General features: G+C 41.9%; 1 protein-coding gene across 2 annotated transcripts; it reads left to right on the plus strand.

The window, feature by feature from the left end:
- Positions 1 to 1,013: 1,013 nt before the first annotated feature.
- Positions 1,014 to 103,159, plus strand: ZNF516 (zinc finger protein 516). Of its 2 annotated transcripts, none has more exons than XM_077183614.1 (6): positions 1,014 to 1,147; positions 43,341 to 45,357; positions 86,257 to 87,726; positions 92,604 to 92,708; positions 93,616 to 93,683; positions 100,186 to 103,159. In XM_077183614.1, the coding sequence occupies exons 2-6, from the start codon at positions 43,461 to 43,463 to the stop codon at positions 100,243 to 100,245; spliced, it is 3,600 nt and encodes a 1,199-aa protein (XP_077039729.1). In that variant the 5' UTR covers positions 1,014 to 1,147; positions 43,341 to 43,460; the 3' UTR covers positions 100,246 to 103,159. The 2 variants fall into 2 exon arrangements, with proteins under 2 accessions (XP_077039729.1, XP_077039732.1); XM_077183617.1 differs by lacking the exon at positions 1,014 to 1,147 and adding an exon at positions 1,186 to 1,291.
- The last annotated feature ends 41,020 nt before the right edge of the window (positions 103,160 to 144,179 follow it).

The raw sequence follows: 144,179 nt of genomic DNA on the forward strand, positions 1-144,179 counted from the left end.
TTCTCGTTGCCGGAGCAGTTCTCGTCCCAAGTGCAAGACGGACGGAGGGAGGGCGGCGCGGGGCCGGTGCGCCCAGGAAGGGCCGGGCCGGGGGCGGGGGGCGACTCCGGAGGGGAGCTCAGAGCCGGGGTGCCCGGGGGCCATGGGGTGCTGCCGGTCCGGGACGTCAAGATAACACCGTCCCTCCGTCAAAAGCGCTCCGTGTCAACTGTACGTCATCGCACATTATGAGACAAAGAAAGAAAAAAAAAAAAAAAAAAAAAAAAGGCTCCATCCACACCCTTGATGTCTAGTACCGAGCGTTAAATTAGGCTTCCCAGCCATAGACTAAACACACTCCCCTCGCCTGTGGCACACACAGATTTGGCGTGATTAAACAGGGCTTCGCAAACAGGCAGGAAAACAAGAATTTAACTTTTCAGCCATAGGAAGGGGGGGGACCAGGGGGGCTTGTTGGTTGCTTATATTTTTTTTTTTCTTTCTAAAGCCATATGGCAGATTGATTTGTTCGGAGGTCTTTCAACTTCCCCAGCGTGGCTGTTGAACAGTATTCCTCTTTGATCTTGATTGAGGACTTTAATGTTGTTGTTTCTGCGCATTTCAATAGATCCATAAATATTTTACCAGTGGAATTCGCCCAAAAAAAAAAAAAAAAAAAAAGTTTCTCATAGAAATGCATCTGGGGCAACTCCAGCCCGCACCTTTCGCAGCGGAGGAGGTACGTGGGAACCGGGGCGGCGGTGGGCAGAAGCGCCACTCCGCGCCCGCACAACGCGGTGCCCACCTTCCTCCCCCGCTCTCCCGCAGCGCCCGGGGCGGCGGCACCCGCGCCCCAACTTTGCCCCGCGCAGACAATGGTCCCCGGCGTGTGCGTGCGGGCTCGGCACCGACCACACCAGCGCGGCCGCCGGGGGACGCGCGGCGGCGGCGGCGGCGGCGGCGGGGCGGGCGGGGCGCGGGCGCGGCGGGGGCGGTGCGCGGGCGCGGGGGGCGGCGGGGGCCGGCGGGGCCGCCCCCGCCCGCGCCAGTGGAGCCGCTCGGCGGATCATGTGCAGCGCGGCGCCGCTCGCATGCGGCGCGTGGTTTCACCTTCAGAGCGGCTCGGCGCGCCCTTCCCCGAACGCTGCCGCCGCCGGCCGCGCAGGAGGTGAGGGGCGGCGGGGCGGGGGAATGGCCCGGGGGGCGGGGGGTCCTCGGGCTGTGCCCCTGGGGGGGAAAAAAACCCTCAACTTCGCGCCTCGCCCCGGGTACGGGGACTGTCCCCCCCGGTCATCGGAGCAGCTCCAAAATGGTAACTTTGCGCTGTTCCGCGAGGAGGTCGGGTTTGCTGCAGTGGTGGTGCCGGGGGGTGGGGGAGCCCTGCGGGCTCCGGCAGCCTTTTGGCTTTGTACGCTCCGTCAGGGGCGGTGAGGGGAGGCGGATTGCGATATTAATCCATTAAGAGACAAAGAACAAATTGCCGCACTTTAAAGTAAAAAGCTTCGGCTGAAGAAGGTGGGTGATGGGTCGTCGAGCCCCGAGTAGCCACTTCAATTATTAACAGTGGGTTGTTCCCCCCTCTTTCTCCCCCCCAGCCCCGCTAATATTGATCCAGCGTGTGCGTGAAATGCCCGATGTGGGGCTGTGCCCGTGTGTGTCCCCCCCTTGTTTGCGAGTCGCTCTCGCTTCCGTGGCGAGTCGGTCGCTGCATGATCCCCGTTAGAGAAGTACACAGTTTATCAAAGGAAGTTGGGGGTGGGCGGGCGGAGAAAACAATTATTCCCATATAGACAGCGAGGAGGACTCGGAGGACAATGTCTCCGTAGCGATTATTTCCAGAAGAGGAAAAATAGCCCGTTTGATGCGGCTGGGGTGGGGGAGGGAGGCAGGGAGTTTAATGTACATGTTAAAAAAAAAAGGGGGGGGGTCGAGAGGAGGGAAGGAAGGGGAGAGAGATAGGGAGGGAGAGAAAAGAAGAATAGAAATAATGCAGTTCCAGACATTTTGTGCTATAAAAGCTTTCCTCCTCCTCGTCCCTCCCTCCCTCCCCCCATTACTATCTTCGGTGATCATTAGCATAGCGCCGAGTCGCGATCCTAATGCGAATTAAGCACTTGGGCAAGTTGAGGAAAGTTTGGATGGGTAAACTTTGCTATGAGGGAAGAAGGTGGGGTGCTAAAACTGGCAGTACGTGTGGGGAGGCGTGTGGAGCATGACAGCCGGCCGTTGTTTTTCCCCTCAAACCAGCTAACCTCTGCAATTAACTGCTGGAGACAAACCCTGTGTTTTAAGCCGAAAAGTGTCGGTTTGGAGTCAGCACCATTTATTAGGAGCGTTAATAAGCTCCCATCAGCAGACAGGGATCTTCTGGGGAATGCGCATTGTGTGTGCCCACAGCTTATCCTTTACATTACCCCTATAGATACGGAGGCGCTCGGGCACTGGACGTGCAAATATAATTTTGCTCGGACTATTTTTGAAACATTAATTCTGTTCTTTATTTAATCCAGATGCAGGGTTCCCCTCCCCCCAAGCCCCCCCGCATTTGCTGCCTTATTGTTGGGTGTACATTTTCTGAAAAGGCGACTGGTGTAACCTGTGGAATTTGAAATGCAAATAAAAGCCTGTGGGAGTTGAGGCAGAACAAATCAGCATTTATAAAGTGAAAAAGATTTAATGTCTTTGAAACCACTGCGAGATTTTTTTTTTTTAATAAGAACTGAATCGTGACGTCAAGTCGTTTGGGCAAGATTTTTAAATTTTTTTTTTTTTTTTTAATGTCTGAAACGCGGGTATGCGAAGTGCTTACAGGAAAAACAGATTACAAGATTAACATCTGTTAACATGATCGTTTATCTCCAGCCAAAAATAGGTCAGTCCTTTCTTAAGGAAACACGATTGCTGGGCGCATGATTAAATAATGAAATTAGGCTGATGAGTTCATAAATTAGACGATGTGTCGACGTGGGTTAGGATCCGACCTGTGACAAAAATATGTAATTCGCGGTCCGCCGGAGAGCGGTGCGGGGTCAAAGTCCCTTTTTGGGGAGAGGCGCAACTCTCTCGCCGCCTCCTCCTCTTCCTCCTCCCCTCGCTCCCCATCGCCGGGCGCTCCCCGCTCGCACCCAGCGTCTCCCCCGGCTGAGGAGCCGAACTCTCCCAGCGAGCAGAGAAGTTTCCTCGGCGGGGAGGGACGCGGGGGGTGCCGCGGTAAGGGGGGGTTGGGGAACGGGGCCGGACGGACGCCGAGCCGAGCCCCCGCCCGCCGGCGGCCCCGCCTCGCCGGGGCGGCCCTATCGCTCGGGCCCGCCCCCCGCCACCGCCCGGCCCGACCCAGCCCCGCTCCGCTCTGCCCCGGGGTGTCGGGGCGCGGCGAGGTGGGACAGGGAGCCGACGTCTTCCCGTGGCCTTCCCGCTGCCCTGCCCTGCCCTGCCCTGCCCTGCCCTGCCCTCAGCGCACCCCCGGCCCGGCCTCGTTCCTGCTGTCCCCTCGCCGTTCCCCCCGCAGCGCTGGGATCCGGCTTTTTTTTGGAAGTGGGTGCAAAAGTGCCCTTATGAAAAAGCTCGTCGGGCCCAATCGATATTTGGATTTTTTTTGTGGGGTTCATTTTAATATTTGTATTATTTTGAGGCGGATTCACCGGTTTCTGGAGAGTGTCTCCCCAAAAGTGGCGGCTGGGCGCCGGACTCAGGGCCGGCTCCTCGGCGGCCGGGGAGAGGTCCCAGAAGCCCGCCCGGCAAAGGGCCGCTGTGCTTTGGCCCCATGCCACGGACTTTATTTCATGCTTGCTGCACTAAATGAGTTAACAGCCAAAGGGTTTTTCATTAACTCGACTTGGCAACCGTGTATTTCGTCGGCTTCTCGCCCCACCAACATCCCCCCCCCCCCCCCCAAAAAAAAAAAAACAAAAAAACCCGTAATTTTAAGCAAAAACTGAGTGACATAACATGGGTTGATTTTGATTTGGGAGGGGGAGTCTTTTTCAAAATCTTATTTCAGATTTCCCTTGTGCCCCCATCCCTGGGCATGGTGTATGGGTGGGATGATAGCTGAGAGTTTATTTTGTGAGATGTGCTGTGTGTCTTGATTTTTGACCATTGCTTTCCAATGGTATTTTAAGGCCCTGTGTGTCCCGGACCAAGCAGGAGGATGCTGACCCTGTGGCAGGGCAGCTGTCCTCCCTGAGCCCTGCGAGAGATGTGTAGATGGGGCTGGGGGGGAGTGTGTAGGTGTGCATGCTGGGCTGTACAGGTGTGTTAGGTGTGCATGCTGGGCTGTACAGGTGTGTAGGTGTGCATGCTGGGCTGTACAGGTGTGTTAGGTGTGCATGCTGGGCTGTACAGGTGTGTAGGTGTGCATGCTGGGGAGCTGGGTGCTGCGTGCCAGGCAGGTGCGGGCAGGGCAGGAGGGGTGTTGCAGCAGGTGGATAGGAGTGTGTGTGCACAGATGGAGGGCAGGGATGGGGTATGGTGCATTGCTGCATGGGAGCCAGATGTGTGTGCCTGTAGGTGCTGCTGGGGATGTGTATGCCCGGGAAAAGGAGGCAGATGTGGCTGTGGGGTGGGGGAATGCTTCACTGACGCAGGTGCCCGTGTGTGCTCATGTCCCCGTGTTTGTGGCAGTGTCCCGTGGGCAGGTGTGGGGAGTAGTGCAGGCTGGCTTCTCTAGGGAGGCCCCCATGTGCTTACCCCCCGGGCTGGCTGCTGCCAGTGGGCCGAAAATAACAGCGTTGTAAGAGGTGTTGGCTGTTTTAGGAGGGAGCAGTGCCAGGGAGGGGCGTTGCTAATGAGAGCAAAAGTTTCATCTCGGTGGGGGAGTATGTTGGTAGTTTTGCTCCAGTAGTTTTGTCCGTGGCAGCTGGCCGGAGAAGTTGTCCGTCAGTGAATGTTGTTGCTTCTCTGCCAAAGTGTCTTTCACTTCTGTCACAGCAAACCCACCATCATCAGCTTGGTCGTCTGCTACTCTGTGCACCCAGCCTTGTCCCACCAGGGTGGGCACAGTGGTTTTTGGAGCTTTGCTCTGTTGAAACGGGAAGCTGAAGTTGCATAGGAGCACCCGTGGTGTAATTAGTATCAAGGTGCAGATATTCCAGGAGGCGTCTTCAGTTTCACAAGAGCAGCTGCCATAGCCATCTTGAGTGAACTCTGTATAATAAAGTCATTTGCGTGGGGCTCTGTGTTACTGGCACAAGCACACCTTTACTGGCTCCTGGTGTAAAGTGGTTTTTAGTTATCTCTGGAAATTCTTGCCTGGGGTTTGTTTTCAAGCCTTTAGTTCCTATGAAGCTGAGTGGTGTTGAAGTGACATCTAGTTAGTGATAAGTACTGTGCAGTCTGTGTGAACAATAGGGCATTATAGCCGTCCCTCTAAACTGTTAGATTAATATGCAAAGATAACGCTTACGGAAAAGAGAGAAAAAATAAAGCATCAGTGAAAATAACATTGTCGTAAGGAATGATCTAAAATATGTTTAAAGAGAGGAGTGGTCTTAGCACAGCACCTGTCTAAGCTGAGCAGGACCTTCTAAACTCCTGTACCAGACAAACTATGTATTAGTCCCTCAATGAATGTGAGCGACAATTTCTCTGTGCCTCATAGAAGAGAGTTTACATCACTAGGGTGAAATCTACCTATTGTTACTTGCAAGTGTCCTCAATAACTCTATCTGCCTAGAATGGAGCAAGATTTTGTAGATTAGAGTTTTCCTGTGGCAGTGACTAATGTATTTACTTTAAAAAATAGGTTCATTGTATGATTTTATAACTGGTCATAGTATCATGCTGTCACCAAGATTTAATAATAGCAATTATCAGTACAGAAGCGTTCATTGAAGGGGTTGGAAACGATTGTGCCATTGTTCTGGATCTCTGCCTGTTGAATTGATCATCATTTTAGCAAAGGAGGATGTTTATGTCTTAACATCTTACAGATCACCTTCAGACGGTGGGCTGTTGACTTCAGTTGACTGAAAAATGCATAACTTTTAAAATGCACCCTGCTGTGGGTAATTACACCAGAGGGGGCAGCCTGGAAGAGTATCCTCATAGAAATGGTGTACTCACCAACTTTTGAGATCTTTGGGCAGTCTCTTCATTTGGATTTTTTTGCTAGGGTCTTCGTGTGCAAGTGACTTCAACAGTTACCTCTAACTATTGTCTTATATATATAGTTATAATTACCGATAAATATTATCTGTCTATAGTTATCTATATTTGTAGTTATCTATGGTTACCTATCTGTAGTTCTCTGTGACTGAGATCTGATGAGTTTTATTCTGAGGTCCCATCTAATGAAAGATACCTGTATTTAGTAAGATCCAAAACCTGTCAGTTTTGAAAGGCCTGACTTCTGTGAAGACTTCAATTTGTGCCAAGAACTTCCAGGACTTTTTTGGGATTACATGCAGTATGATCCAGTGCAAAAGCTGTATATGTGTGCTTAAACTGGAAACCTGGGTTTGACTATACTGTTTCATAAAGTCATCAGAATAGAAAGCTGAAATGCAAAGTGATTGCATTTTGCAGGAAGCAACTTGTCCAAGCTTGCAAATTTCACAAGAAAAGTGCCTGTTTAAGTTTTTGAGACACAAGTATGAATTTGTAGATACATACCTTTCAAGACTGAATGGGCATTGGATTTCTGCACGGAAAGGAGAAATGGACGTACTGCTGTTTTTCACAACCACGTGATGTTCTTTAGTTGGATAAGAGCATGTACAACCATCCTAAAAATTGACTTGTTGCTTGTGAATCCACTGCTGACCCATAATAAGCACCCTTTCCACTCCTATTGACTACTGGGATTGGCATGAGGGTGATTCTGGGTTGAATTACAGTTTCTATATGCATATCTGAAATCCTTAATTATATTGGCAGTTAATCAACTAAAACTTGTTATGGTCATTTTTTTTCCTCTAGCCATAAGCTTAATCCAGATACCTAATCAAAGCCTGGCCAAAAAAAAAAAAACCCAGGAAAAAAAAAAGTCACATTTATTTGATTAGATATCTGCAATATAAATATTTGAAACTTGGTGCAATGTTGCTTTTTCAAAGCAGACATCTTACATGCTGCAAATATTTATACACTTCAGTGCTAGGATAAAGCTGTTCTGACTCAGGCACTGAAGGCAAAATTCTGTTTTTCAGTTACCCACTGTAACTGCACAGAAACTGTAGAGTACTTGGGAGTTAGAATGACTTAACAGATAGCAATATTTCCTGGTCGTCCCTTCTGTCACTAATGTTAAAATTAAGTGGAACTTCCTCGCCTTTTCCAGCAGGAACAATTCTAGTAAATGTTATGTTAGTGAGCCTACGTTAAAACTTGCGAGTGGATTATGGTCCAGGTAGTTAACGCTGCCACTTAGGCTTTCATTAGGATGATGACTTCATTACAAATGTTTACTTTCATTACCTAACTGTTAGTCAGCAAATGTTCAGTCTCTTGATCTGCTGAACCTGCTTTGCCATTTGAAGCCAGCGAGCTCTCTTTTTTTGGTGTGATGATTACTCAACGCTGGTTGTTCCTTTTTTGATGTTGTTTACATCTTGATTATCTGCAGAGGCCCATCTCTGTTGTTGCACACTTGGTGTTAGCAGTTTCTCCTTGCATTCCTGAAACCGCAGCAGCGCTTGTGCAAAGGAACGTGGGGCATTAAGCGTGTGTTCCGAGATTAAATTCGTGTGCGGATGGACAGAACTTGAATCTCTCAAGTTGCTACCAAACTGTTTATTGCCTTATAAGTTCTAGCAGGTCTCGTAGCAGTGGCACATATCTGCTGTAAGATAAGTTGTTTATTTACCACCGCCAAGTTGTGAGCTAACACCGCACATGGTGTCCATGGCAGGGATGCTGGGATAGGCGCTGCTGAAGACTGGTCTCTAAACTGTTTCAAGTCATGTAAGAACAGAGGCTCTTTTCTGTGGATTCAAGACTGCTTACCTTCTGAGGACTATTTAAAATTCATTTTTGCTAATCTTTCATTTAAGTGATTGCTTATGGAAAAGAATTAAATTTTTATCAGCAGGATATTGTGTTGTTTAACGCTTGTTCAACAAAATCCACATTTCGTTATGGGCTGTTGCAGAAGCTGTAGGCCTGGCATTACTGTTGTAGTAAACCCAAGGTAACTTTAGTAGGGTGGCTCTGAATTTACAGCACTGGATGTGGGGATGAATATAGCACACAGCACTTAGCACCTAATTAAAGCTTACAGTATTACATCCTAATCAGGGCACTCTTAGAATCTCTAAGAAATTACTTTTTCCTTTGTCTGTTCTTCTCCCTTTTCTTTCTTGCCATCTCACTGTGTGGTGTTGGGAGCTTGCTTCTCCATGTTGGGCTGTCGTATTTATGTCCCAAAGGAAATGCTTTCCAGCAGTGTACTTCAAATTGCAAACTAGAAGAATTTTGTGGCTCTCTAAATCTATAAGGCCGGTTTCTAAAATGATCTAGCTTTTAATCTTCTTTTCAAAGTAAAATAAAAACTACAAAGCAGCTATGTAATTACAATTTGTAGCTATTTTTAGACTCCTGGCATGTTTCATTTATAGTGTAATGATAAAAACAAATAGCACAGCAGCTAGACAGACAATTTTCAAACCAACAGCATCCACTTCAGCTACCCTGTGTGTATTTCATACGTGTTTCCTTTGGTTCTTTTTTTTTTTTTTTTTTTTTTTTTTTTTTTTTTTTTTTGTGTTGTTGTTCTTTTTTGGCTGGGAGTGTACTGAAACTGTATGTGTCAGTACATGCTGGGGGGTGCAGAGAAAACGAGAGCTCTGTCTGTCGGGCAGGTCCTGTTGTGAGTGCTTGCAGAAAACCGGATCGTGTGTCAGTGAGTTTTAATGTACTGCACGCACACACAGACACACACGCACGCATGCTTTGCTTTTCCGGCAGGTATAATAAAGGAAGAACGGTGAGTTGGCTCATCACTATTTTTACACTGCATAGAAATGCTTGTGTTGGCTTATTATGGGGATAAAGCTGACTGAATAGTGATTTTTCCTTGTCTTTTTTAAGAAGATGGTGAGCAGGGAAGTGGTGTTAGTTTTCACTAAAGAAAGAGGGAGAGAAGCTGGTAGAAATTGAGGTGTTCTAGTCACAATTGTAGCCTAATTTTAAAAAGGTCACGTTTACTTATTTAAAAATAGATTTGGGAATGAAATTAGCCATGTTCTTTGTTTTTAAAAGGGTAACGTGTGCGCACTCACCATATGGTAGCATTTAACCCATATTGTATTAGCTGACAACAAGTCACATTTATTCTCTGATTTATTTCAGTGTTTCAGAATGTTCTTTTTCTGAAATCTAGTACAATAAAAAATGGATTTAGTGTTGTACAATGTAATTGTTTGTAGCTGTTTTGTCTCATTGCTGAAATGATACCAGGTTCATGAGTAAGCAATATTTTCCCCTTCTGAAATAATTTTCTTAAGAAATAGTCATTCTCTGAATGTTGAAATGGTTTGCGGGAAGAGTTATGAACAATAGCCAGTGACACGGTGTGTTGTAAAGGATTGCGGGGCGAGGTGTTACAGTCTCTGCTGGCTGAAACTAGAGCTCCTCTTTTGATGGTTGAGTATGTGCTTGCAAAGTCTCTCTCTCTCCCCCTCTTTGTCCACCAGTCTTTACACAGGGGCTGCTTAGTTGTCTCTTTTAATGGATGCATTCTGGCTTCCTTTGTGGTAGACTGTGAGGCACCTGCATTGGTGAGCTGGTAGCAGTATTGGCAACCACAGGTATGATAAAACTATGAATCAGGCAACTTAAGGACTGGTTTAAACTATGCAGTTAGGGAAATAAGATATCTTATTTTCCCTTTGAATTTGGATTTCCCTGGGAGTTGTATTTTTAGGCTTTCTTTCCCCTGTGCCATCCTGTCTATGCACATCTTGGGAGTTTCAGGAGCTGAGGCTCTCCTGCAAAGTCTTTGAGTGTGCAGTAAATAGGAGTTAGCCCCATACGGTGTGTTGCGTGAGAACTTTCAAAAGTCGGTGTCACTCCTCACTGAGGTACCAGTTGCTCACCATCTGTCTCTTAAAGTAATTTCTTTTAACCTTGGGACTCAAAAATATTTCAACAAGGTTATTCATGTGTTTGTGTGAAGAGTCTGTAAGTGTACCGAAAAACTGCTAAGCTTCTAATTTCAACGTGGTGTTTGAATATTAATGTATACCAATTAGGAATGGCTGACGTTGTAATTTATAGAAGTTGAAAGGAGCATTAAACACCACCCTTCCAACACTAAATACAGCTTTTCCTCCTGTGTGTAGCTGCTTATGTGAAACCAAGGGTCTGTCTTCCAGATTGTTGTGCTAGCATGTTGGTACATCCTTGGATAAAATACCAAGTTTGTGTATTTTCACATTAGTCCCTTTGCAATGTCGTGTGTATAACTGTACCTTTTGCTGATTAACACAATGCTTTCTTGGTACTGTTTTTGATGGCTCTTAAAATCCTTATTTTAAGACCTTTTTTAAAGGAGTATTTTCATCACTAAAGAGAAAAGCTGTATGAAATCTATAAATACTTACTTTAATTAGATTTGCTCTGTTTGTCTCTTTTTTTTCCTTTCCCTCAAGATAAATTTTACCTCAGTAATGAATGCTGTGATCTTCAATGCATAATTTATATTGACATTAATAATGATAGTTGGGGAATATTTTAATGCCAGTTTGAGAAAACATGACAATTTATGTTGGTAACCTTGGTCCCATTAAATTATAACAGATTTTAGTAGAGAGCTGTGACTATCAGTGGTGTGATGAAATAACCCACTTCTTTTCGTTGTGGCAAGCATATTGGAGAGTTCATCTTATCGTGAGCGGTACATACCAGGTGTCAAGTGACATGCCAGACACACAGCTTTGCTTCTGAATGACTCTTTCCAATTAGAAAGTAATGGCTTTAACGGGATCAACCAAGTAATCGGAGTCTGTCAGTTTTCCCGTGCCAGGAGATGTATATTTGCAAATGTTATTTATTTATTTATCTGCTTTTTAATGAGTTGCAAAATTGTTGGTAACCTCGAGTAAATTTGGGGGGTGGTGGAAATACTATGTGGAAATTGTGGGATTAATGGTTTAGCAGTTGGGATTAAAAATAGTCTCAGCAAATTACCCTGTTGATACTGAAGCCAGAATCTGTTAATGGGGTTACAAGCAGATTGGTTTATCGGTCATTTATTTTCTAGGTTGATTAGGGATTATAGGTTGCCATCTCAAAAGTAAGCAGTGCAAAAGCCGAGGATTGCTAATATTTTGCTTCAAAGTTTCATGCACTTAGAAAGAGGGTGTTGTATGGTTTTGGTTGTTAAAAGTTTGCAAAATGGTACAAAACAGTAATCTGCAGGCCACTAAGAAAATTTTAAATGCCTGCTGCTGAATTGCCTACTGTTGTGTTCCCTGTTTCAGTGCAGAACCCAGGGCTTTTCTTACTCACAACAATGTTCATGATGTGCAGTCTGTGCAACAGACTGATGGCTTTTGTGTGTCCTGTTCTAACCTGCAGACAAACTGTGTGTACCTCTGCATAACAAAATCCTTTAACTGCCACCTGTTTATTGCAGATCACACATACACCTCTCAGCTAGGGATGGAGTTGCAAACCAGGGCATACCCTCTGAGGGATAAAAAGATGGCACCCATGATGGAACCATTTACACATTACTTTTATCGTCTTCTGTCTAGTTCAGGAGATGCTGTGACTTTAGTGCTCTTTGCTGCCTTGTCCTGATGTACAGCTTGACATAACATAGTGACATTTATTTGGCTTTTCAATACTTGCTAAGTCAAATGCAATGAAATAGCAGGTAAACATTTCTGCAAATTTTAGCTAGATGTGGAGCACTGCACAAGATTGGTGGAGAGACCCGTAATTGTTTTTGTGTCCTTGGCTCTGACAGAAGATAAGGGAGAGAACAAGAAGTTCAAGAAGAGAGATGCTGACTTGGTTAGAGGAGTCGAAGATACAAGCTTAAAAAGAATCCTCTGGGGACTGGCTGATCTGGCAGCCGGCAAAAGGGAAGGAAATGGGGACCTTGAGATGTAAGAGATCAAGTAATTCCTTACCCTTCTAAAAACTAGATTTTCTTCTGTCCTTGCAGAAAGCTTGTCCAAGCTTCCTGCAGGTTCTAAGACTGATATCCAAGGATCAAGACTTCTATCACCAGACTGGAGAGAAAGACAGATAGTTACCTGTTTAATGTGGCTCTCCTCTGACTTTTGTGCTCCTGGAGGATGGGAGAGAGAGCATAATAGACTTGATGAAGGATCAGCAGTCCAGAGCAGTGACAAGGTTAAGAAATTCGTCTGAAGTTTGGCTTAAGTATTTTCTCCTGCAGTTCAGTTTGCACATCGGCGCAGGTTACTCTGGAGTGTGTAGGGAGCCTAAAGCTGTCCTGCTGGCTCAGTGGGATTGGGAATGCTGCCCTCTGAGTTGGTCCTTCCTCTGAACAGGAAAAAAACCTTATCACTTGTTACAGTCTGTCATCTGTGATCCCTGTGGAAGAAGAACACTATCTCTTAAACTAAACTCTCTTCAACATGTAAGAAAAAGGACAAGATGATGAGAGTTGAGAGTCTGTCAGCTAAGAAGATGCTAGACATGAGACAGATTTTTGTTTTCTTACACACACAGTTTATTCTGCTTTATTCATTGTATTTTACACTTTGAAGAAGATAACAGTCTTTGAAGGGCGAAAGTTTCAGTTTCTCATTCTAATATGCAAAATGAAGTTTGGAATTTGAATCTTAATTTAAAAATAAAATATATAGGTAGGTATAGCAGTATGTGAATGTAGGAAAATAATTTTGCAGATGAATAATAAAAATGCTCATCACACGTTCCTCCCTGTTTTCCTCCCATGCTGTTAGGGTCTAATGGATTTTGCCTATCATAACTCAATTCTTGTGGAATCTTACAGCAGCTCTGTGAAGTTTATTGAAGACCAGGTAACCAGAATTACTCCTTGTGTAATTCCACCCACAAGTGAGGTAATTACACCTTGTGTTGGGCATCAGCGGAGCTATGCCAATGTGAGCAGGTTCACTTGTAAAGATCTCTCAGCCGTTTCACGTCTGGCATCAGTGTTGGTCTCTTTGCTCAGAAGTTATGAAGGGCTGGGTGCAAGCAGCAGGCACAGCAAAACCTGGAGGAGAAGAAAATAGGGTGTGTTGAGCTGAACACAGCCTTAAAGGTAAAAAGACTGTAATAGGATCATACAGAAAAAAGGAGGAGGAAATGGGTGTTTGGGGGAGCTGTGGGTGTCCAGGAAGACTGTTGAAGGTGGAGAACTACTTTCCCCTGTACCTAGGAATGCTGAGTTTCTGTAGGTGGGTGTCTGTCTTTCATCAGAAATCACCACAGCAGGAATCTATAGTTATCTGCGTTAAGGTAGTTAAATAATCATTGCCCTTTGGTGATACTTTTCTTCATCAGTGGTGAGGCTGAGGCGGTGGCTGGAGCTCCCCTGGTCATCATGTCCCTGTACAGTGTTGCTGGATGTTGCTGTCTGGGATGTGTTAATGGGGTCTGACTGAGATTTGTTTTATTTCCTGTGGCACTGGTCTGCTGGGTGGTCTCTGCCATCCTGCAGCAGCACCAGAATGAGATGGAGTGTGTGCAGAGCTGTGTAGGAGCAGGATATGGGAGATGCCTGGTGTTCTGTCTGGTGCCTAGCTTGTGCAGTCCTGTTTCATCACAAGGAGCCCTGGGAGAAATTAGAGTGGTGATGGTTATGTAGAGAGATGTTAAACAGAAGAAGAGGAGGTTGGCTGGGCACATGCGTTTGCATGTGTGTGAGGTAACTGAATTTTTCTTCTGTGTGGTTTCTTGAAGGAACTTAAGACTCGGTTCTACTGCACAAATCACCGATTTTTGTAGGCTCCTTTCCTGTCTCTTGTCCCCCAGGCGTACTTTGCTCTGCAGTCCCTTTTTCCTGGCTGTTGCGCGCTTCTGAACTTGAGCTGGTGTCAGCACTCAAAACTTGAAGGTGGCAGAGACTTGGGATGAGTGGGTGGATGTGGCATGCTGAGCATGAGAGTTTTTGGAGGAGGAATATGAAGTGGAGCAGGTTTGTGTTCAGGATGAAAACAGGAGTGATCCAGGTGTTGCAAGGGGCCCGTGAGAAGGATTGAGCTATGCTGAGAAACCAGGCTGTTGGCACAGAACGGTTGGGAGGGTGTCTGGCACAATGCAAACAGCCACCTAAGACTGATTAATTTTTAGCACTGGTAGCAAACTTCCTGAAAAAAGAAATTGCTATCAATGAATAGCATTTGTTCGGACTAGCTGGGCTTGTGAAAGATGCATGTCAGCAAAAATAGCCATGAAAAAAAAAGCACTTGGGAAGTCTGTTGTTCATCCTCTGTCTTTTCTGTGAATACTCTCATGAATCTGTCCTGAAAGCACATTTTCTAGACGTGACTTTTACTGCTACAGCTTTAACTCTGATGACTTTTGCAAAGAATGTGCTGGGTGTAATGTTTCTGCTCTCTTAAAAAGAAGTAGTAGCTTTATGTTTTTAGCATTATAAAGGAGATAAAATGAGGACTTGCAGCAGTTCCCTTTTCCAGGCTTCTGTAGCTCTGATCAGTACCTTATGGTAACAATCATCCTCTACATCAAACCACAACATGATGGTCAGGTAAAGGTGCGTGGGAACACAGCAGGAATCTGTTTTTATCTGACACAGAGTCAGCGGTTTAGGCTTACAGAAGATTATGATTTATCAAGAGAGTATAATTATAAGCTGTTGTCATATGGTGGCACCCAGTAGCAATGATGATCTGTTGCCGCTGTTCTGGGATGTGTACAAACACACAGTAAGAATAAGTTCCAGGACTTGATTGTATCTCCTCTGTGTACATGTGGTTGTATGGATCCATTAAGGGGTCATTAAAGTTCTCCAAAGCATATCTGCTGTCAAATTAAATGCTAATAAATGTCTGTTAATTATCACAGTCCTCTTCACAATAATAAGTTATTAGAATTGAATTTACTGTGCATTTTACTAGAGTGGGGGGAAGCCAACTTTGGTGCTTGATCCTCATCTGGCATTTGAATGTGTATGCATAATGCAAGGCAAAAATTTGGCCACAGTCTTTCTGGTACTGAAGGCTGCCTGTGTGGTGATGGGGTAGAAATGTCCTCTGCTCTCCTCCAGACTCACCTGGTTTCTGTGCAGAAACTGGTCCTGCCCCAGGCTTGCAGGAGAGCTGCCCCATGGGGCTTTAGTTCTGTATCCCACCATAGGTGCCTAGAAATGTGGTCAATGCCAGGGTCCCTGGGTCATTCCAGAAAGTAACCTGTCAGCTACCTGAAAAATATTAAGATGGTTCATTAGCCCTCTTTCTTTGTGTCCATTACAGAGGAGTAGTAGGAAAAGGTCACATAAGAGATCAGTGACCAAGGAGGAAAAGGTTTAGCATGCCATGTAGCATGGGTATACTCATGTAAGTACAGCTCTCTTCCCTCAGGAGAAGAGTATTGAGTGTAGAATTCTCTTTCATTGCAAAGATACTTTCCTTTTGCAAGCAGCAGCAGCAACTTTCTGGTTTTGGTAATTCAGCCTGTTGGTAAGAGCTGTGTGGCATAGTAAATATGCACAGATAGGAAACTTACTTTCATGTATTTCCTGATCAGAGCAACTGGAAGTGGTGCCACATCCCCTGCTCGTGTAAATGTCATTGTAATTTCTTCTAGACAGTGGTCAGAAAATTACACATATTCCATCACTTTAGGACGTTCCATCAACTTGACTCCAGAGGCTAAACCTTGTTCAGTTACTGTGCATTTTGGTAATGTTTGTCCAGTTACTTTGGTCACACTAGTTTAAATTTGCATCAGCATATGTTAGACAAGAGCTTAGTATTAGGTGTGCTGAATATGTGTTGTGGCATAGAAAGAGCAGGGTGACAGGGAACTGGGCTGGCAGAAGGAGATGTGCTTATGGCATCTGTTTTGTGCCTCTTGAATACTTTATTTCAGCCCTGTATTCCCTGAGTCATGTTAATCCTGGTATCGGTAGGTACTGCCTACGCCCAGTTTATTTCTACCTTGAGGTCATGGCATAGGGTCATTATCTCACTTTCTGACTGTAAGCCATACTGCCTTGTAGGTTGATGATGAATTCATGGCTTTTAGGGAGTCATGTCTGCTCCTGTGCATGTGCACACACACACCTCCCCCACTACAAAATAGCAACTTCAAAGCCCTCACTGGATAATCTTCACTGACATCAGTGAGCACTTCTTACTCATCTGAGGAGCCTCGCTGACTCGAGAGGCACTTTCTTGTGAGTAGGAGTTTGCCAGTGGTGGCCCAGCCTGGCCCCAGAGGGTGGTGGTACGACTCAGTTACCCTAAGTTTGGCATTGCCTAGGCTTGGGCATATACACACACATGCACAAAGAAAAACCCCAAAAAAGGGGGAAAAAAGGGTGTTGGTGTTACTTGGCCAGGATTTGAACAAAAAAAGGGAATTTTGTTGGTTTCACGTGTGTTGTTGATAGTGTTTAAATCAAGCAAGCAGAATTACCTGCAGCCCTGTAGGTACAAGTGCCTCCTTGGCTGCCCATAGTGATGTGGAATATTTTGTGTCTGTGGCAGTGCAACGTGATGTGGTTCTGTCCTCCTGCCTCCGTTATGACACTGTGGGCTGGATTCTCCTCAACTCTTTGCCATCTCCACCCACTGATGTGGAGAGTTCAGGGGTGTAGGCCAGGCTGATTTGGTTCTCTGTTTATATTGGACACAGACCTGCATGCTCTGAATGTATTTGTTTAAACAACAGGTCAGCTGTTAACAGAAAATGGTACATTGGGAAAATAAAGGCAATATTGTCATCATGATGGCTGTAGAAATTGAGATTGTTTCCTGTAGTTTCTTAAGTATGACAGAAGACACCTAGCTAAGTGTTAAAAAAGGTGCTTGCTCAAATAATAGTAAGTGTATGATGAACTTAATGGCAAAGATCACAGTGGAGTTCAATAGTGTGACTTCAGAATCCTGTTGTCATTCAGTATTTCTGCTTCTTTTGTCTTGGTAAAGAGTAGTTTTGGTTTTTTTTTTCCTACTTCCAGTTTTGCAGAAGGAGGTTATCTGTAGTTTGATATAATTTTGAGTTTATATATTAGCAAGCATCACATTATTAACCCTTGCAAGTCAGTGTTGATTTTTTGTAGTATAAGCATAGTATATGCCTGTACATGTGGAAACAAAAGTCAGAGATTTATTTTAAAATTTTATAGGTGGATATGTGGTGTTGGCAAGAAGCAGATGTACCCTAAGGCATCCTTACATTGCCAGTTGGGATTAAAGCTTTTATACTAGTAAATTTTATTGTCTAGGTTAAAAGCCAAATTCATTCAATTAAATTAATCTCTGGTTCTTTTCCAGTGTGGCAGAGTTTAACCAGGGACGAGTGTAGCTGTTTGGTTAAACATTAAAAGATGCTGATGATTTGATATTTTTTTAAACTAATATTAGAGTGAGCTCAGAATGAAAAGAGGTTTTGAAGTTTTTGCATGGGGCTGCCATGCTGCCATTAATAAAATGGATCTTTATTTATTTACTTATTTAATCAACATGCTTGCCATGAGTACAAAGCTTGTAATTTAACACTCCTCCTTGGTCTGGCAAGCTGATCCCTGTAGGCGGATGCTGGTGGCCACTTGGAAGTCTATTGAACTGACTGCAAAGATTTGATCATGTGGGTCAGTCTGTACAATGTGGGGTTTAGTTTCAGAGACAATGATTCACTATTGCCTAATTTTGGAGCTCAAATAATTGCTTTGCTATCAGTGCTTCTTTTTGAAGTGTTCCTAATTAGGGTGTAAAAGCAGGTAGTTTATGTTAAATGGCAGGAGAAACAGTTTGCTGCATGAAACCACTGTGTTTATGTATCAGTGTAATGCGTGTAATCCATCCACAAGTTTATGCATTCAGTGTCCTCCTGGAAGTGTCAGAAATCCACACTGCCCCTGAGCACTATATTTAGCATTTGATGCTCAGATGTAAAGTGTAACGTGTCTTCATCCTTTACAGCTCCCCACTGGCTGTGTTTTTCAAGACATTGAAGGAGCTTGGTACTCTTCCCAAGTCAGCTGTGATTTATGCTCAGTCACAGAGGACTGAGGCAGCCCATTGAAGTTACCCTAAGGGAAGCTGTCATCATCAGGATGATTAAAAAGCCTCGTTGGGCATATGGTGCAATATCAGTGTGCAGGATAGCCCTGCTGCAAGTCGAGGGCTCTGGCCCCAGCTGATGCTCCTGCCCAGGTACCTGAAGGATGGCAGAGCCACAGGTGCAAACTCAGAAACAGAAGAGCAGGCAGGAACGGTTGTTCTGTGGCTTTTTCTCTAAGCAGTGAGAAGAATATGAAAGAAGGTTTAGGAAGGCTAAAATACCAACTTGCATAAATGGAAAACAGCTTAATAAATGCAGTGCTGACATAGCATAGGTGAGATCTTGTTGCCCGGTTGCTCCACATGCCCTGTTGTGACAGCTGGGGCGGTTGAACAGGGGAGCACGTATCTGCTCCCCTCTGCAAGTTTTCATGTTGCAGCTCCTATATGGATGTCTTCTGGCCAAAAACTTCTCTCAGCCATCACTTTAGGAAGCATGTTTTGACACTGCCTGCTTGCATATGTGCTTAGAGGGAGTCACTGCAGGTGTCAGTGCAAAGACAACTCTTCTCTCATGTGTGGTTGAAAGGTTGCAAGGCAGAGAAGTCAGTGAGGATTACTTAATCTTCTTTGAAAAAAACCAAACTCTAACTCTTCCTCATTAAAATTGCATGAATTTAAGAAAAATGTATATCAACATTTGATATATTTGGGGGAGTTCATTAGTTTTGATATGAAACATTGGGTTTAGAACAATCCAGATCAAGGACATGGTGCTGCAAGTATAAATGGTTTTGGGTAAAAACCTTTTTTGGTTTTTAAAGTTTTTAATTTTTTTTTTTTAATTATTTTAAGCACATCAGTATATGCACCTGGGGACAGAGATTACCCTTCATTGTTACTGCTTGTGGAGAGGTGACCTTAACAAGAAATGCTGGCCTGAGTGGGTTCCTCAGCCTTACTCCTTCCTTCAGAGGAAAGGTTTGGTATGGAGCGGCTGATTTAATATTGAGAGGTGTGGTTCTTTGGGTTTCTTTTTGGATTTCATCCATGTGCCTTTTTTTTTTTTGTTTGGTTTTTTTTTTGGTGGTTTTGACACTGACATAGGTGAAAACCAGGTCTGCTGAGAAACCTAGATTAACACACTAGATGTCCTGTGTAACTTTGCCAGGGTGAGGAGGAAGGGATTTGGTTGGGATGTAGCAATTGGCAAGTGTGCTGAAGTGTGGTAAGACCAAGTGGATGCAGTCACCAGGGTGCAGTCAGATTTGATTGTCCTGTGCTTAGTTACTCTTCCTGTAGTTACTGACAGGTAACATCCTGCAGTGTAGCAGGCATCTGCATGTTTGAGCTAGGTCATACAATACCTGATCTTACAGATCTAATAATCTGGGGTGGTTGCACAGCATAACAAAAAGAGCTTGCATCCTACTTCAGATTAATGAGATCTGTCTCTTAAAGCAGGGGGTTTAAGATGAAATTACTCTGTATTTATACAACAATTACTTGTTGTGTTGTAAGTGAGGTAGCTTATATAAACTTTTCTTTAGCATTATTTTTGTTTCTGTGAATGAAAAGTTGGTTTATTTTTCTTTTAAATAAAATTTGAAAGTAAGATCAAGCTATTTTTTCCCCCTGCACGTAAGATGTAACCACTACAGTGGTGCAAATTGCAGCAAAGGTGTTGTTGCTTTATGTAGATTCAACAATGTGGAAATTCTTGCCTTGTGCTGTGTGGGTCTCTTCTTCTTTCAAGGCCAATGCACCAGACTTCTTGAGCAGCTGAATGCCATAAGAAAGAGCTCCTGTCTCTTGTGTCGTGGTGTCTATCTTTGTGATAGTGGCTGTGCAGTGGAGGGCAGCCAGCCCTGGTGGAGGGGTAGGGGTGGAAGAGGTGGAGACAGAAGGGCAGGGATACAGCCTGGAGGTGTTGGCTTACCTCCATGGCATCGTTGAGACATTTTTGTTTGGGTTGAGGAGTGCTTTGAAGTCCTCTGGTGGAAAGTCTGCCTCCTCGCCCCTGTCTTCTCTTTCAGGTGGGTAGGTTTTCTACCTACATTTTACCAGAAGTGTAGGTTTAGCTGCCTGTACTTTACAAGAACAAAATGTTTCCTGTGGCAAACAGAAATTGCATGCAGAAACCCAGGTTTGATTTCTCAATTCTGAGTCTCTCTGTTCTTACAAAAGAATGGTTTTGCTACATTTTTTTGTTTGACGTGTTAAGTTTTAAAGGAAAAGATTCAAATTGTGCTTTTCAAGACAATTTAAAATATTTAAGTCATTGTCTTGGCCGGCAGAGGAGACCCTGGGGAGCTGGGAGGTAGAAAGGCAGAGAAAAAAAAAGTACCTGTTTAATTAGAAGTGCCAGTGCAGATTAAGGAACGTGTAGCATTTTTCTGCCAAAACTCAAACAGCAGTTTCAGTTCAACTGTTGACTGACACAGTCATTGCCCCTGTTGCAGAATCTGAGTAACTGTGAGGAAATACCTCAGTATCTCCTTGTTGCTGGTGGTGTCTTGGTGACCTCATGCACTGATGTGTGTTTTCTCCCACTGGTGCCTGAACACACGTTGCTGCCAAGGCTTTCTTCCATCCACAGTGGACAGAAGCGAGCACTAGGCTTTGTCTCTGTGCCTATTCTTGATTGAAACAGTTGTTGCCTCCTCTTGGTGCATGGGAACACATTCCTGAATGTTGAACGCTGGTATCTTACTCTTCACTTAGGAGTGAAGGCAGCCCTGTTGACCTTGGGCTTGAGAAAGTCACTGTCCTAGTGGGTTTTATGGAGGTTTCCTTCTTCTGCTTCTGTTTGTTTTTCAGTAATTAAAACTTGCTGCTATTTGAATTCTGAGAGTGAAGTTCTAATTGCTAAATAAAACTTTAGTTATTTGTATAAATAATGAGGGACTCAGTTAACAGCTTTGTGTTTCTTACTGTTCTCGTTATGCCTACTAGGAAACTTTAAGGAAATATATGAAGCTGTCAAGGCTGCAAAAGCAAGAGAGTCTCGTTCTTGAAGAGAAGAGACTTGGATAGCTCATAAAATCGCAGCCTTTGGGTGCTGTGGAGAAGTAAATTAAAGTCATTATGACATTATGGCAGAGAGCGTCTGATCTGCCAAACTGTCAGCGTTTGATGGACGTGGTATCTACTGACACGATGTTGCACGAGTGCCAGCCAGTTTCTCTTTCTGTCAGCGCAGTGTTGATACTGCCAAGTGCCTGTTACTCCCTTGAACTGCTGCACGTGTAGGAAAAGCTGCTGATCAATACTGTAAAGGGGCACTTTATGTTTGGTGATTATCAAATGCCTATTGGTCCGTCTTTCGGTTATGGGTGTGTAATGTTAGGAAATCAGTGATTGAGACGGTTGAAGTATTGGTAACAGATAATTTCTCTAAATTACAACATAAACATTTGCAACACCTAATAACTTGCCAGATAAATATAATTTCCTGACAGCTTTCCAGCATCAGTTTCATTTGGGAGCTGAGTCACTAACACCCTAAAGTTTAGAACGAGAAAAACCAATGAAAGTCTCAGGAAGTGACTTTTTTTTTTAGTATGTTTGGTGTGCTTTTGTTTGTTTGTTTGTTTAACATAGCATGAAGTGAGCATCCCAAAGAAATTATCTCACCAACCCTGCTATGACTAAGTGCCTCCAAAATGAGTCTGGAAGCAGGTTCTGAAAGTGGAGATGCAGCAGAAACAAAGGTGAAAGAGCAAATGCTGATGTTATGCAAGATAGCAGATGAGAAATGATTCAATAATGGTTACAAGCATTCATACAAGGGAAGGAAAACCCACCCAGATTCCCACTTAACAATATTGATTCCACACTTGAAAAATGAACTGCAGTTTATTGCATCTAAGTTGCAGAGAATGCTCTCTGTGGATCCAGGGAGAGGTACGACAGGAGGGGTTTTTCCTATGTGCTTAGACAACAAAGTAATACGGGAAGGATTAAAGAACCTCTCAGGTGAAGTCATCCTCTATTTAATGCTTATGGAGAAAGCACTGGCTTCTTGTAGTCTTGGCTGAATATATTTTGGAGGATTAAGGATATTTCTGCCATTGTATAAGTGACTGTTGAAAATAAGATCAAGGCTCCAGTCTTTTATTGGCATTCTCTCATAGCAAGGGCGTGTGCTTTGTATTTTACTGTGTCACAATTTCTGGGGGTTTGTTTTTGTTTGTTTGTTTTTTTTTCCTTGTTTTTGTGTGTGTGATAGTTTGTCATCTCTAGTACAATGTACAACTTAGTTATTCAGGTAAAAATTGTAAAATCTGGATGACCTAATTACAGATTTCTTATTTTGCACTCCTGTGTCCTGTTATTAAATATTCCCTAACTCAGAAAAGCTCAGTACTTGGAAATCCCATTGCAGTCAACGGGAAATGCTATAATAAGCACTTTGAAAAGCGAGCTTTCCTTGTTAAGCACTCAAACATGATGGTTTGTAGAGATACCCGAGACATGAAAATTCTTTACCTAAATTAGTAACCTAGTTAGTATCTCCAGAGCCAATGAAGTGTTTGAAAATGTTTGCACATAATTTCCAAAATTTCAGGTTTAATTTTAAATAATTCTGAATCTTGTAGGTATTTTTGCTTGGAGCAGATGAGTAGAATTTGATTATGTATTTTAAGTAATTTTTAAGTTTCACAGTGAAATCTCTGATTTTGCTTTTTGTTAAATGTATTGTGTCATGATTCTACTCACATTCAAAAGGTGTGAGTGGTTTTGAAAATAATAGTAGCCTCCCTGCACTTAAGCGGATTATTTGTATGTGTGAAGTTACTCAGTTACATAAGTGTTTGCAGAACTAGGGGTTCTGTGAAGTTTCACTTAATGGCTTAAATTTCTTTTTCTTCCATTCTTAATAACTTTATTTTTAAGATGTCTGAAATGCCTGTATTTACAGCACAGCTCACTCTCTGCATTTGGTTTCAGAAAGGAAAATCATTTTAGGTCAACTTCTGTTCATGTAGAAGGAAAAAAATGGATGTGGAAGTAGAACGGATTTTGGCTTTATGCGTGTTTCATCAGTGATACAATGGATTCATTCATAAAGCTTTAGTAAGATGTATTTTGATATTTTTTCTTTCATTGTAAAACACAGGTACAAGTTTTCCTGGAGAATTAACAACACAAAAGCCTTAATTTAGGATTATAATTACAAAATGATGACTTTACCATTCGGAGCAGTTTAATGGTTTTATGTGGAATGAGAAGTCGGATGAGGCTTTCTCAAATGCAGGCCTTTTTAGGACACTGTGAATAATGTGCAACAGATAATTCTGTTCTAGTAATATACAACAAAGCATAGAAATGATAAGACTACATATTTTAAGAAAGTATTCCTGAATGAGCAGTACTAAATACATCCTGAAATAGTTCCATACAGTATGGACATGCTGTGAAGCTCAGGACATCCTGCATTTCCTCAGACAACATAACATACTTCTTGTTATTAAATTTTAAGCAGGATTCACTGTGTCCTTTTATGTAGTTGTTCTGGGTGATACCTGGAAGTTTAATGGTTTCAGACATCTCTTAGTTTGCTCTGCAGACAAACTGGGGCATTTTCAAAGTAGCAGTTAAAGCCTGCTCAACTCCCATGCACTAAAGGGTAGACCAAAAAGTACTTCCCTCAAAAACACTCTAATCTCCCTCCCTCTGTTTTTCCCCACTTCCTTCTGTATGCTAGAGACTTTTTTTTCCTTTCTAGCTATGCATTCTTGAGTACTTATCACTCAGTTATCTGATTGACTCTTGCATAAAAAAGCCAGTGAGGAGACTTAAAAAAAGCATAGCTGAAGTTTTCAAAGGAACCTCCATAACACCATTTCTAACTCTTCAGCTACTTTGAAAATTTCAGTTTATGCCTCTTCCACTGTCTGCCTGTATTGTGCATCTGTTCATGTGTAAGTATAGAAAATGTACTCTATGGTAAAACTGGCTAAATACCCGTTTCAAATAAAATGTAGTCATTGAGGAAAGATTCCTTTAGGCTCAGGTTATTTCACCAGTATTCTACACTGAACTTCTGTTCAAACCCAGTGTTGCCTGGTCACAGTCTGTGGAGTTGGAGCGAGGCTTGAGTGAAAAGAAACTTCTTCAAGTGGTTGGGTGCCAAAATGAGCTGACCTCTCCAAGACATTTGACCTGTGGAACTCACTATACCAAGATATTATCAGAGTAAAACATTACAGCTCAGGCTAACTAATGGAGAGGTTATGACATATGACTTTTGCCATAAGAGGGCTACTCAAAGCATGAGGTCAAGAAGACATGTTTTCAAAGAAGGATGCTCTTGCCTACTTCTAAATCACTTTGCACCCTCTGAAGTTGGGGTACTTGTCTCTTACTGCTTTTCTTAAGATGAAGGATGGCACTGGTTTTAGAAAAAGCATTTTTTTCATCTGAATCACTGCTATAGTGGCTTAGATTTTAAGAAAATGTCCTCACGATTATGCAGGCTCTGTTATTTTGATACTAAATATGAATGGTGTCTGTCAGAAAGGGGAATTTATTACCATAAAAATTATTAAAAAACATAACAACCGACATTGCAGAACTTAATCTCAAGGTCAGCCATAGTAAAGCCACAGAGTGCTTGCAATGTCTCTGAAATGATGCTAAATTGTATGACAAGGAATGGTGACATTGCAGCACTTGCACTTGATCATCCTCAGAAGTTTTGTACAAGAGGTTCCAATTCATGTTAGAAACCAACACAGTAGTTTTAGGAAAGCTACACACTACTGTGGTCTGCAATTTATATATCATGTGTTTCGCTGAAGATTAGCTTTATTAAATCAGCCACTGCTTCCAGATCTGCTTCAGCAAGACCAAATCTGAGGCTTTTAAAGTTTTTTTTCATTCCCTCATTGATGAAACAAGCAGAAGCAGACAGGCTTGCTGCATGTTGCTTCTCCATTCATGGAAAAGATGAATTCAGAACTATTAAGCCAGTTTCCTGTTTAAATTGCTGAATTTTTTTGTTGCCCAGAACTGGAATTCAAATGAAGCAAGAACCAGCTATTTCTCTCTGACCTTGACACATGTTTCCTTTTCTTGGCCAGCTGGAAAAATGTTAGAGCAAACTTCATGGCAAGACATGAAGAGAATAATTAAAACCGTACATGTAGATTTTCAGCTGTTGGTTGTGTTTCTTTAGAGAATTGATCCAAATAATTATAGATAAAAGTAACTGTAACACTAGTAGAAAACCTACCTATGGATGCTGGAATTGAAGGGTGAAAAACTGTGATTTTTTTCACATTTTATGATTGATTATTAATGATTATGGCAGCTCTGGAAAGGTTTTATTGGGCTGAATGAATGTGACCAACTTTTGACTTCAGCTTTTGTTCTGTAAAGTACTTTAAATGAGGAGCACCTTTGGTGCTCAGCAGCTGCATTTCTTCCTGTAGTGCTTTCATCAGTGCAGAACAAGAACAATAACGTGGAGATAACTTAATTATAAAATGCATAGTTGTTGTTTCACTTACTTGCTCAATAGGCCAGAGACTTGGGAATATGAACCAGTGAAGCAATAAGCATTCTTCTAATAAGGATTCATTTACAAATGAAATAGCTTTTAAATTTGATATTTCTATGCTGTGCTAAAGATATGTTGTGTTTTTATGCCTTGGAGTTTAGTATGTTCCTGTCAGGGGGTTATCAGAGTAGTTTAAATATTTTGGGTTGCAGATCCCTTTTAAGGAAATGCAACATGATTCAAGAGTTGTTGGTTCAGTTGCGCTTTTGGTTTATTTGATGTAAATGGAAACATAGTTCTCTTCAGTTTTGTGAAAAAGACCACTCTAATGATATCAGTACAAAATGTGGCTCTTTTCCCCAAGCCCCACGCTGTGCAGTTAAACCTAAGCTGGGCTAGGAATTGCTCTTTTTTGCAATACAAGCACGAGCTCCATATTGGCATAGCTCACCCCCGTAATTAGCTGCTGCCGCACAGGCGTGGTGGCCCAGGGTACAAACTCTTGCAAGCACATCTCTGGATCTGCATGTGTTGTTTTCGTTTACAATGTTAGTGTAGATGACAAATGTTATTAATATAGGGTAATTAAAGCATGCATCTATAGCTTTCTGACATCTCTGCAGTTTGTTTAATTTCAGGCTGCAGGAAGCATTATGAACTCTGAAAAAACTGTAAAGAGAGATTAATGGAAGTTACTCAAAAGAATTTGAGATTTAAATGTGAAAGCTTGTAAAATTACTACTCTTTCTCTTATTTAGATATTAACATATATTTCGTGATTTCTAAAGTACTTTGATCAAGGGCTTATATAGATTCTGGGTTAGGAAAAATACTTTAAAATAAATGTTGGGATGAAGGTCATAATAGGTGAGTCCAACTCTTTTTAAGGTTTTGAAGTTGTTACTCAGTTAAGTTAGACCTTGCTGCACTCGTACACATCTGGTCATTACTTTCTTTTGGCTGGATTTCCCTAACAGTTTGCCTTTATTAATAGCTACCAACTGACTCTTAGAAAATAATTAAAATTTTATTTGATGGTATTTGTAATATGATGACAGTATTGTTGCTGGAAAGTGAAATCTAATGCTTGTTAGCTGCAAAATTTCTACAGATGAGCTTTACTGTTTCAAACAGAGAAACTACTGGTTTTGCAGTGAGAGCTGTGAAGTTTGGTGTGTGTGCAAATACACTGATAATGTCATCTCTTCATAGTAGCATGCCCTTTACTCAAAAAATCTGTATACTGAATGGCCTTTAAATCTTACTGACATCTTTTTTATATGTCATTGTTTAAGATTTAAAAAATCCCTGTCATTAGTTAACAAAGTTTATTAACTTGATTTTTGTTCCTTCCCTTTGGCTGCAAGATAATTGCTGTGAGTTGGTCACTCAAGTTCGTTTGATGGAGGCACAAGGAGAATGTCTCTGAAGCCTCTTGTAGGCAGCCATGGCAGTGTCTGGTTTGCAGTAAAGGAGGTGTCTGTGTTCCTGCTGGCCTGTGTGGATGGAAGTAGTGACACACAAACAGAGCAGATAGCAGAATGGGAGATGTGTGTGTTTTCAGAGCTTTGTTGGGTTTTTTTTGTTTTGTTCCAGGGAATCAGTACTATTTGGCTTCCCAGTTTGAAACTTGTGTTGTCAGCTCTTTTGGACACTGCTGACCTCATGCATATGTTCATAAAAAGGCAGGGAAGGGAGTCCTCTTTACCTTGCCAAGGAGTATTCCTGCTGCTATGCCTGAGATGGTGGCTGTGCTCTGGGTGGCTGCAGTGCCAGCTGTTCTGCAGCTTGCCATGAAAGATAAGCCTTGCCCTGAAATTCTGTGGCCACATAAAAATGACTCCCCACCCTTTGACTGGAGGTGGCTGGGCTGTAAGATCTGAATGTGGGGAGGCCTTCCCCCTTTTCTCATATAGCAGCAGATGGCTTTGGAATTGTTCCTAATAGTCATGGGAAGGTAAGAGGGTCTGAACTGGGTCAGGCTGAAGATTCATGTGCTCCTTCCCCTATCTTTCCTCTGATAGTGCTTGGAGCATCAGAAGCCTCTTGGGTACTCTCTGGGGTACTCTCCTAGTTTGACCAGTTTGCAGTTCAGTGACTAAGCTGAGGTCATATCTGAGTATTTTTGGTTTCTTAGTCTGGATGGGCTTTTCTTTCTGGAGTTTGTCCATTTGCAAATATTAAGGCTTATGTGAATTGATTAGATAGTGGTGAGGTGTGCTAGGCAAACTGGGAACTTAAATTTTGGGTGTCTTGGTTTCCAGCTGATGTGCACCTTGTAGGCTCAGGCAGGGTTTAAAAAGAATTGCAGTGCAAAAGGAAGTAATTCTAAATGTATAAGGAAGCTAAATGTCAGCCTTGGACTTCAAAACAAAAACTGAAGGGCTGCTGTCTCTCTTCTTGGATGGTGTAAGTGTGCAGTGAGTGCTCAAGTCGTTGCAGGACATCACGAGGGACCCTTGTCTGACTCAGGTTAGAATTTGACCCTCAGTTTGTAACCAAAGCCTTGAGTGGGTATAAACCTCTTGTATGCTGGCAGTCTTTCTGCAAGCCCCTAGATGAGAGAAACTTCTTGATTAGATGAGTTGTATCCAGCTGCCATAATGGGGTTCCCAAAGAGCAGCTGCCTGTGCAAGAGGTACCATGTTGACCAGACGGGGCCCGTTGATGGTTAAACACCACTTCAGAGGCTGGACCAGCTTCTCTTGATCCAGTCAGCTTAGTAACAGCATGAGACCACCCTTTGCACCTTTGGTTTGTTATCTGAAGCAGATGAAGGAACATTCTTTTCAAAAGTTCCAAGTTAATAATACACTAGAGAATAAGTGATGAAATAGGCTGTTCTGGACTTCATTTTCCAGCATTATTGCTGTGTCTCAGAGGGTTGGTCTGTTGACTTCTCCTTTATGGGATACCTAACAATTTGGGCTGAAACAACCTCTTACTGGTTTCGGTGCTAGCAGATGCTGTAACTGCCTTTAGCTGTACCCAAGACAGACACAGTTTTTCAAATGGCAAACCCAGTGAGACGCAGTGGGGTTTGTCACCTCCTTCAGAGCTCTCGTCTTAAAATGGTGTTGTCACCATCTAGTCTACTTATATTCAGGGTTATATTAAAAGCATTCTGGCAGAAGATCTTTGCCTAATTTTTTGATTACCTCTAAATCCCATGGAGTAAGTGAAGAGTGTGCATGATCTGTGCATTTGACCATCCATCCACTGAATGTGGATGGGATTGTTCTGGCCCTTTGTATTAGATGTTTGTAGGTAAGCTGTTGTAACCTTCTGAGGAGTATTTTATGGTTGAAGCAGCAGAGCAAAAGAATACCACAACTGTTTGCTTCAGTTATGGTTTTCCCACTTACAGTTTTGTCAGTGGAGAAGGTAGCCCAAAGCCCCTTTTTCTGCAGTCCAGTGGTTCCAAAAGAGAAGATGTAAGCCTGTGAGAACAGAAAGTTCCTTGACTTTGTGGTTATTGGAAGAAGCTTGAGATATTACTGAGTGTACTATAAAAGCTCAAAAGACAAATAAGAGAATCCACAGCCAAGTTTTGGTCAAAAACCTCCCCTAAGCAGATGGATGTACCATGGTATTTGAGCGCTTGACCCATGAGGTTTAGTGCTCTGAGTTGACAGTACTATAATACCCATTTTTATTGTGCTTTCTCTGTGAGTTTTATCCCTATCTGATTTTGGATATTGTATTTAATTAACTCTTTGATTTTAAATGTTAGTTGAATGAATCATGCTTGAATTAATCAAGTTCAGGAGATACTTGAAAGCCTGTGAAAAAAGAAGTGTGACAGAAGGAAGGACAATACTTTTAATTGTAAACCTGTATTTTTAGAGTTGTGATCTTGAAAGGAGTTGTCCTGTTTGAATACAAACCTGATATAAGGGTTTAAGGAAAAAGTTTCCTTATTTTTACAAAATACTTGCTTATAGATAAGGTGGTGTACTTTTGACCCCATACACAGCAGTAATAATGCATGTGTTTTTCTTTCAGGATTGTGGTTTTTTACTGTTGGTCAAATTGAGGCTGTTTGTTTCTTCCATATATGGCAAGTTTTTACTTGTGAGAAAATCATCTCTTCAGGTTATAAACAGTAGCTTTGGTAAATGTACCCATTACTAAAGGAAGTGAATACACGTGTGCTTATCTAAAACTGTTAAAAAAATAAAAACCCAAATCCTCCAAAGTATTAGCAAATATTGTAGCTGACTCTTGTAAACCTGCCAAAATTAGATTGCACCTGCCTAAAAATGTGCTTTTAGTCAGGCATTTTCTACAACTTATGCTTGCTATTTCTGCTGAAATATAAACCTCCCTGGCGTAGATTGCTTCTTTTTATTTGTATGCTCTTTGTTTAGTGCTGCAAGTAGAGTAGCCATGGAGTACTAAAGGTAATATATAGTTATAAATGGTTTGTTTTGGTAGTAAGAAGTGTCAGGTAAGTGTATTGTAGCAGTTATTTATATATAGAGCAAATATAATACTGTGCTGTTACATCATGATTATTTAACACTGCTTACGGTATAAAAGTGTATTAAATAGGGAGTAAATGAGTAATAAATGGGGGAGATGCAGAGAAGTGAAAGCGATGGTAAGGATAGATAACCTAAAATAGGAGAACAGTCTTTATGTATGTGGCCAAGACAAATGGCATTTGTGTGTTAGGAATAGCATCACAAAACATCCCATAATGAACCAGCCACGCTGTAATCCATGCTTATTTGTTGTGTAACAGGTTTAAGGATTTAGCAGTGTGGCTCAAATTCTGCTCTTGGAGTTAAAGAGTCACAGTGATGTTGTGCTTCTCTGGTGGAAAATCTACTTGCTTCAGCATTGCCCTGAGGGATGAAGGAGTATATTTCTATTTGCAGAATGGGAAAATGTGTGATATAAAGCAGCATGCTCATGCTGGATGAAAGGGAGTTTGAAAAGCTTTAAAATCATACTTACAGTCCCAGGTGTGGAAAGAGACTAACTCCTGTAAGAAGAATACGTCACTGCAGTGAGCATCACCTCTAAGGATCCTACCCTTTAATTTGATGTTATGCATAGCCTACTTTTTCTCCAGTTGCTTATGAAGAAATGGACAGAGAAATGCAGCACTTGAATTCTATTTGTCATTATGCTTCTTATTTGTTATTAAATGTAAATACATAACATTGGCTGGAAGTGTATGTTTCAAATAGGCAGACAGGCTAGGGGTTAGTGACATGTGATTTATGCCTTGTAGCTTCTTTACTAGCTTACCTTTACCATTTATTTGATGGTCCTTTTGGTTACCTTAAGAGATGAACTCTGGGTAGGCAGAAGAAGGGGTTAGTTTACTTTTGGAGCTCATGGGAAAGAAGCTATTTCTCAACTTCTCTCTACCTCTGATGAAAAGAGGGACTTTGACTCTTTGAAAAGGCAAATCTTGACTTTATAATGATAATTTGCTCTTAGAAATTATTTGAAGTTGGAACATTTGGCACTGTTTTAAAGTACATAAAAGAGCATATACAAAAGATCTCAAGTTCCTGCCTTGAGGAATATACATACCAATTAGAACATAGCAATAGGTAGTACACGTATTATGCATTAGGGGAAAAAACTATACAAAACGGAGTGATGGATTTAATTTTAGAAAATAATTTTGAGTCATTTGTGGAAAATATAATTTAAGAATGAATGAAAATATAATGAAAAACCAGTTCTAAACGCAGTGTCAGAACACAAGGTCATAAGTGGGAAACCAATATAAAAGCTGTGTTAGGGAGGGTGAGTCACTGCCCACACAAAAGGGAGTAGGGTGGAACTGTGTAGGTCCTTGAAGAAGAAGAATGGCACTTGAACCTCACATGCAAGATATTTGGGTGTTGGCATCCTTTGATTTTTGTGACAGCAGCAGTTACTGAGCAGACAGAGGGGGACAAGTTACAGACTTGGAGGCTGGAGATGGTTCTGTTGTAACCAAGGATATAAAAGCCTGAAGAGTGGGCATTTTCTGGGGAAGAGGACAGAAGGGGCAGGAATGTCCTGGCAAACAACAAGCTAGTGAGCAGGGACTGAGACTGTACTAATTAGGGAGAGCCCAAATGGAAGAATAAGCCATGAAGGGCCCAAACAGGTTTGGGAGACACAAGGAAGTGAAAGTGCTCCTGGAAGAAGCAGAAGTGTTGGGGACAGCTGAGAAAGGGCTGGAGGGCAGGCAGACAGGGAAGAGTGGGGAAGAGACATGGCCTTTAAAGTACATCTGCGGGATGGCAGTGGCCAGGAAGGGAGTGTGGGGCTGGCAGCTGGCCTCAGGTGGTCCAGGAGGAATCTTGACAGGCAGGCAGCGTGTGTGGAGAGCTGGGGGTGGGCGGCACGGTGGTGACAGCCGTGGCATGGAGCCAGGTCAGAGGGTAGCAGTGCCACAGAAGTGGTGTGGGATGGGCAGGGACCTGGGCTCTGGTGGAAGGTGCAGTGACAGGTGTGGCAATAGTGGATGTTGAGGTCTCCGTTGTGAAGAGTGGTGAGAGGAGACAGTGCTGGTCTGTGCATGTGGTACATACACTCATTTTTTGAAAGCAGTAATGAAGTCTAACTAATATTTTCTGATGCAAACAGGTTGGTGTTCTTGGTGTGTGTAATTCATGTTTTTCTTGCCAGTCGAGAGATTGGTCTTGCAAGTTATAGTTGTGTATGGAAAAATAAATAAACCGGCAACAGCCGGTGACATCAGACCTTTTTTTCTTCCTTGCGAGCTCGCTTGCTTGCTATCCTGTGAGTGATAATTTCAGAGGTTTTGGTTTGTTTTGAAGTAGCTGCTCAGCATTTGAATGTTGAGGCTGTTACCAGAGTAGCTGAGTAGGGGTGGGGTTTGTTCCTTTACTTTTTTTAATGCTCTTAACTCTACCTTCCTGTACTGAAGGCGAGCAGTGAGCTCAGGAATGGTTTTGGAGATGTCCCCCCAGGCCCTTCTTTTTCACAGATGATCTAACACAGAATAATTTTCTGCATTTGGGTACATTTCTGTCTATCTTTGGAGTTCCAGGAAAGTGCCTTGTACACTGCAGGTGAAGGACTGGCCTAAAGGTTCCAAGTCTTTGATTAAATTGCAAGGAGAGGAGAAGTACATGTACGGAGTAGTTCTGAACAGAGTTATCAGGGTTCATCTTGTGATTCCACAGTGTCCTGACCTGCCGAATTCTGAAGCATGCTTTTCATTGTGCTGTTATGAGAGCAAAGTTGACAGAGCTGGTAAAATAGGCTTTGAAATTGTATTTATAAGGAGTGAAGGGGGATGTTTGTCTCTTTTAGGTGATGCACTGCAGCGATGTTCCACAGAGATATTTCAGCACTTCATACCAAAATAAGCCAGACCAACAGACAGCTGAAAGATTTGATTTCAGCTTTAGTTTCTTTTCTCCTGACTGGAAGATTTGAAATCCAGAAAAACTTACCTTGTGTTTTGTATTAATTTGACATACCAGACTATTCTTTTCTTCCCTTCATGTTTAAAGAAGTAAATGAATGAAAAGAGGAGAAAAGTAGTTACTTCACTGTGCAATCAACTCATGTTTTATGGTTATGCCACTTTTATTGTACTGGCTATGTGTGTTTGCTTTTCTGGGCTGGCAGGGACAGGCCAGTACAAGAGTCAGTGTATTTCAAAGTTGGATTTATCACACATGTAATGAAAGTGGCTTTTAATGATGATAACTGAAGAAAACTCTAAAATGAGCTGTTGGAGTAATGAAGGAACAGCTCACATCTCATCTTTAAAACTACTGGTGAACTTAAGAACTTTTGATCCTTCTCTTAAACTGCTAGCAGTCATCCATCTTACTGCTATGTGTAAGATAAACTCATCATCCCAAGTTACACTTGTAGATGGACTGATCTTCAGGGGTACTGTGTACTTCAGTGTAAAGAAGGTGAAGTGAAGGTATTTCTAAGGCACTGGCTATCCACAAACTGTCCTGTGCCAGTTTGGGACCGTGGTGTCATGGAGCTGAAGCTGTGTGCGATTTAAGCAGCATGGTAGGTCCTGAGTCTCAGACAGTGTAGAGCAGCCTTCAGCTTGGGTGGTGAGGGATCTCTGAAGTGCATTGTCTTCTTCTGGGCTGGGCATAGTCTGCATACTTGACATTCAGAAGTGCAGAGAATGGAAAAACTGTGATTGAAAGTCTTAATGAATTACCTGCTTAAGTTCTTAAGAAGTTTAAAAAAGCTTCCTAAAATAGATCTTGTCCATGCTGTTTGTGCCTTACAGGAGCTTACAGTGAAATACTTTATATATACACACACATACACATGCATATCTCTACACACACAGAGAAAAAAAAAGTAGCCCAACATCTGCAGATGAGGTTTTGCCAGCTGTGTGTTTTGTGAATTTTGTGTTGCTTCTCAGTGCTATCTCAGAAGGTAATGTTTAACAGAATGCTTTTATGGTTTATTGCATATGATTATTCCTCTTTGTATTTCAGGGCACTGTTCCTCTCCCTTTCCCCTCTGCCCTTTCTGTCCCACTCCTTCTCCCCCTATTTTTTTTTTTTCATTGCACTCTTTTTGTTTTTGTTTCCCTGCTTTATAATTCCTTTATAATACTGTGGAGGGGGAAGAAGTAAGCAAACAAATTGGTGGTGTTACTTCAGACATAATTTTTGTTACAGTAAGGCATTAGTAGTTAATCAAAGCACAGTGCTGCAATTCTCAGTCTGTTAAGAGGTTAACGCTTGGCAACACTTCTATTTATAAGGTAATGATTTTACTGTTGCAGTTTGAGCAGTAGGATATATTAGGTATAAGTGAAATTAATTTATTGCCTTGAATTTCTTAATTCTTCACACAGCTTATCTTGCAGCAATGGCCCATAGAAATAATATTTACCTTCCATTGACCTGGTGAACACATGTCTGTAGCTAGTAAACTTGTTTGGTATTAAACATACAGCTTTTCACATTTGAGGTCTGCTATGGACAAGTTACAGTGCTGGGTGAGTCTACTAAAGCACTGAAGTTTGGTCCTTACTGGTGCAATTGGTAGTTGTGACAGAGTGGAATTTGGGTGGGCACTTAGGGCAAAGTTGCTTCGCGGAACTTTTGCTGGGGTAGGAAATCAACAATTCAAAACGTTTACCTTCAATTATGCTCATGTTTTTCTTGCATTCAGGTCTTGATGTACACAGCACAAAGGCATTCCAGTTTTAGTTAGCGGTGCAGCTTCTGAATTGATACAAATTGATTTCATGGCACTGTGCACACTTACGACAGCTGAGGATGTGGTTTGTGTGTAGCTTGCATTGATGGGGCAAAGGAAAGAGGCAGCAAGAAGGGGTGGGTGGGTATGTGTCTGTGTGTGCCATGTACTGCACTCCTGTGTTTTCTGCCTGCTGATGATCCAGTCCCTTTTCTTCTATACAGATAATGTAAAAATTGCAAAATTCCTAAGTATGTCCTTGTCGTGACACTGCAAATAAAAAAAGGTACTTCTAAATTTTATTGCTGTTATAAGATAGAAGCTGAGCTTGGAATAGAGCATATTAACAGGAAAATTACCCCGCCCATACAGTTTGAAATCAGCCCCCACAATGAAGATTAAAATGGCCATGTTACAACTCCGTGTAAATTGGTCTGCAGTGGAAACCCTAACAAGATCATTAAATATAAAAGCACTATTGGATGCTGGGAAAATACTGAGCTGCCCATATATATATGCATCTCCATAGACATGCATGAATAGACAGCATCAATGCCATCGATTTGAATAAGGAGGTAACACACAGGATTGAGGTGACTTTGCTTGTAGCTGACTTACTTTTTTATTTGAAACTATCAGAACTGTAAATGTTTCTTCAACTTTTAAATCTTAGATTTTGGGAATAATAAGCCACTAAAGTAATTCCCTTGGTGGGTGTGGCCAAATAGAAAAACATTACTGTTACACTGAAGTAAAATGGAGGGGTTATTTGTTGTTGTCATTGGAATTTTTTAAGGCTTTTTTTTTTTGTAACCTAAGTTGATGCTTATTTTCAGAATTAATGATACTGTTACAGCATGTCAAAATAAGAGCTTTTGACTTGCCAATATATATCAGTAATGACCCTAGGAAAAGAAAAATCACATCTGCACTGGTGCAGTTCTTGGCTTTTCTAGGGCTGATCAATAATCACATTGTGCATTCATTCCCGCTAGCCCCCCACCCTGCAGGGTCAACTTTACCTACTAAGTCTTTACATTTCAGAAAAAGGACATAGGCTGCCTTTTGCATTACTAGTATCAATTTCAGTGTTTCCTTTGGGTCTAATTTACTGTTACCCATCCAAAAAATCAGTAACTTTTTGGTTTTTTAAGTTTATTTATCTGTAATTTTTCAGGAGAGCTTTTCTGCCTTCTGGTGCTGTGCTGAGAGGTCTGGGTAGAAACTGGGCTCAGAATGCTAAGGTTTGCTGTGGTTGTGCTATTTAAATGGATCCTCTCTTGATTGTATTGTAGCATCTGACAATGACAATGGGAGAACAACAGTTTCAGGGCCTCGTGTCTGGATGGTAACGCAGCTGCTGCAATAAAGTCTTGTTATGGTTGACCAGTCACATTTGGACAGTTATTTCTAATTAGAAGTTCCTATTTACGTTGCATTAGAAAATAGTTTGAAGCAAGCTGGTAGATGTTTGGGTGAAGTTAGTTCATTTTCTCCTCCTTGCCTTGAAAGATTAATGTTGCTTTTTGTTTTGTCCTGCAGCCAGAATAAGTAGCCTTGAAAAAAAAAATCTTGCTGTTAAAATAAGCTTTTTTTTTTCTTTTTTTTTTTCCTTCCTTTTTTTTTTTTTCCATATAATGTAGTGGTCTCAGCAACTGCTGTAAAATAAAGGATTATTGTGGGTAGTTCTGTCAGTGTTAGACATCACCAATAGTTTTAAGTCTTGTGATGGCATTTTGTGATTTCTGCATTGTTAGGTTTTTTTCCATGAAAGTACTAGTGTTAGTGGTTCCCTTTTATTCATTTCTTCATATTAGGGGGAAATGTAGTTTGTTCATAATGGATTATTGATTGGTCTGCGAACAGCAGAAGCCCCAAGGCCTTGTCATCAATGGTACTTACTCTCCCAATAGTGAATGCATCGCTTCATGCAGCCATTCGCAACCTCAGTCTGCAGAATATAAGCCCGTAATTGTTACTCTTGCGCAGCACAGTTTTTAGGGAGAGGAACTCTTCATTGTCATTATGGGATTTTCCCCCTCAATTTGTTCAAAGAATGGTCCCTTTGTTTTGGTAGCAAGATAAAGCTTGTCCTGGATGTTAATGATACATTTCAATTCATCGCTTAGAATACTACAGTGTAACTAGTAAAGTACATTTCTTTGTCTCTCAGAAGAAAAACAGGCACAGTACACTAAAACACAAAGTATGTACTGAGTGGGTGACAGCTCTGTGTTTCTCAACATACCCTGTAGCAGTGTGAAAACAAACTCCCCCCTGCCCCCACCCAGCCTTGCTCCTGAACTGATTCCTGAGGACCCACAGAAAAATCTGGGTTACAGAGGTTTTGTTGACTTCATTTTGAGAGCAATCACCTCGTTGCAAATTCGTACCTCTCCAGCTTTTTCAGCGTTAGTGTTTTTACCTTTATTTCATGGATTCCTTCCTCTGCAAAGGGTGCGGCACCAGTTGGGAAAGGCCTGACTCTGCTTTCCTGGCTGCTGCTCGGAAGCCTGCTGCAAAATGTCATTAGCTCATGGAGGGAGAAAGACACAAAAAACACATGATGTATTTGGAGAAGCTCAAAATAATATCTCAGGGTTCAGACAGCAAACTTTGCAAATGGGAAGAGCTTCACCAGCTGCAGGGGAAGGCTGGTTGAAAATAATTAAACAAAAAACGTTTTGCAAAATGCTGCCCAAGGATTTTAAAAGCCTGAGTGGAAATAGATTAATAGAAATTTCTTGTTTGTTTTTCCAGAAGCTTTTTGTTTTTCTTTTTCAGTCCTGTGTCAATTTTGGCAGGCTTCAACAGACTTCAGGAGGTCTGTTGTCCAGATTGCTACTTCTGATAACTGAATGCATTTGGAAAATTTGCCAGTCTTCTGCAACTGGCTTGGGATTTTTGGATAGGTTTTTACTGGGTTAGTTCAGGTTACTCTCAAAAAATCCATTTAGAACTATGCTACCTTTGCCTTTGTAGGCTGCGCAATGCCAGAATTTCCTGCAAATTCAGGTATAGGCTTACTGTTTAAAGATAAGCTCGTTCTTCTGGTGTAGTCTGTGGTACATGGTTTGGTGACATGGGCTGTGAGAGGCATTTGGGTAGGACTGGTGTGTAGATAAGGATGGCAGGACTGAGCCTTTAGTCAGGGCGATGGACTGATGAGCCCTGTGGGATGTGGCTGTCCAGAAGAAGCCATGTCCCCTCACAAAGGGAGGAGGAGGGTGTGCAGGTAGAGCAAGGCTGGTGTGTGTGGAGGACAGAGTCTGTAGCCCAGAGAGAAGACATGGAGGGGGGAAAGGTCTCTGTGGTTCAGAGAGCTCCAGGGCTGGTGGGGCAGCTGTACAGTGTTGTGCCTTTTGTCCCCTCTCTTCCTGCACTTCGCTCTCGTCTGGCGCCTTTGCCCTGAATGGCAAAGCCTGTTTGGCTCTGAGGTGACCTGAGCCTTCTCAAATCAGCAGAGAGACTCTCTCCACTCCAGGTCGCTGTTCTTCAAAAACACAACTTCCTCAAATTCACTTAGATATTTACATGCTGTGTCCTATCATTTCATCATCTAGAAGGAATTTCAGTAAGATATTTTTCAACCTATCATGATCAGATCATGCCTCCCATAGGTTTTCTTTTATTTTTTTTGTTTTGTTTTGTTTAAAGTCCTTGTTGCTCTTGGCAGAGGAACATGGTGGTGTGATTGCAGTGTATGTTCAAACCTCTTGGAGATTAGAAGAGCGATTGTTTCTCCAGTGCATTTATCTTTCAGATGGGACTTGAAATACACCCAGACTGAAAGCAGTTTGTTTTAAAATATACACTGTGCTATTTCAGTAGGTCTGTGTGTCTTCCCAAATTGTATTTTCTTCTTTATTATTTACTGAAGAGTTTTCCCTTCTTACCACTATATATCATGCAATATGATTTTAAAAATCATGTTTAATTAAGGAGAAATTTAAAAGAAATACATACTTTGCTTGTTCTGTGTCGGAACAGGAACAATTTTATATCTTTTTATCTGTCTGCACTGCACAGCATATTTGTATGTAAGAAATGAATTTGCAATTACTTTTCCAGTGTAGTATCTTTTGAATTCTTTTTGTCTTAATTTATTCTCCCCCTCTAGTTTTCCTGTGTTGTTTATTTTCAATTTCTCTTTTTATTAATTGTTTTCCAAGAGGCACAAAAGGTCCTTAGGAGGCTGTGTCTTTCCTTTGAGGACCTGTGGGCAGTCCTCAATACCTGGTCCTCTTCCAGAGTATGAAGGTGGGATGAAGAGAAGAGTAATATGTATTTCAGAGTGTTCCTGTGTTACACAAAGTGCTCTTGCCCTGTGCTTCTGTTCATGGCAAGGCTAAATGAGGGTCTTGCAGAAGTTGTGAGGGTGATGCAGCCGTGCACCAGGGTACCTGCTGAGCTGCCAGCAGGGACAGGCTACCACCGGCTCACTGGGACAGTCATGGATGGTGATGGAAAAGATGCGGGGGCTCTGTGGTGAGAGCAAGTCACTTTGGTCAAATGTGCTTTCTCTGAAAGGAAACAGCTCTGTCCAAGTTAGTTTTAAAAACCAAATGAGTTTTGATGCCTAAATGTTTGAAATAGAGTAGATTCTGACAAGTACTTGCTTTAAGTGTGTAGGGAAGCTTGTTTTCCCTTCGGGGGCACCAGGGGAATAAAACAAAGTTTGTTTTTTTTTTGTTCCCATGTGTGTCAAGGCAAAGAATCTGGTGAGGCAATGGTGCAAGAAGAAACCTTATAACTAAAATATTTGGCTGTGCAAAGGCATTTATTTCTCAGCACACCACCCCTCATAGTTTTCAGTCTTTGTTCATTTTTCTCTTCTATCTTGCTTTATATACCAAACTTGTGTGTAAACAGTGATGATAAGTGTATTTAAAGGGGCTGAAAATGCCTCATGGATACTGGCCAGCTGCTTCTTACATGAACTGAGCTGCTGGTTCCTAGTTCAACAAAATGAACTGAATCTAGTTCCTCTGCCCCTTAGAGTATCACAGCTCCCCCAAGTAGCTGGATGGCATTTGGCATAGACTGCAGTGCCAGAAAATATTTTTAAAGACTGTGTATTAATTTATGGTTTACATTCATTTGTGTTTTCTTATGGCTTGCCTCTCTGCCGGTAGGGGTTTCTGTGCTGTGACAGTCTGGGAGGAATCTGCAGGGTGGGTGTGACTGTGCTGTGGATTCTGTGTGATGAGCCAGTGCTATGGAACTGCAGGGTGAGCTTGGACCAAAGCAGTGGAGGGCTGCTGCTTATCACCTGAAACTCTTTCAGCAGCCTGAGGGTAGCTGGAGGTGGCTGCATTCCATGTGTGCTGATAGAGAATTATTTCAGAATACTTTAAAATCTGGAATTATTTCAAAATACAACCTTTTTTAGCATCACATCAGCTGAAAGAAACAAAGATAACGATGGCAAAATTTTACTTCTCATGAAAGAGTAACTGGTGTTGTTTGATTTACCAGTTGTCTTCTATCCATTGTGCCATCTTTAATGTTTAAAGTAAAATCTTTTACTTTAACCTTTAAAGTAAAAATTATTAAGACAGAATGTTATTTTCTATTGTTAGAATTTTTTACAGGTGATCTTTTGATCTTTCCCTTATTTTGTATGTTCAGTCTTCTAAATTGAAGCTTTTTTTCAAAGTTGTAATTTTATTTACCGCTTTACAATGAACCAGCTTTGCTGTTCTGCAGAGAGACCCCTCTGGAAGAATTACTTCTAAGCAGCCACTCAAATTATATGAGGAGAGAGAAGTGAGTTGTTTATATATTGACCTTCATGTGCTGTGTAAAACAAGCTCAGATTGGGTGAACACCCTTCATCCCCCTAGAATTTTGTCTGTGGAATATCAGACTTGAAATGTTGTGAGTCTTATGTGTGCATGAATTGGAATAATTCAAGTCTAGGAATACTATATTTCAACTTCTAAGTCACAGATTGCAGTGCATTGGGCAAGATTAACTAATAAAGATGAAAAAAAATTCTCAGAATATTTTTGTGAAGACAGTAACACTTCCATTAAGTATTTTAGACTAATAAAATTATTCAGTAGTTTTTAAGTCTGACATTTTTCCCCCTCAGGCCTAATTTAATACAGGACTAGGGGGATCTCCTGTGAGTGGCTAATACCCTTCTTATAAGTAATGCTTTCTTCATAGCCTCATTTTCATAACTAAGTTTCATTAATGAAAATGCTATAAATAATTAAAGTGAAATATGTCAAGACTAAGCCCAGGGAATCTGTGGCCAAGTAAACAAAGGGACTCTGAAGCTTTCGATCTACATGTGCTTGGACTGCTGTGTACAGCATTCTTGTCTAAGCTTTGCTCTTAAAGCTCTCTTGAACTTTCAGACAGGAAACACTGCAGAAAGTTGAGTTAAAATGGGCCCTACATTTTAAAATAAAAAAAAAGTTGTTAGTCTAAAAATCAGCCTGCCAATAGAAGCAATATCCTGACTGGTGTAAGCTGTAGAAAATTAAGAATGTAGAAAACAATGTATAAAATACATGGAAAAAATTTGTTCCCAAAGCTTTATATTTCTTTTCTGAAATGGTGTGGAACATTTGAGAAGAAACTGTTTACTTGCATTTAGCATAGTATACTTCAACCTGGTGTTTCTTTTTATGATTTAATGACTTCTAGGTTAAATCTTTGGTTATAAGACAATATAGGTTGTCACTTGGCAGTTTTAGGTTGTGGGTCAGATAAATAAGATGTTACTCTAAGTTGTTTCTTCCACTGATGGGCAATATAAACACACCACACTGTGGTGTGTTTGTACCTTCTGGTGCAGCCACAATTTCAGTGGCTGACATCCTCTATTCACCGAGGAAGTTTCTTCTGAGGCTGTCTCTGTTTGATTTTAAATGACTAATTTCAAAGATTAGTTTAGATTCTGTAGTTTGTAAACTTCCTGCTCATGTGGACTTCTGAATTTGAGATACCTATTTTTTTTGAATAATAAAAAATGCTTCATTCAAGAAACAAAATTGCTTTTGTAACTCATCCCTTAAATGTTATTGCCAACTCTCGGAGGAGAAGGTAGTTTGGGTTTGATGCTGTTTGAGAACTCCCTAACATGCTAAATGGATACTAGATATGCAGAAATACCAGCCCAGAAATGAATGTCTTGTAGCAAATAAGAGGGCTAGATCAAATTAAATGTAATGAAATTCTTCTGTAGCCCATAACTGAGATGAGCATTGCGACAGTCTTGCTTTTTGTTTAGCTCCTGCTGGTGCTGTGGTAAGACTGCTTATTTACGTTTTGAAGAGACTCAGAGGTGAATACAGTGAGAAATCTTAAAATTTGCAGCTGTAGATCTGTAGCTCTTTGTTGAGTCATAGATGTCAAGTGATGGATGTGGGAATATATGGTCTCATTAGTGCTCTGCATATTTTTAGCTACATTTTAAGAAGCTGATGTTTTCTTAATGTGGCAATAGATCAGTTCTCTTCATTAGAGAATGCTGTGTTCTTTGATCTTAGTCATGTGGTGTTTGTAGTCCTTAATGAGGGTAGGAGAGGGGGAAGATTTTGTTTTACAGTGTAGTAATTGGAAAAGAAACAGCCTGTGTGGATTTTGATCATTGTTTTTTGCTGTATACAAGGTGCTGGTGTGTTTCATCTTGCACTAAGATACTGACCCTTGCATTTATTCATGAAGAGATACAAAAATATTTAAACTTTTATTAATCTGCTCTGTTAATCAGAGTTTTTTTTCTTGTTTTGTTTGTTTGTTTATAGTTAAAACTCTGTTTCATTGAGGTGGGTGGTGGTGTCATTTCCTGTGTGTCATGTTGACATAAATCACTCACATTTGAGGTAATTTGATAGCTACATTATCACTTTGCTTTGTTAGTTTGAGACTGAAATTTATACTTGGAGGGTCTTTTTAGTTCACTGTCCGGCAGGAAATAACTTTTAGTTTTCATGAGTGCTTTGTCAAGCCCTGCATTCTTGTTTGCTCTGTAATCAAAGTACTGAGCGTCCTCAGCCTTTGCGCCTTTCTGTGCCTGCCACTTCAAGCACAGCCGAGCTGTCTGAGACACAAAGTAATGCAGTTGCCAGCAGGAATATGATACTTACTAAAGTCTCTAGGAAAGCCTTTTATCTTTGGCAAGTAAGTATTTTACATGAAATTACACATGATGGTAAAGCCACAGATTTAAAGTGTAATAACCCCCACAAGAAATGTTTTCCTCATTTAAGGTGTATTTTTAGCCCCTTCTGCCTGGTTTTAAAACAAAAAATATTTTTAAAGTTTGCACTTCGTTCGAGTGTGATGTCAGCGTATGGAAATGAGTATTTGCTCTTTTATGGATTTTACTTATTTAGTAGTTATGCTTGTCATTGAAGTCTAGAATATCAACAGAAAGAGAAACTACTGCCTTTTGGTGCAGTAGATTGTCATATGGTGTGCTTCTGAGTGCGGAGTGAGTGATGGAAGCTGCTGAATTCAAAACATGAACAGGTTTGAATATATTTAAGAATCTGTACATTTGTGTGATTTTGTTCTTGTTTCAGGTGATCTATGCCTTCTGCTTACAAAGCACACAGAAATAAATTGGTGCTGTGGACTCTGTGGAGCGGCTGAAAGAAGCGTCACCCTGAGAATGAAGCAATAGAACCCCTCTGCAGAACCGTATGATTGAGAACGCGGTCCAGCCCTCCTCTGCTGCCGGACATGCTTTTGTCCTCCTGCCCCGCTTACCCCCTGCTGCAGTAATACAGATGGATCGTAGCAGAGAGGCAGAAATGGAGTTACGGAGATCCTCCAGCCCTGGCAAGCTAAGCAAGAACGACGTGGATGCTGACAAGACCATGTGCCACAGTTGTTGCATCTGTGGTAAAAGTTTCCCTTTTCAGAGCTCCCTGTCGCAGCACATGAGGAAGCACACAGGTGAGAAGCCCTACAAATGCCCTTACTGTGATCACAGAGCTTCCCAAAAGGGCAACCTGAAGATTCACATCCGCAGTCACAGGACAGGCACTTTAAGTCAGGGGCACGAGGCAGAGATGGGAGAGGCACAGCTGGGGGAGATGGGCGTTTCTGAGGGCCTTGGCGGGTGCACCAGCCCCACTAAAAGTACGTCTGCCTGCAACAAGATATTGAACGGTACCACTCAGGTCGATAGCAGCAAGATCTTGTTGAGAAGCAGCAAGAAGGAGGTCACAGAGATGGCACCAGCTGAGGAGGATGACAAGCTGACCTCTTACCAGTGCACCTTCTGCAAAAACAAATTCGAAAGGAAGAAGGACCTGGAGCAGCACCTGCACCAGGTCCACAAACCATTCAAGTGCAGGTTGTGCAGCTACATGACCCTGAGGGAGGAGACGCTGTTAAACCACATAGAGAAAGACCATATAACAGCTCAGGTCCCCAATGGGGAGACCTACACTGAGAACTGCAAGAGTGAGCTGAATGTGGGCGAGTTCCCATGCGAAGTCTGTGGTCAGACCTTTAGTCAAACCTGGTTCCTGAAAGCTCACATGAAAAAGCACAGGGGGTCATTTGATCACGGGTGCCATATTTGTGGCAGGAGATTCAAGGAGCCCTGGTTTCTCAAAAACCACATGAAGTCGCATGGCCCCAGGTCTGGGAGCAAAAACAAACCAAAAAATGATTTGGAGCTGATTGCCACTATCAATGATGTGATACAAGAGGAGACAATTGTGACCGGCCTATCTCTGTATGAAGTTTGCACCAAGTGTGGAAATCTGTTTACAAATATGGAAAGCCTGAAAGTGCATAATGCTGTTCACTACCGTGTGCAGCCGGGCAGCACCGGGGATAAAGCTGAGGGCTTGACTGATGGGAGCCTGAGCTCCTCGGTAACCAAGCAGTTTTTCTTGCAGTGTCTCAATCTACGGCCATCTGTTGGGCTGGATAGAGTTATGAGAGGACAGCCTGGGAAAAGAGTAGCTGAGCTGGATCCGGTCAGTAGCTACCAAGCTTGGCAGCTGGCCACCAAAGGAAAAGTAGTAGAGCCCTCAGAGTATGTGAAGTATGTGGGATGGGATGAGGCCCTGGCAGATGCAGACGTGACTTATGACAAGGATAAGAGGGAGTATATCCTTGTCAACCAGGAGAAGCGCAAGCGAGACCAGGACTCGCCCAGCAACCCCAAGAAGAAGAGCTGCACCGGTGGGCGCCTGGAGAAACCCGGCAGTGTCCCAGTGGGGGAGAGCTGCCCGCCTGCCCCCGGGGATCTGGACTATCGCCCTGCCTCACGGCAGAGCCGGCGGGCTGCCCAGAACAAGTCCACGGAGTGCTTTGAGTGCGGGAAGATCTTCCGCACCTACCACCAAATGGTGCTGCACTCGCGGGTGCACCGCAAGGAGCGCAGGAGCTGCAGCGAGGGCGGGACGGCCGCCCAGCCCGACCGCTACGGCTCCAGCAGCGAGGAAGGGGACTCGGGCTCAGTCAGCGGGCCCAGCACCCCTGGCTCTGCATCCGCCCCGGAGGACTCGGCCACCTCTGCCTTGGGAGAGGAGGGGGCTGAGGAGAGCTCGGAGGAGGGAGCAGCCAATCCCTTGCTAGGTAAGATTGCTCCACCTTTGCCCCAGTAACTGTTGCTAGTCCCTCTGTCTCCTGGTCTGGGACACAGTGATGACCAGAGGGAGAAATACGTGAAAGCATGTGAGAGGTCTTAGAGACCCCGTGTGCGCTGCTCGTCTCAGTGCGGCAGCTCCTTTCTGGTGCTGGTAATAAGAGCAAGATGATGTTTTTTGTAATGTGCTGGTGAACTTGTATTTTGATGAAGGACACCTGAGAAGTATTTTAGTTGCCTATAGCAACACTGTAGGATATTCAGGATAGCCCTCTGGATGTCCTGGGGGCTGCTTTTCCACAATTCATGGGTGTCCTGTTCTGCCTGCAGTGTAGAGGTGTAGCCTGCATAGCGTAGCCCCAAAGCACATAAACTTGTTAAAATGCCAGCATGAGAGGAGTCTCTCTCCTCTTCTCCGCTTCACTTCCCAAATTGTGTTTATAACTCCAAAGGCTATAATTAATCTCTCTGGATTAAAGCGGTCCTTTGAGCCCAATGCTACTAAATGGAACAAATTATTCTCCAAATAGAGCAAAGTAAATATTTAAAAGAACACCATTAAGCACTTTTGTATCTTTTTTTTTAATCCTTTATTTTTGTTGTTCACCATGCTTTGTTTATAATACCCTTTTAGAAATGTGAGATTAACCATTCTCTCCTTACTAGCCCTTCTGCTGGTTTTTGTTTGTTTTCTGTTTGGTGAACAAAAACGGTTTCCTCTCATTTTCATTCCTTTTGTTGTGAAGAACATAGTTATCTATAGAGTTAAACTCATTTTCAAGACCATCGTGGATGAAGTAATCTGCACCATTGTGGAAGAGAGTGGGTTTATTCAATTACCTTGCTCTTTCAGGATATTATATAATGTTGCCTTTTCTCCTGGCTTCAGACCTCACAGCAGCAAAGCAACATTTACCAGAATTGTGAATTGTTACATGTTTTTCATAATTTTTTTAAGCAGTGGTGGATATATTCAAATTAATCCAAGAACACCAATTTTTTTTTTCTTTTTTACTTTTCCTTAAAAAAAACAATTCCAGAAAGTCTAGTGACAAGCTAGATTCCTACAGATTCTTAAATATTTGCGGTATGATTACTTGCAAGTTTAAAAGACTCAGAATTTGGCTTTCCTATGTGCTGTTGGATTCTTGAACACTTAAATTTCTTTTTGGGTGCATGCCTACTTTGTGTGCAAGTCCATCAGCTGCCACCTGACATACTTTGGTTCAGCTGACACAAGGTATGGTGATAAAACTGCAGCTTTGTCTAGAGTTAAATGGGGCTGCCATGTTGCACCAGTGAAATGTACAGTGCTGCAATCAGAACTGCTGGGATGGAAAACCATTTCTCTGGACATGGGCAAAAATACTGCAACATTCTTTGTATGATGTTCAAATAGGAAAACTGTTCTTCTATGCTCTCCATATTTTATTTCTAACAGGAGGAGTTTTCGCAAATCTTTGCCTGTTTTGCTTCTTGCCTCAACTCAGGCTTTGAGCCCTTGCTGCAGGACTGAAAGGGGAGAGTTAGTCACACAGCACTTTGCTCTCACAGGAATTAAAGTTACTGGCTTAACTGATGCCAGCAACTGGAAACTCACTTCTTGGGTATCAAATTGATCCTTGTTTGTTTTAACTGTAAAGAAGCAGCAAACTGATGGGCCTGAATAAAGGCACATTTTGGAAAAGGGATATATTTGCGATGATGGGCTGGTAGGGTGGCTGCTGCATTTTATATTTGCTAGTATCACAGCTGAAGAGCTAATCAAGTATTTAATTGGCTAATGAGAAATGTTTCAGTGCAAGAGAAATGCTGCCTATTACTAGAGGTTATTTAACTCAAATCACTGTCTCAAAGATGGGAACATTTTTTTTACAAATGATAGATTTTTTTAATTTGAAAGAAAGTTTAAGGTTTTTTTGCTTATTTGTTTTGTTATGTATAAAAGGAGTTTTCATAGGCAAATGTTCAGGACTAAATTTTCCCAATTTTATCTTTTTGGTATGGAGGTTTATTAGCACTGCCCTGGTATTGTGTTCTAAGGAACAGGAGTCCTTCTGTCCAACAAGCTGTAAGATTAATTTTATTCTTTTGCAGATTCTGCTGTAACTCAAGATGGTTTTTTTTCCCTCCCCTATGAACAGTAACTTAAGGTGTATGGAATATAGGCCAGATTCTGCCCTCATGTATGTACCTGCAAAAATGAGGTGTTCTGGTATGGCCTTGAAGCACATTTTGTCCTAGAACTGCTGTAGTTTGCTGTCCTTTGCTGCAGCTTTTTTTAGTTACTCTTCCAGGTGAAGATTTTCCATCAAGAATAGAACTCCAGCCCCATGGACAGGCTTCCTTCCCAGTGGATGCTGACAAGCAGGGCTCTCAGTTCCTGCTCCTGAAATTATTTTCTACCGCATTATTTTTACTTGGGCTGTAATGAGGAAAATCTTGTTCTACTCAAAAGGTTATACAATATTTGGAGGTTTTTTTGGGTTTGTTTTTTTTTTTTTTTTTTTACTTTCTTATCTTTACTCTCTGTTTCCCCCTTTCATGCATTACTATGTTATCCTGTGTCAGAAAAGGGCCTTGGGACTGCCAAGTATTGAATGCTGTGGCCTTGCCTCAGCTGAAAGTATTTCTTTGTGCATTTAATTCTTAATAATCTGAGGAGCGCTGTTGACGCATGGGGTCTTGCAGCAGGGAAGCTGGCAGAGCACCCTTGTGGTCACTTAGGGCCAGCAGGTGTAGGGGCTCAGGGTGGCAGGAACAGGGATTATTGACAGGGCTCACTGGGAGAAGAGCAAGAATTGGGGTTGAGAGGCTCCAGGGCAGGCACTCCTTTAAACAGGAATTTGCCCCTGCTGCCTTTGTTGAGTAACATCATGATTTCTCAGGAACCTGCGTGTAGTGTTGCAAATCCAGTTTATCAGCTGCTGGGCTGACTGCAAAGTGTGCTTCATCTGGTTGGAGGGAGGGTAAATACTAGTTTTGTAGAGCTACACATAGTGTACTGTGTGATACCTGTCATGCAGAAATCACACATGAAGTCTTTGTGCTTTGTGTGACAGCCATGTGGGAAGAGGTGGCTCAGAGCACTTTTGCTTCCTTGAGACCAGACTTTGGATGTTTTTGAGGTATTCCTGCCCCAGATGATTCTTCATTTTTATTTATCATTCAAGCCACTTGAAAAACTGTACCTTAATGTTCACTGAGTTGCATCCAAAGCTGTGTGAACTATCTGTAGATTGTTGCTACCTCTTCCCCAAATTGAGGTTTTTGGCTGGGTTTTTTAATGATTTTCATTTTTCCCTGAAAAGAACCCCAGAGATATGACTGAGAGAGTAGTGAGGGATTATATATGTGTTCATAAAAGTGAAAGGAAAACACTATTTTTATAATCTTTCATCTTCTCACCTAAAATGTAGCTTTAGATATATGAAAGTAATTTGGTGGTTAGTATTTTTAAGGCATGAGCCCCTTCATTGCCATGGTGGTTTTAGCAGCGAAGATGCTTGGGTTTGTTACATTAGGCTATATGTCAGTCCTGAAATGAAGAAGGAAGAATAATTTTTGAGGCTGTGACTGCTGTTGGCAGGTGGAAAGATGAGGAAATGAAGTGAAAAGAATTTAAATACCTCTTGGTTCTTGGCAAGCATGGAGTAAAAGCACAGACCTGAGATAGCCCAGCCAGTGAGGAAGTGCCATACAGGTGGTACTTCTTCTTGCATGTCATTGGCAGTCTGGGCTGGGAGTAAATGTTAAAATTTATCTAGGAGGGGAAAACAAAGAAAATAAAAGAAAAGAAGAAAAGAGAAGGACTGTTATATAGGAATAAAGGAGAGGAATGCTGCTTCTAGCGTGGCCAAGTCAAGGAAGGACATCAGGAAAAGGAGAGGATGTATCACCTTGGAATGCTCCTTCCAGTATTCTATTTCCTTTATCTCCTGCCTCTGTTCTCCCTTCTCTTTACCTTTTTTTCCCTTCTGTTGGACTCCTCTGATTTTTTGAAGTGTTTTAAGGAGAGACTGATTCACCTGTATTGCACACACGACTGCAAGTGAGGGCTGTTGTGCTGGGTGCTGTACCAGTACTTCTTTCAGCCCGAGGAGCTCGTGAGGTGGGCACAAGACTCTGCAGAATGTAAAAAAACTCAAACAGTGAATACCAAACAGTGGTGTGTGGCTGTGCTTGGTTTACCTCAAGCATCACTGGTGGTGTGGTGGGACCTGCTTAGAGCATGAGCACCATGAAGGAGTGGGATGAGATGGGAGTAAGGTGCAGGTGGAGAGAAAGGACAATGGAAAGATTCAGGACCTTGGTGAAGGGAGCTGAGCCACATGATGAGGTTTCAGGGGGGATGGGGGGCTCAAGAGAGGTGTGCAATAGCATTGGAGTTCAGACCCTCCAAGGCTGTGCCAACATTGATGGCTTGCACTGAAGCTCTAAAGGCTCATGATGTGCTCAGTTGGGTCACTCCATGAGGATTTCCATGTGAAAATGAGAAAGTCTGGACCTCTTTCTTTGTGTTTGTTACATTTCAAAAACTCTTAGTAGAGCATGGCCAGAGACTGATTTAGTATCTTTTTTTTTAGTAAACTGAAGAGACAGCTGCCTATGAATTGCTTACAGGTTATACAGTCTTGGGGATGTAACAGATACCATTTATCCCAGGCCTGTTACATGAAAATTCTATATATAAACTGGAATGCTTGAATAGAAACATAACATTAGCAAGTTCTGAGGAAAAAATATAGCAGAGATTTATGAAGCATAAATTTCAACTTTGTTTTGCTCAGATATGAATTATAACAAGTCTAGGAGCCGGAACTTTATTGAAAAATGCATCTTTTCAGAAATCTTTTGATGTAACATAATTCAAAAGTAAAAGTTGTTTAGTGTTGCTTTAATATTTTAGTAAAGCAGCAAGGCTGTAATTTTTGGGAGGAAAGCAACAATAAGAATAAAACAGCTAAGCAAATGAAATTAGAAAAATAAAAATGTATTGTAATTCCAGAGAACAGAGCTAGTTCTAGTAAATGTTTTCTGTTGCTAGCATGAGTGTATGGAACAGCTGCCAGTATCCAGTACCAGGACTTCATTGTTCCTACATGAAAAAGTGTTTCTCTGTGTGCAAGGGGAGGTCTCTCCACTATGTAAAAACCAAACATTTTTATTACATATCTTGATTAATTACACTTCAGATGCTTCTCATGCCAGACTCTCAGTGTAAATCCCACAGTATCGTGCTGCTAAGGACAGTGCTCTTGGGGCATTTTACACCAAATGAGATCTTGTTCTATGTGTACAGTCTTAAGTATATTTAAGTTATCTAACATATTTAGTTTGCTGAAGGAGCATATAACAAACTGGAGAATGTTTCAGTGCTGGACAATTGGTAACTATTGCCCCAGGCTTCCAAGAAATAAGGCAGTTTCAAGGAGGAACAGTGTCTCAGAACTGTGAAGATAAGAATGTTATGCTGTGATTACACATTCACCACCAGTTAATTTGGGCATTGCTGAGGGGTGGTTGTTGGAATACCCTTTCAGCTTTACAACTCAAACTAGTTGTTTGGATTCTTAACTCCAGTGAGATCAGTGAAACTCTGGGACTTGGAATTACAAGCAAATTGATGCTTCAAATCATAGGGGAAATTGGGCACAGGCAAAGAACCTGTGCTAGCAGTAAGAGATCCATTAGATGTTGGTTGGGGCTTAGCAGAGTTCAGCTGTTCCTTAAAGCAAATTTGGACTAGACCTGTTACCTGGTTTGTTACGTAGTTTGAATACAGACAGCTAATAATTAGACAGCTAATAATACCATTTAGAAATTTCTCTTTCCTATCTGCCTTGCTGTAATGCAAGTCCAATGTAATGGACTGTAATGATAGTCCAGTCATGATACATGTTAGCAAAGGCATGTGCAGTGTGGTACTTTCTCATGATCTGAGGTTTCTCTGCAAAACACTGCAGGTTGAACCATCATTTTTGACCAGTACAGGTCATATCTCCTGTGTATGTCTCCACAGCAGCATTTGTTACTTTTTCCTCTCCTTTGGACTCTTGTACTCTCCTCCAGACTGCAGATGGTATCTCTTACGTGAGTATACACATTCCTGTGGTGTTGCCCTCAGCAGTATTTTTTGATTCTATTTGTCTTTAACTGTGGGTTGATCTTAATGGAAATACTTACCAAGGAAACAGAACAAAATAGAAATTATGCTGATTGTCCCAAGAAAATGGATAGCACGAAAAATTCTGGCACCCAGGATCAATGCAGTGTGTACTGAGAGGAGAGGAAGAGAGAAAAGCCATGGGACATCTAGGAAGTGGTTAATACCTCCCTTGCCAGGTGCACCTCACACACATGAAGTTGCTTGCCCCTTCTGTATTTTAGTCTGATGGTGGGAGCTATGCTTCAGCAAATCCATGCAGGAAGTGTTTGATTGGAACAGGGCAGCAATGCTTTGGCATAAAGCAGTCTGTACCCTTTAATGCTGTCCATTAACCTGACACCATATGACTAAGGAACATGCAGCAATTGCCCTGTGGGAATCTTGGGTAAATTCCACTGTGTTCCTGATGACCACACGTTGCTCTGCATTACCAGGCCTGTTTTACCCAGTCCCAGGTAATGTGGGTGGCCAGCAAGAGTGTTAAACAGCAATTCAAGTTCCTCTTGAAATGGGGCATGGTGATGAGGAACAGATAACACACAGTCAGCTCAAGTCAGAACTAAGGATTGTTGGTTGAGCTTGGGATACTTCAGTAGATTAATGGCTTGTCATGACAGAGATTGCCTTTATTGCTGCTCAGAGACAATTTCTTATGCAGCTTTTTAAAGTTATTAGACCAGCTGTAGCACTACTTTTATTCCTTGTAAACATTTCTGTGAGGGTGTTAAGTGCAGAAGAACTTCGTGCATGTCAAAGATACTTCTGCTGTATTTAGCTTTAATTGTTAGTGTTCCTTTTTTGCAGGTTACCATATGCAATTACAAGTGACACAGTGAGATAGAAGTATTATTTAGGCAGCTTATTGTTGCTGTGCTTCTGTGATATAAGCAAAACCACAACTCAGCTTGGAAGAAAAATTGTACAAGATGCTAAGAGGGAGATAGGTTTACCCAACCTTTATTTTATCTCTTAGGAAGCAAGGAAATGTGGTTTCTTAAAGGTAGGTCATAGTAGGTAAGTTTTGCCCTGAAGCTTATAGAAAATGCCCAAGATTATTTCTTCATACTACTACTTTCACAGTTTTTGGAAATGTTGTCCCAAGTGCTGCTTCAAAGGATTGCTTATGTCTTTGTGTATTCCTTCCTGAGCTGTCAGTCACCATTCCACACTTACCATACACTAGCATTTAAAAAAAAATTTTTTCAAGGGTGTGGAAAGGTATTGGCCATCTTGGTTTCAGTTTGTGCAGTCAAAAATACCCCTTTAAGTCAGTTGCACAGGGATTCCAGTGCTCATACTGGGCTTTCAGCTCTTCCTCAGTAAATACGATAGATGTCTGCATATAGGGATGTTCACTTGGAAATCCTGCTGCACAGAACCTCAGTTTTAACAAATCCCTCACTTCTTGACACCTGCTCTGACCTTGCTGCCTTGTAAACGTCAGTTTAGCATCTCTAGTAACTCTTTGTACTGGATGTTTCTATTACATCAAACTGTAGCGTGTGAAATACTGCTTTGTGACATTTACAGTCAAAAGATCACATTGTGTAGTGCTTTTATTTTCAAGCAGAGGCAGTTTCTGATCAGTGAGTGAGGGCTGCCTCTCCCCAGCTAGTAAAACAAGAATCAGATGATGAAAATTGTGATGGTAGTGTTTTAATCTGATTCCCAAATACTTTGGTAGCTCTCTGACTGTGCTTAGTGGGATTCTGCTGATCTGTAAATGACTGCTAACGAGGGGCTTGTATAAATGTCTTTAATGTTAAATCTTTTTGTGGTTCTTAACATTATGGTTCACAGTTTGCCCTCGATCAAGAGTCAGATTTTCTTTTTTAGTGCATTAGATTTGGCAGTAGGTACTCTCAGTGGACGGGATAGGCTGAATTCTGCAGGAATTGCTGAAATGTTGGGGAGTCCCAGGGCTGCACAGGATATAAAAGTAATGTGTGGTTGGGCCTAGCCTTGGTAGATAATTTGTTTTCTGCAGGTGTGTTTTACAAATACAAGTTTTACTAGGTCTCACTTGACTTCACTTTATTACTTTTTAACCCAGTAGTCTCACTGAGGCACTGGATTACTTTACTGTGAAAGGGCTTGACTGTGGTACTACCAGTTGTACCAGTAAAAGTCAAGAGCAACTTTGCTGCAGTTAAGGGAACCCTTTGTGATGGGTTGATAGCTTTTCTTATTCTCAGTTTTCTTTTCATTGCCTACAACATTTATCATCAGCAAGCCTGTATTTTTTAGGGACATGAAAAGCATATAGTGAATTTTATTGAAACTGTGGAGGAAACCATTGAGTTTAGTGTTATAATTTTCAGTGCCTTAGGCCTTGAAGAAGGAGACTTTTGGATCCTTGTACTTGGTGTGTGAGTGCTACTGTCCCGTATTTTGTAAGTGACAGGTAGACATTATTTTCAGTGCCATGAATGGATTTGTAAAGGTGTAGGGAACTTACTTTCATGGTGAATTTGTTTTTCTTTACAGACAGCAAGGATTTGGACTGGAAAATTGCAGAATACTTTGGCCCTGATGCAGCAGTAGTTATAACTGCTGGCCTGATTTTAAGCATAGGGCAGAAAGGTTGGAATCATTGTTAACTGCTTTGTTGAACCACTTGGCACCTAATGGCCTGAGATTAGAGAAGAATAGGGAAATCTTTCTTTTCTCTAATCAATGCCAGTGTAAATTGCATATCCTGAAATGTACCGTAGCATGCAAACTTCACAGGGGATAAGACATGGGGAGGAGCAAGTCTCAGAATTGTCTTTTGTGGATACTCTTGTTGATGGCTTGGTTAGGCTTTAGCAGTGCTGAGGGCAAAAATCCAACCCTTCATCCTTTTGAAGTGCAGAATCTCTGTTGAGAAAGTTTCCACCTGAAAGGCAAAAGTACTAGCTCAGCTGATGTTTATTGTAACTTTGATACAGGTGCTTACTTAACATGGATTTAGAGCACTGAGATACTCATCCTTGTACAGGACCCATGGGGAAAGACTTGCCCTCCTGCTTTCAGAAATTTGTTTTCCAGCTTGGTAATCTTAAACCTCACTTATTAATTCATTATCTCTGTTACTTCAAATAACAGAAAAAGAAATAGCCATTAAAATGATTGTTTCTGTCATATCACAGGTATAAAGCTAAAAAGTTTAGTTTTATTTGGGAGCCAGAAGTTAGGATTTACTCCAAGTCAGATCTCTTTTTTTTATTACAGGATGCAAAATCACAGATTTTATTTATTTATTTAAGGACTAAATTTAGGGTTAGTTTGCAATATAAGGCACTCCCAAACCTTGTGTTTCTTTGAGATAACAAATTCATCAGGCAGTTGGAGGCATCAGCTACACCTAACAGCACTTCAGAGGTGTGTGTTATCTTAGGATAGCATATGTCTTGTGATGTCTTACTGCTTAAATAGCATTTGAGGCAAGCTGTTGTCAGCAAAACCTAAATATTTGGGGGGGAGAAAAAAGCATAACCACAAGGGAAATATATGGCTTCTTTGGGAGATGTGAACCTCAGGTCTAAAGGGCTTTTTTTTTTTTTTTTTTTTTTTTCCCTCTCTCTCTTCTCTTACCTCTCTCCTGTGAAACATTTTCTGGGTGTTTTGACAGTAGAGGTCTTTCACCAATGTCATGGTGGTGAAGGACTGAATGCAATGACTCAGGATGATAATGGGATATAAAAGACTGCATCTCTTCCTGTGCCTGCTGTACCCCAAGGTAGTGGAGCAGATGCTGTGTTTCCTTGCTTTTTGCATGTTTTGGTAGGTGTGTAGCACTACTGAACCAAGGGTATGATCAGTTTTCTGTGATTTAGCCTTTATTCAGTAGGTAGTAAAGCCTTTTTTTGCTAGATAATGAAGCAAACAGATCTGTCTCTTTCCTTAAAAGAGAATTCAGGAAGTACAGCTTACACTGCACATGGAACATATTAATCCTAAACCCCTCATAATACTTTGCAGAAGTTTCTTGTCCCTGCACATATCTGTATCCACATGCACAGCAATTTCCCAGAAATGTTTTAACCTTAAGTACTGTTGAAGCCTGGAGAAGCCTTAAAAAATACCCAAACACAGAATGACAAGTAAAGTTGTAATAGGAAAAAATTAATCTTTACTTGGATTGTTCTGGGACAACAAAATGGGTGCACATAAGTGAGGATCACTTACTTACTACTGTAATGCTAAATATATTTGACAAGGAAGCCTCAATGCTGTTATTTTTGTGGAAGTAGGGAGTGTTGTGCTTTTTTTAGTTTAATGCACACAGACATGACACATTAGTTACAATTCAAACATAATAATATAATTTTGCAAGTTATTAGGATTTTTTTATCTTAGGTGTTACCAGTATGAAAATGTCTAATAGTAAGGCTCATATTGGAAATGAAATGCTATTAATTCATAATGAAGTTTTTATGTGCCAAGAAGAATTTTCTGCTATACTGACATTTCTTGGTCGATTATATTAGAGCAAGATTGTGTTAAAAAAAAAAAAAGTATCTTAGCATATATTCAGTAAGTTGAAATACTGACTTCACTCAACCAAGGCATCATGGAAAGTACTCTTCATAAAGTATTTACTCAAATTCCAGTTTTGCAACTTTCTTTGAGGCCTTTAGAAGCCAAAAGGAAAGAAACCTGATGCCTAGGGAAGAAAGGAAGGTTGGAAAGGGCCAAAACCATAATGTAATTAAAAGTCTATCAAGCAGAAAAAGGTTTGAGAAAAACAAAAAATTCTGAAGGTGTATGGGTTTATGTAACAAGTATAGATAAATAGATCTACATGGTAAAGGTATGATGTGTTACTATTAGAGCTGCATCCAGATGATGTAAACAGCTTCTTCTGGAAGCTCATTGGTAGTTCCAAGCAGGTCTCTGTTGCTGACAGCTCTCCAGAGATCCCTGTTGTCGTGGGGAGTGAGAGCCGTGCTAAAGCACAAGCCAGAAATGTGAAATGTGGTTTTCTGCAGTAACTGCCCTGTGTGAATTTGCTTTCTGACATGCACATGTTTGATCTGATGCATGATATCAAGGTTATCTCACATCATATACACTGTAGGATTACCAATCCATATTTGTCCTGTTGAGGGTCCCAGCTGGGAATGAGCCAAAGTGCCATTTTATGATGTGTCCCAGCGTTGCTGTGGGCAAACCAGGCACTCAGGCTGGTGCTGCCAAGAGCTGGGTGATGGATGGGACCTGGCTGGGGATATTTTCCTTTGTATTTTCCTGAAGGAAGTGATAGAGGAGTTTGTATTGAAGGGTCTGGATTTCAGGCTCTTGTCAGCTGTAAACCATAGGTGGTTTATGTAGGAGTGGGGAGCCTTAGGAGCAGCCTTGGAAAAGAGCTGAATCAATGGCACAAGGAAGTAAGCTGGAGGTAAAAGCATGCTGTGTTTGCATAAATGGTGTCACAGTGTTGGCTTACTAATGGGAGGAAGTCCATAAGGATAGCCAAGGCCTGGAGCAGCACATGCTAGGGAGGTTGGCATGCTGTGGGAACTCATCCTATGTGGGCACAGCTGGCATTTGGGAACAGAGTATTGTTTAAAGAAAGGAAATGAGTGACCATGGAGAAAGAGTGGGGCACCAAAGAAGAAGGTGCTGTAACTCAGTGTCATCCTGCTCATGTTAGAAATGAATTGGGGAAGGAGGACACACAGTGCCCCTGCTACAACCCTGCATGAGCAGTCCCAGCACCTGAGGCTGTGCACAGCAGCAGAGCAGGTGAAAGAAAAGCAGATAAAAGTTTCTTTCAGGTCCTGAGAACAATGGAAATGGAAAAGGGAAGGAGAAGTGATAGGGAAACATAACTAATGAGGGATTCCATTTTGATATGTTGCATCTCAGTGTTTCACCTGGCAAATCATAAGGATAATGGTGTTCCCTTGCACTTACTCATCTGAGTGCTTGAGTGGCAGGAGATAATTGTTATATTTGGAGAAAAACTTAGAAAGAAAACATTTGTACCTCTATATCTATTTCACTTTCCTGCTGTGTGGGGAAAAGGATTAAAAGTATTTTTATCAAAAATGTTATTGAATGAAAGATTCAAAATGATGAAGTGCTGGACTACGAAAACATGATTACTTAAAACTGGTGTGACTGGACCTCTTAGCTTAAATGTAGCATGTCATTTCAAAGGCACTAAAGCCAGATGGATAACTTGCCCCAGATGTTTAGATTCAGTGGAGCAATCGCATGTGGTGTTTTTAACAAAGTTGCCTGTACCCTAATAATGGTATTTTGTGAATAATACTGTAATTTCAGACACCTTTCTTTGTCTGTATTCTTTACATTAATAAATTGGCACCCATGGCAAGCGCAGTGTTTGTCAAACTAGCTTCAAAATCTTAATGTGTTGCTTTCTTGTTACAGTGACTTGAAATACTTGCTTTGTTTCTTTAATGACATTAACAGCTTGTTGAGAGCTAAGGTTGCATATTGGATTCATAATCAGTTTTGTTTATGCAGAATATTTTATTGTCTATCTTTCTTTCATTTTGGGGGGCATTTATATATTAACCCATTAACTCCTGCTGTTTATTCTTTACCCTTAAGCTACAGCTCTTTGTTGTAGCATCACTGTGTTGACCCTGGAACCAATTACTGTGCGCAACATTCAGAGGATGATGAGGCTTATTCTGCAGCTATTGTTTTCCAGTAGTCCTGGTGTACCTAATTCTTGTAGTGCATTAGGATAACTCTCTTTAAGAACTTTGTTACACTACCTGGCCAAAACCAATAGTCAAAGCAATAAAAAATAGCCTCCTTTGCCAGTCTCTTGTTTTACAGTCCCAAGAGCACAGCTGGGAAAGCTGCAGTGTTCTTCCTGCATTTGGAGAGTCGGGATGTTCTCCATTAGTTTTGATGTCTGTCGCTTCCCTGGAAGTGAGTGCACGTGTAAATGTGATACAGATGTTGTATGAAAGCTTAATTGTGCCTCTCTTTACTTTAGGCTTTGGCGCTTTTCTGTTTTGACGCCCACCCTCCCACCCCAAAAGGCTTTTCCTGAGAAGAGAAGGGAAACTGTTTTCCCATTCCTCTCTTACTCAAGAGTTAATTATATTTTTCACTGTGACTACACCTCAGCAAAAGCTCAATGGAGAAACAAGACTCCTGACAAAAAGGCGGAAGTTTTTAGGCGAGCTTAGATTTTCTGTTCTTCCTTAGGACTTAGAAGTCCTTACTGATTTCAGCCAAAGGAGGAAATCCCACCCTGAGGTTACGTTTCATCCATGGGCTTTGTTTCTGAGAGAGCTTAAATCTTCACGTTTGGTTGCAGGTCGTTGACAGCCAACTTGGTTAAGTTGTCACAGGTGCAACTGTAAGCAGGCAGCAGGAACTGAAGAAACACGGGTAATCCCGTTTAGGAAATCCCCTAGTAGCTTGGTGCTCCCTTGAAGCAGAACACCAGAAATACAGTTAGTGGCAGTTAGGGAAAAAAAAGGAAGAAAATAAATCCTTGCTCATGAATCAAAATTAAAGCAATATGCACTTCTCTAATTTCTGGGGTTACCACATTATCACTGATCTTCCTACAGCAGTCTTCTCTCTGGACTCCTGAAAACAAAGAAGAAATTGCTTGATCATTTTCTTTAACTAATACTGTACTCTGGTTCTGGGGTGCCAGATAGGCAGTCAGATTCGATTAACCCATTTAATTTTATTCTGCTGTATTTATTTGTGCTGTATTTATTTCTGTGAGTGCCTTTTTGCCCGTTGAGTTTTCATGCTTTCACAATCACCAGTGTAATCTCTTCCCTCTTTATTTGCACCCCCCAATACAGCAAAATGAAACAAGCCATTTTTTCAAGATGTCTGAAACCCAACTTCTTTATATTATCAGATAAGCATAGATTTTTTTTTTTTTATTTTTTTTTTTTTTTTTTTTTTTTATTTTTTTTTTTTTTTTTTTTTTTTTTTAGTTACCTGAATTGCGAGCTAATGAGATTGTCAAAATCTGGTTCTAAACTAACATGGGTTGTGACCTGTGTTTGTGGAAGAAAATTAATTGAGCAGATCTGAGACAATTTTGGTGTTTGTTGTTTTTAGGGTCTTTTTTTCCCAGAAGAGGAGCTTCCTGTCTCTTTCTAGAAAAATGGTCAGCTTTTCTAGGGAGGAAGAAATATGTGAAATGCATTATTTCATGTGTCATTTAAACCAAAAAAACACAGCAACCTCATCTTGTTTATCAACTTCTGCTGGTCAAAAATACTTGGTTTTAAATTTTATTTTTTCTTGTATCTTTTTAAGACATGGCTTCCATTTTCACAGAATTATATATATGGGTTTTTTTTTCTATTAGAGAGAGGCAGAGTCACAATGTCGCAGAATCATTTTCAAGTGGAAAGCTTGGCAAAGTCCCTGAGGGATAAGTAAAAGAGAACTTTAAACAGGGATCAAAACAGAGAATTAAGGAGTAGATAATGGTATATTTGAGAACTGTGAAAGTGTTAATGACCAAAATCTTCCAGAAGGATTTCCCACTGTGTATTAGCATTTTCAAGCATACAGCTGTGTCTAATTACCTAAAACTGATGCTCAGTGCAATTAATGCTGCATCTGAAGAGCCAGGTAACAGGGCAGCTGACCATCTATGGGAACAAATAACCCAATATCTGTGCAATCTGGGCATATCAAAGCACGAGGAGCATATTCAGATGTTCACAGACCTTTGCAGGCCCAGCTCCTGAGCCAGTGCCACTCCCTGCCCTCAGACTGGACACAGATGCATGGAAGGCAAGTGAAAAAGAGCAGAGAGAAAGGCAGTCAGTCAGGAGCATAGTATCTAAAGTTCAGGAAAAACATTTCTAGATTCTGTTTCAAGCCATAAATAAAAATAATCCAGCAAATAGTTACTGCAAAAATAGAAGCAATCTGACTTTTTAAAATTTCTGAACAGCTGATATCATGACCCTGTATTCTTTGTTATTTATGGAAATCTGTTACTTGCCAGACTGTGAAAATGGCTGCCTGCTTGTATATATATTATTTTTGAATTGCTTATAAGCCAGCAGCCACATTTTCACTAAAAATTTAATAAAATATGAAAGATGGTAAAGACAGCATCTCTTGATTAATACCTTGATATGAAACTATTTCAATACTTTAAACATTCAAATAATTTGTGTGAAACAAAAAGGCTGGAAAAGCTTTCCCAAATAAATGACTGTCATCAAAGCTTCTTTCCATATAAGGCTCATATTTCATCTCCAGGCCTAGCTAAAAAGAACAGAAATACATGATCATCACATAATTAATAAATTACTCCCTTCTGATGGTGTAGTAATTTTACTAGGCTTTCTTTAAAGTGCAGTTAGTTATTTTCCTACATTATGAAGTTTGTTTGAGCTTAATATCTTGTAGTTTGCTCAGCTGTTGTAAGGCAAAACTAATCTTAATAACTGATTTGCTAAATGCTGCTGTTTGTATTTGCCTGTCCATGTCAAGTACTGCATGGGCATTTTAACTAGCTGGGAAATTATGGGGAAGCAACAGAGTTAAGTGAGTGATGAATTACTTGTTTGCTATCAAATCTGTTTCCCTCTGTCTTGTTTTCACCTCACCCTGCCTCCATACAACCGCTCAGCCAATTCAGCTGTAAATTTCTCAGTGGAAACTATGCAGTCTCCTCAAGTGCCCTGTTTCCAAACCAGTGTTTCAAACCAAATTCCAGACTTGCCTGGAAGTCTGTATTCATAAGCCTTGGGAGTGGAATAGCTGAGAGTCTGACCCATCAAAAGCAACCACTGACTGTATATGTGAAAGGTGTCTACTGCCTGACCACTACACACAAGCTGTTGAACAAGACCTTGGTGTGAGAAAAATATTTTGAAGTGAAGATGGGAGTGGGATTGGGTTTTGCTGTTTACGGGAAGCATGGGAGAAGAGGCTCTCCTGATGTGTTCAGGCAAGGATGTTAATTAGTTTCTGGTTGAAATATGGCTCCACTGAGTTGGTGAAAAGGATGAGTGGCAGATTGTAAAAATTCCAGTATAAAAACCAGTATTACTGATCTTTGAGTCTGCAAGTCCGAAGTACACAGCCTCCAAGAGTCAGTCAAAATAAACAAAATTTATCTCTGGGTAAGAAAAGGTGGAGGTTTGCCTTCTTCAGGCTGGTTTCCTAACAGGCTGAGCTGGGGAGAGGATGGCTTTTGGCAAGAAAAGCTTGAGTTTGTCAAAAATACTGTAGCATCTTTTTGCTTCTGTCAGACAGAAGCCTAAGAACTGTGCTGTCTACAGAATATGTACTACTACTTTGCCAAAGCCCAAACAGGTTTTTTGACAATCCTTATGCTTCCAGTATACCCTGACCTGCCTTATATGCAAAGAGAGTGCCTTAAGGCTGGTGTCTAGACAGAGCCTTGCATTTCAGCAAAGGGAATTAAAAGTAGGCTCTGATATTTGTCAATTTGCAGAGAAAATTGTACTTTGGCTACCTGCCTCTTAATTTATTGGAAAAAATGTTAATTTTTTGTTGATTCCTAGGATGCGCAAAGCTAGGGAAGGCATTTCAGGTGTTGCTTGTCAGGATGTAGCTACATCATGGCTGTTTCAAATGCCACTGCTGAACTGCTGTTGTAAAGATTAAAAAGTGGGGCTGCTGTTTGTAGACCATCCTATTCCATATCTCAGGTGTCACTGTTGTAAAGGATTATTCTGCCCTTACAAACCATACAAAGGCAGCCCAGTGAGCTTGACCTTAAAGCTAAAATGAAATTATGATCTGTTCTGCACCCTGCAGGATGGACTGGGAGAGTCGGGATGGTGATTCTTCAGTTCAGTCATGGTGAATTGCAAGTAAACAAACAAGGCACTAGTTAATAGGACTGTTTGTAGTTAGTAGATGCTTATTTGGTATATTAACCTTGCTCCAAATTTCCAAGGTGTGCTGCCATTTGCTACCATTGGAATTGATATAGTCATGGAGTAAGTTACTTGGGTAATGTCTGTGTCAGGGTGTAGGTCATGTTGCAACTCTTAGTTCCTCAAACACCCAATGTATTCAGAAATATGGCTATTCCTGGTTTATTATTTACTCATTTTAAAAGTAACATCAAAACTTTTTTCTATTAACAAAGGTTTTTTACTCTTTGATTTTAGTTCAAAGTCACTTTGTCAGGATGAGACGTAGTGGATGCTCAGGGCAAAATATCTAAAAGAGTGTGAGGCAAATGCACTTTTCAGTCTTGAACTCAAACACTCTTAAAGCTTCTCAACTTTTTAAGAGATTTAAGACTGAAACCTCAAGTTCAGATTTGCCTTATGGATTTTATTCTTGGCAATAAATTGTACAAAATAGGTATATAGGTGTATATATGAAATGCTGTTTTGCTGATTCACAGAGTAGTGTTTTAGGTCTCAGAAAAACTCAGTTTTTGTTTTCAGATCATTTGCATTCCCTTATAACTGCTTGCATCATTGAAAATAGTTCCCTGTAAGTGCCCCTCTATCCTTCATCTGCAGTGCTCTACTGTTGGTGAACAGCAGGTTTAGAGTTTTGACTAATAGGCTGGGACTCAGATGGATGACCTCTATCAATTATTCATGATAGATCTGAGTAGCCAGTATATAACACTGACAACATTCATACCTTTCTACTGTAATATGAACTGTAAACGATACAGTGATTGATAGACTACAGATGACCCTTGGTCATTTTTATTAATTCCTGTTGCTGAGTTCTGTAACCTGTTTTTCATTGCTTAGCTATGGAGCTACTGTGTTTTTAAAAACTCCAGCTGTCCAGAGCTTGGAGAGGCTCTGAATTAACTGGTTTTTATGTTTATGTTCTTCGGACTAGTTCTCTTTCTTTTGAGGTTACTAGTTGTAGCATCAAGGATTTCAGTGGGATCACAGCAGGCTTCTTGTACATATTTAGAATAGTATTAGATGAATGAAATAAAACATGGTTGGGGGATTCTGTGCTGTGCCTGATGGTGAGTAGAAGTGAGTAGAGCTGTGGGAAGGGGAGTTGTCCGCAAAGGCAGAGAAAGAAGTGTCACTTGCCCTTTGCTCGTGGACTGCTTCTGTTTGCCTTGTAGGTTAATGCAAAAAGAAGGTCAAAACAATATAAGGGTTGAGGTGTTTTGCTTCTTAACTGCTGCATAAGGGAGTTCCATTGTATAATCCTACATTACACATACTGTGCTGTGATGAGCCTCGGATGCAAATTTAGCATTGAGAATAAGCTGAAGTTTTAAGAGCATTTAAATCAGTTTACTCAGTCTTACTGGAGAAGTGTTTTCTGAACTCCAGAATGAGAAAAGGCTCCTGAATTTGTAATTTCTTTTGCTTATGGAGTACATTGCATATGAGCACAGTAATTTGTGTTTTTGCAGATTTGTTTGAGAAGAGCTGTAGGTAAAGATCTGTAAAAACAGTTCTGCATTTAAATATGCTGCTTACCAGGAGTTCAGAGAAAGGGCCTGATTAGAAGGTAAGAACACAGTTGAGTGAGATTTGGGAGAAATCAACACTGGCTCCTGTGCTGGAAGACAGAAGGGGATGGAGAGGACTCCTAGTTTGTGACAGCATCCAGAAGTAACCCAGAACTGGAAGATAAGCAAGAAATACCTGTTTCACAGGAGACTTAGATGCACTCTGCATTTCAGGTTCTGCCAGCAGAGTTGTCTGTGTTAGATTTGTTAGGATTAGAGCAGTGTTGCCCCCTGAGCCCTGTGGGTCTGGTGAAATGGGGACCCCAGATGAAGATGCAGCAATGCCAGCCAAGTGACACTTCCAGCTGTCTTTTGTGTAGAGAAAGGGCTATAACAACATAAATAGCAGTCTTGCCACGGTGTCTCCATCCATGCTGGCAGTCCTGGATGTCTGGTTTTGGCTGCTGATACGGGTGTAACCTTGGTACTCTTGGTGTGAGTGTCTGTCCATGCATTGACAGCCCCTAAGATCTGTGAGCCAGGGCTCCTTAGTGAGGGATGACAGCAAAGGTGGTGACTTGCTCTGTAGTGGCAGCTACACCATGATTTCCTTGCAGGTGAGGGTGCTCTTGTACTTGGGGTTTGAGCAAGGGGGGGAACAAGAAGTGCTTGGAAACCCTGCCACTTGTGCTCGCAAGTTTGCTTCAGTCACAGGCATTAAACCAGAAACTCTCTTCCCTTCAGCTTCATTCCAGGGAAGGAGCTGTGGCAGGCTGTTGCTTTATGCATTGCAGGCACTCAGGAGACTGTACCTGGTGTGTTAGGTTACCAAGCAGACCTGCTGGCACACCTGAATCCTGATCTGTGTGTCTGGCCTCCCCCAGCAGCCCTAGAGTGTCAGGCACCTTTCCCCAGGGAGCACCAAGCCCCATGCTCTTCTCCCTTGTATTCGCTGTGGATCTTCAGTGTAGCTGAAAGCAGGACTGTTCTCCACTCACCAGTCCACCTTAACAGAGCTTTACTAGCCAACATATTTTGTTGATCAGTGTGATTCCAACTCCGCAGCAATATGTAGACTAACCAGATGGAGGCTTGTACCTCTTGTGATTGTAAAATTAACCAGAATCATTGATAGTTACGAGAGTGATGACGGAGACCCAGGCGCTGTCAGAACAATGTGCTTTGAGGCATGCTTAAATCTGTTAGGACAATATTTCGTGTTGCTGCGTGCTCAGTGCACAATTCTACAGCACAGCGAGGCGCGTACGCCTCGCTCAGCTCCGAGGGTGGATAAAGGATGAAAATTATTCACTACTGAATTTGACTCAGCAAAGAAGGGGCAGGTTCCTCTCCATTCAGAGGCATAGCCAAGAAATTTTAGTCAAAGGTCTGTGTGACTGGGTTTTTGGGTTTTGTTTATTGTTTTAAAAGTCCTAACTAGGATTTTCTGTCTGAATAAAACAGTCTTTTAATTGGAACCTAGTGTGAGAACTTCAGGGAATCAGTGAGAAATTTGTAAGAAACAGCTGGAAATAGCAGTGGAGAAGGCAGTGCCATCTCTATTCTCTTCCTGCCACACAGCCCACAGGCGTACTGTAGTTCCCTGTTCATTTACATCAGCAACTAAAGGACCTATTTAAATGAATGAAGTTAATGAATTAATAAATGCAGAACGGGGGAGAAACCTGCATTACAAAAGGTACTTTGTTCTTAGATGCTGAGAGTAAGTTTGATATTTCACAACATAGCTCTGACTGCTGTTTGCTGTATTTCCTAATACACCCCTGGTAACATGAGATTGCACCATAGATTCCTCCTATTAAATGGTTATTCAGATGCGTTGTGCTACCGGCAGCTTTTTGCTTGCATATGAATTATGAGGTGTTTGAATTAGCAAAGCGTGGATTAGCAGAGTTTTTTGCTTCGCTAGTGGTACTGCAGACACTTTAGCCATTTGGTCGTCAGATACAGTCGTTCTGTGTTTGAGCTTCTCAAAATAATGCCTGCTAGTGCCTCTGTAATTAAACATCTGTCAGGCTTTTAGAAATGCCCTATGGGTTTTCTTTTTTGGGGGAGGGGGAGACAAACCCCTGCTTTTAGGGGGAAGAACGCTCTGTGTAACACCAAAATATATTTTGTTTCAGCACAAGGCCAAACTTGGGAGATTAGCAGCTTTCTTCTCCATTTTGGCTGATGTAAATAAGCAGTAAATTTATTGAGACATCCGGCATGAAACTGGTGTGAGAACAGAACTTTGGGCCTCGTGTGGCAGCTTGAGCAGATGGGTGCTTCTTACTATTTCTTAAAAACTGAAATGACAGGGAGATTAGGGTTTAAAAATCACAGCTTCTGTCGCATGCATTAATTAAAGGGTTTTAGTATAATAATTCTATCTTATTGTTCTAGAGCATACGCTCAGCTACTTTCAATTTTCAGAGTACTCGTCCTTTCTCTGGGAGCCACGGCTGTTTGTTCAGTTAAATTCCTTCTGATTAAAGCTCCCTGAATAGTCATTGCCTTCATATACCAAGACCAGCCCTGTTTTCTCTATGCTACGCTGATAATGGGGTCACTGGGAGATTTCTGAATTGCAAGTTCTAACTGAAGTTTTATAGCGCTTCAGGGATGCTTCAGTGCTCAGCACAGTCTGATGAGCCTCAGAGTACCATTGGAGCACTTGGGGCACTGGCTCATACATTTCTATTCCTGACTTGTTTGGCTCACAGGGGAAGCACTGAAGAAATTTTGGTGATTTCTTGTCAGGTCCAAAATATCATCATCCTTTTCAATATGGAAAGATGTTTGAACCCAGTGACTGCAATGATCCAACAGTATTAGCATTTTTCTTTTTTTTTAATTAGATATGACTGCAGTAGCCTCTCCTTTACTACTTCTTCCCTGCAAAAACAAACCTGCAGGAGCTTCTCCTTTACTACTTCTTCCCTGCAGAATACAATTTTTCAAATCTGAAAATGGGCTGTATGAAGAGTAATGATGTCTCAGCAATGTAGGTGGTTCTCCTCTGGAGTCCCAAACTGATGAGTCGTGACAAGGTTTCTTAAAGAAATAGGCCCTTAAAGTAACTGCCATGCAAGTTTTATTGAAAAATGTCAGCCCTATGAATACTGTGGATCTGTTACTGGTTTTGCTTCTTCCAGCAAAGCTTGACATTCCCTGGAAGAGCAGATGTTCGTGGAATGAACTCCTTCTGGGGAATTAACTAATTAAGAAGGTCGAGCTTCTGCGTTCTTCCAAACCGTGTATCCCGAGGCTGCAGTGTAGTGTCAGGGCTCTTTCTTGGCAGTGCTTGATAGAACACGTAGGTTGAGAATGGGTGAAGACCTGTAACCGTCTGCCAGGCTGCTAATCTGGTGCTGGAGTTCAGCAAAGGGAAAGGAAAAGAGCTGCCAGTCCAACAGCTTTCCTGTTTTCCCTTTAAACTGATTATCAAATGTGGTGGAGGTGGCATCCATTTCCAGCAGTTTGCTGGAGAGCCTGTCCTGATACCAGTTCAGTGAGTGAGTAAGCAGACTTGATTTATGCTATCTCTGGCCAGTATCGCTCATAGACACAGGCTTTGCATCTGGTCTATGCAGATACTGTCATCAGCTCTGAGATTAACTTAGTGATAGTAGTAAAATTATGATTTTTCATTTTCTCGCTGTCTGGGTTTTTTTTTTGTTTGGTTTTTTTTTTGGTTTTTTTTGTTTGTTTCTTTCATTTTGGTTTTGTTTTGTAGCCTTAATTTTTTTTGGCCAAGTTGGCAAATGCCACTCCCAGCAGTTGGGAGCAGAACCTCGAAGGAGCAGAGTTTGTTGTTCCTTGCCTCATTAAGTGCTACAGCTGCCTGTAACGAGCTATTAAGCTGTTAGAGCAAGCTGATCTATCTTTAGACTGTACTGACCCATTATCACCCCGAGTCTTCATGTCTTAGAGGACAGGCCACATCAAGTGAGGGATTTTTTAGATCCTCTTAGATGCAGGAAGGAGCTTGGTTAGAAGAGGTAGGATGGCACCCACCTGCAACAAGACAACCATGGTCAAAAAGGGGCTGTTGTTTGTCTTTCCAGCTTTGGGGGAATGGAAAACCTCCTCAGAGGAAGTTTCAAAGAAAAGGTGAGACTTATGCAGTGGTGACTCTCCATTTTGAGGCTGCAGCCATCTCTTGCAGAGAGCATTTGTGGAACGGAGAAGACTAAGTTGGCAAGGATTTGAGTTTAATAAGACTGGCAGAGGGATAGAGAAACCCCTCACTACCCCTCCTTGTGCCTTTCAACTTGGATTATAGAACCCGTCAGCCCAGAATTTGGAGGCAACTTTAACTGAGCTCATTCATTAAATTTCTCATACTTTATTTTAAAAATTTAGAAAAAAATTCATGAGAGCTACCTAAAATGAGTCTGAAATCTAAATATGCTTATTTTGAAAGTATTGTTTGTAGCAGTGTGATGCTATAATACTGAAACCACTGCTTTCCACAGAAAATAATTCATTTCTTGTGATTCAGTAATGTTAGACAAAGTATTGCTTTGTTTTTCTGGGTTTTTTTTTTCCAGCCTAGTAACAAGATGACTCAGATAGTAACCTGGATAATTAGGTCACATAGAAACAGTCTCTATTAAAAATATAGGTTTATGTTCTTAACATTACAGCTTAAATTTACTATCAGTAGCAGTAGATCAATTTTTAACCAAAATAGGATATGCATAAAAAATTCAGCTCAATTTTAAAGGCACTTCTCATTATAAATGCAGGAGTATGACACTGCAATAACATTTTTTAGGTAAACCAAATGAAGAGATTTTTAGAAGAGCTGCTGTGGCACTTAGACTCTTGATTTGTTTGAAAATGAGGATTGTACTTTATCACAATATTGGAAGTACTCCACAGTCTTAAAAGTTTTATGTTTTGTCTGTTGAGAGGATTTCCAGGGTAAAACTGTACGCCACTTTGAAGTCCAGCTACTAAGCAGCAAGAAAACATTTAGCACAGTGCAAGTGCCAGTAATACTCAGCTGTATGAAATTCACAGTAGTTTAATTGAAGTCTGAATTTTATGTTTAGGTTAAGGGAGCATGAATTTCTCAGGCAAGAGTTTCTGCCTAAAGGAAGTTTTTCAACTTTGCCTGAGTACAAATACAGTGCACTGAAAATATAATGAAAACTGAGAAGAACTAAAGAGTGGCGTTCAGAGATGTTGGGACAAGGAAAAAGGCAAGGGCCATGTAAAGGGCTGTTTGTTTATTTTAAATATACCTTTTTCATAATGATAGTGACTTTTCTTGCCTTACATAGTTACGCTGAGCTTCACTGCAACTACTTACTAGATTGTAAAGAAGGAATAACGAAAAGAAGGAATAGGAGTTTACAAACTGTGATGTAAATGCTCAGTTGCAGTAAATTATGAGGACTAGATCTGGTGAGGAGTTAGGATCAGCAAGGCTGCTTTCAGTGCATTACATCTTCAAAACTGGAAGTGTACAAGCTTATTAAGTTCTCTGTCCTGGCCAGGGCAGGTGGTGAAGGAACCACAACTGAAATTAACACAGAGGCTTCTGTGTGCTGAGCTGAGTCGAGTAGAGGACAAATCTCAGTTAGTTGGAGCTGAGACACTCTCACTTTGAGCAGCAGTGCTCCTCCTCCAGAGGATAGAGAGCTTTAATCTCAGAGGGATTGAACAACTTTCTCATGGTTGTTTATGGGACTAAAGTATGTAGTAAACCCAAAAACTGTGGCTTGGAATGTCTTTCGTTGTCTTTAACTACAAAACCATCCACTCTCTTAAGTTTTTTTTTTCTTGTGAAGCAGAGAATGGAGCAAGACAAAAGGACAGAGAAAGAGTATAAATGACTAGCAAGAAGGATGTGTTCAGAATATACTGGAAGGGTGTGGGGAAAAGAGGTCCAGAAGACATCTTTATAGTTGTGATAAAGGTAAAAGGCATTATACCTAAGCAATGAGCTTTTCCAGAGGCTAAAAAATACAGAAACAGGAAGGGCAGAGGAGAAAACTCTTGAGGTAAAGTCCTTTAGTGGAGGAGATTGAAAAGTTGACTCAGCTTCATAGTTGGCAGAAAGTGCTTGCTGCTGAACTCTGTATGCTGCTGAAAAGGGTGGCTTTCACACCTGTGACCCGAAATACAGACCTGGCTTGTCTAGAAACCATGCCAAGGATTCCCTTCTCCTGGGAAGCCTTCTTGCACAGCCCAAAGAAGATGAAAGGAGATACCTCATAGTGCAAAATTTCTTAATTATACACAAAAGAAAACTTTAAAGGCTCTTCAAGAAGAAAAAACAAAAGACAAGGGGAAGGAGGAATTGTCAGCAATGAGCATGGGAAATTCAGTATTTCATCAACAAATACACAAAATTATGTCAGAACCTTGGAAAGTCCCTGGTAAACTCAGTGCTCATTTATGCTCTTATATTTTTCAGGGAACTTTCATTCTGAACTAATGAAGGAATTATGTGAATTAACCTTAAATCTTTAAACCAAGTCAATTTTTTTGAGAATTTACTTCAGAAGTGCTGCTTTTTATAAAATTTTGCAAAACATCCTTAAACTGCGTGTTCTGACTTGGCTGCTGTTGTTTTCCATTCCCAGATAGTGAAGTAGAAAAGTGAGGCATCAGGTGTGGCATCAGGGAAGAGTCAGTGGTTTGCTCTAATTGTTTCATAAGCTGGAGGTGAAAACAAATGCCAGAGAAGCCAAGTGCACTTGGGTGCCCAGTGGCAGAGAGTGTGCACATTCTGCAGAGCATGATGAAGTGTGCTTGTCTTCTGGAAGCTATGCCTGAATGGAAGCATATGAAGTATGTTTTAATGTCATAAAATAGGAGTACCCAAAATCTTGCATTACTTCAAAAAACCTAGGCCTTTATTTCAGGACTCCTTCCTCTAAAGAAGTGATTTTTTCCCCCTGAGAATAGAGTTGGCTCCATTTATCCTTCTCCTGGTCTTTGTCTAAAGTTGAATCCAGAACACATTATTGTACTTCTTTGTCTTCCTTGCTACATTTGGCAAAATCTGAAGTTTTTGTTCACGTGCACACTCTGGGCATTTTGAATTTAATAATGTGTTGTTGCAACATCTTAATTTGCCCTCCTGTAACCACAAACCAACAGTCTGGAGTAGTTTAAAACTGACCTGGTTGCAAATGTCATCTGCCATCTCTGCAGATACCTGTTTTCTTGTGAAAGTTACTGCTTATTAGTTTACTTTCCTGTTAGCTCTAAGTGAAGCTTCTCCCACTAGCAGAGCACTTTTTTAATTGGCAAGAATGTTCTCTCAATTAGCACTTGGCAGGCAGAGGTTTTTGCATTTGTGAGGTCTTTGTATTCTCTTCTCCCATGTTTCTGTATTTTCCCCAGTGGCTTTGCTAGGAAAGTTCAAGCCATCCTTTCCTGTGGAAAGGAACATGTATGTGGGCTGATTACCATGCATCAAGGAGGACACTCTGGAAAGAAGGATAGAGGTTGGCATTACCTCATCCTGTTGCTGACCACCCAAACTTTGGCTTGTTTTGACAGGGATTTTTTTTTCATAGTAGGGGCAGTGAACAAAAGTCAGAACAGCTCTGCTGGAGGTTTTGTCTCCCTTAAAATGGATGCCTTTCCACTATCTGCAAACATGGTGCCTCCTTGTAAATTAATCTATATTAAACCTGTTAGGAACTATTTAAATAAAGAGAATTTTGTTTTTTAAAAAAATTAATTCTATAATGCAGTTCATTATATAGAAAACCCTTGGTCTTTCTGTAATTCCTCCTCCCCAAGTTACTGGACTCACCACAGCTATATTTTCTTGATAGTGGTAGACACTTTGACTTAGGGTGAGTTGGGTGTCATCATCCACCACATCAGCACACCTCAGTCCTGCAGGAAGCGTTTGCCACTTGGTGGAGCCTCACTTTGCCCCAAATCTCTGCCAGGAGCCCAAAGGACTTGTGTCCCCAGTACACAGACAGAGGTGGAATGACATGTATGAATTTGGTTATGGACGGGCAGGGAATTTTTGGTGGGGATTTTTTTTTTTTCCTCCTGTTCTTGTTTGTTTGCTTTTTATTTGTATGGGGGTTGTGAGGCCGTGGGTGGGGTTTGGAGCGGGACGCTCGGGCAGCATCCGGAGCAGGTCCCGGCTGGAGAGCCCGGAGGCGGCGGCGCTGCTGCCTTTGGGAAGCGGCGCCGGCAGCATCCGCTGGGCGGCGGCGCCACCTGGCGGCCAATGCCGGCACCAGCACCTCCCCTCGCTTCCTCTCCCCCCCTCCTCCTCCTCCTCCTCCTTTTTCTCCTTCTCTTGCCCGGCCTGCTCTTCTGCTCAGCATCCCGCAGCTGCCCGGTGCCTGCTTGCTGCCGAGCCAGGGACTGACATCGGTGTGCAGGAAAAATGACCGCGCCGTCAGTGTCAGTGAAAATACTGAGAGAGCTGTCTGCAGGGCGATGTCCTGTACAAATGGATGTCCCTGGGCTCATTGGGCAGCTGCGGTGGGGGCGTTGGTGGCAGGAGAGGGCTGGACGTGCTGCACATGGCAGTGAGTCCCCGGGCTGGGGTTTCATCCGAGCACGTTACCTGTGCGCAGGTGAAGGTGCCAGTGTGAGCTCCGCAGGGCCCAGAGCGCGTGGCTGAGCTCCAGGGATGGGTGCTGTGTTTGCTATGGAACCTCCCTCACAACGGCCTGAAGTCCCTCCAGAGGCTGTGTGTTCCTTTTGATTGAGGAACAGCTGAAATTGGCTCGATGCGATCAATGTCTGTACATGAGGACTAGTTATCACCTGGGTCTCGTGTGTAGTCAGGTGTGCAAGTGGATTAAGCTGCGGATTAAATGCCTCTTAGTGAATAGATTTTAAATTACTTTGACTTTGAGAAGGATTTTCAAAATACTTTTATTTTTGTGACGTTGGCTTAATCTGCATCTTTTTCAGGGCAGTTGCAGTACTAAGTATTTCTTTATGTGGTGGTCCTGGGAAGACATGCACACACACATACACACACTCACTCAGTAAATATCTGGGTGAACATCTGGTTTTTGGTATGATTTTCTACTATTTAAGAATCTGAATTAACCAGATTAATTTCTTAAGCCCGTTCTTCTGTAGACAAGTTTTATTTCTGTCTAGAAGCAGTCTTAAGGGGTTAGCTGTGGTTGGGCTGGGTGGTGTCCTGCCATTTGTAGCAGAAGGCTGTGGGTAAATGATAAGGAAGTCATATCAGAGATCCGAGGGACTCTTTCTTTATTAGTAACTTCATCTTCGTGGGTTTTTTTGTTGTTGTTGTTTGTTTGTTTGTTTGTTTGGGGGTTTTTTGTTTGTTTTTTGGTTTTGGTTTTTTTCCCCCCCCCGTGGAGTGTTATGTGCATAAAAACAGCCCCTGCAATTGATACACGTCTGGGCAGTGGGGTGAGGGTGGTTTGGTTACCTTAGTTCCCCTCATCCCTCCCCAGTGCATCCACTCCCCAGTAGAGTTGTTCTCACCTATTGTGTGCTGCTGGGAAAGCAGATGGCCTTCCCGAGCTTCCAAAAAATCAGGTCCCTGTAAGTCCTTAACACCGGGGAATAATTAACACTTAAACTCCTTAAGAGGAGAGGTGTCAGTACTGCTTCCTACAAAAATACACCAAGCCACAGCCCTTGCCCAGGAGCTGGTGCAGCTTATTCCTTGTTCCCAGTGAGATGCTCTTCCATTCTGCCAGGTCTGCATGTCTGAGCAGACAAGCTTTGCACTGAAACGTCAGGCATCTTTCTGTTCAAGGACACCTCATAAATAACTGATCATCGACATTTTAAAATCTTCCTCTGTTAATCCCACGGCAGGCCCAGGGATCTTTCCTGGGGCTTGCTCTCAATATGGAGGTGAGAGATGCCAGCGAGGTTAATGGAGCCTCTCACCCAGAGTGGTGCTGCAGGTACATGTGTAGAAATTCTTTTTTATCAAAACAGGTTTTTAAGTTGCCCTTAAATACACTTACCTGCTCACTTTTAAGGAATGTAATAAAATGAGTGCTGGGGGAAGAAAATAAATCTGAAGTACTTTCCTGCCCTTCTGGACGTGTGTATTTGGTTGTTCGGTTTTCTGTTTTAAATCCTTTTGAAAAGGAGAAATTCCAATTTAAGCCAGCCTGTGGCAGTGTTTTTCAGCATTTCTTTTGCTTCTGCTGCTTTTAACACTTAAGCCTTGGTGCTAATTGGAAAGTGGAGAAGCTTCCTATGTGCTAGATGCAGTAGTTAGTTTCAGATTTAATAATGTTTTAGCATTTTCACACAGCTGTTATTAAAATGAGGTGGTGATATAAATAATCATGGCTCACAGGTGCAGAATTACTGTTTCATTGTCTCTGAAGCTTAAGTGATGTGTTTCTATTGCCACTTTTCAAATGGATTTGCTTTGTCTTCCCCATCATCCTTTAGCATAACAAAGTTTCTATTATTTGAAAGATTCATTAAAACAAGTTTACAGCTGGTTCTTCTTTTTTTCAAGACATCTTTGAGACCCTTGTCTCTTGACCTTTTTGAGTTAGATGATGCACCCTGGGATGATTCTCATCTGACTTCTTTCCCAAACAGAGAACTTCCTCTGTCTCTTCCACCAGAGTTTAATAGATGTTGATATTTATTTGTTTTGTCTTTTAAATGATATCCTGAAAGTTATTTTTTTCTCTGTACTCATTTTTTCAGAACAGTAAGACTTTAAAAGGAAGAATGTAAGTGAACCCAGAGCTCTGGTGTTCTTGTGAGCTCGCAAATTTACCCCTCAGGATAAAAGGAATGGAGTCAGGAAAAATGCTAAAGCTCCAAATCCCCTTTAGAGCGCATTTTGCCTGCAGACAGCTGTCCTTTCTGCTGCTGTGTGGTGGTGCTAGGTTCCAGCCTGCTTTGTCTGTCAGCCCTTCAAGGGGATTATGGAAGTTGCCAGTAAATGGCTGATGTCTTCAGTGATGTGCATAAGGCTGTCTGGAGTTGTTCCAGGCCAGCTCTGAAAGACCATTCACTTTTCCGCAAGTGCCTTCCATTGTCCTTGCTACCCCAAGGAAGGGCAGTGGAGGGAAGGGGAAAGGGAAGGTGCTTTTTAGCAATTAACCAACCTGCAACTACCCCTGTCCTGTGCAGTCAAAAGGGGCAAACACTGCCAATGCCAAGCCAGAGGTGGGTACAGGCAAGCTGGGTCTGGCACCTCCAGCCTCTTCTCTTGAGGCCTCTGGGCTGCAGCTTGTGTGACATGGACAGTGCCTTTGGTGCAATTCAGCTGCAGTGGGCACTGAGTCAGTGCCCTTGGCTGAGTAGCCAAAGGCTGCCCTTGTGCCTACAGTCACATCCCCCTCAGGAGCCTTTGTTTGGTTCCCTTTGGTCCATCCAGAGCAGAGCTTTTCAAATCAGTTCTTGATATTTCAGTAGTATAGCTCGTTCTTCTACCTTGAGGAGACTCTGCAGGGCTTGGTCCCTCATCTCTCCTGCCATGTGCTTGCAGCACCACATAATGGTGCTAATTACAATCCAGCGATGTCACACCTCACCAAGGGCATCCAGTTTCCAGTGGTGGTCAAAGAATCATAGTTCTGTCCAGCCTATGTCTTGGGTTTGATAGTATGTACTTCTTGCCCTATTCCAACCCTATTTCATTCCAATATCTTTTCAAAGTCCTCTTTCCTCTGAAAGCCAGAAAAACAATAAGCCCAAGAGAGTGTATTTTCTGTCCAAGCACTGTATAACTACCAAATCTTTAAATCTGTGTAATACTTACAGTCCAAGTTCCCCTTTCTGTCATGTGTACCTGTATTTTTTGTGCACAATAGAGATTCTCAACTGCCTTAAGTCTGTTAGCAGAGTCACCAGCTATGGTAGCGTGGCCTTCAGCAGGAGAAACAAGGTAAATTAGGTCATGCAGAGCTCCTGATTTCTGTGACTGCTGCCTCTGTTACCACGCTGGGCTTGCCGGCTGTAGCTGAGGCATTTCTGCAGAATGCTGGCTGACAGCACAGCTGTACCCTCTGTTTTTAGATTGAGTAGCTGTAGTAAAGGGCTTTATGATGTATGGCAGTACGCTACCCATGCTTAACAAATGATGGGAGAAATGAAATATTGGATGAGGAATGTTAAGCTGTATGGGACGGCTGCCAGTGCACAGTCCTGGCCTGGAAAGCTTTCCTCCTTAATGCACTTGAAGGAAGATGAACAGGTGGTGGTCAAGAAGATGCTGTGGAGCAGACATTGTGGCAAATCTGACTGTTGGAATGAAAGGAAAAATCTCCAGGAAGATTTACAACTGTTTGGATCTATGTTTGGAGGGATTGTACAGGCAAGCTGCCACTTGCTTAAAAAAATCTGAGTCATGATTTTCCATCTCCTCTGCAAGTATTTTTGATGCATCAAAGCCAACTGCGCTTCTCTTCCTATGCCTTAAATAAAAAGAACCAATACCCACAAAACCCACAACAGCCCTTGCCCAAACCCAACTCTCAAATTTAATTACGTATCCTGCTGTGTTAATGGTCTTAGACTCTTTCTTTTTTCCCCATCTACCTGAACCAAACTTCACAGGCAGGGCCACACACAGAGAAATGTGCAGCAGCTACAGCTACAGAGCGTACTGGAGGTGTTCTGCCTAGGTTTTGGAGCAGTTCTACTGTATTGCTGTTAACTCTGAAATTACAACAAAGCTGTGTTAGGAGTCAAATTGGTATCATCTGGCCTAATCACTTCCTAATCTTGCAGAGCATTCCAGGGGTTTTATACCGCATAATTTTCTTTGGGTATATTATGAACAGCAATGTTTAAGGCAATGCCAAATTGTACAGTTCTGTTTTGGCAAGCAGTGCCCTCAAATGTGTTTGTATTGGTTTTGTGTATTTATTCCTCTGGCCCTTTATTTTATCCCCAATTTTTAGGTAAGTTTTACCATTCCTTCACCTTTTCCAGGATCCAGACTGTAGCTGAAACAGCTCTCTGTGAGATAGGAAGACATCAGGATGCTCTTGAAGCTCAGAGGGCAAAGAGGGGCTGTGGGCCATGAGTGGGAAAGTCTAATCCCAAGTTCTAGAAGGGGCTGTGCTGGGGGATGAGAGCAGAATGTGGCATCAGGATGGAAATCGGATGCATTAGGTGCAGCCTTGCTTTTTAGAACTGGTCAGACCAGTGTCCCCTGCCCTGAGCTGTAGATAAAATACAAACTTCATTCTCAAATAGTGGAAGCCCCAGTGAGGTCTTCACTACCCTTGGGTTGATATAATATGGATGGAGGGTGAGCAAGGCACTTAGAAAGGCTGAGATAACAGGAGCTACAGCTTCACCTGCAGATAAGTATGTGTTGTTTTGCGGGGCTTTTTGCCTGCTGCTGGGCAGAGAATATGCTCACAGGCCTTTGTGAGAAATACATGGGTAAAAGGACTGGTAAGTCATGACTAGCTCTGCCACTGCCTGGAATTCCTGTGTACCATGTGTAGAATGACTTATCAAAAAATGCCATTGAGGAGGTACAGAGAAATGTGATGAACAGTGAAAATGTCGTATCTGTGGCACATTGCCAGCAGCAGCCATTTTGCCCACTTTGCACTTTCACTTCATTAAGTGCCCTGCTGTGGATGCTGTCCTTCCGTAAGCCCCATGTCTGTCTTGCATCTGAAAGGGCTGATACCTGGGAGACAGATCCCAAAGCATCTGCCCTAGAAGAGGGTTTGTGTTTGGGGTTCACTACGAAGCTTTTTGCACCTGATGTGCACTGGAGCAAAGCTGAGGGTGATGAAAAGGTACTGTGCAAGAGGATATTGGAATAATTTGCACATAGAGCTGCTGGTTCAGCCACTTGATGTTCGGGAGCCTTGTAGCATCAGTCCCCTAGATGACAACAAAACCAAATAGTCTAAAAGAAAACATTGTAGCTGGAGAGAAAAAGTTCACTGTGAACTTTCAGGCTTGTTTTTCCAGTACCTAACAATGTGCACTTCAGTCTGAGAGATTTTGGACCTGATACCCTTTCCAGCCTAGTTTCTTAGTTACTTTGTTGGTGCCTATTCTCTTGATTATGCTTGAAATTCCAATAACCTTGCTGGCATTTGCATCTGTAGCTGTGCGGATGTTTTCAGACCTCCCTTTTCTTTTGGGGGGAAAAAAGTGATCTTGAAGTGTGACATAACTCTGAAGCATTTCTGCTGTGTGGAGGAATTTGTAATTTTACTGAGCTAGGGAATACCTTGTAGAGAGGGGTCTTTTGTGTGCTGTACTGTTGCTGATCTCAGACTCAGATTTCACTCATCTTAAAAGGTTAAGTTTCAAATGTAATCAACTAAAATTTTCGTGCTTTTTTCCACTCGCTTTGGTGACATTTCAGATTCTTTCTGAAATGCAAAACCAATGCAGTATCTCTGATGTTAATAGCACTAATAATCTAAAATAATTCAGAAATCTCAACATGTGCAGTCCAGAAATGAACAAACTTTATTAAGTTTGATGGTCACCTATTCACGTTTTCTGCTGTCTGGATTGTAAGAGCTCTGTGGGTTTTGTTTTCATAAGCAGCAGGTGTCCTGCTGGACTATGCTGGAGAGATTAGTCAAATGGAGACTGGGAAGCATTGGAAGTGGTGGGCTCAGCTGGCCTGCCCTGCTTCTGTCCCCAAGAGTGTCCCCCAGTTCTGCAGGGGAAAGGAGATGAGCAATGCAACAGGGCCCTTCAGCTGTTTGCACTCTTCAGGTTTGGAAGGACGAGGCATTTGACAGCGAGGGTAAAAAGTAACTTGCAGCTAAAGTGAGAAATTGCAGAGGGTAAAGTTAGTGAAATGAAAGAAAAGGGATTTTGAAATAAATCAGTACATTGTTGTTCTATAAAAGGAAGCCTGAAAAAAAAATAAAAGAGAAAAATCAGCTGAAAAATAGCATGGTCTTAAAAAAATTGAATTAAAGACACCAGCCATTAGTCATATAATCATTGTGACAACAGCAGTAGTACTGTTTGGGAAGTAAATGGTGTAAAAAATGTTAAATTTTGTTACTCTAGGGTGCCTGTTGTGCTTTAGGAATAGTATTCTTCAATTTGGAACTCCCACTAACATCATGCTGCTGCTGGTCACTTCCTTCTCCTCCCTCATATTGGAAACACAAAAAGCAAAAATCACAGATTGAGATGAGCAATTTACTGGAAACAGAATGAGATAAAAAACCAAACAGAAACAATATTAATAATAAGAGGTATAAGACAAAGAAACTATTTACACTGAAAAAAAAAAGAAACCAGCAACAAACAAATACAGCACTTTTCTGGTCTCCAGGTTTCTCCCTTCTCCTAAGCAGTGAGAGAGTGTCCCTTTCCCCTCCACCCAGCAAGGACCTGAGGTGGTATCAAATAACGAATAACATTAAGGTCCTGGCCATGCCCCCTCCCAGGTTTTACAAAAAATTAACCCTGTCCCGGCCAAAACCAGGACAGTTCCTAAAAAAAGTTAAATTTTTTTTCACCAGATAATTGTTTTTCCACTCTGGGCCCAATTCCATCCCGTCCTTCCCCCCCCACCCCACCCCAAGAAAACCAGAACAAAGGAGCAGTTCTTATCTCTCTGCTTGTGAGATCATGGGTTTTCACAGTCATCATCCTTCCCCAATAAATACTTGATAGAAACGAAAGAATTCCCATCAGGATGCTTTGCTTGAAATTACTGGCTTTGAATTTAAAAAGTCAGTGGGAAATCATTAAAATTTAGATGTAGAAAAGGAGAATGGGGAGACAGTGCAAACTGTTCCAAAGGGCTGCTACTTCTGGTTGGTAAGCCCTTGGCCTGGGTTTATTTGCTAAGGCTGTATAGGGTTGCTAGAAATGTATAGCTGATTTCGTGGAACTAACATCCCAACAACTAGCCACAACAAAAAATACTCTAAAGTAATAAGAAAAAAAGCAGTGTAATATAAACCAGAAGCATCTTGCTCATGACCAGATGAAGGCAGGGCTTCTTGGGGCACCTGGGACTTGCTTTCCATGTGCTCCTGGGCTGTGGTGGGGGACAGCATTACTCTCCCCCCCTGTGTAGCTGAAGGGAAACCTCTGTGGGACAGGGTGTGCTGTCTGACTGACAAACCATCTGTGTCAGCCAGCATCAAGAGCTGTGCTGGGCTTCTGCCCTGTTAGAAACCTCAAACCTCAGCCAAAACCACTCACCGTCAATTCTAAAATTCATTGGAGAGAAAGCAGGGATATTAGATAAATGTGGTGCTGAGTGCCCCAGTCTAGTCCTTGATCTTTCTCTAAATTGTTGGGGAGCTCATGTAGGAGCCCCTCAAAACATCTAACAGCGTGTAAAGCAAGAGGAGTGTTGCAGATGAGAAGCTGTATCTCCTACCCAAACAGCATAACTTTATTTTCCCAATGTGTCATTGTGGCACGTGGCCTTGTGCTGTAAGAAAACCTAAGAGGGTTTGTAGGAGTTGGCTCTCACCTCATGCCCACGGTGCCACCACGTGGGATCCTCTGAGTGGCAGGGAAAGTGGTGGGCAGTGTGTGGAGTATAAAAACTTGACCCACAGGCAGCTAGAACAGGGGGCATGGCTCTGCCAAGACAAATCCTCCTCTGAAAAACAGGCACTAGGTCTCTTTGAACAGCTGAGCTAGGCTCACAGGATAAACCTGCTGCTAAGGAGTGTAATGGGCTCACTCATTGAGCATTGTTGAATGCTCCAAGAGTGCTTTCTTAAGCTGTGTGTCTGGAATTAATATGAAAGGAAGGCATATAGTTTTTTGGCATATGTCTGTGCAGCAGTTACAGTGTGTGGATGCTGGCTAATGTGGGGTTTTGCTTTGCTGTGCTGAGAGAGCAAAGGGGAGGTGTAACTCATGCTTTCTGCCTCCCCATGAAAAAGATGGATTTTTATGTGTTGATAGTCCATGTTTTTACCCATGCAGGTTTTACAGTCCAAGTGGTGTTTCGCCTCTTCCCTTGGCATTTATTCCTCAAGCTGCAAATATGTAATCTTGTTTTTATTTCTGTATTTCTGTTAATCATGAGTTTTTCTGCGTGCAAGTGTATCTGTTGTATCTGTTGTTGATAGACTCCAGTGCTCAGGATGACATAATTCTTCTGGAGCTTGAGCTCCTGGGGAGGCTGCAGACATTGGCCTGTCACCCTTCTGTCTTCCCTCAGCTATGTGGGGAAACTCTTTGTCTTTATTTTCTGGGGGGGGGGGGGTATTTTTCTGTGGCAGTTCTCTGAACTCCTTCTGACTTACTTGTATTTGCAGATCTGCACAGATGTTCTAGGGGCATGGATCTGTTTTTGTTGAACCTTCCTTTCACAGAATAAAAGACCTGAATTTTCTGTGGCAAAACTGCTTTTTGCCTTTTTTCCCCTGCTGGGTCCCACTGTATTGTGCTTACTATGGGCTTTTCCATAGGGCCCATTATTATGGTGTGTATATATTTATATAGATTTTTTTATATATGCTTTTCATATATTTTCTATATTCAAAACCCAGTGTGACCTGCATGGCCATTGTGTCTTCTTCAGAGGGATAGGGTTTTTTTTTGTTTTTATAATGTGTGCTTTTATCTCTGAAAACTAAGCTGAAGAACTTTATCTAGTACACTCATATTTAAGTTGCTGTCTATTGTAACATCAGTTATCTTCAACATTGCTTCTTCCCAGATTTTGCCTTCCCACTGCATGGATTTTTTTGGATCATTTCCCTTCACTTGTCTTAGCCTGCTTTTCTTCCCCAGAATGAATCTCATTTGATTATTTTCAGACTGCATTTCTATTCTCTGTGAGTCCCTGTGCATTATTTCCTTGTCCCCATTATTTTTGCAGCTCCTCCAAATGTGATATTTCCTGGAGATTTAAGTTAGCATGCTGTCTAGAATCTCTTCTGGAACATTAAAGAAAATACCAAGTGAAATAGGACCTAATACAGGTCTTTGCAATATTGCACTTTCTTCCCATGTTATCCTTTGCTTTTATCATGATTTATTTGCAGTCAGTTTTCAAATCAAACCACAGTATTCATCTCAAAGTGCAAATCACTATCAAATGTTTTCTGAAAATCAAACACACCACATCTGCTCCTTTTCCTTAGACTCCTAGTGCTGTAACACTAACCAGAAAAGGGGCCAATTTCTAGCCAGTTCTGCTCTTCTGAATAGAAATCACGATTTCATTGTCCTCAGCCTTGTAGCCTGGTTTACTTTTTAGGAAGCCTCATGAATTAAAACAGCTGTGCAGCCCATTCTGAAGTTCTGTTTTGTGGAGCAACAGTGCTGGGAAGAAAACAAGTGGAGTTTATGCATGTAAGGGGGAGAAAGAGAGGACAGGGATATATGTGTGTGGGGAGAAGGGGAGTTGCTTTTATCTCTGTGTGTGAGTAACTGGGTGAGGGCATTAGGTGTATTTCTGAGGAACTGCTCAAATCCCCGAATATACTTGTGTATTTCTAGACCATGGTTTTCATATAGTTCAGTGTTTTGCACTCTCCTGCTTTGCTTTCCCTGTGGTCTGTGATGCTGTTGATACTTGAAGCTGCAGTGAAACTGGTGGTGGCATCAGCAGCCACCTCCTACCTAGGTGCCTTGGAAAATTCCTCTCCTTTAGCTGTTGCCCAGGTATCTGTGATACAGAAAAACTGGAACACTTCTCCTGTAGTAAAAGGACCTTTCTTACTCTAAAGTACAACAGATAAAAACAGCTGTTTGGGGTAAGAAACAAAGGAATTGAGACAAAATATAAGCAGATGATGGAGACTGCAGGATAAAAGCGAGAGCATGCTTAGCCAAGAACTCTTTCAATGGGGAGTATGAGTTATAGTCCCTGGAGATCAAGCAGAAGGCATCTCATTCATGGCTTTTTGCTTTGACCTGGCCATAATAAAATTTCAAAAGTTTCTGGTGACAGTAATGCCTGCACTGAACAATATTTTATACCAGTGATTTAAAAGGGTTATTAGTACCCCTTTTCAGCTGGGGCAAGTAGCTGGGAGCAGGCAGAAATAAATTTAATACATTTTTCTAAAAAGACTTTACGTATATTTTTGAGTATGCTTCCCATCTTTCCATGCTCTTGCCTGCATCCCCTCTTCCACCTGGCTTTTGTTACCTGCTCACTGCCTGGCCTGGACCACCTGCCATGATGGGAAGGATGGCATGAGGCAGTCTGGGTGTTGAAATCTGTAGTGTTGGATCCCTGGTGGAGGGCAGGATGGGACTAAGGAAGAACATAGGGTGTGCTTTGTACTGAGAAGGAAGTCTGAGTTGGCCTGCAGGTGAAAATTTTTCTGTCCAAATCTTGGGAAGTAGGGTATGGATGTGGAGTTTTTGTTTGGGGTTTTGTTTGTTCATTAATTTGTTGTTGCTGTTTTGTCTTTTTTTTTTTAAGTACAGTTTAAAAGAAAGGCAGTTAGCACAAATACAGCTATTGAGCCTCCTGATCTAAGCTTTAAAATTATTCCTCGTACGTTCATTACTGTTCTTGTGAGATATCAGAGGAATTGAGTCTAGCAAGACACTATGAAGAGGTGTTAGAAGCTCATGGTTGTGTTTTGTCATAGCCTTATAAATTTTCATCTAATGCACTGACAACATTGGGGCAACTGCAGGCTTATACACCTCAGAACTGTTTTCATCATTTTCCTGCTCTGTATTACATTTTCCACCTGAAAAAATCCTTTCTTCATAGATGGATGCACTAGGAAATAGGGCAGAAAGGCCTGCATCCACCTCAAAATTTGCAGTCCCAGGCTTTATGGGGGGCACATGGGACTGTGGGCTGTCTCCCTGCTTTCTCCTCCTCCTCCCCTCTGCAATAATCCGTGGTTCTCTGGGCTTTATATAAATCCGACCCGGCTAGTTCGGACCTGCATGGACTGAAGATAAAAGACGAGGAGCGCTCTTCCACCACGTGGGGACGAGTATCCTGTTTATTGGCTTGTGATGGGACAGTGCTGGCCGCAGCGACCACCCCGGTGGCAAAAGAGGCCGAACCTTTACCTGCAGTGGGGTTTTATCCCCCAGGGGAAAGGCGGGGGAGGAAAGAGGACCGTGGCCAATGGGGTAACATTGGGGAGGGGCGAGGGGAGGGGTATCCATGGGGCAGACCACATGGAGGTGTGTAGAAAGGAGTGCATGGGGAGAAACCATGTGATGAGGAAGGGGGAATAATCTACATGACACACCACACTCAGTACAAAATTCCTGTTACCCAGTGCAGAACAACTACTAAATAAACTATTTAGTGCAATACAACACCCATCCCCAGGTGCTAACCTAAACTGAACAGTCCAGACCTAAAGACCAAGCCTAGACCTGAGATGTGCCACCTCCCACAGTCTGACTTGTCCTCCTTGCTGAAAGAGCTTTGTACATAGATTTTGACCAATCAAAAAAGTATGCAGGAATGACTGTGGTACTCAGAGCAACCTGGGAGTTACGGATACTGTACTGCTGATGCCCCCCTTCATCACAGCTGCAGAGGTGGACCAAGAGCCTCCCAGCTGTGGAGTCCCTGGAATGGGGCTGGCAGTGGTCTCCCACCTCCCTCCTCTGCCCAGTACAGCCAGCAGGTCAGTTCTCTCTCCACTGAGTACTGCTGCAACCAAAGGATTTGTTTTTGCTTTGCTTTATTATTTACTACAATGATCAAAGCAGCCACTTCTTATGATCATAAAGAAAAGCCTTAAAATCTTATTTAAGAGCACAAGTATTTTGAGCTTTGACAGATATACTTTGAAAACAACACAGATGTGCAGTGTCAGATTTCACTGCTGCATGCAGTGTCTTTGTTTCAAACTGTAAATTTGGCTAGTGGTTCTGGGCATGTGCTTTCCCAAAACCTTGTCGCCTGCAACACGGGAAAAACAAGTTTCTGGGTTGTGGGGATTTTTTCCCCCTGCCTATACTCCCTCGGAGAGTTTGAAAGGAAAATGATTTTTGCAGAGTGAGCATTCAGCCCTGCGAGGCTGCAAACCTATGGGTTATTTTTAACCTAATTACCTCGAATTAAACAAAAGCTTAAGAATGTTTTTGCTTGAATTGAAGGTGAGGATAAGTAGACTTTATGTGCAGAGCAGCTCCAGCCAACAGCGTGGCTCTTCCATTGCGGAATAATGCCCGTGGCAGTGCCCCGCACTAACGAACAGCGCTTGCTTCTCTGAAGGGCTGGCTTTTCTGAGCTGATGTGAGAGGATATGCAGCTCTAGAGCAGTTCACTCCTTTCCCCTTCTCACCCCTCCTATGGATATGTGATCACTTTGGACTGGTGATGTTTTAGATGGAGCACAGTCTCCTTATACTTGCCTGGCAGTGGCTCATTAACTGCGTGTTAATTGAAACTGAAAGTTTGTCAGATGATTCAGTTCAGTTACATGCTAAATGGATTCAGTGCAGTAAGCGTTACTGCTGTGGTGAAAATCTCTGTGGAATTGATCTGTGAACTGATTTAAAGGGATTCATTGGCTTCATCAGTGGTTCTCAGAGGTCAGCATTGGGAGAGCAGGCAGCTGTAGCCACACTCCCAGGAAAACAACTCCTACTCTTTCACCCTAAACAGTTTTAATTACTGGCCAGTATGCTCCCTTTCCAGGACATATGTTAGGTGGATAAATTTACTCTGGAGAAGTGAAAAAGAAAATGAGGAAAATTAAAAGTGCATTTTGTATTCTGTAATCTAAATGGCTGAAATGTTGGGTTCTTATCTTCCTATGGATTGAGGCATCACAAAGTTTTTCTAAAGTTTGACTCAAACATAAATGTATGTTATAAAGAAAAAAAATATTAAAGAAACCAGAAGAAAAATACCTGCTTTAAACTAAAGGACAGAAAATTCAAAATTTACATCCTCTATAACTCATCTTTTATACTTGGCCACTGCAAAAGTCTTCCTTAAGTGGGCAATTCATTCTGTATGCTATACCTGCTTATATGGTTGGTTTCTGTGCGGAGCCAATTTTTATTGCTGAGTTATAAACCCTTTGAAAATAGGGGCTTGTAATGGAAGCACTGACAGACCTTTAACTAGGTCAGTTTTATCTGGCTCCATTATCTTTGCTTTTGTTAAAGCATTAAATGGTTGCAGATTTGTTTATTTTTCTCGCAGTCCCAGAATTTTAACATGGGTATGTTATTGAATTGTTTTTTCTTCAAAATGTCATGAACACCCAGTACTAGAGAGCTTATCCAGACTACACAATCATCTTTAAAAGTAAATTGAACTGTTGTGTCTTATTTCAAGATTTTCTTGCTCATACAGGACATTTGGTCTGTAGCACATCATTACCATAGTAATGCCAAAGTTTGTCCTCTTCTAATCTTGAATTCTTCTTCGTCTTTTGGGCTCCTTTCTGCGTAAAATGACAATGATGTTTTTTTGTTTCTCCCATTTAGATGGAAAGCCATACCACTGCAACTTCCCAGAAGAGGAAACCCCAATGATAACATCTCAGTTGGATGAGCTCCCAAAGCTGGGAGGCTGCAACGCCAGAGAGAATGAAGCCAGGGAATCTAAACCAGAGATTCCTGCTCTGGTCTCAGCACTGGAGAGTGTCATCAAGGAACCCTTTTCAAAATACCATGGTTCTGCAGACATAAAGATGCCAGTATTTCATCACAGCCAAGGGCTTCCTTGCTCCAGTCACATTGCTAGCTTTGCTTCTGGTATGGGCCAGACATCTTTAGACATGGTCATGGACTTGAAAACGACACTTGAAGTGCAGGCTAGTCATGCTAGAGAAAATTTGCTAGACTTGCACAGGGAGCATCCTCTGATAGAAAAAGGTGCTGAAACTCTAGAGGTAGCTCCACTTGATTTGAGTGAAAAATCAACAAGGGATAATTCATGCAATAAATATCTGAATACATCCTTGCAGGCTGCTTTAATTGTCTATCCGTGTCCTTTCTGCAGTCACAAGACCTACTACCCTGAAGTCCTGTGGATGCACAAAAGAATTTTGCACAGAATCAGCTGTAACTCGATGGTACCCCCGTGGGTTCAACAAAACGGATTCAAGAGTATTAAAACCAACCTGGTCTTTCTGGCGAGGAGTGGGCGCACTGGCCCCCCTCCTGTTCTCGGTGGGAAGGAATGCCAGCCTTTGCCCATTGCCAGATTTACACGTACTCAAGTGCCAAGTGCGTTGCCAGGTTCCAAACCCAGCTCCCATTCTGTTGGGATGGCTGCAAAGTCTGGGAGTACGCATCCGTCAAAGGACAGTCACGCGCTCGGCCACTGTGCTTCACGTGTGTCAGGCCTGGATGGCTACAGACAGCCCAAGTTAAACCATTCCCAGGAGCAGTACAGCATAACAGCACAACAAAAAAGCAAATACGAAGCAAATTCCAAACTCCCACAAATGGGAACCTACGGCAGAAGTGTAACACCTACTCAAACAGTCATATCCAGGCCTAGCACACAGCCCACCAACAGTAAGCAAGTGGAAAAGTATGTGGTTCCCCAAGGGAGTACTGGTTTTGCCTCTCCAGGTAAGCACTGTGCATCCGACTCCATGAAGGCCAAATACACCCCCCCGCTGCAGTACCATTCCCTGTGTAAGAGTGAGCAGTACCCTAAACACGAAGAGCCGTCCGTGCCTCAGAGGGAGCCTCACGTCAAGGCTGGAAATGAGATGAGGACATTGGCAAACTGCACAGCGGTAGCACGAGCCAGTCCAGTGCTGCAGCCTCAGCCTGGTGCCGTGGGAGTTCCTCCGGCTTTACACTCCAGCAAACAGGATCTGGGATCAGATGGGCATGAGAAACATTTGGACATTTTAAATATCTTTAAAACATACATTCCAAAGGACCTTGCTTCACTGTACCAAACCTGTGGTGCCAACAGCCCTGTCCTAGATCACACAGGTAAGATTTTAACAAGCCCTTGCATTGCTGAGGATGTAGCTTGTTTGTTCCTTCTTTGTTCAGAACCATGACATGCTGTTTTCCAGTTTTTTCCCTCTCTGCCTTTAACAGTTAGGATTACAAGTTCACTGTTTTTATCATTGCTGGATAGGCTTGAATAGGTTTGTTTACTGCTCTCTTAACATTGCAGCGTCCCCCCTTGTGCACTGTGTGACATTTCTGTCGCAGGTTAAATGTATCTGGTTCCACCTGGAGTACTGCTGTTCCTTTGTCCTCTTGCTTCAAGCAGACTAGAGTTACACAGATGTGCTGTCACAGGAAGATCCCCCTGATATGCTGGTGCTGGCACACATCATCATCTTTTTGCTTCAGGCAAAATAAACATCCTCTGGGGCTTATCTGTGATGTTATTTTGGAGGTTTTGTTCAATTTTGTCTGCAAACAAGTCTTCCAACAACACAGAGGGATAATCGCTTGTCAGTGTCCTTTGTCTTTCTTGACAAAAGTCTTGAGATCTTCCTTGTCCATATCAAAGACTACTAAGTATTTTTCAAATCAGTCTTTTGATATTTTTTTTATAATTATAATTAAAAAGAGGTAGAGCTGAAGATGTGCATGCTAATTCACATAAGCAGAAAAATCAGTTGTGCAATAGCCAGTTTAAAAGTTTGGGGACTAAAAAAGTTCAACGGCCATATAAATAAAAAACACCTACGTATTTGCATTTGAAACCATACTCTTCTGATGATCTGCCAGAATTAGTTTGTCTCAGTAGAAACTGAAAATCACACTGATTGTTTACCCATGAGATGTGTGTGTGTCTGTAGGGGAGGAGAATTGGGGCCCTAGTCTCACCTCTTACCACTTGTAAACTGTGCTACTTTTTATACCCTTCTTCTCTTTGTAGAAGTCATGCAAATGAACTCGTCATGAAAATAGCACACATTCTGGGGCGGTGTTCTGGTGTCCTCCCTTGACATAATGCACTCTGTTTTGTCAAAAGCATATGTGAAATGGATCTTCTGCAACTGGTACAAAATCCAGGACCCTTGGAAGGTGGTAGTATTAAGGACAGCTGTGGTCTGGTGCCCAGAAGGTGTGTGCAAGTTGAGGCAAGGAAGGAGCCAAGAGTGTTAAGTCAGGTCTTGGTGGAAGGGCCTTTTGGAGGAGACAGGAGGGCAGAACCTGCCTGACATAGGCCACGAGTGAGTTGCACCTTTCAGCCACCTCCATTGTCAGTTCTGCTCAGTCACTCCAAAGGTGGTGCTGCGTAGGGACCTGTTATTTATCAAGCAGATCATTTCACAGGAGCTCAGGGCCTGCATGATGATTGCAACCAACATCAGGCTCCTGGGTTTTGTTAAGGAAGCAGAGGAAGACATGCTTAGTGTCTGAAACTACAGTTTCAGTGTTCCTTAGGGGTTTTTTTGTCCAGTCGGCTTTGCTTTCGCCGTCCCAGTGGATTGTTGTCTAAAGTTCCTCCCTGCCCGCTTCCTGCTCTAAGTACCAGTTAATTGTACCACCCTCGACTTGGGGTACCTTCGCGTGGGTGCCCTCCTTGATGTTATTTAATAGTACATTGTGTCAGCCTGCTCAGAGAAATCTTACTGATCCAGTGAGCTCCCAGCCACGTTAGGAGGGATAAGGGAAAAACAGTAAAAAGCTAGGAAATAGAAGATGACTAAGTGAAGGCAAGGACCAGAAAATTCATGATGACTTTCAGAACAAAGTAAAATAGGGGCAGGGTTTTTAAAGAGGTCTCTGTTTACCTGCCTTTTAAAAGAGGGATTTTATTGCCAAAATGTTTTTGCTGGGCAGTGATTTCTAGAGACGCTTTAACTGGAAGTTATTTAGTGCCCATCTCTGCTTTGAAACCTCTTCTTTCATTCCAAGTGTTTTACAGCAATCAAGTTTTCAGAATTTGAAACATCTTTTTTTTTTAATGTAGCTTGTCTTGGTTTTATATACAACTTCCAGGTTGCTGATGTTTCTCCAAACCAATTGGCATGACGGCTGTTTTTCATAGCACTCAAATAAAAAGCTGCTTGAGGCAAAAGGAACGAGATCCTACCAACTGCAAACAGAGGAGGGTAATTGAACTTCATCTGAAATAACATATGGCTCTAGATAGGCTGAGTCCTCTGAGTCAGTATGCATCATCCCATTTAGCTTTAATACTGTAATGTGAATATGGCAATTATGACATAAAGGACATCGAAAAATCTGGATTATGTATACTATTTGTCATGTTTTTTCCCCTCAGTTGCATATTCTCAATAGACTTTCCTTGGGGTTTTTGGTATATGATGTCATCTTGGATCACACTAGATTATTTTAGTGTGTGGTAGTACAGTGTTCAACTTCCTTTTGAGTGGCTGCATTTGTTTTTGGGATCCTTTCTTTGATGTTTGTGTTTGTTCCAGTGTGTCCTTGGAAGAGAGTTGTTGTGTGTACTGCTGTGATACAGCTGCACACATGAAGCTTGCTGTGCTAGGCTAGGTTTGTTTCACACTTCCCAGTCTTCCGAAATGCCTGTGGAGAGAATCTCACTGTTACATTTAATAGAGGTTATTTATTTTATTCGTGCCATTTATATATTAGGAAAGGGTGGGTTATGGCAGTAGATGCACTCTTCAGGGCTCCTTTGAGACCAGCTTTGAGCATGGATTTCACAGGAGCTCCCATTCACACAGTGGTGTTCCTTTACCTGAATTATCAAACACTTATGACCTGTAGTCATCCACCCCCTTTTGTTCACCTAGGGGATAACCTGAGTGATGACTCACACCCATGGCTCAAACTTCTGAACTATCAAAAGCCTTCTGGTGCTACCTGGGAAATGCAACAATGGCAAATACACCTGGAAGCAATCCATGTTTTTCCACCTGCTTATTGAATAACTCCCATAAAGTGAGTGTTAGGGAGGGGCTAGGTGGAAGTCTTAGCCCACTCATCCTTGGTGTTTGTACATTGGTTTACAAACAGCATGCTCAACCTTCCCTCATGGGTAGGAGAGGTGCTTCCATGAAGGCTGGTGGATCAGATTGGTGATGGCTGCTGAGATAAGTGTATTCCCCTTCAACAGAAGAAAACGTGGGTTACAGAGGGATTAAATGTCTTTACAGAGGTGTCAGAACCATGACCTGAGGAACCCAGCTCTCCTGGGCCTCACAAAGCTGCTCTGCCAGTCCCTGCCTGTCCAGCAGTCAGCCTGGCACTCCTGCAAAGGCCACAGCTGGTTCCTCCACACACTTCCCTCAGCTTTGCTTTCCAGCTTGCAGCTACAGTTCTGTGCAGTGAGGGGAGAAATGCTCGTAACAGCTCAGAAATCCGCCTTTAATCCTGCCTTCCTTACAAGGCAAACCTGTCCCATTACCGTTCCGTAAGGTTCTCATTGATGTTTAGAACACCAACGTGATTTTTAAAATTTTTTTTGATAGGTTGTTTTTTCCCTAGGGTTTTGTTTGTTTGTTTGTTTGTTTGGGGGGGGGGGGGGGTTGTGCGTGTATCTGATCTGGATTTTTCCCCAAATCATGATCTTGTATTTGACAATCAGAAACTTAATTTTGTGAGTGAGTATTCAGGTGCATTATGCAGACTGTGCTGCCATCTGCAGGAGGTGCTATTATAAAAGAAGAAAACAATCTGTGAGTGGGGTGTTTGTTTGGAGGTTTTTTTGCAGCAAGAGATTTCTTTGCAGTATATGGTCTGGTGAAAACCATCCCAGGATGCTTGGCGTCATACCGGTAGAGTAAATGGCAGCTGTCTTCTTCTCCATTCATTTTCAGATGCAGCATCCATATTTTGGATTAATCTCGTGGCATCTTGCAGTTGATTTTTCAGTTGTGTGGAGGTTTTTTGTTGCCATTTTTTGGTCTCAATTTTATTCTTTTTAAATTCTGTGACTGGGAGGAGGGGGGGAATATGAAAGAAAAGCTGAAACTTCACTTCTGTTGACATCCCTCTCGAATTTCTTTAAAAGCCAAAGTATTCCAGTGGCAAATGGAAACATCAACTCTTTTATTCCAAAGAGGGTGTTTTACCAAAATAGAAAAGATGATGATCAAACATTTTTTTAAAATAATAAAAAAGCCCAATAAAAGTCAAATGTGTCTTTTTTGATCAGCAGCAAAAAGACAAAGACCAGCCCTTTAAGTCAGATGCTGTAAACTGACCTTTGGAGAAAAAGGAGAGGTTTGAGCGGTTTTCCACAAATGCTAATGGCCTAGAAAACATGTTTACCCAGGGCTGGGGGAAGGCTGCTGTGCTGCTACCAGCTCAAAATGTCCGGAATGACACTTTCATTCACAGATGTCTTTCGTCTGTGCCTCAGAGGTCCGGGGTCAGAGCAGCACCGGCAGGCAGGTAGGCAGGGGCGAAAGGTTTGATCAGTCTGCGATGGCTGCGCTCGCTCTGCATTTGTCTCTGAGGTATTGCCGCCTGGGGGGGACAGTCGGGCTCTGGTCCTACTCACTTCCTATTATCCATGTGACTTGTCTCCGCCACGCTGGAGTCACTTTGATTTGCCTGATGTACTGCTTGACAAAGCTGGGTGATGGCTGAGAAGTGGATCCAGCTGCTCTGAAAAGCACACACCTGACATGCCAGTCCTGGTGCGGGCACATCATGGGGAGCATTTTTTAATTCAATGTAATTTATGCATTCTTGCAGTCCTGTGTGTGCCTGGCCTGTCAGCCAGTGCCTAGATGAAGGCTGACAGTTGTCATCCAGGGCCTGAAGGTAGCCTCACATAATGACACATTAGACATACTAATGATGTTTTCTTCTGGCATAATGTTTTCTTCTCAACTTTCCTCTCTCCTCTCCCCCCCCACTCCCACTCCCCCCCCCCTTCCCTCCCTCTCTCCTGACTACAGGGATGCTCAGGACACAAACACGCCAAGGAGACTGTGTCTGCAGAGAATGTGGAAAATGCTTTACCCAACCCAGCCACCTCAGGACTCATCAGAGGTCCCACACAGGTATCTTTTCACACTTGCTATTGCTTTCTCCATTTCCCACTTGCCTGCTTTCAGATTCAGCTAACAAAATGCCAAGAATTACATTTCACGTACCATGTTAGCCTAAGTAATTCCCGTACCTAAATCTAATAGACATGTTTTTTATTTTTATGACTGTTGCTCTTGTTCTCCAAATACTGCTTACCTGATCCCTGGCCGAACTCCATAAAATTGCAATGCATTTAAGATAAGTCTGTTTGCAAGTGTTTTATTTTAATTAGAGAGTAGGGTACTCAGAAATGAATATGCTAATGAATTCTGTTGCCACCAGCACAAATTGAAATCAAAGTACCCCTTTCAGCACAACATAAGGCTTTGTTTTGCCTCATCGTTGCTGTTGACAGGAACATTTTTGTGGAAAACGAGATTTTCCTTCAGACTGGTCAGCCCTAAAATGGGAAATCCCTGCCAGCCTTTTTTAACCTGCCACAGTCTGTGGTTCAGGCTGGAGGACACTGAAGCCACCACTGTCGTGAGCCCTCCTGAGCATTGCATGAGACAGTGAGAGTAGCAGGTTCCTCCTCAAAAGTGTGAATGATGCATACATAAGCCAGTCTGATGCAAAATGACAGAAGCCAAATGGTAAGTAATGCAAGAAGAGGGTCCCTTTACACATACACTGATAATTAATGTTGTCAGTGATTGCTTTCTTCAGCGCTGAAGTCTGAATTAAAAAGGGCAGTGGCCCTAGGCTGCCATTAGCACACTCTCTTACAGTAAGTGTTACGGTAAATTGGTATTTTCCGGCCACAGGCTAGGAGCTGGTGTCTTTTTTTGAACGTGGTTAATCTGTAATGGTCTCAAATAATGTACACACACTAACGAAGCTTGAATGTTCATCTGTTAACAAGCCCCCTTGTTCCCACAGTGGTGTTCGAGTCTAATGGACTCCGAGGTACTGAAGTTCACACCACCTCCGCAGATGCCCCAAAACAAGTATGTTTTACAATTAATTGGGTGTTTGGTTTTTAATGTGGTAGCTGGGAAAAAATTGCACAGTGATACTCATCACTAAAGCACTGACTGTTTTATAACGTATATAAATAATAATGGTATTGCTTAATTTTTAGCTCTTAAATTTTTAAAGCATTTTATCAGAATCTGATATATAGAGAGTCAGTTAATTTTAAAGCAGGTAGTTAGTGTTTAAATAAACATGTTACTGGCTTACTTGGGGACTGGATGGGATGGGTAACTGTAATGTGCACTGACGTGTAATAGTGAGATAGCACATAAAGGATTCCTGGGAATTTGCTTGTACAATTAACACGTTTTCTGCTGCAACAAGACAACTAACGTTTAGTCTGTATTTTTCTGAAGAGTATTTGCACCCTGATACCCAGTATTTGACTTTGAAAGCTCTCACCCACCAGTTTCCATGGACTCTGCTAGTGTGCTTTCCTGTTTCTAGTATACAGTTTCCTGTCTTAACAAACACTTCTCAGAGCTCTGAATTATACCTGACAAAGCTGTTATATAGAAAATCATTAAACTGAAAAATCCTTAAACTGAAACACAACTTGTTTTGTGCATCTTACGTTGGAGAATAGTCATAACCTGTACCTTTCCATTCCATTTGCAGCTTGGCAGGTTTGTTTCAGAGCACACCTTCTCATGGGCACTTCCCTTCCATTGTGAAACTGCTTCCAGCATCACTCACTTTTCCTTTCATCCTCATTCTTAGTTTAATTTTCACTATAGCAGCCCCTGTCCTCCTGTCTCTTACTAAACTGTTGCAGATGTTTTTAGCCATGCTTAGAGAATGCATCTCATACTACCCCCAACATTATGAAATTCAGGAATTGGTCTCTACTTCTTGAGTAAACATTCTTACTGGGCACCACTGCACTGCCTAGTTCATGTGCTGCACCCTTCACGAAGACTCTTGGCACCTCCTCTGTGCCCTTGCATCTTTCTGGCCCAAAGGCTGCACGGAGAACCCAACCTCTGTCGCAGGAGTGTCTGGATTGACACCAAGCCATAGGAGTGGCCAGCAATTCTCATAAAGTTTCCAAGATGGCATAGCACCTCAGTTGTTGTTGTGGGCAATGTTTGCTATGCTTTTGTGGGACAGTAGCTGCAAAGTTATGTTGCAGTGTCCCCCTTATGATGCTTATCTGATAAAACTGTGCAAGGACACAACTTAGAGTAACAGAGACATAGATGCAGTCAGTTTAACAGAGTGAAACACTGCAGCTCTGCCAACTCACTCAGCTAGTCTTTGGTTCTCATCAGTTTAGTAACACAGATTTAGTAAACCTAAGCATCTTGTAAAACGCTCTTTCATCTTTTCATGCTCATGGTTTTCTCTCCTCATGTGTAGTTGACATCACATTCTGAAGGCATCTGGGCTTTCTTCTAGAAGACAATATAAGGTCAAAGTTGGAAAAACATTTCCAAAAAATTCTGGAATGGCTGTATATATCCAAAAAGAAACGTGGCATCTCAGACCACACCTGGGCTCTCTTTGTAATTTGGGTTATATTACTGCACAATTGATTGACTCATAATCTTGTCTTTGTAAACTATTGTCATGCCAGAATTTATTGACTAACTTCTTCCATGGCGAAGGTGGCTTGCTCTCTCTATCTGCCAGTCTGCCTTCGAAGCATTTGATGAAATTACAGCATCTCTCAGTACAGCAGAGCACTGAGTAGGGGTTACCTTCTCCAATGGCTTCATCTCGTGCCAGTCAGTATTTCTTCCACAGAAGATGCGGTGTCATCACTCCTGCAGGAGATTGTTCCCTTTCTTTTGTCTTGTTTGCTCCTCGGTACCAACCTTTGTCTCAATTTGTCAGCGTCTGTGTCGGGGGAGTTATTCAGTTGTCTGCTGTTTCGCTGGCTCTCGTGGCAGGCAGGCATTGTGCTGCCCCAGCAGACTCCACCTGCACAGTCCCTGGGCGTTACAGAGGGAATGCTCTCATTTCCACAGGCAGCTGTGGGGGCCTTTAGAAGCACAGAAATGAGCTCTCAGTGAGAACGGTGCCTGCAGCATTCCGTTAACATTACCATTTCCCACTTCAGACGTTGTCACTCCATGTCTTCATTTCATTTCTTAATTGGGGACAGATCTATTCATGAGAGTTTAGGGTGTAAAGTCAGTTCAAGTTACAGAAGTGCCGTGCACATGCTCCGAGCAAGAAACAATAGTTACCTATATGGTAGTTTGAGAAGGGAAGAGGGGGCTTTTTTGATGTCAAGTGGAAATGATTCACTTTACATAATGTTTCCACCTCACAGGTAAAATAGCTTCCCCTGAGTAGTCTGCTAAAGAATAAAAATATTAACATTAGTATTTCACGGTTCCGCCATTCCCTTCTGTAGTCAGCCAGATCAACTCTAAAGGTTTCCTTCAGGAAACAATGTTAGGTAGGGCTTTTAAAATCTCCCAGCATGGTAGCTTACAGCAGTGCTACGTTGAATAGCAGTTTTATCACAGAATAATTCTAATTCTGCGTTAAAAATAGGTCCTACAGCCAGGCTTTTTCAAAAATGAACCAGCTAAATCTATATTTAGGTGTCTAAATAAGATCCCTGTTTTAGGGTAGTGAATCACCAACAGGAGGTGCAGGTGTTCAGCATCTGTGAAAAGGAGGTTACCTATAGGTATGTGTAAAAAAAAGATCAAACACACAGTTTTGCTACTATTAGCACTGGGCTGTGTTTCATGCTTTATTATCAGCACCAATGAAATATAAATGAAATGTAGGAAATAAGATGTTCATTCATAACATTATTTATTGTGGTTTCTTATTTCTACCTGAATGCTTTAAACAAAAAACCCAACCAAATGACATTTTTACATAAAATTAATTTCCCATGAACTTTGGAATATTTCCTACTCTTCTTTTTCTAAAGGACAAAAAATGCTCATTACATACCCCAAGTCAATACAATCTGTGCTAAGTCACATAGATTCTCTTGAAAAGCTGCCATATTAAACATATTGAATATTCTGAATATTTTTATAAATGCTAAATATCCCAGTATTATAATTAAACTTGCTTATCCACAATGAATATGTATCTTAATTTGGAATACTCTCAAGCAACATCCAGAGACACGATTTAGCAGGCATGGATTCGGGGAGTACACTCCCATTGCATGTACATGGCAAGACAAAAGCTGGCTCCCCTTCAGAAGGGGCCCTGCAACCACGTGTGTGTCTCAAAGCAAGGCTCTCCTAAAGCGTGGGGTCATTTCAGAGGCACTGCCTGATGCTGCAGCCAGAAGCCCAATTCCCAGAGGTACAGGAGTCAGTCTGGAGCCTGCTTTTTCACCGTGGTGACAGCAGCGGTGGCAGTTTCTAACGCGTACGCTGTGCGTTTTGACTCCTTCTGCGTTTTTAAAGCCGTATAAAAAACTGGCCCGCTTTAGGAATGTAGTTTATGCTCTATCAGTGTCAATCAATACTCTCTAAAAATTTTAAGGGATAAGAAATAGGGTTTTCAAAAGGCCTGATTTCCTGGTTAGCAATGAGGGAGAGCTCTCTCTCATTGAGTGTATATGTATGTGAGCCATATTTGCAGCACTGGAGGCAGAGACACCAAGTTCTCCATCTTCTGTGTGAGTGAAACAAGGAAAATCCCCAAAACTCCAACCTGTGTCCTTTCCAAAAAAAACAGTTCTTATTTACAGAAAATCAATTAGAAGCTGCAGCCCATGGAAAAAATCCAAACTGTTTTTGGATATCCTGAAATCTCTGGCTGAAGCTTTCCCCATGCCAGAAGGCTGTGATCGGCCTTTTTTGTGAAACAGCTCTGGACACCCCAGATTTTGGGCCTCATTCACTGAAAAGACAGGTGTGCAGTAGGTCCTGTACCTACTGTGTGACCCTTCATTAACAGCTCCATAAACCTTTATTTTCTCCACTATAAGTATTTAAAAATATTTCTTGCAGCATTCAGTACTTGAAATCATGTAAATATGAATAGCCCGAGCTTGGGGGATAGAAAGATGTGAAAGAGCCATCAAGAAAACACTATATACATGTCTATATGTGTGTTGTAAAGGAGCTCAGGGGAAAAGCTGGGGACATCTGTTACCTGTAATGTTTTTATAGTCCAGCAACACTATGGCTCTGCTTGTCCTAAAGCAACTTTACGGAGAAAGGGAAGAGGCAAAAAAACATAACCCAGATTAAAAAGTTATTTAAACTATTGGTTTCTGAGTTTGGCTGGTTTGGGTTTTCTTGCACTCAAAATTCTAGTACTGTCTGTGAGAAGTCCTATTTATGACATTTGTTCATATGAAATGTCTTGCCTCAGTTCCTTGCAGAGTTTCTTCCAAAGATCATGATTAATAGTTCAGTCCTCATTATTGCAAATGTTATTTTTAAATAGTTATTCTGAGAACAAGAATTCCATTAATCAAAATAATAGATAATGAACAAATAAATGGCAACCTAATTTGTCTCGTTCATACATATGGAGATTATAATGCAAACAATCAAGGAACCATGGAGGCTGCTGTACTGGCATCTGAGTAATATGCATGTGCTGTACGTCTGTTACTTATGAGCATTAGAGACAGGATTTGGAGCTCTAGTTCTTGTCCCAACACTTGTCCCCTTGCTAGCAGACTGCAGTGGTATCTGTGCTCCTTGCAGTTTACTTCAGTGTCATGCAGTGATCTGTCTCCAGCATATTAACATGCACACACACTGGGTTTTTCCCATTAACTGGGGAAAAGCCCTGGAAGTTGCTATGAGAGCAGCTTTTGGCATGGAAGCTGTAGGTTTCATGTAAAGATCTGCTGCTTTTCACTGAAAGTGAAGAAAGCCTAGTTTTTAAAATGGAAAAAAAAAAATTTCAGGAACAATTCAATCCAGCTCTGTATCAGCTGGTTCAAAATGTGGCCATATCTTGGGAGGGTGTGAGTACAGGTGGGTGAGCTCCTGGGTGATTTTGGCACACGTGAAGCTCAGGTTCTGTTCGCCAGTGAAACTGGGAGCACAGCTGTGCCTGAGAGGGACCCAGCCACACAGCATCTCCAGCCCCTCTGCACTGTCCTTGCAGATGTGGGGAGGTTGGATTGTCTTTCTCCTGGATCCCTTGTGCTGTGTGGTCCATGACATGCAGGGCACGCCTTCACCACCTCACAGGCCATCCATCCCAGAAGAGGGCCCCTAATTAGACCCCTTTTCCAGCTTCTGCCCAGGGAGAGTGGGGCAAGGGGCCTGCCATCCCTCCCTTTCCCTTCCCTCCCTCCTCCCCAGCCCTGTGAAGCTCTGCTGTGCTCCCCTGTGTACGCGGAGCCGGTTCGATGCGAGGCGTTCCAGTGATGAATGCCTCCTCCTGGAATTGTGGCTGTGTCTCTCAGGCATGATGCAGCCGCGCAAAAATGTAAAGCATCTTTCTTAGTTTACTGCGGGAAATTCAGCATCCAACTAAGGAAGTTTTATCACATCTCTCATTCAGTTACTGTTTCCTACATTTCAAATATACTGCAGTCTGTACAGCAGCTTTTTTTTTCTTTAATTTTGTTGCAAATCTTTCCGACTTAAAACCAAACTTTGACTGGTAAATGTCATGAATCTCGGGCCAGGTTTAATTAGGAATTTTCTAAATCTATTAACAAAAGAGATGCACTTAATACATTATGTCAACCAGAGCTGGGCTTTCTTTAGCTATTTCGAGGGCTGCCATAGGCACAGCTTGAAACTTGCTTGGATTTTACATGGGTGCTGTATTTTATGTTGCATTAATTTAAAATGGTCTGTTTCACTTCATCAAGACTTTAGCTTAAGGATAATGCATTTATGTAAGATTAATCTTGCCATGTTGTTTTAGGATCAGGATTGTAAACTGCATTGTTCCGACAGTGATGTTCTAAATGTCATTTTAAAGCTTTTCTTGGGAGCTGCAGGCTCCCACTTATTCATGATGTTATCTTTATTTTACTTGATTTTAGAATATCCCTGCTTTTTTTTTTTTTCAAAGTGGTAATTATTCATGAAAATTGTCTAAGAAAATAAAAGGAAGATGACAAGGGGGGAAAAAAGCCGCCTTAGCATTTGACAGACCTGCACAAGAATTCAGTTTTTCTTCATTTAGCTGCCTCTGTGACCTCAAACTTCAGCCTTTTTAAAACGCTGATCTAGTTGTGAATCCCTTTTGGCTAGCACATAATTTCCACTTTTTGGAGGCCACTTTTTTCCCTTCTTGTTCTCAGCCTTCTCTGAGCTGCTCCGCCAGGTCCTGTTACTTCTTGTTCTAGTCCATCTTTATGTGGGGACTTTATATGGGCCTGAAGATGCTTTGCTCTTGGTGGAGATGCTTTAAAAAAAACAAACCCTACAGTGTTCTCACGTGGTTGGTCAAGATGAATGTACATGATGCTAATAAAGGGTAACGAATGCCGGCAGAACTTGCCGGAGGGTCGTGCCTGGGAGCAGGGCTGAGAATGAGCTTTTCCCCGTGTTGTCCTTCTTGCAGGGCAGAGACCACGGCAGCGCAGAGCTCACCCACATGCTGCATCTCCGGAAGGGAACCTAGATCCCGGGTGGAGGAGCCCCGGCAGCCCCCGCGCTCCAGAGCATCCCCTGCCAGCCAGGGCCGCACCCGGAGCGGCTGCGCCGGGCTGGGAGCAGGCTCTGCCAGGAGGGGGGTGCCCCCGTGCTGTTAATCATCCTTAAACAAATGAAGATGCTACACAAGATATATATAAATTGACGTACTAATCAGTCCCATGGTTCCTTATTTCCTTTATAATAAACAGCGGAGTTGGCAAGCACTGTGGCGGCACAAGGCATCTATATTAATCAAGAGAAGTTTGAGACACTGGAAAAATTAAACTTTATGTGATTTGGACAGCATGAAGAAGTTAAGCACTGTAACAAAAACCTCCCTGATGCTCACAATGACTATTTGATACATTTGAAAAACAGCAGTGGATTCGAGGGCTGGAGAAGTATTAATTAATGAAACTGCCACTGCCTGTCATGCTGAAAAGCAAATTAAAAAAAGCAAAACAACAACAGTGAAAGGAAGAATGGGGGGCGCAGGGAAAAGGTGGCATTCGGTGCTGAGAAACCAATGCTTGATGAAGGATTAAAGGGACTAAAGAGAAAGACCATCATTCTGCAATGGTTTATTTCATTACAGTTTGGGGACCACTTGCATTTCTAGTGCTCTCGCTCTTGACTGCGCACCATTAATAGTATGTGAATATGGAAATTGAAACACTTCCCGAGAAAAGCTTCTATTCTGCTTTGGAAAAGAAAAGCTAGTTGAACACTAAGAAAAAAAACAGGCTTCTGTGTTTTACTCTCAGGACCTTTTTTTTGTAACAGGGCTACTTTCTTCAACCTGGTCACAAAGGAAGTCTTCACTTAATGAAAAAATAAAAAGGAGAAAATAAACATTCAGCTGTCTAACACCGCTGATCTGTCTGTTTGGAAGAGAAAAGGTGTCACTGAATGGATTCAGGCAGCCCTGGGGCCATAAGGTGCTCTCTGCTCCTGCCTTTGGTTCAGCAGACCAGCTGCTGCTCCTCCTTGGGCCCACTGATGTTCTGGAAAGAGGAGGAACTTCTTTTGTGGTGGCAGGTTTATGTTCATATAAATGTGTCATGTCTTGTACTTGGTGATCACTGGTGGTGTTAGAAAAAAAAAAAAAAGAAAAAAAAAAGCTTTATATACCTCTTCTACAGTAACTCTTTTAACTGCAAGTTTTCAAGGTGGGGTTGTGGCACATAACAGGTTGTTAAACCATGCAGTGAAAGCAATTAAAAATGTATTCCACAGATATAAATATTTTCTTTTCTTATTGCTGTGACACTATGTGTGATGGTAATATTTCTGAAAGTTTCAGATTTTGCACATATAATTTTATGCATTATCAAAAGTTACTGCTGCCTTGAAAGAAAATGTTCTGTGAAAATTTTTGCAAAAGCTTTACTAGTTTGTTTGTTTTTTTTAAATTGTAACATTTTGTAAAGGCAGGAAATGGAGTTAAAAAAACAACTAGCATGCTAAATATATTTTTCAAAAAAGCAATAATTTTACATGTACAGAAATGATGCTAACCTTTAATACAGGTGAGACCACAGTTTACTTAATACAGTAATGGAATAGTGCTGTTTTTGTAGAATGGGCTTCTGACAAAAGATTTGTTAAAAAAAAAAAAAGTAGAAAAAAACTTTAAACGTGATCTTTCTGTTCTAACAGTTCTGTTCTAACAGGTGGGCGGGCGGGGGTTGCTTTTTAAAAAAAAATCTAGTCAGCAATTTGGGCTGGATACTACTTGTTACTTGTTTTGAATTACTTGACAGTTTTTGTTACTTTGCAACACTTGCAACAATGCAAATTAACTTTCTTACTTATTTTTTTTAAACTAGATTTTCCTTATGCTATTACATGAGATGTAAACCAGAGTTCTCTGTAAGTCCCGGTGTAGTTAGGAATGTCTGTGCAAGTACTTAAAAGTGATTGTAATTAACTGTTCTGTGAAGTTATTTTGAGGGAGGTCGCATAGACACATTCCATTGTACACCCAAAAAAAAAAAAAAAAGAAAAAAAGAAAAGAAAAAGTTAAATATTTTGCTGTGTTGCTTAATGATTATCATTTTGGGTTTGCACTAGCTTTCTCTTTGTTTTTGATTTTTTTTTTAAATTTCTTTTTTTTTATTTTGTTGCTTTTCTGAGTCATTTTTCATGAGAGAAAGTAATGGTGACAGTTCAGGAATGCAAAAAAGCTAGTTGCTTAACCTGTTTGTTTGTGGTTTAGTTATTAAAAACTCTTCTATACCCAAAATGGCACAAAAGTGTAGTGTACATTTGTAAATTCTCTCTTTTTCTAAATTGTATTTTTTGGCAAGCTGAACTAGAAAATCTGAGTTAATATTTAGAGCCAAAATCTTCTTTCTGGAATTTTCTTCCCGAATTCTTGCCAGAGAAGCTAGTGCTGTCACTGCCATTGCCAGGGTACTAATCAGCAAAGTTTACAATCATAATTTAGCTTCATGAAGAACAACAGTAGGGAAAATCAGTTTAAATAATTATATGCTGTGTATGGCACAGAAGTGAGATTTTCACTTAATTAAACAAGAAATAAGAGTGGGTGGGGGAAAACCAACCTTAAGGGCCATCTGGTTTTGAAAGTGAATCCCACGATTTCTGGGGTTTTTTTCTTTATCATTGTATTGTATTGATTTGTTATTTTAGTTAGACCATAGTATTTAAAATGAGTTGTGTTCTTATTTATTTAGTCAAATGGGCTTTGATCAGCTCTTTTAAGCAACGTGATAAGTTTTTTTGGCATGACACACTCCTGTAAAGCCCTTTTATGACTGTTACAGGGACTTTCTACTACCTCTACCAATCTACTGTTTCTTCTTCTTAACAGGTTTTTATGGTGTTGCAAGTCTAATGTAACTTAGACAATAAAGGGTTTGATTATCTACACTGCAGATTCTCAGTGTATCTGCCATCTCTCTCTCTCTCTCTCTCTCTCTCTCCCCCTCTCTCTCTGGTTTGTGTGTGGTTTATTCTAGCTAAAGTGTAGGAGATCTCTTTTATTATAGCTGAAGTGAAAGACCACCAGAGTATTTTTGTATCCTGAATGTTGTACACTGACCAAAAGTCCAGCTTGGAGAAACTTTATCCACAGGGCTAATCAGCTACATTGCCACCATGCTGCATTCTTGAAATTCCTTCTGTCAGAAATGCTGTCTATAAATGGGTGCATTCTATAAAGAGTTAAGCCAGATGGAAAGCCAAGAGAGTTTTCAGGTTTGTTTTTTAAAACCTCTTAAAAGTCCTTAGTGATAAACCTTAGCATAAATTGCTGCCTCTGTCCTATCAAAGACTGAGCTTTAATGAAAACAACTGAGTGTTATCCTTTAGAAAACAGTATATACTGGTAGGTGCAAAAAGTGGTTTGCTGTTGACTGTAGGATACAAATTTCTCACTAGGGGGATTTCCAGGCACTGATATCCTGCAGGTTTCATGGTAATCCCTGTAAATTGCTTTGGGAAACTTTGTGGTGTTGTTTAGCCTACTGGAGGCATCAGAGCGTGTGTGATGTTTAGAGCCAACAAAACAACAAAATCCTGTTATTCTAGTGGGAGTGCATCCCTCCTGTTTATTCCTCCTCACACCTGTAGAGTTTCTGACCAGGCCTGTGCTTGGTTTTGTTCTTCCTTGCCATATTCCCATGCTGGGCTACCTCAAGTGTATCTCAGCAGCTCCACCAGCACTGCTGGAATTCATTGACGTAGGTGGGGATTTGTCCTTGAAAAACTGATCTGTCACAAGGCCTGGAACAAGTAAGGGGTAACTTCTTCATTAGATTCTTAATACTTAAAATACGTTGGATTACTGGGGGAAAGGTTGCATTTTATGACAAGTCAAATTTCCCAGCCTCCCTGCAAGCCACTATTTTTAAGCCAGCAGTTCTGTGCAAAGCACCAGAATGCAGAGCCTTCTCCACCTGCGCTCTCTCCTTTCTCTTCTGCTGTTTTTGAGGACCCCACACTTCAGGGCAAGGACCCCACACTTCAGGGCAGTCCAATGTTCAGAGACAGAGCCCAAGTGGATTCACTGAGAGCTCACAGGTAAGGAACACCAGCCACTCCCACTGCTTAGAGCGTAACACAAATGAAATGGAGTTTGTTGATACATAAAAAACGTTTCGCTTCAGTTTTATTATGAATGATGAAATCATTCTTTCTGGAGCAGCAAGTGGTGTAAAGTAGTTGAAGATAATTGAAAGCATAGACATGGTCCCCTATTAGTTGCTTTCCATGGGACTCTGGGAATGTTGGCATTTTCAAGAGGGACTGTACCCATGTGAAGACATCATTAGCTATCTCCAAGTATAGAGTAGCTGTTACAGAGATGCTTTTGCTTGTTTTTTTTGTTTTGTTTTGGGTTTTTTGGTTTTTTGGGGGTTTTTTTATGGGTTTATTAATACTGCATTTGGGAGGAAGAAAACCATAGCCACCCCAAAACACTAGAAGAAAATGCCCTTTTGTTTGAGGCTGCCGGTCACAGAGTAAATAGTACATGGAAAAAATAAATCCATATATGTTGGGTATATGCAAGTATTTCCAAAGTGACCACCAGCTACTGGTCAGAGTAAGGGATGCTTTTGCTAGTGAGAGAGGAAGGGATATGTTGTGGGTAGGAAGCAGGCACAGAACAGGGGTTTGTTTAGTTCCCAGCTCTGTGGATTGGAATACTGCAGTGGATGTTGCTCACAGGGCCATAAGAAAGAGGAAGAAAGCCCATGAAAGATCAGGAAGGGGCTAAGTTTTGACCATCTGAAATTGAAATAGATGGAAAGCAGTCTCTGAGGAAAGCTGAAGCTGAGAACAGGACCAAGGAGAGGCCAGAAGTGGAGCGAGAAGTTCAGAGGGGAATCACCATTGAGTGAAAATATTGCCAAAAAGGGCAAAGTCAACAATTTGAGAGATCAAAAGAATTTGGAGATGGAGCAGAAACTCTGAAACCTAACCAGAAGAGTTGTGTGCTTATTGCAGAGGGCTTCTGTTGAAATGAAAGAGAGGAGGAGTGTGCAGACAGCTTCTGGGAAGATGGATTGGAAACTTCTGAAAATAAGCACATAATTTAATCTCAGTGAATCATCTTATTCTGCAAAAATGTTCTTAGGCTGAATGATGTTCTGACAGAAAATAAGGGAATGCCTTTTTTGATCTCTGCTTTCTTGACTGATGAGTGAATCAGAGGTAGAAGTATAATTATGAGTAGTTGAGGGTGGACTGAAGGGTCTCTCCAGTACCTAGGGCATTCTGAGAAGCATAATGCTCTTCCAGAGAAACAAGTAGACTGATTAGCCCCAAGCAGGAAGGGGAAAAAGAAAGGCAGGCAAGAAGGCTCAGTGTTGCAGGCAGATGCTGAGCTGGAGCAATCCTTTGAGGATGCTAGAGGGTACATTCAGATAGCATTCTGTAATACAGAATGTTTTAAGATGCCTTGTAGTATGTTGGATAAAAGAGCTGGAGATGCTTAAAGCTCTTAAGAAAAAATGTCCAACACTAAAATGGCTGCAGACACTTGGCTCTTTCCTTTGTGAAATCCTTTGTATCTCAAATTCAAGTTGTTCAGATGAGATTGGTACAGATGGCTTGATTTGTTTGTTCTTGTGTCATCAGGTGAGTTACTTGTGAGGAATTTAGAAAATGTGAGTTGCCCATGTTCCCTTTCTGTAAGTGAAAAGCTGTGCAAGTCATCTCTCATCATCGTCAACCCAAAATACCACAGGAACATCAGAAGGTTTTTCTAAGCAGAGAAAAATGATTTCTTTATCTTCTAAATATTCATTGTTATGATATGACATGAAGTAAAAGGGACACTGACCCTCTGGTTCATCTTACTCCCAGAATTCAGCTTATTTTTCTGGGACAGGGAAGTGTTGTGCTTTGCCTGGGACAATTCACGAGCCAGTGGTGGTTTCTGAGGTCGGCAGGTTGTTACAGAGTGCTGGAGCAGTGCTCCAATAAACATGGTTCTTCTGTGAGGGACATCCCTTGGTGAAGGTAGGTCACAAACCAAGTAATTTCTTGCTTGTACCGTGAGTTTTCACAAGAGTCATGCTGCTGCTGCTGCTGCAGGGGCACTGGGTCTGTTCTTCCCCATGGGATCCAGCACTGGGAGGTCACTGCAGTCACCTCACCCACAGAAGACCATGGATGTAAAGTGGTAACCAGTTTACTGGCTACTGCTTTCCCAAATTTTTCTTCCTTGTGCTCCTCTCCCGCTTCAGAGAACATAGATGTGTGTGGTTACTTGCACCACACAGGAGGTGACATCTCCAAAGCTGCAAAGCTGGAGTTTTCTGTTCACAAGAAGTCTGCATCAGGAGCTTGCCTAGTCCTGTCCCCTCTGCTGGAGTTTCCTACCTGCTTGTCCTGACAAATAGCAAATCAGTTGTGTGTCCATGCTCCTGATAATGTGCAAAAGCCTCCTATGGATATGGGAACGATTGGCTTTTCCCAAGATGATTTTTTATATTTTTTTTTTTACTATTGACAAGAGTAGAGAGTGCCCTTGTTAGGGAGTGTTGGACTGCATTGTTAGAGGGACAGGAGGAAGCTTAGTGCAGGTGTGACACGAAGCACATTTTTTATCTGTAGAAACTGTAGGTCTAGTGGTAGATTCTAGGGGCTCTTTACAAAGACAGGTATTTGGAAATTTGTTAACAAGAATGTGGAATTATGTGGACATTTGCTCAGGTCCTCAGTCTCTGATTGCCTGCCATCCCTGTGCCCTGAGGGGACAAGGCTGCCTGCAGCCACTGGCCCTGGGCTGGCACTGGGGTGCTGAAGGGGACCTGTGCTTGCTGTCACTTGCTGCCAGCAGTGACACACGTGCATGGCTCTTCCTGGGCTCCCTGCCCTGACCTGCCTGCTTCCCAGCTCACAGCCACAAAAGGGGAAGCTCTGCCCTCTGCTCTGCTCTCTCCCATCTCAGTGAGAACTGCAGGAACTTCCTGAGCTAGGCTGAGTGCAAGTGCTAGAGTTAAATCCAGGCAGACCCAAGTGAAATTCCAGAGGGAAGGGCAGGCAGTGAGCAAGTGTCAAAAATGACATGGGCCTTTTTCTTGCTGCTGGCGAGGCTGCTGATTTATGTCACAGCACTATTTCCTACACTACCCCTAAAGTGCTTTCAGGGTTAGAAACATACAGAATTCCCTACAAAATTACATAAGTTATTTTCATTTTGTCTTCTCTGACAGCATATGATATGAGAAATCCCATGGCTTTTAAGGTGAGGCAAGTAGAAGGGGAATAGTCCAAGTGGCAGCAGTGTTACTCTCCTAAACTGCTACTTTTTCAGACCATGACATTTAAAGTATTTGGTAACTTGAGTTAATTCTGCTTTGCATTGATTCTGTTGAATAAACAGTGACTTTAAAATGAGGCACAGCTGGAGGCACCATTAAACCCACCTGAATTTTGCTTCTCAAGCTGTGTTTTCTGAGTATTCTGCAGAAAATGAGTCTTTGAGAGTTTTTAGAAAAAAATAAACAAGCTCCTAAATTTAGAGAAATCATCTTGACTGAGGCCAGAATGCTTCAGGAAGCTGAACTTGCAAGAAACAGGCTGAGGTGACACACAGAGAGGCACCAGAGCTATAAACCTAGCTAGATGGTATTATTCCTGAGGCTGGTTTGGTAAATACGATTCCAGGGAGTCCAGGTGCCTTGTAGGGCCTCCTCTGATAATTGCTCATGCCACTTTTGGCAGAATAATTTGTAAGATTACATTTTCCTTCATTCTATAAAGGGCCTGTTAGCTAGGTGTCCATCTCTGCTGGGCACTGTACGGTAAGAGACATTTCCTGATGCTAAAGCTGCCATGGGCAGCCATGCAGAAGTGACGCTGCACCAGCCCCGGGGGCAAATCCCCCCTCTGACCACGGCACTTACCTGCTTGAATGCCTTTAAGCTGCCTGTGAGGCAAACCAGTTGCAGCTTGGAGAAGGGAGGTCAGTGCACGGTGCTGCCTGCTGTGGGCATGGGCCCTGGCACTCCCGGATTCACCGACCTGCCTGAAACTCTGCTCTTACTGCAGCCAAGGGATGGCACAAATCCTGCTGGATGCTGCATGTGTAGCTGCAGACTGAGCCCAGGGCAAGCTAGAGGGGGTGGGAGCAGGGTTTCACAGCTCAGGTAAATGCACAGGTAGGGAGGAAGGCTGCAGAGGAGCCTCTGCACAGCTCCGTGCACAGCACAGTGTGCTGAGCCACACACAGCAGGGACTGGGAAGGGTGTGGTGACAATCTCTCTCTGCTGGGAGAGTCCTGCTCTCTGCCCTACAGCCGTCTGTAAAGGAAGATGTGTCCTTTTTTAGGCTTCCAAAGAATGCTCTAATGAGAGGACATTGAACTGAGTGTCTGTGGAGACACAAGAACTTGACAGTCCTAACCAGCCCAGGTAATGATGAAGAAAGGTTGAAACTTGGGTGTTTCTTCAAGCCTTTAATTGTTTTCAATTATTTTATCTGTGGGGCTGTATCACTTTTGTACCATTGGACTGCAATCTGTTTCTCAGAGAAGACTGAAAACCACTGGAGTTCTTTGTATCCATCCCCCACATGGAAAATGGGCAAAAAAAGAAATGGGACTATCTTCTCCTTCCCACCTGTGTGTATGTGAAGGAACTGCACTAACATCAGTGGGATTTTTGCATAGATGCATGGCTGACTGTAAGGCAAATTTGACCTCCGCTCAGAGATGCATGGGAACGTGATACTTGCCTGTTTATAGTTACTTTACACAGGGAAGGGATTAGAACAGAGTTTGCAGGATGATGGCAAAATGGTTCTGCCCCACACTTGTATCTGGGGAAGCTGTGACACTAGTCCTAAAGCAAAGCTCTAGTTAAATCAAGAGATTAGTGTGAAGGTGATGTCATGCATTAGTGCATAATATTTTAACTGAAGTTTCTTCTTTTGGCAAGAAACCCACTTCAAAAAAAACCCCAATAAAACCCAACAAAAAACTTGCAATAAAGTAGTCTCAGAAGATGGAGGTAAACAGATGTAGTTGTCCCAGTGAATCAACTGCGAATAAACTATGAAAATGATACTTAATGTACTTTAAAAGATTTGGCTTTAGTATGGAAATGATACCAGCTGAAGTGAAAGCAATACTATCTACGTGGGAAAGTGGCATTGAAATATTCTTTCTTTCTGCCGGCTTTTGTCAATAAGAGAGGCTTGAATTATGCATTAGCAAGCTATAGAGTTATGGAAGATAATACAGCAAGGTTATGAACCCAGAACAAAAGAAGGGGAATCTAGGTTCAACTCAGTAATATATCACTTGGAACATATATAAATGATTATAATGCTTTGCACATTATAAAGAGAATAGTGACATATTTAAATGAGAACAGAGCTATTGCTTCAAGATTTTCTTCAAATATTAATTTGGGCATTGTAATTAGTTCTTCTTGGGAAGCCTTGCAATGTTCGATATGTTTAGAGTTTTGTGGAATATTCTAGAAAATTACTCTAGCAGATGTACTTTAGATGTAGGATTTTTCATAAATATCAATTTGTATTCACATAAACGAAATTCTGAATCTCTGGCTGTGAACAGTCATCTTTTGAAATGGGAGTGATCTTCGGACAAAGATGGTCAGAGCAATACAAATTCTGAATATTTGGAGGAGAAACCATAAGCGAAGAATTATTCACAGCATTTTATTTTTTCATTATGAATATTTTTATAATGTGCTTGTCTCCCTCAATTGACAAAAAGAAAGGGAAGCAAAATCGATCGGCTGCTCTGTTTGCTGTCTGCTGATAGTTCTGAAATGGCTTGTTCCCTTAAACCTTTTTCCTGAGTGACATCCCAGGGCTGTCACCTGCTGGGTGCTGGTGCTTCTGTCCACCCTGGTGACCACCCCAGCCCACCAGGCTGTGCCCACCCCTGCCAGTGCAGCAGGGGGAAAAGTGAGCAGCCCACACCTAAGCCTGCCCTTAGCAGCCCCAGTTTCATTTAAATTGCTTTGTACCTGTACAGGAGGGGTTCTGTCCCCTGGTCAGTTTTGTTTGGAGCTGGAGCCCTGTCTAGTTCTCAAAGATGGAGCAGCAGAGGGCAGGGATTGTATCACAGGACAGAGCTCTTGTTGGAACATGGAGTTTCCCAGTGATCAGTGGGATCATTCAGCTGGTCTTTGGTCCCAGGGGCACAGGATGACTCTGGGAGTTACTGCCATGTTGGCTCTGAGGTCCTTGGCTGTCCCACCTGCTTTTACTTGGGAAAGTGTAGAATCCAGGTCCACTCAGGTCCTTCTTTGTCCACAGGTTTGCTCCACAGTGGATGTGGAGACCAGAGGCTGCACAAGCCTGTTGACATGCAGTCTTCTCCTTCTTTGCTCTGCTCTGAGGCAGCCTGGCTCCTTTGGTCCTCTGTGCTGGGCTGTGGGCACCACCAGTCCTTGCTGTGCTGCTGCTCACACATGGCCACCTCCTGCTCCCAGAGCTTGTGTTCCCTCCTTCTGCAGTGTCAGGGAAAAGATTCCATGTTTTTGTTGCTCTTACAAATAATGAAGCTTAGAAGATTTAATTTTTTTTTTCTAATAGGATTTTGAGCGATCAAGTAGAGAAAAGTAAACTACAACAGTTTGGGATTTTTTTTTTGTTGTTGTTTCTGGAAGCGAATTATGGACTTTAAAAACAAGGTCTTCTGATGGCTAAAGCTGTTTACTAAATCAGTGAGGCATTTGAGGTGCACTTGCAGTTCCTTGAGCTGTATCATTAAACAAGTGTAAGTTAACCAACCTTCAGACCACTGTTATTTACTTTTAATCACAGCTGAGGAGCTACTTAAGAAAACTCTTGGGAAAAGCAAACCATTTCTTGAAGAGAGGAATAGGGAGTCCGAGGTAAGCATTAACCAGTCACCAAGAATCTTTAGATCCATTTAGTGGATCTCATTATTTGGTGAATAAACCACCTGGCATTGCTTAGAAAAACATCAGTATAATTTCTTTCCAAGACAGACCTAATTGTGTAGCAGTGCGTGGCCATTATATTCTTCCACTCCTGATCTGAGACTGGGAGTGCATGCCATGTGGTTTCATTCTCTTTTTGTTTCAAAAACAGTGTCCTTAAAAAATGAATATGTCCTTAAAAAATGAATTTTTCTCCTTAAAAAAATGTGGAGAAAGGGTGATATGTTGGGCTACTTCTGCTAACTGCCTTGCTTAAGAAAGGTGCCACCCAGCCACTTACAAAAGAAGTAAAATAACACACAGTTGCCCCAGCATTATTGTGTTCTGCAGTGAATGGTTATGACAAGGGAAACAGAAGAGACTTTGGGTTTGTCCTTTGTGTGGTTACTCTTTGGGCTCAGAGATGAGGGCTCCATTGTCTTGAATCAACCACCAGAAGCCTCTCATTTTCTTCCTCCTCATTACACAGTTCCAGTCTCCCATGCACATAATTGCAGAGTTTGCGGCTTCTGGTTATGAGAGGAGGGGTAATTCCTGATGTTTGGCTGTTCTTACTACTTGTAAATTTTGAAAACTGATTCTGACAAGTGTTCAGTGGGAATGGGTTGGGATGTTGCAGGGATATATGTGCTACTCTCCTTATTTCATTTAGCCACCCCTTAATTTGCTTTAGTCAAGGGACTGCTACATATTGCATGAGGCATGGAGACTTTTTAAATTTGGGTTTCACTCCTGAGAACATGGTGCACTGCCTATGATTAAGACTGACAGTCCTGGATGCACAGATCACTTTGAGTGAGTGATTTCCACTTGGAAGAAAACAAGGTCTCTGGGAAGAGGTAAATGCAAAGGAATTACCTGTGTTGTTTAGCCAGTCCTAGTGAAAAGCGTGGCAGGGCTGAGCTCTCAGGTACTGATGTCCTCCTGCAAGTATGAGGGCCACACCTTCATCCAGCTGTTTGCTTCTGCTTGTGCTTGTCCCCTTGTCACTGAGGTCTCCTCCCACCACTGGCTTTTTAGTGAGTTTCTGGTTTCAGACAGGCTCTGGGAGAATTGGGAAAGCGGGACTTGTGGAGTGTTGATGGCATTATCCTGACTTTTGTTAGCTGCTGTGGTACTCAATGACTGAAACTCAGAATGGATGTGGAATAGAAGAAATATACAGAAAACATAACAGCCTGTGGAACCTCAGGGTGCACTGTCTTTGGTGTCAATGTCCATCCAGTGCTAGTTTTGTTGCTACACAGCCCAAATAATTTTATGCTTTTTGTAAGATTTTTAGAATTTTCCAACTCTTGGAAATTTAACAGAAGTAATGTTTGATTCATAAAACATAACATAGCTTTAAAAAAAAAAAGGCAATGAGGATACAGGCAGTTTTTGGTTAGAAAGTAATTCACAACTTGGGTGGTTTCAGGTCAGTTTTGGGTCTCATGCAAGCTAAGAAAAAAAAGCTGCTGCTGCTTTCCATAAAAATAAGAGCCTGTCCTTGCTCTTCATTTCCAGTACTTATTATTTTTACCACATTCATATATTTATATTTTGCTTTTGGAAGACACAGGGACAGAATGATACTCCTTTGCCCCTGATCTCACTGTGATTATCTAACATAAATCTCCCTTTATAATCTTATCACTGGGCAATTCAGTTATTCTAAATGTGAGCCTTCTTGCCCACTAATCAGTTCATCTTCAGGTTTTTAAAAGCCCTATTTCATAATTCTGCACATACCAATTGCTTCTGAGTGTCCAGCCCAGCTCTGCCGTCACTTATCCCCTTCTCCTTCCTTTCTGACAAGGCAGGCTCTTTCTCCCGCTCACAGTCTTTGCATTGCTTCCAAGTTGATGCACATAGTCATTTGTAATCAAGGCTGTAAATTGTATTTAAAGCTGTACTGCACTATCCATGGATATTTGAATCATAAATGAGAGTATTGTCCTGCCTGTACTCTCACTTATTCTTTCAGCCGTAATAGATCCTTTCATTTGTGCTCAATTAGCTTTTCCACTCCCGCTTTCAGACCCTGAAAGTTTCCACTCTTTTCTTCAGGTCTTGAATGCTGATGGTGTGGCCATGTTTGCCTCTCCCCCATAATTTGTTTAGCTCTTTTGTACCACAGATTTCCCTGAATATGGTTTGTTTGTTTTGACAAGTCCAAACACCATGACTATATTGTGCCATAAAACAAAAATGTTCCCTTTAATTATTGCTGGGGCGCTGCGGCTCTGGGATCGGCCGCACCTCTTGGGTGTTTCGGCTTCTGTCTCCAGGTTGAACATTAACAGAATTTTTCTAGAAGATTGGTATAAAAGGTTTTTTTAAATTTTTGTTTTGTTTGTTTGCTTATTGGGTTTTGGTTGGTTCTTTTGGTTTTTTATTCTGATAGAGCAGTGGGCCAAATCACAGCAATCATGTGTCAGGAAGAGTCATTTTTAGAACAGCACCCCACAGCGTGCAAGCACACAGAGTGCCCTTCTTTGTGCTGCAGTGCCCTGATGCTGGGGCAGTCAATCCAGCCCAGCCCCTTCCAGTGCCAGCTCTGCCCTCCTGGCTCCGGGCACAATAGCCTTGGGGGAGTTACCAGCTGCTCCTGCTTGGGTGCCACAGTTCCCCTGGGACTTCAGCCTCGTGCAAAATGTGGCTCCTCATATTTTTAAAGACCTGTTTGCTGACATCTCCAAAAGTGGAATTAGAGAGAACGAGGGTTTCCTTTTCCCTGTGCATTTTTGAACTCACTTTTTATTTACTTTTTTTGTGTCTTTCTTTTCTGAGAAAAAAAAAGAAACAAAACTCAGAGAAAATCAGCTATAGCTTCACTTCCTTTCTTTGTACTACAAAATGTGCACATACTTCTGCAGTGCGATCAGACAAGGTTTTATTTCTTTTCTTGTGCACTTCTTGTTTTACAAATATGGGCTGATTTTAATTTTTTTAATTGATGTTCATTTCTGTTTTGAAAGTATTTTTAGGGGAATTTTCTTTCACTTTGAACACAGCTGGCATGTTAAAATAAATGTTTCTCTTCTGTACTGAGCCCTGGGATAATGTTGCAGGCAGAGTGATTGATGTCTGTTTGAAACTAACATCTCAGAAATGATTTTGTGATCCTCTTCCAAGAGAAAGATGATCATGACCTTTCTTTCCAGGACTGTCCATGGATGGAGACAGAATCTAGTTGGATCCTGTTTTGGGTGAATGTTGTCCTTTGTGTTTTTGAAAGTTTTAGTAGGCTTTCTCTTGCTATAGATAGCCATCCCTATTTTACTCTTAACATTTTCCAATCCTGTGATCCGCTAGAATTAAAAAATAAAATTGAAAATAAGATATATCTCTGATGGACTAAAATGAAGAATGTTTCATGTTGTGTGTAAATGCACACAAAGAAGGAGAGAGACAAAGACAGTGCAAGTGTTAGAGTATTCATCTGTGATGTGAATTTGAAAGCAAACCGTGAAAATAGAGCAGCTAACAAGACCTTTGGTGACCTGTATTTTGTGGAGATGAATTGGGAAAAGAACTCTGTCCCTAAATCTCACCCTAAATCTGTCCCTAAATCACAGTCACAGTAAGAGATGACAAATATAAGCAATAAAGTGTTATGCTTGGCACTCTACATCAGGGACACCTGAGCTTGTTGGACAGAACTTTTCAGAGCAGCCCAATATTAACCCATTCATGAACATCAAATGTGGCTAGATTGTCATATCATAATTTGTGATATCCAAAGTATAAGCCTCCTTCCTTCCTTCCTTGCTAGCACAGCACAGCTCTTCAAAACCTTTATATGTGTCTGTATAAAATTGCAGTCACCATTCTTTTCAGTGGACACTTTCCCCAATCTATACAAAACCCCAATTTCAAATGGTATCCTTTTCTTCTGAAATAAGGGTCAATGTCAGCCTCTGCTGATACAGATTTTTCCACATAAACTGACCTTGTGCAGCATTTCTAGTTAGTGAATTAAAATCAGTGGAGAGAGCCAGCCCTGTACGAGTCTCAGTGGCCTCATTTTATTATATGCACTTTAAGGATAGACTGTTAAGGAGGAACATTGCTTGGGTGATTGAGACAGACAAAGCAGAATGGAACTGCAGGGTTAGTATCCTGATCTGGATATTTCCATGGTTGAAAGTCCTGTGCTATCCTCCCTCTTTGTACATCTGTACCCTCACATATTACACTCATCTCCAGAGCTGCTGCTATACTGCAGCCTTAACATCTAATATTTCTACCAATATTTTTTTTTTTTTTAGTTTTATTTTGCATTTGGATGTTGTCTGAATTTCAGACTCCTAGCAAGAGGGAATTATTCCCTTTTCCCAGTCCAGAAAATTGTCTTTCTTTACCATGACAGATGTGTACCAGTGTTACAAATTATGACATCCTGCCACATTCTGGCAAGGTAGCTCACTTGAAACATGGATTTGGATTTCTACATGGTTCTTTTTTTTTTTTTAATATATCCCAAGTTCTCCACAATTTAAGGATGGGCTGAGAGGGAGGTAGATGGAGGTCAGGGGAAGAGAAGTTTGGAAGGAAAATGTGATGCAAATCAACAAGCATCATAATCAGCAGCATGCCAGAGGTGCATTATAAGAATTTGGATGTAAGGAAGTTAGAGTGTGGCTCGTGATACAGAAGAGAGAACCTCTGTTTTGGGGAGTGGAAGAAAAACAAAAATCATCCATTTCTGGCTGCTCCTGTACTGTTTGGAAGCAGGTTCATGCCTGTTCCCTTTGCTATATGTCCTTTGGGCACCTACCAAACTAGGATTTCCTGGAAGCAAAGCAGGATTTGTCACAATATAAAAATGTCCCTGCTTTGTATTTGCACAAGAAAGCTGCCAGAACTCTGTAAATGCTGTCTGTCCATACCCCTGTGCACAGAGCTTTGGTACTGCACCAGACCAGAGACCTCCAGGAGGTCTTGAACCAGAGATGAGACATTAAAAACAGATTTTCTTCTCCAAGGAGAAGTGAGACTTACTATTATTTTATCATAGTGTTTTGGTATTTAACATACAAGGACTTGATAAAGTACTACTGTATAACCTTCTAACAATACCCATTTTGTCCCATAAAATTATTATATCCAGTCTTAAAATGTTAAATATGTCACTATTAGGGTAGAGTATCATAAAATTCAGTTTATAATATTAAAACTCAAAACTGACACAGTGTTATCAATTACATTCCTTGGTAATATTCAACTTTTTTCATTCTTCTTTAATTTTGCATTTTAGTATAACAAATGGAGATTAAAGCCGTAGCCTCCAGTTCAAGGTCTCTTGGCGGTGAATGGCAGTAAAGTTACAAGTAAAATGATAAGAAAACAAATCACAGTGAAATCTAATATTTAATAACATTTCAGACAGATTACAGAGATTTAAGGCCCTGTGCTGCAATCAGCATTGGATCAGAGCAGATATGCTAGTAATTGCAGAGGGAAATGCTCTCATCTTCCTGAAATAAAGGCAGATCATCAGTACAAGACTGTAAATATACTGAACAGCCAGTATCAAACTGAAATTCCTTTCTGGTATGATTTGAAAAAAGATTTCTGGTGTACTAATTCTAGAAGACAGAAATCTGTGTTACATTGTTTGGTGTTGGCTGAGGAAATGGTATATTCTCCATTCCCTTAAATTTCTGATGACCTCTCCAGTTGGTACCAGTACAGCACATCTTTCATCTGGACTTTTACATTTCTTGAGCAAATGAAAGGAAAACTTCCCTAAAAAATGGAAAAAAAAGCCAAAAAAGAGGCTTTAAATGCTCTGATGCATTCCTATATATTTTCTACTTTTCAAAAAGTGTGTCTTTGTCCTATATTCTACTTTTAGAATACCAGATTGCAACAAAATTTTTATCCAGCTCATAAGGGACTAAATCACCTTTTTAAAATTTGTTCAACTGACAATGAGCCAACGGCCAAGTTACACAATAATGTGGAAAAAAAAAAGGAAAGTTACACATGAGTTAGCGGGGCTTTCTTTGCACGTAATGTACATATCAATTACTTAGTGATGCATTATATAGTATAATCTAATTCAGCATGTCAAACTTTTCAACCCAATTTATAAATTCAGCTGCATCAGCCTCTGCATCATTTACACTGGGTAATTTTTAGCTTCTCTTGAAATCAGGTCCTATGGAAAAAAAAAGGGCTCGATTTATTGTGCGTGTTATACTCTGGGACCTAGTTTGCTCAGTGAGCAAAATGAATGCAGTGAGTTTCACACTGTAGAAGTAGATATTGTGTATTGTGTTTTGTATGCTGAGCCTTTTTCTTTCCTTTCTCTCTCTCTCTTTCTTTCCTTTTTTTTTTTTCCCCTCCAATAGAGCTATCCAGTCTTGAATATGTCAGTGTGCCTTGAATGTGCAGTCACATTCTGAGGTATGTCTTTGAACTCTTCAATGGTGCTTTGCATTTCTTTGAGACCTTTTATGAGAAGGAAATAGAGAAATGTGGACTAAAATGCTGTGCGGTTGTCTCATTATTTCTCTTCCATTAAAAAAAAAAAAGGAAAAAAAAAGGAGAAGGAGTTAGTTTTTGTTAGACAGGGACACCACCGTTATATTGGATATTCAGCATCTCCTGTGCATGGCTCCACACTCATGCTTGCAGACAGCATGGGGTACGGCGTACCAATTTAGGAGGCCAAGACAATAGTTCTGTATCTGCTCTGAACAAAGAAATTATCATGCCCAGCTTGCAATTACTTTGACAAGAGGAAATTGATTTTCAATGTATATCTTATTCCTGACTGTTAAAAAAAAGATATATATATTAAAAAGCAAAGAACCCCTAAAGCACAACCCCCCCTCAAAAAAAAAAAAATCCAAAAAACCCAACCCCTAGAGAAAGTTGAAGATGAATGATTAGTAATCAGAAGATAAGAAAGTGTGACCAGAAAAATTAGAAGCTCCCCTACAGCTCAAATTAAGCCAGTAGGAAACTAGAAACATTAAAAACCTGTGGAAGGATGGCAGAATGGTGCCTGTAAATACATGGTCTTCTTTAGGTCAAGATTCTGTCACCCTTCCTCAAAGTAACTTTTTGGTACCAAAGTGGTCATGAGCAGCAGGCAGAGGATTGTGGGGTCACAGGACAGCATTTGGCAAGTTTCAGCTGGAAAAGCTTGTGCCACACACTCAAAACACAGTGTGTAGGGTACAGCCAGCTGCCTCCCTACTGCAGGGATGTTAAGTGTGAGTGTCACCAGCCAGAGAGATATAAATTAAATATATTTAAGGAGAAATTTCACAAAGGATTATTCTGGCATATAAAAAGAGAAGCCAATAAAAGTTTTGTACAGAGGAGTGCTCCTAGAGATTGTATTAATATATTTTATGAGGTTTCTTTTAATTAAATTTACAACTTAACAGGTTTAATTTCTACATGTGTCAGGCATGAAAAGGAAAGAGGACAGTTTGAGACAGTTTTTTTAGAACTGAGGCAATTTTTTTCCTCATAGTTACAAATATATCCCTTGCTCAGTGACTGTGTTTATCTTTTAAGTGGTGGGGAGTATGGGTTTACTATCTCAGTTAATTCTCCGCTCTAACACCCATGAAGCGTAATGCATTAAACAAGTTTAATTTTTAGAATCTATTTTGCACATGCCCTTTTGACAGAGACATTCCACCGGCAGATAGCTTTTAATACTGTTCTTGGGGCACAGCGCCTGACAGAGATTACTGTATAACCTGAAGTAAAAGTATTAGCGTAAAATACAAGGCTGTGTACATGGGATTTCATCCAGAGCACTCAGCCAAAAGAAATACTGAACCGCTGCTAAATCATCCTAATGAGTTAAGTATTGTGTGTGGTTTTGTTGTTTTAAGCAAATGCACTCGTATTTGTTTCTGGAACTATAAGGGATCAGTCAAGCAAATGTTTCCGTGAAAGGAAAAAAAATATATGTTCATAAAACTTACACTGCTTTACTTCTTGGTGGCAGAGTATTTAAAATAATTGTTCAATGAAAGACTAAACACTTTCTTGGAAAACTCATTTAACTCAAGAATTAGCTATACGAGGTGTCTACTCCACTGTGTAAAATAATAAACTTTGTTCTTTCTTTTTCTGTTTTACCTTTAATACATAGCCACCTTTATAAAATCCATATGTTACACATAACAAGGCATTTTCCTTTGAAAAAAACTCCAACAAAAAACCAACAACTCAAACCTACGAAGAGCTAGACATGCAGGCCTAAAGAAAACATTTGACTCATTTCCAGTTTAAACTGGGGGTGAGAGAGTGGAGAGAGGGGCAAGGTCAGGAGGAAATGGTGCTGGGCTGCTGAAACAGGGGCTGGCAATAGGAACAAGCAGAACTGCCTCAGCCTTTGTGCCCTCCTCCAGTTCTCTGTGAGTGTAGGGATTAAGTAACCACCACCATTCACACACCAGCAATTTCCTTCCCAGGTGTGAAACATCTTCCAGATAGATCAGCTGGGAGTTTTGGAAACAGCTGGTGGTCTCTCTTCCCCCATCACTGCCTCCTGGTTATCCCCTGTGATGCATATAATAATGGGAAAACAAAGGGAGTATTTCCTAGATATTAGCATTGGTAGCTGTTGAATAGAAGCTGGAAGTTTTCCTTTGCATGCATTGCACTTGCTCTTGTGGGTAGTGGGAGAAGGAGGGATAAATGTAGGACAGTGTTTATGGGGGGTAGTTCTGGTGCAGAGCACACCTTGAAAACGATTCTGGCTGGCTGGGGAATTCCAGCCCGAGGGCCATTTGACAGCCTGGGGCAGGGGCTGCACAGCACTGGCCACTTCGTTGTATTGTTTGAGGTGCCCCAAATCTTAGCCCATTGTGAGGGTTCATTGCTGCTGTACTTCAATGCAGTCACAAGTGTGACCCACCCCCCCAGGGGGTTCTCTCATCAGCTCCGTGTTGCTGCAGCCCCTCAAGCTGGGACTGTGCCACAGCCTGATTCTAAAATGCCTCCCACTACCTCGGCTGTCTGTTTGTCTTTCTGGAAAAGCCTTTTTTTGTCATTTATGGCAATGCACAAGACTCCCAGGAGCAGAGAGAGGGAACCTCCCTATTCCAGGCTACAGCTTTTTTTCCTTAGTTTTCACCAGGCAGTCTCAGTCCTAGCTCACTGTGGTTTGCTCACACACAGTACATGAATACATTGTTCTGGCTGGACTGGCTGCCTTTGCACCTCTCCTCCAAAAAAATCCTCAACCACTCAATCCTGACCACTTTAGGAGACATTTCACTGAGCAGCATCTACATCTAAAACATTTCAAAGGATTTTCCCTATGATACAGAAAGAACTGTTATTTTGTTTTTCTTTATAAATCTTTAGTATTTAAAAATAAAAAAATACACCATTCTGTTTATGAAATTTGTTAAAAATCCTTCTCACCTCTTTGCAATAAAATGTGTTTCAGCTTATAGGTGCCTTTTTCCAGTTGTAGTCAAAAAAGACCTATTTTAGCATAGATGCCACAAATTCAGAAGAGCAGAGGCCTATAAAACACAGAGTGTGGTTTCAGTTTTATCATTACAGGCTAAGGCACAGTGTGTCCATTACCAAAAGCTGGAAAATGAGACAATGACTAAAAGTGGCATCATTGTGTTTCCTGGATGCTTTACTGGCAAAGTTCAGTGAGGTGAAGACACTTGTGATGGAGACAGCTCAACAGGGATTTTTCACTTTGTGTCACATGCTAGTTTAAAAAAAAAATCTGCTAAGAGATGTCAGAGGTGAACTGAACAGCTTGAGTCTAGCACAAAAATCAATGCACACAAATTGTTTAGGTCCCAGTTTTGCTCTACAGTGTGTGTGTGTGTATGCCTACAAATTATAAATATGGCTGTCTAGGAAATCATGCCTTGGCTGTTTGTCACCTACTTCATCTCTGCCACATGTTCCAGTGAGGTCAGTAGATGTTTGCATAGCTACTGCAACCTCCTCTTTCCAGGAGGGGACAGCAGAGTCCTGGCTGGGCTCAGGGTGTTGCAGGGTCATTTGGGAGATGGTGATTTCCTGCCCCCTCCATTTCCATTTGTTCACCTTGTGTTCTGCTGAGCAGCTTCACTCTCAGCCATCTGCTGAGTAAGGATATTTCTACACAACACCTTTTTTCAGGCAGAAGCACCCATGCTGCCCACATGCTTGGCTGAGAAAAAGCCCTGTGGCCACTGTGACTCTAAGCCCACCACCCCTTCTCTTATAAGAGCAAACAAGTCAGGCCTTGGCAGCTCAGATGGAAGGCAGAAAATGCTTGTGTAAGCCAGGGAAATGTCACAGAGGCTGTATCTCAAGTCTGCTGCAGTTTCCACACTCAGATGACTTTAGTGTTATTGTTTTAAGTGAAACCTAACCTTGATTTTGGCAGGGACCTATTACATTATTTGACTGTAGGGTGCTAAATGCACTTGCAGTGCAGTACTTGGTTATGAAATGTTAACAGCATCTGTGGTATTGCCATGATAGCCACAGACCCCAGCTACTAACAAGGCCTTACTGTGTCAGTCATTTTACAAATCTGGAGCAAAAGACAGGCCTTGTCTCTGAGACCATGAAGTCTTGAGAGAAACATGTCTGAGCACTGAACTTAAGCAGAGAGGAACTCAGTAACTTGCCTGAAGTCTGAACAGCCAGTCGATGGGAGAGGCAGAGGGAAAAAACACATTTCCTGAGCTCTGGTTGTGCTGTGCTCTCCTGATCATTTTGCTTTTAAATAAATCTGGTGTTTAAAGTGCTGGTTATGGCTATTGTTCCAAGAGAAGTTGATAAGGTCAGAGCACAAGCCCCTAAGACAGAGGAGAGTTCTATTTGGGGGTGCTGCAGTGCACAGGCACTGTGAACATGGGTAACGGTGGAGAATTTTGAAGAATGGTGGAGTAATGAAATGAGTTAACCTGTGAAGTGGGGAAATTACCAGACCTTCTTGTCTGAGCAAGTGTCAGGATGTGGGGGAGTACGGAAGCAGAGGAGGGAGAAGCAGAGGGGAGAACATATGGATGTGTCTTCTCTTGCAGTCAGAGTCTCCCATGCAGGGGAAGGTCACAGTGCTCTTAAACACAGCAAATGTGATGCATCTGTAAGGCAGACAATTGGAATAATCCACTAAAAATTGTCTGCATGTATGGAGATTTAAGCATTTGTATATACAAACACAAAACTTTCACTTGTGGTAGAGGGTTGACCAAAATTGTATTTAATTTTATTTCCTTATTTAGTTGAGAATATATGATTCACATTCAAGGTCCAACAGAAGCTAAACCCATCTAATTTAACTAAACCACAGTGGGTGTCTGTCACATCAAAAGTGCATGAGTAACTGATGGGACATGGCAGGGATCTACTGACAACTCTTCTCAGTGCTGACCTCAACAGCAGCTCCTCCTGTTCAGTAGCAGGGATAGATCAATGCTTGAATTTATCATCTTCAGTTTAAACAATAGCAGTATTTCAAATATTTTCCTGAATACTGTACTTTCATATAACCAGGTTTTGAGGAAAACAAAGGATAGAGGATTTATTTGAGGAAAAATGGTATTTATCTTAATGAAATGATTTCTAAATTAAGCTAATTTTTTAAAACACGATTTGTAGCCATGCAACATGGAATTCAGTTGTCTTTCACTAATAGTAGCCACTAAGCATTCCCTGACTTCTATGTAGACAATGGTTTCCCTGGATGTCATTTTAGCAAAATATTTGTGTTCCATCTTAACTAAAGGTGTGCTAGAGTCCTGTTCAACAGCCTAAAGGTTGGTGTAAAAGCTTTGATGAATGAAAATTAACTGCTTAAATAGTAGACGAAAGCAAATTCACTTACAAATTGCTGGAGCTGGTCACTTTTTTTATCACCGTGGAACACAAGTTTCCAGTTTTCTTTCTTCATATTAACAGAACAATCTCTGGTTTAGAGTGCTACTGTAACCATTTTAAGTTTGAATAAATGTGCATGCCACAGGCAGGCTGAAGTCATTGGGCTCGGAGGTATCTGTAGGCTCACCTTCTTACTTGTGCTGACAAGCAGCTGTAATAAGTCCATGTGCCATCTGTTCTTTTCAACTGACCATGTGAGAAAATTTGCTTTCAAAGTGATTTTACTGCTTTGATCCCATTCCTCCATCTCTTTTACTGCTTCTTACTTTCCATTCTCTATTACTTTTCATTGTTTACCAGTATTAATCCTTCCTTACCCTTGATATGTCCCCCAGGGCTCTTATTCTGTGGGTGGTGAGCACTGTCCCATGCATGAAGCTCCTTTTGTCATCAGGGGCTGACTGATGAGTTTTTTTCTGAAATCCCATGAAAGCTCAGAAAACCATCTCTCTTGTGTGTCCCTGTAGAACAACCTTGACACCTACCAATGAACTTTTTAAATGTGTTTTTTACTCTAGGTATTGATGTGCACTGGGGCAGTAGCGCATCCAGGTAAGAGTGGCAGAGAGCTTTTCCTGTGCATTTCAGGCTCTCTCTCTGTGGATCAGGTGTATCAGATGCCATGTTCACCTGGCAGTATCCTGCCTCTTGCAGCTTCTGACTGTTGGAGAATCAGTAGCATTTCAGGCTTTCAAAAAAATGAACGGAAGACATGGCTGGACCCCTAATATTATTTTCAGTGTGTCTTGGGGTTGATCATTCTCCACTGCACATTCCCACAGGAAATGTCCTCAGCTTTGCTCATAAGCTCACATAATTGTAGGCTCTGTGCCATTCTCTTTTCTGATCCTGCAGAATGGAAAATGGCACTCTGCCTTTCATCTGGTTCTTCCTGGAAATATGAAAGGTAAAGTAAGATGGGCACACATGATTCCACCCCGAAGAGTTTGGTAACCTTGAGTTGTTAGAAAGTCTGATCAGTGAAGATACCCATGCCAGAACCTGATGTTGCAGGAAAATGACATCTTCTAGGTAAATATTTTAGCCTTCTGTCTGTCACAGATAGACCTTTCGATGTCTCTTATAATTGAAGAGGTATTGCTTCTCTGTGGTAAGAAAGAGACAAAGGGCCAGGTTTTCTTCTTGGGCTGTGTCTAGATCTGTGCTCTCTGTTTCAGCCTGTATGCCTTGAAATACTTTCCTGAATGGAAAAAGTCAAGTTTGCTATAATGGCCTGAGATGCAGCTCACAGGTTCAGTCTTTCCCCATTGCTCCCCTTTCACCCAATTTAAAGGTGAGCTTGTGTCCTTCTGCTCCCCTGGGGGATGGGCTGCTTCCAAGCCAGTGCAGCAAATCACCCAAATGTGGGGTCCCTCTGCCTCTAATCACTGAGTTTAATTTAAACCAGGAAATACATTTAAACCCCCGACCTCACTCCTCCAGAGATACAGCCTATGAATGAAGCAATGCACAGATGTGACCTCAAAAGTCAAGTTTCATACTCAGAGGCCAGTCCATTCTGACATTGTCAACTTGCAGGTAAACCAAAGAGTAGCTACAGGACTGGACAGTCACTTGGATGTTGACATGTGATAGATATGCAAAGGTGATATCCTCTTTGCTGACCATAGATCAGTCTGCCAAAACTCCATCCATGCAGGGAGCATCCTCCTAGACTGTATCTCCCATTGATATTTGCAGGGCATGAAGCAGTTCCTCTCATATCAGAGTGTATGAAGCACCAAGATGTGCAGAAATAAGGATGGATCTGGCAGAGGCAGCTGAGGTTGCTCTTTCAACAAAGAATTTTGAGACTGTAAGTGTCACCTCTCAGTTGGATTGTAAATGGAAAGAAACTGGGGGCCAGAGATGTCCACTAGCCTGTATGCAAGGTCACATATTTTTGGTGTGAGGAGGTATTAATAATACTTATAAATAATATTTACTTTGTTAAATTTATGGTAAAAATATCTCCAGGTTTACCTAGAGGGGACATATAACCACACAAAGTCATAATGTATACATTAAAAATACTCCTGGCAAGTATTGTGTTTGCTGTGCTCTCACTGGAGCTCACTGACATCTGAATTAACTTTCCAAGGAGGAAGACCACAGGCTAAATGAACTTCTGGCAGGAATTTCATTTGACTCAAAGGCTGGAATGTCCAGGTGAAGTTCTGTGGTGATACAGAGAAGCCCCCACTGCACAGGGTACCACTTTTGTTATCACTATTAGGATTCACATCCAGGTAAAGAGAGTCATAACCAACCTAAATAAAACATAGATGGTCTCTCACTGTGTATGACTTACAGAACTTCATTTCAGGTGAGGTCCTCTCAAATGCACAGATGAGTGATTCCAGCCATGTGCTGTGAATGTTATACCCTTTAAAAAGGTCTTCTTTGAAACACATCAGAATGTAGAAGAGCACCCCAAGTACTCAAATATCTGGGAAACTGGCTTTAGTATCGTTTGACAAATCCTCTCTGCTGAGCTAAATCAGCCAATTAGTCATGCTAATGCTTGTTAATGGCATTTCTGTTAGAAGAACAGTGTAATTTGGCTCTATTTCTAAATTCTAGCAACACGAAGCCCCAACATGTATTGATCCTATATTGCAAATGAATGATGTTTCTACGCTGCTGAAACTCAAAAATGTGTGATTGGTTACACCTTGCTACCATCTGCCAAGGCAGCAACTCGGTAGGACTCTCACACTTTCCAGTAAAATTTCATGATACGGATCCCAGCAGAGACCATTAAATCAAACTTCGTACAGGCACGGTACTTCTCTGAGAAAAACAGAGCAGGCCTAAAGAAGCACCAACATTTGGCTTGTGGGATCTGAACCTATTAATTGCACTGGCATCTACCTCCTCTTTGTGCTCAATTATGAGCCCATTTTGAAAGGACAGTTTGTCTTTAATGGGTTAATGGACGCCACATTAACAGAGGAGCTACAACACGATAAACAAATATAGTTTAATGCACCCTACTTTGAATACAGAGTTCATATGTATTCCAGACAAAAGGCCAAACAAATTTACAACACTTCATGCATTTCTATAGCTGAGCATTTTTTACTGAAGGATATGTAAATCCTGCACTAATCAGAGGTTCTGGGATTCCAAATGCCACTAAAGGTTATGACCTGAAGCCCTGCTAATAGATGACTGAGGGCGTAGACTAAGTAGTTCTGAATGACAGCAACCACAGGGTGTTTTGCATGAAAAGTAACCTCTAATAAATGACCTCTGCTTTTTTCCTTTCAAAGCTATGACAGTAATGAATATGAAAGGGGGAGCTTTGTACACACCGGGTGTTATTTACACCTAAACACTGCAAGAGTCTGGATGTATGTGAGGGTTTCAGTTCTGCTGAAAAAAGGAGGAATGGGTGTTTTTGATACCTTAATAAACACTGCTGCACTTCTGCTGGCTTCATTAATAATCCCTTTCTCAAACAGTGGTACAAAACAACAAGGTCATGCTATTAAAGGGAGTATTTCCTCCTTCATTGTGTGTATGTGTGTGTATATAAATATCTGTATGTATGCATGTATGTAGATATGCTTACTGGATGGATTACAGGCTTTATGTGAAATCTCCTGGATTGCTAGAAGCATTGATAGAAGCATTCAAATTTCTGCTGTTTTGTGACCTTTAGTTAGGCAGAACACTGTGTCTTTGGTGGTATGAACAAAGCAAGGATGGTTTTAATGGCAGTCTGTTCTCATGGATGATATTTACACTTGGACTTCTAGCAGTGAAACAGTTCTAAGATTTTTTTTCTTATGTGCAAGCAGAACCAGAAAATTATTTTTTCCCTTTGAATGATGGTGATCAATTGCTGAAACCATTCTCATCTTGATGGAGATCCTGGAGGGAATAGAGCAATTATGACTGAACTGCGCTGTCTGTGCTCCTACCAGCTCAGGATTGTTCCCAGATGCACACATTGCTTTGCCTTAGCCATTCTCCATGTAAACCACTTGCAATGCATTGCTTTGGGGGCTTGCTTCCTCTCCCTTCCTGGTTTCAGTGTGTAAGGGCAGACCAGGACAGGGCAAGGCAGGCAGGCAGGAGCAGGCCAGCTCCTCTGTGCAGCTGGGAACTGAGCCATGCAGGTCTCCTTACTGCAGCACCGACAGAGGGATTGTGTGGGGATAAAGGAAACCACAAACACCCCAAAACTGGGCTCACATCAGGGGCCCCTGAGCTGACATGCTGAGGCACAGGCTGTATATTTGAGACATGGAGTGCAGATGTGCCTGCCTGGGACCCAGCACCCTACAGCCAGCTCAGACGGTGCAGAGGGCACTGATTCGCCCTCCACTTCCCTCTGCCAGCTTCCACTCTGGGAGCTAGTGTGCTTAAATCCCATTGCAGTCTTTCCTGACAGTCCTGCAGGAGTCATACTGAGGGCCTGGCATCTTCTGGGTGCTCAGGTGCCAGTCATGCTGCTGAACAGCTCAGTGCTGTACGGTGCCACCACTACACGCTGCTGTGCACACACTGCCTCCAGACACGTCACACATGGCAGTAGGGTGGCTGTGACATTCCACTTGCCCCTGAACCCTGTTAGCTTCCCTGTATAAAGTCTGTTTATTTAGGATTCAAGCATGTCAGCAAGCAGCATGGGGCCTACAAAGAGCCTCTTGATAGCCAAATGCACTTCATACCCCAGGAAGCTTTTGTCTGATGCACAAGCTTTTTGCTTTTCTTAATATTATCCAAATATTTTTTCATTAGTTAATTTTTAATACAGGTGTTTTATGTGCAGAACATAGTTATGTTTGTTCAGGTATGACTGCCATTTTGTTAGGTGGCAATTTTTCCTGAGTAAGAAGACCAAAGCAGGTCTTTAAAATGCACTCCTCATAAAAAATTAAAGAGCTATTCTTTATTTACATATTTACACAACACTCAATCCATCGTGTAAAGCTTTCTCTGCCTTAAACCCAAATCTCCGGGGTGTACTCTGTGCCTGGGGAAATTGGATGGCTCAGAAAAATGATAAAGAGGTATCTGTCCATCCACCTATCTATCATTTTTTACACCATACTCATTACCATGGTCTCTGAGCTCCTATTACACGTATGGAACCTTTCCCATTTCGGTGCAGAGCTGGTCAGCAGAGACAGCAAAGCCATCATTATTTTCTGAAGAGTGCGAGCCTGGGGAAGGACTGGCTGCTCACTCTGCAGTGGCCGTTTGGAAGCAGCCAGTTTGTACAGAAGACAAATCCCTTTTATTAGCTGCCTGGGAAGTCCAGTTTGGCTTCTGGAAGATGCAGTTCAAATGGACTGTGTGCAGAGAATTAGCCTTGGGTATCAACATTGCTGCTCCCACGTTCACTTCATGTCACCTTGAGAGAGAGGCTACCTCTTCCCTGCCTTGCTGACAGCTGCTTACCAGGAGGCTGACTTCAACTCTGAAAAGGCATCAAAAGACGTGGCAACTTTAACTTAGATAGACTGTCCGAAAGACTCTTCAAATTAACAGAAATAGCAGCATTTCTCATTCTCTTGCATGTAACTATTTGGCCACTTTCAGGCCATGTCATGACACATTTGTCTCATTGTTACCCTGGGGTCCACCTGTTTCTTTGTAGAATTCACTTATTGTCTTTTGACTTGTGCTTCAATTTCAAGCTGTGGAGGACGGCAGCTTTTTATTAGGTTGTATTCAGGGCCAGCCATAGTGGGGGCCTGATCCTTGGCAAAGACCTGTGGGCATTCAGCAGACAAATATTAGTTAACAACGATCATTACAAAGAATAAAGTACATCACCACTCTGCAGCTTGCTTCAAGGCTGACTCTATTACAGCTGCTATTGCCATTGATTGTACTAGCACCATTAGACATCCTGTTGCCCATTTGTTTAATTTTTTTCACTCCTGTGCTAGGAGGAGAAGTTCCAAATCCATCTTAGTTTGCCTACCAAGTCTGTCAGACATACAGCAGCAGCCAGGAGCACCCTGTTCTCCCAGGAGGGCTGCTCCTGGGATGTAGCAGTGTGGCCAGGTGATAACATTGGGGTGTGTGTTCCAGGATCTGAACAGTGGATGGATGCTCCAAACAAATACATTCTTCTCTTTCCTCCCTTCCTATGCCATAAAGCAGCAGAACAGCAGGGAGAGTGATAATTTTGTTCCTATTTTATTGGTAAAGGGCAAAGTTGTCTGTCCTAAATCACCAGCCCAAGAAGAGACACAGAGCCTAAATGTCTGACTTGTCCCTTCTCTACTGCAACCATCCCACTCATTCAAGCATCCCTCTCATCCTAGCCTGGCTCAGGCATGCTTTAGTCTGCTCCTGGCTTTATTTTAGAAATAGAAGCAGACTTCATCAGTCAGTCATCAGGAGTGGCAGATGGCCTTCAGTTCATTAAATGAGTCCAAGACTAAAAGAGAAGATTGTGGTTTTGAAATAAATGTAGGGGGAAAATTATAAACTGTAAAGGAAGAGCTGGAACACCCCTCATGCCAGACTCAGAACAGGACTTTGCAGATCACCATTATCTGAAATTGGATGGGTTTGATTCAGGCTTTCCTGTTCTTCTCTTACAGAAACCTGGCACAACTATGGGCCCCCTCAGGAGAGCCAGGACAAAACTCAAAAAGGTCTGATTAGTATAACTTGAAATGCTTCATGGAAATGTTTCAAGTTTGACAGATTTGTGGTGGAAGTCTGCCTTTTTTTCCTGGTCAGTTGGCGGGACCCTGGGCTTCTGGCCACAAATTTTGGATTCCTGCATACCTGGAATCCCCTTGCAGCCTTGGAGAACCTTATTTTGGGACTGGTGACTGACTGGTACTCCAAAAAGAGTCCATGGGACATAGTACAGTACTTAAAGCATTTTATTTTCCCTCCCTTTCTTATTGCTGTCTTATAGAGGCAACAAAAATTAATTTTCTAATAATGTGCAATAGAAATGCATTTTCTTTTAAAGATTGCAGACCAGATTTTCATCTCTCCCCAACCAGCATAACTCAATTGATACCTTTGATATATGCCAGCCTAAGGAAGAAATTGGGCAATTTAAATTTTAACTTCCTCTCTTAGGAACAATCCTTTCATTCCTGAAATCTGCAGATGAAGAATGAAACTCTAAAAAACCTGCTCAGTCTCACCATGGCTTGACTGCAGGACTCTGACAGCAGCAGTCTTGCACTGCAGAAAAGAGGCGATTAAAAGTTTTACTATCCATTTTATCATCTCGGTTTTTACAATAAAGAGAGCTGCCATTGTTTTAGGATTATTTTACTTATGTCTATTCATTTTGTTTCATTGTCTTTACAAGTCTCACTCTCATTTCGTGCTGCTTTTGGTTCTGCCCTTTTCAACTCCTCATGGATGAGTGGGGAAGGACGAACAGACCGGCCAAAAAATTGGGTAGGGAGAGAGTGTGGAAACAGCTTCCATGACAACCTCTTACTTCATTTGGGAAGAATGAGAACAACACTTTTTTTTTCCTCCCCTCTCTATTTTTACAGTGCCTTTGCATCTTACAGGTACACTAGAGCATTGTTACTTACATGATCAAGCTGTGCAGCAATATCCCTCACAGACTGTTTTTAATGGTCTTGGGAATCAAGGCAAAGGTATGGTCAGCATGCTGAGACCTGGCTGGAGAAAGCAGAAGGGAAGTATTTTTAGTCTGGAGTTTGGAAGAAAGTCAGGGGAAAAAGGCTGTCAGTAGAGACAATGGGACAAGAGGAGACAGGAGATGGAAAGGCAGAAAGCAGGGGTGCAAGCAGATAACATTTTTAAAGTCACTTTCATACAATAGTGGAATTGCTAAGGTTGGAAAAGACCTCTAAGATCAGTGTGATAAACCTCTAACCCAGCATCACCATGTTCACTGCTAAACTATGTCCCCAAGTGACACATCCATGTACTTTTGGGGTATTTTAAGCAGCTTTGGTAGTTTTTAACATCTCAGTAAACAAGTATATTTATCATTAGATGCTTAAATTATTTCAAAATTCAGTGTATTGTAGCTTTAAACTTTATGCCTAAAAATTATCATGCTTGACCTTAGAGGCTTTTCCTTGTACAGACAAGAAAATTTCCTGAAATACTCAGTTTGTGGGGAGAGAGAGGATGGTATGTTTTCCAGGCGTCATGCAAGTTCAGAAGTCTTCCAAATTAAAAACACAGCAAAATACTGAAAATTTGTTCTGGGAATATTCATTCCAATTTATTAAAGAATTAGGGTCCAGCTGTGCTTACTTTCCACAACAGTTTGCTTCTGGGACATTTTTCATTTGCTTTTCAAGCAGTTTCTGTATCAGAAACATTGTTTTAAATGTCACAGTTGTCAAATCAATGAACTAAAACAGTATCACATGGCTTAATTTGAACAAGTAATGCACTTGGAATTTGAGATTTGGAACAAGAGGCTTCCTGATCTGTTCACTGTCCCTCAGCAGATGAAAACAGAGAAACTGGAGTAAGGTTAGGCTATGCCCTATCCCACAGAGCTGCACAGAAGAAGGAGGAGGGGAGGACATTTGTGTATGTGTTTAACCTGGAAGTGCCCATCTACAGTGGAAGTTCAAAACACAGATAAAACCCCTGTTTTGTCTATAACTGTCGGTCTGTCTATCTATCTATCTATCTATCTATCTATTTATCTATCTTTATTTCTGCCACTGAAGCTTTTACCTGATGTCCATGTAAGTTTCCATGGATTTTGATTAAAGTTTAATGAGGTTCCTATCACTGCCTACAGAAACAAACAAACAAACAAACAAACAAACAAACAAACCAATAGGAAAAACTCTCTACTGGTACCAAGAGGAGTAATGTTCTTTTCTTTAAGGTGACAATCTGATACCACTGCAGAAAGAGCTTTTACCCACAGTTTATTTATAAACACACTAAGAAGTAGCTCAAAATGGAGACACACAGCTGAGGTACCCATAACCATAACTACATCTGATATCTAGGTAACCTGAGCTGGAGCCATGGCTGAGGGTTGTAGAGCAGTCCTTTCTCCAATTTTCCTCCCACCTAATCCAGTGGCTTGTTGTTCTCTGTCTTTTCTTCTTCCCCTGTTTTGTTCACAACTCTCCTAGCCCCCAACACTTGGTGTTAGTACAGCCCTGAAGAGCACTGGAGAACTCTGAAACTTTTGGGTTGCATCAAAACTTATCAAGTCCCTCCCTAAGCTGCCTTATTCTCCTTGTTGAGCATGGCATAAATCCACCAAGGACAGCTCAAACCATAAGGAAGTATGGGATGGTGAGATTGATGGGATATTTTCAGAATGGAATTTTGCTTCAGGATTTTTATTCTAAATGGATTAAATAGGAAAAAAAAGTATAAATACCTGGAAAATCAAACTATGAAATAGGATATATTTTTTGGTCAAAGAACCACCTTTACCCATCCCTCTTGTTTAACCTTCACTACATAAGGGCAAAAGAATTGTCTGGTTTCATAAGAAATATCTACTTTGTAGTCTGTCAGGTTAGGGTTTTTTCCTCTGGTGAGTATCAAACAAAAATAATGGACTGTGTAAGTGTGTTTACAGAGATGAATAGTTTTAAAAGAAGGATTTGAATAAGATGATAAGGAAGAGATTACAGAACTGGTTTTTAAATTGCAAAGATTTGGATTTATTTTACTTATCTACAGGTATCATAATCTTAAGTATTCATGCTTTCAAGCTTTCGCTTTTAGACATTACAATTAGAAATTTACGTTCAAAACGTAACATGTCTGCCAGACATCCTGGTAGATATTTGCAATTGGAAGTTGAAAAAAAGGTAGTGACACAATATGAGTATTGCTTAATTATGAGATGTTCATGGAAGAGGTTCTTTCACTAAGGAAATGTTGGGAACACATATTTTATTAACAGTAATAAGTATACTCATTGCAGTCACAAAGTTTCTCTGCCTCACACTAGTCACAGCGCAAGTTCATCCACTGAAGAATCAAGTTTGTATCCCATGACGTGAAATAACTGAATAAAGCCATCCATCATATCAAACTGCATATTATCATTTTACCAAATTTTCCAACTCTCGTCACCTACTTGCCCTACTGTAGTTAGTTATTTATCATCATTAATCCCTTAGCAGGAACAGACAACATTCAGGCTGGTGTAACACTACTTATAGAAAGTCTCCTGCCAGCAAAAATGGTGTGGTGTGCCAGGACTTTGTTCTGCTGATACAGCTCCACTTCACAGGGGTTGGGAGCTGCTTGAGAGTTCACTGCAGTCACAGGAAAAACAACCAAACCACTAAAAAGGAGTTTCGATACAGAATGTGGTGATAGGACATTCTTCTTAATTCAAGGTAAAACTCTTGAAGTTTGGCCATCAGTGGATAGAAAACACCATTAGTTCAGTTGTATTTAGATTCTGACGTTAATCCGTAAAGATAAAATCATACCAAATCTGGCTGAAATTGACTTCTTCCATTTCTCTCTATGTCTGCAGCTTGAACATGCCTTTAATTTACAAGAACATTTCTGCAAAATCTTCTATTTTTAGCAAGTTGTGCAATTTAGGTTTGAAAGGTGGCTAATGTTCAGTTAACTTTTTTTTATATATATGACTTTGGAGAACAGATCATCTTACTGAACTGGGAACTGTTATGAATGTGTGTTTGTGCATTGTGCATTCTTAGCCTGTCTCAAGGTAAAAGTCTTGAAAGGATTTTATATTTCCTAAATACGTGCCTAGTGATTAGATCACAATAAAGCTGAAAGGATCATAATATGCCTATTATAAATTATTATGTTTCAAAGGAATTATTTTTGTTAGTGGGTAAATATGCACCAGTGCCTTAGGGAATAACAGAAATTAAACCATGAAATGTATATAACCTTGAAGGTCTGAGAAAAATCCAAAACACCAACAAAGAAGGCTGAAAATTTGGTCTGACACCATCTTTATGTAACTGTGCTTCCTTTACATGCCAAAGTTTCTGAATTGTGTGTGATTTAGCTTAGTACAATATAAGGGCAGCCTTTAATTTGGGATTATGACAACATGTGTTAAAGGACAAAATGTCAGCCAGATTGGATTTTCAGCTTTGAACACACTTGAGGTTATGGTTTTAAGTCAGTGCTTAGCTGTCAATCTGACAAAGGACTATTTTTTTCTGTTGGCATATTTAATTACATAAAACCAAATGCTCAGATGAGGGAGAAGAACTGGTAGAACTTTTTTCAGCGGCAGATCTAGGGCTGCCTTAGCACCCTGCTAAATTCCAGGCTGGACCTAACTCACAAGGTAGTGGCTGTGATCAAGAATAATGGTTTCATTTGTATCTGGCAAGTACAGTGCATATAACTTTTCATTCCTGACATGGCACAATTGTTCATGTTTTTGACACTTTTGGAATACATGGTATTTGAATTTGCAAAGAAAGTTCAAATCAGTGCAGAGTACTAGGGGTCTTAAACCATGTGTTCATAGTCCTGTTGCCTGAGCAGGGATCCAGTCAGTCTTCAGCTAGGGTCACTATTCTGTTTTTTACTGATGCAGATCTCAGTACCTGAGGGGCATACTTAGCTAAGTAAGCTCCTAATAAGGAGTAACATCTTCCTATGTGAAGATAGCCATGGCGTACATTTGGGACTGGCAGTGGAGGTGCCACAGCTCTTTAGGAAGGGGGCACAAGTCCAGACTTGGAAGGTTTCTGGAAGGGTCCTTCTTCTGTAATGGTTTTTCCACTTTGGCTTTCTAGGTTCTGATTTTACTAATCTGAAACTCTTTTCCCATGCTTAGCTAGGCAGTCACCTCCTTTGATGGGTTTCTAGATGTTTCTTAGCAATGGGATTGGAAGAGCAGTGTAAGCCATTCAGTTATCTAGTTACATTTAACTCTGGACATTATGAACTGTCTGCTTTGAGAAGGAAAGAGCAAATATCAAGGAGTTCCTTCACCACACATCTGTCAAAAGGGGGCTGATTTCATTGTTCAGACTGCCTGAAAGCTCTCATGCACAATGACATTATTTCAAGCCCAGAACATAAATTCAGGCAGGATAAGAGTTAGGAGAAGACTATTTACTGAGGTGAAAAGGTTGGTCCAGCCCTCTGAACTGGTCCAGCACTGACTTCTAGGCCCTTAACTGATTCCTCTGAGACCTTGCAGGTGAGCCAAAAAATCCACTTGAGTGTGATGCCTTAAGTTTTAGCTTTCATACTTTCCAGAGTCTGTACTGCATTAGCATCTAACTCTGAACTTCATATAAAGTGTTAGCAAGTTCTCTTCACAGGGTAGTTAGAAAAAACAATCCTTTTCCAGCCTGACAGCCAAGAACACCATTGCAGCTTCAGGCCCAAAAGGTATAAACAACTGCAAACTGATGAGAGCAATCTGGGAGGATGGGACTTCATAACCAGAAGCTGTAATTGGACAATTAACCCCAAAATGTAAATGAACCAAAGCTTATAAAAGTGTAAAAATATGTGATCCATCGTCCATCTTGGGTGGAGCCACGGCCAGGCTCTTGTACTGCCCAAGGTGAATCCTTTAAAGGCCTTTTTAATACCTACTTTATTCCTTTAACTCTGTCTAGCCTCTCAAGAGGCTTCCAGGTAGCCAATGGCTAATGTGGGGCAAAAGGCCACTGAATGCAGGTTTCACTTGATGCCTCAAGAGGCTTCCAGGTAGCCTCTTGAGGCATCAAGTGAAACCTGCATTCAGTGGCCTTTTGCCCCACATTAGCCATTGGAATGGAGAGTAGCATGGAGGAGGTGAGGTACTGATATCACGATTCATCATGATATCATGATTCTGTCTGCAGTATCAAAGTCTGTTGTGTGCTGATATTATATCAGTATTTTCAGTTCTGGGGCTTTTTTTTTGTCCTGGCCTTCATCAATGTCTCTCCAAAGAGCTGGGGCAATCATATCTCTGTGACATTTCTGCTTTGACAGAGAGGATAAAAATGAATGGACAGTATAATTGTCTTCCTGCAGTTGGCCACACTCATCTCTCTACCCAGGAGCTCATCAAAGTAGACCAGTCTGGCATGGAGTCAGCGTCAGTAGGGTCAAGAAAGGGAGTGAAGAAGTCCCATGGCAGGGGTATCACCAGTTTCCCAGGCCACCAGGAAAAGCTCCAGGTGCTTGAACATCAGAACTGGAGTCCTCCTGCAAGAATTCTAACACCTGAGTTACCAGAGTGCTGCCAAACACCACACAGAACAGGCAGATGTGCTCCTGATGGATCCACATGAACCAAAGCAAAAATCAATGGCTCTGTGGTACCTTGAGGTGCTGACACTTGCTTCTCTTTCATATCATAGCATAAACTGAAGGAATTTGCTGTTGTGCCAGTCAGTAGAGCAATCACCAGTCAGGGAAGGCAGTTTAAACTAAACTATAATAATGTAGGCATCAATATTAGTCTTCTTTTATTATAATATTGTATTATATAGCATTCTTCTGTGTTTCTTAAGAACATACTTTGATAGTTTCCCTACATTGATCCCAAGATCACGTGGTTTTTCCATTATACACCTAGACACTGGATGCTAAGAGAAGAGTTCTGCTCTGAAAAGCCGTACCTATAAATACTCTTCATTATTTTTCTATTTTGTGACCTTGTTTCCAATTTTGTGATCATCTCAACATCCATTTCGATGGAGAGAAAATACATTTTGCTGGAGTGCAAGTAATTTCCTTTCTCTCTTTAAAGTTAGTCTGGCAACAGAGAGGATTTGAATGGACAGTGGGTGCTTTGTTTGACTTGATTACAGCTGGAGGTGGACAGTCTTCTGGTGTCCACAGCGTGAGATGGGGTTTTGATGGCCAGGAAATGTGTATGCTCCTTCCACCAAGCCAGTCGGTTTAGGGATTACGGCTACAGTACATAAACAAGTGGAGAAGACTTGTCCATTGCAGGCAAAAATCTATGCTGAACTCTTGGAGCATGAGCAAAGAGGCCTCACTTGTCCTAATTCAAATACTACCTGATTCTTGGTGAACTTCTGCAAGTGTTCTTTTCTGTTGTGTGCTGGAGATGCTTAAAAGACCCCAGATTTCTTGAGTGTCTATACCTAAGAGAAAAAAGGTATGTGGGTGTGATAAAGTTGCCTAAACATCCATTTCTAGTGTCATGTTAGGCTCTGGGGACACACTACAGCAGCCTTCCAGTACCTAAGGAGGGCCTATAAGACAGCTGGAGATGGATTTTTTACAAGGGCATGTAGTGACAGGACAAGCAGCAATGGCTTTAAACTGAAAGAGGGGATGTTTAGATTAGATATTAAGAAGAAATTCTTTACCTTTTGTGTGGTGAGGCACTGGAACAGGTTGCCCAGGGAAGCGGTGAATGCTCCATCCCTGGAAGTGTTCAAGGCCAGGTTGGATGGGGCTCGGAGGAACCTGGTCTAACCTGCCCAGGGCACTGGGGTGGAACTAGATGATCTGTAAGGTACCTTCCAAACCATTCTGTGATCCAATGCTCTTCACCACCTACCTGGCAATCAACCACTTCTCTGGAAAGATATGGATCTGCAACTTGTATGTAATCTCTTTCAGATCATGAAGATGTTTTGGAAATCCCACAGCATGTAAAATAGTGATAGAAATTTATGTTATGTCAGTAACCTCAGACTTTCTTATGGTGTTTAACAGGGGGAAAGGCTAATGGGAGATTTGCCATTATGCATGAAACATTTATATACCTTACATTTAATATCCTCAGCATCCTGAGGAGCATGAAGCATTTAGTCCCCTTTTTCTACCTGTGAGAACTGGTACATTACAAAACTTTTTAATACTTTATTTAATGCCTCTGGGGAGAGCAGGTGGCAGTACTGAACAGCTTCACAAACAGGAGGTCCATTAGCAGAGGTCATGACTCCACAGCACGCCCTTTCCACCACTGGCCTTCCTCTGTCAGCAGGTCAAAGTTTACAGGCATTTTGGGGGCCAAGGAAAAGAAGGATTGTTTTTTTCTTCACTGTCTCTCCTCCCAGGGGCCTGCTGAAAGCTCAGTTCTGACAGCAATTACAACTCCTTTGGCCTTTTTGGCACAGGGATGTGCTGTCAGACGAGGCCTGGAGTTTGGATTCTCCTGCCTGTTCCTGGAAGAACAAAAACATGAGTGAAGACACTCTATCTGAAAGACTTGGGGAAGCACCAAAACAAACACAAATAATTGAGGACAGACTCACAAAGGCCCAAACCGCATGCATTGTAATTCTGCTGGCCCAGCACACGATATCTCATCACCACCTCCTCTGTCTAAATAAAGCCATTTCCCGGCGAGGATGTCTGGCCCAGAAATGTGCGGGCACAGGCTGGGGCGTGCTGTGCTCGCCTCCTTCCTCTGGCACTGGGGGTCCAAGAGAGGCTGCTGTGAGGAGCCAGGCCCGAGGAAGCAGAACCCCTCCCTCTCCCCGGCCTGCGGACACCGGGAAGAGCAGCACTCCTGCAAATCTCCACCCGGGCTGCCCTGCCCGCAGCCGCCCAAAATGGAGCGCAAAGGCAGATGTCTTCCCCAGCGGCACCAGAGTTAGTTCAAGGCAAGTTCTGTCTCCACACTCATTCAGCTCCCGAGAGGAAGGAGCGGGCTCCTCTGCCGGGGAGAGCCCGGCTGTGCCTGTGCCGAGAGGGGCGGCCGAGGGGCGGCACAGGCCGCGTCCCCCGGCCGCCGCCTCAGGACCCTGCGGGCGCGGGCAGGGCCGGGAGCGGCGGGGACAGTCCCGGCGGCGGCCACACGGTGTCACCCGCGCCGCTCCGTGCGCCCGCCGCGCCGCGCCGGCCCTGGGCAGCGCGACGGCACGGCAGGAACGGCTCGTCTCAGCTTTATTTTATTTTTATTTTATTTTATTTTATTTTATTTTATTTTATTTTATTTTATTTTATTTTATTTTATTTTATTTTATTTTATTTTATTTTATTTTATTTTATTTTATTTTTTACATTCCATTCCTACTTTTTTGTTCCTTTCCTTTCCTTTCCTTTCCTTTCCTTTCCTTTCCTTTCCTTTCCTTTCCTTTCCTTTCCTTTCCTTTCCTTTCCTTTCCTTTCCTTTCCTTTCCTTTCCTTTCCTTTCCTTTCCTTTCCTTTCCGTTTATTTTTTTCATGTGTTGTGTTTCTTTTTGTTTTTTTCTTGTTGTTGATGTTGTTTCTTTGCTTTGTTTTGCTTTGTTTTGTTTTGCTTGTTATGGTTGTTGCTTTTTTTTTTTGCCTCGGCCCCAGTATGCCTCAGTCACGGCCAGAGCTTTCAGGGCTAGAAAGGTAAACCCGCCCCAGAAAAGGTAAACCAGAGGACAAACACAGGGTCTTTGGTGCCTGTGGGACAGTCACAAGGGGAAGAAGACACAGGTTCCTGCTGGTTAATAAAGTTTATTCACAACCTTAATTCTGGTTTATTAACTTTAGGTATAACAAGTTGTGCAGTAATTGTGGTTGTTAAGGGAGCACCAGGCAGTTTTTCCTAGAGGGTATCAAATTCTGTGTTATTATTATAGATGCATTAAATCTCCATTAAAAGGCTTTCTGTAAATGTTTCAAGGCTATGCCAGATAGAAGGGTACTTCATCTTGGTTTCCAAATGGAGTATTATCTATTTTAAAAACCTTGCAATAACAGTTACCTTATTGGTCTCCCATCAAAAAAAATACGGTGGTTTACAAACGCCTTGTTTTTTGGGGAAAAGAAAGACATAAATTGAACTTCTGTGACTGCCGTATCAGTCATTAGCGAATCTGGGTTCAAATGTGCACTCTCTATAGAGCCTGGCCACAGTCTTTCACAGCCTAGCAAAATAAGGAAACTACAGGATGGAAACTCAATGAGCCTAACTATTCTGCTTCCTTTTATTTTTTTTCTCCCTTTCGAATAAATCACACTCTTTTGAAGCTGCTGCTTTTCTTTTGCGGGCACAAACCCCTCATCTTTTAAAGTCTGTCTTTCAAGCTAATTGTTTCCACAGGCCAAGCAACTGGCAAAAGGCAGCTCCAGCCTATCTCTATATTGTCTCCCCAGGACTGTTTATAGGAGAAATACACGTTTATACAATAGACGCCACTGTTTAAAGGCCGGCTAGTGAAGGAGTATTTTTAATGAGATTAGTTAATGGGTTTGTTCAGTGCCTCGAAGGAAGTGTTCAGTGCTGGCAGGGCAGAATTGCTGTGGTGGAGCCCTAAGCCAGAGGCAGGTATTGGATGGGCTCCCAAGGATTTCAGCGGTCTCTGAATGAAGGACTCAGCGACAGATAGAAGAAGTTGAAAAGTGCAAGCAGCAGCACGGAGAAATAAAATGGAGAGCAGCAGGACAGATGCAAGCGAAGAGCAGTGATGTGTGAGCCTCCGGAGGTGCTATTTATGTTTGCGGGGAAGGTCTGTGCTATTAAGTTTCAATTTGACAGTAATGTTTTAACAAACATTTTAGAGAAATGTGTTTGCAGGAAAGATTAGAGATACCCAGATCTCTGACTGCAGTGAAGTATCAAGTGAAGCTCAGCATCTTAAGGGAGACCTGGAAAACTTGAAATTAGGAAGAAAAAAAGGATTGGGCAAGATTTTATGCTATTTTCGCAAAGGCAGTAGGGTGAATGATGTTGTTCCTGTGGTATTTCAGACCTATCTGAAACTGAATCTACCTGAGTCTCATGTATGTTTTTCAACCTGCTTTTTGCATCCCAAGAATTCTAAATCCTTAAAAAAAAAAAAAATATATATATATATTTATATATAGTGATATCTAACTAGATGCTTTAGGATCCAACTCCATCACTCTCCTGGCAGTGGTTTTCACTTCTTTTGTTGAGGCCAATGTTCTGCTTGTGCTCTCAAAGCCAATATGATTACTTACCCAAGTAAGACCTAAATATGTGAATCAGCATGGTAAAATGTGTCCCGGAGTCTGTAAATGGAAAACGTTTGCTCCAATAGGCAGGGCTCTGTCTGGTTTAGCTCTCAGCTCCATTAATATGTCCATTACTTAAATTAGTGAGATAGCAGGCCTGCCCTAGAGTAACAACAACTCCGCTATCCCATTACGGGAGGCCTCCATGGCTTGTTTTTTCCCCCATTCAGCAGCCTGTGCAATGTGTGATAATGCTGCTGGTGATACAGCCACGACTTATTTCCAAGGAGCAGGATTTTCTAAATGTGTCCACTAGATAGCACAATAAACTTCCTTCTTTTCCCGTTGAAAAACTTTCTCTCCCACCCAAAGAGCCATTAGCCCTTCAGTCTCAGAGTAATGGTGCTTCAGGAGGAGATCAAAGTTTCTCAGATAAGTGTTCCTTTACACAATGTTACTGACACTCCACTTTGTAAACAGGCTTCTTTTTTATGGTTAAGAAGGACATATAAACATGCCAAGTGAGATGGATAGACTGCCACTTTTTCTTTTTCTTTTTCTCTTTGTATTTGTGTGTGTGTTAACTGCTCAATGAGTATCATGGTTGGGTTGCACTGATACGGTTGAATGTGGTCTGTCTTTTGTGTAAACAGAGAGGGAAAAGAGAACTGCAGGAAGGAATCCCAAGTTTAGATTTCATACTGGAGTCGCTGCAGCAGCAGTCACACTTTCTGCCACCATTGATGAGAAAACAGTCATGTGTCCTTCTGAAAGATGACAGAGACATTAGTACTCAAATCCATGTGCTTGTATCCCTGCTTATATGGACATGTTAGGCCCAGGTTCTGCTTTAGGACCTCAGATAAGTAGTGTAAAACCTAAAAATGAGGTTTCTGCCCTAGTTAAGGTTTCCAGACTGCCTCAAATCCCCTTTAGCTTGAAACAAAGAAGAGCATGAGTCCCCTCTAAAGGCCTTTGAGAAAAACTTAAGTTTCCCATAATGGACCTTATAGGGAGAATGGTCCCTGCTGTAGGGGAAATCAGCATGTCTGCATACTCAAGGGAAGGCCAGCTAGAAATAGCTGATAGGAAACCCAGGATGTGGATGGGACTGTTCCAGGTGAAGCAGCATGAACACCTCCTGTAAAAGGGATTGTGCAAGACACCTTTTATTCAGGGACAAAACCTGAATACAAATTTGCATTTTGACTCTATTTAAAATTAAGTGAAATCTGCAACTGACATGCCCCCATTCTTTCACCTTGGGACAATAGGAGCCTGCAAATGTAGATTCAGCTCTTTGAGTTGGAGAAAATCAGGTACTGTGGCCTCTGCTCATGTCTTGTCTTCTAGAAAACTAATAAGCACCCTCTCTTGTAGCTTGGTTAGTTGCTACGCTTCAGATAACAGCTAACCAAGATCTATGTTCTCTGTCATGCATTGCCAAATGCCATATAAAAGGTTTTAAAAGAGGAAAATTAAGAAAAACCCAAAAAACAACACATTTGGCAGGCTTCTTTGAATCCTCCCAGTGAGATTGCTGCCTTTCTACCCAAACTGCAAGCTCCTTAGGGCAAGGACCAGGGTTGTGTGGCAGCCATAAGCAGTGCCATTACATCTACTTGCACCTCCCCTTTCAAACCAGGGAACTGAGATTCCTGGATCCCTGACTTAAGAAGGAGATGACAGGGCCCATCTTGTCTTTCACGTTTCAGAGCTAACTATAGGAGTGTAACGCACGCCTTTTAAAACAGGTGACACAAGGGATTTTCCATGACAATCTTTCAAACTAAAGCAAAAACCCTCTGTTCATGGGTTGAAAACACTCTTAATCACAGTGCACAGACTCCCTTTGACATGAACCTGCTCCAGCTCTCCTGATTAGACATCCCTGAGGGTTATTGGTACAGTAGTGGCATCTAGAAACTGCAGCTATGGGTCTGGGCATCAGCCTTCTCTCCATTTCAGAAATATAGGCAAAACCAAACCAAAGCAAACCAAAAGATGAGAAAGAAACAGTGAATATAAACAGACCTTTTACCTTGCCATACTTTGGGGACCCCAAGGTGAAAGTGAGACAGCTGTGGGCAGGGGGCTTGGCTCAGTGGAGGCTTAGTCACTGCTCTGGTCTTGTAGCAATTCCAGTGCAGAGAGTGCTGCAGAGAGATGTGGAGAGGAGAGCACTGGAACAATTTGCAGGTGACTGTGGAGAAATCTACCCTGAAGAGGCCTGTGGGTGTTATTTCAGATGCTTGTTTATAACACAACATTCCTTACTGTTTTCTGTATTCTTTAAGGAAAAGATTTGCCTATTTCCTTTAAACAGGAAGAAAAGTGGTATAGGCAACCCAGCCAAAAGCCTCCTACAAACCTGTTTTCTTCTTTTCTTTTTCCTACCCTTTTGTAGCCACAGGCAAGACTGCCTCAGATCTCATCTTTTAAGTGCTACAACCGATCCATTAAATGTCTTCTCATGGACATTTTTTTCGGCTCCGAGGAGTAGAGTTGCTGAGTGAGAAAGGCATGAGCTGGGCTCTTGCTGCTGGGACTTCCTCCAGACCAGCTTGCAGTCTTAAGAAAAATGAGTTGGATGGTCTCAGCTCTGTCCCCAATGAGCAGCAGCAGTAGATCACTTCACAAAAATGAGCCACGCGTAATTTGGCACCATTGACAGAAGACTCACTCGCAGCAGCTCAGGGCCTTGCAGGCTTGAGATAATGTGCTGCTAAAATCACCTCTTGACCCCAACCCAGGAGGTTCCTCCAGGTCACAAGGGAAGAGGGGGGTTGCAGGCCACTGTGAGATACCTTGATAAATGTACAAGCCCCTACACGTCAGCCTGGCACGCCTGCACCAGTGTGAGCTGCTCTGTTTATCACAGGAGGAAGAGGAATTTGTTTCCTGGGTTGTGTTAGAGGACTCCAGACTTCTCATTTCGGCTGCCTCCTCCTTTTTCCCCTCCAGTGCAGCGAGCCCACTGAAGTGAACTGGTGGCCCTGACGGAGTGCAGAAGCAGGCTGCATGCATCTCCTTGTGTTGGAACTGGCAGAGAAAATCGGACACTGGGACAAACAACCATAAATCAGGACTGTCCTGATTAAATCAGGCATGGCTGGCAAGTAAGTTATTAGCCGCCTGTGAAACTAATTGTGATACTGATACACTCAATTTTGCTGTGTCTTTCAAACACCAATTGTGATGGGAAACAGCTGTGAGAAACCAGCCACCCCCCCCCCCCCCCCAAAAAAAAAAAAAGAAAGGGAGAGAAAGGAAAAAAAAAAGAGAGCAGGCTTATGATTCAGAATCATAATAAAGTCTGTCTTCTCTATTCCCT

Source organism: Agelaius phoeniceus, chromosome 1, assembly GCF_051311805.1.
Source record: "Agelaius phoeniceus isolate bAgePho1 chromosome 1, bAgePho1.hap1, whole genome shotgun sequence".
NCBI classification, from domain to species: Eukaryota; Metazoa; Chordata; class Aves; order Passeriformes; family Icteridae; genus Agelaius; species Agelaius phoeniceus.

Bases quoted from the DNA above. Each gene is read 5' to 3' on its own strand.
- ZNF516 (XM_077183614.1), top strand. From the start codon at position 43,461: ATGATTGAGAACGCGGTCCAGCCCTCCTCTGCTGCCGGACATGCTTTT. The intron at 45,358-86,256 runs GTAAGATTGCTC...TCTCCCATTTAG, and splicing joins AGCAGCCAATCCCTTGCTAG to ATGGAAAGCCATACCACTGC. The intron at 92,709-93,615 runs GTATCTTTTCAC...TTGTTCCCACAG, and splicing joins TCATCAGAGGTCCCACACAG to TGGTGTTCGAGTCTAATGGA.